Consider the following 144,179-nt stretch of genomic DNA (forward strand, 5'->3'; position numbering starts at 1 on the left):
GCACAAATCCAGGCTGGGCAGTGACTGGCTGGAAAGCAGCCCTGAGGGGAGGGACTTGGGGGTGCTAGTGGACAGGAAGCTCAACATGAGCTGTCAGTGTGCACTTGCAGCCCAGAAAGCCAACCATATCCTGGGCTGTATCAGGAGAAGTGTGGGCCAGCAGGTCAAGGGAGGTGATTCTCCCCCTCTACTCAGCTCTGGTGAGACCCCACCTGGAGTATTGCATCCAGTTCTGGAGCCTCTATTACAAGAGGGATATGGACATGCTGGAACATGTCCAGAGAAGGGCCACCAGGATGATCAGAGAGCTGGAGCACTTCTGCTCTGAGGACAGACTGAAAGAGTTGGGGCTGTTCAGTCTGGAGAAGAGAAGGCTCTGAGGTGACCTTCTTGTGGCCTTCCAGTATCTGAAGGGGGCCTACAAGAAAGCTGGGGAGGGACTTTTTAGGCTATCAGGTAGTGATAGGACTAGGGGGAATGGAATAAAGCTGGAAGTGGGGAGATTCAGGCTGGACGTGAGGAAGAGGTTCTTCAGCATGAGAGTGGTGAGAGCCTGGAATGGGTTCCCCAGGGAGGTGGTTGAGGCCCCATCCCTGGAGGTGTTTGCAGCCAGGCTGGATGAGGTTCTGGCCAGCCTGATCTGGTGTGAGGTGTCCCTGCCCAGGGGCAGTGGGGTTGGAACTATGATGATCCTTGTGGTCCCTTCCAACCCTGACTGATTCTATGATTCTATGATTCTTGAGTTATTTCAAACAACACCTCTCTTTAAACGAGCAGTTTGAAAACTCTCCTGTGTTTTGAAAAAACCTCCTTGCATATTAAGCTATATGTTATCCTGAGATAGTTTACAACTGACATCAAGCACATTATTATTGTGATTTTGCAGTGCTTGAACACTGAATAAATAAAAAATAAATACTGTTAACTTCATCATAATGTTTCCTTGACTTCTAATCTGTGTGGAAGTGTCATGATTCATAATATGTTGGTATTTTTTTCCTAAAATTGTCAGGAAAAAAACATCTGTCAAATTGACGCCTTTGATCTGAAAGAATGTTGTAAGTTGTCAAGTGGATTTGGCAACCAATTTGAACTCTTAGTAAACCAGTGTTGTTGCATTACTATGCTTTCAATTTTACTTCCACAGTATCAGTGAGCCTTTCCTTAAAAAGTTCTAAAAACTTTGAGTACTTTCAGAATCATACACTGTACAATTTATCAATGTAATGGAATGCATAATATTTGATACTGTAAATTTATGTGGAGTAGTTGTAACGTGTATTTGGCTTTGAATGAATAGGATCTACATAGTGTGCCTCTCTAGCTATCAAGCCATCTCTTCTGGTTTCTGTTCCATGTTCTGACAAGGATTTTAAGGAGATCTCTAGTTTATCTTAGAAAAGGGAAAGAGCGTCTTGTGACAGCATGACTTAAATTTCTGTTTGACAGGTCAAGCCCTTGGTTATGGCCTGTATTAGCAGTCTGATTTGTTGTAAAATGAAGGTTTCCACCAGTGCTCCATTCATTTGTATACAATTGTGTAAGATTTTGTGTGTTTTTGTAAGTCTTTGTCCTCAACTTTACTGTCCAAAAAGAGAATATTAGTTTTTTTCTACAGAATATGAATATATTTTCATTGAAACACAGAACTAAATTTGCTTTGTATGAATGTTCACGTATATGGATTTAGAAAATGCAGACTTTCATGAAAATAACATGTTAAGAAAATTGTACATACGCTTGTACTTTTTTGTTTAAAATAAAGATAAAAATAAATCTACAAAGTGTCTTTTTTATACTCTTAAACTATACTGTAAGGGTCTGAATTCCATGTTGCAGCACTTATAGGTAAAATAGTGGAACTTTTGTAATTCTTGGTGATTACTCTTTTTCTACTTGCTTTCTTAAAGGATTATTAGGATTTGTTGAACCGTGAGTAATAAATTCTGTAGATAATATTGCACAACTACTGACATTTTTTTTTTCATCTTCAGGGCTAATGGCAAAGGATTAAACCGATATGGCAGCTATGGTCCCACCTGTGAAGCTGAAATGGCTTGAACATCTGAACAGCTCCTGGATCACAGAAGACAGCGAATCTATTGCAACAAGGGAGGGAGTTTCTGTCTTGTATGCTAAGTTAGTCAGCAATAAGGAAGTAGTGCCATTGCCCCAGCAGGTACTGTGCCTCAAAGGACCTCAGTTACCGGATTTTGAGCGGGAATCCCTATCTAGCGATGAACAGGACCACTACTTGGATGCCCTTCTTAGCAGCCAGCTGGCACTGGCGAAGATGGTATGCTCAGACTCTCCATTTGCTGGAGCGCTTCGGAAACGTCTGCTTGTGTTGCAGCGTGTCTTCTATGCACTTTCTAATAAATATCACGATAAGGGTAAGGTGAAACAACAGCAGCATTCACCAGAAAGCAGTTCTGGATCAACAGATGTGCATTCTGTCAGTGAACGTCCCAGGTCAAGTACAGATGCACTAATAGAAATGGGGGTTCGGACTGGATTAAGCTTGTTATTTGCACTGCTAAGACAAAGTTGGATGATGCCTGCATCAGGACCTGGCCTCAGTCTTTGCAATGATGTTATCCATACTGCAATAGAAGTTGTGAGCTCTTTACCACCCCTGTCTTTAGCAAATGAAAGCAAAATTCCACCAATGGGATTGGACTGTTTATCACAAGTAACAACATTTCTGAAGGGAGTAACAATTCCAAATTCTGGAGCAGACACTTTAGGTCGTAGATTAGCTTCTGAATTGCTTCTTGGTTTGGCTGCCCAGCGTGGTTCCTTGCGATATCTTCTTGAATGGATAGAAATGGCTTTAGGTGCTTCAGCTGTAGTAAACACCATGGAGAAAACCAAGCTACTGCAAAGTCCGGAAGGAATGATCAGCTTTGATTGCTTTATGAGTATATTAACACAGATGCGACGATCTTTGGTAGGTATCCAGCTTTGATTTTTCTACATCGCAGATGTAGTGGCATTCTTGACTTGAAATAGTTTCTCAACACTGAATGCCAGTTTGATGAATGGTTTTCTTAATATGTTAAAAAGATGAGGGTTTTTTGTAAAATACTTTCTTTCAAGCATTTTCTTTCTTGTCCATCTCCTTCTCTCCCACCTTGTCCACCCATTTCCTCATAAGTAAAGATGAAATAGCAAACCACCTACTGTATTGTCACTTTTGACATTCTGCTTTCATTTCAGAAAAAGAATCAATGGTATACTTGATCTGCTTGCAGTTTATATTGTTCATAGCAAAACAGTTAGAATGGAGCTGTTTTTCAGGCTTGCTTTGCTGAATTTGCTTAGAATTTGCACTTTTGCAGTATGCCTTTTTTCCTGTTCACAGTTATTTATATTGGACGTTTTTGCTCCCCAGTTGGACTTTTTCTTACACATTTTTGGAGATTTAAGAGGTTTAGTGTTTTTCTACTGCTCAGAAATTAATGTGATAAGATAATGAGCTAAATTGTTTGGAAGAGTGGCACACTACTATGTTAAGTGCTTACTTCCAGTCCTACGTGAATGTTCTTTTTAAAGCTATGAATTTATTGCACAGCATGCAATCAGAAGCAGTGTCAAGCTTCTGCCTTAAAAGCTAAGACTGAAACAGGGAACATATTTTTTCCTGAAGTGCTCATTCTTTTCTCTCAGGTTTGTAATGCTTGCTAATAAACATAGGTTTTAAGAAGTAAAAAAATCTAAAGAATGGAGACCATGCGAAGAGCATGGCATTGGCAGAACTTAATGTATTGATGGGCAGCATGGCTTTGTTTTGGTTTTAGACTAGATAGAAAATCAGAGACCACAATATGGAAGAAGATAAAACGTAAAAACGATGATTTGTGATTTTGAAATGAAAAATCCCTTTAAACACAAATTACATGCATTTTACAATGAGACAGTTTTAGGAAAAATTAAATCTAAATCCAAGAATTAACACATAAGAATGCTTAAATAGTGTTTGTCATATTTTCGTTATCCTGAAGTGCATACAGATGCCATAGCTTGGGAGAAAGGTAGTTTACCTGTGCTTGTAGAAAACTTTTAATTTTGCTTAACTGTAAGAACAAATACATAATGTATTTTGTATAGCTGCACTGTTGCTATATGGAAGTATATTTCTCATAATAACAACAATTAAAAATTCTAGGGATCATCCACTGATCGGAGTCAATGGAGAGAGCCAACTAGAACGTCTGATGGCTTATGTTCTCTTTATGAGGCAGCTCTGTGTTTATTTGAAGAAGTAAGTCTTGAAACCAAGCTTGACTTAAAGGTAGTTGTAGCTTACTTCCCCCTCTCTGATTGGTGTGTGCATGTGGGTATGCTTCCCTCTATGCTGAGTTATTCTGGAGTAGAAGAGGAAAGCAGAAAAAATGAGAAAAGGTAATGATATGGTGATGGATGATTCGTATTTTAAGCAGAGACTCGAGGGGGAATTAAATTTGCACTGAACGTTCTGACTATATGGGACGGAGTTAAAATGCTGCTTGTAATTAATCTCTCATTTTAATAGGTTTGTCGAATGGCATCAGACTATTCACGAACATGTGCCAGCCCTGACAGCATTCAAACGGGTGATGCTCCCATTGTTTCTGAGACGTGTGAAGTGTATGTTTGGGGTAGCAACAGCAGTCATCAACTCGTAGAAGGAACTCAAGAAAAAATCCTTCAACCCAAGCTTGCTCCAAGTTTTTCAGATGCACAGACAGTGAGTGACGTTTGTAGTGTGTAACAGTGTGAGAGCTGAAACACCGCCCCACCCCCCCCCCCCCGCCCCCAACAATAACCAGGCTAGCTCAGTCTGGAAGCAAATGAAAGCTGTATTTACAAGCAAATCTACAATCTGTGATGAAATGCAATGAATATGTACAAATATACGCTATTCACAACATTTACAAATATGTACAATCAATAGAAAAGCACAACCAAGCCCCCTTTGCTTCCTCCAAGGGGCCTTTCCCCAGGGCCCCCCCCAACCAGAAGGAATCCCCCCAGACCACCCTGGCAGAAGGCAGAGAGTCAAGAGAGGCTGTTAGACTTAGCTTGTCAAGGTCAGTATGTTATCTTCAGCCAGAAAAGAAGAAGAAACCGCCAGACAGACAGAAGCCCAGCAAGCAAGCCAAGTCAGACTCAGACTGCCCAAACTCTGTTTTGAGTAGAGATTCTTAAACATTTCTACCTCTCCAATGGAAGTGTTTAGAATAATCATTATTTTGTTTTCTTACTCCCAATAGTGACTTATTTACATTCTTTCGCTTTCTCTCCTTGAACTTTCTGAAGAAAAAAAAAAGTTTTACAACCATCACAGAGTGATGCATTGTGTAGTATTTAAAAGCTTTATACTGAAAACGTGAAACTGGAAAATAGTACGTTATTCTGAAGCTTGAGTTGTAATGAAGATACAATGCTCAGAACCAATCACACATTATTTTACTGAAAGTATCTCACTACTTTTATTGATACCTGGAAAAGATATTCTGTTCTATTTATAATGACACACAGATCCATGCAACAATATAATATCCATGAATTATCTAAGTAGCTTTGGAATGCATTTGCAGAGACAGATTTGCTTGCCTCTAGGTTTGGGGGTATTTTGTTGCTATTGTTTAAAAGGTATCTTAATTGCTCAATCTTCTTTTCAATTGGTGGCTTTCACACCAAGGTTGCCTAGTTTAAAAGTCCAAGCCAGGCTGACTGCTGCTGCAGCAACCTTAATTAGTGTTCTGAAAATCAACAGAGAGTGTGCTCCTTCTGCTCTCATTCAGTTTCTACAGTTCCAGCTGAGCACTTCTGTTGATGCCTGACAGAAGATATAATAGTTTGCTTTTCTGTTACGATACTGGCTTTACAGTGTTGACCCTAAGTAAAAGCATTTTCTTGGTCATTAGATGTTTTAGGTATATTTTCTGAAATTGTTTCTATTTATGTCACTGAATATTTGACATGTCAAAGGATCGTGGGACCTTGCATTATAAATCAAGTTTATGCACTCAAAACTTTGCTTGAGGAAAACACTAGTACACAGGAGTGGAATGAGTGATCTGAATGAATGAGTTACTCTTTAAATAGTATTGTGTATACCCATAAAAAATGTTTATGTGATTTCCACTGGGATAAAGTATTTTGTTCTTTAACCTTCATTATTGATCTTTGTAGAGTTTGTCTATATGAGGAAGTTAATTCACAAATAGAGTTGTCACCACACAGTCTACCAGCTGCTTGTATGCTGGTTTATGATGTGGACATGCAGTGTCTTTATACTGTAGACTCAAACCTGCTTTGCACTTCTCATGTGCTAAGACTGCTGTAAGAAATTATTGCAGGGTTAGTTGGTTTGCTATTAGATTATTCTTCAGATGTGTGCTCAATTTCCAGTAGAGACAATTTCTTACTTTCTTAAAAACTTTGGGGTTTATTTCTTTGTTTTTTCTGTCTCAAATGCTAGTGGATTTTTGATGTTTGGCTTATTTCTGTAATGTAACCACTTGGTACTGGTTAAGTTTAAGCAAAACCTACAGGGCCTTATCTAAGAGTATCCATTTCAATCAATGAGACTTGGAGAGCTAAAGGCAGCTTGACTTCTGTAGCCTGTAGAAGAGATGCAAATAAGTAAGATAAATTAATTGCTATTTACCTCAAGAAAATAGATTGACTTAAAATATTTTTCGCAAATAACAATTTTTCTACTTGCTGAAGTCCAAATTTTCCTTAATTTTTACATTAAAAGGTTATGTAAAGAAACCTGGTATGCTGTTAAGAAATACTTCTAGATCTATATGTGCATTTTATCTATTCTTTCTTTCTTACTATTTTAACCTTTCTCTTTGTAGATTGAAGCTGGACAATATTGTACATTTGTTATTTCTACGGATGGTTCTGTTAGAGCCTGTGGTAAAGGAAGCTATGGAAGACTAGGACTGGGTGACTCCAATAATCAGTCTACGCTGAAAAAATTGACTTTTGAACCTCATAGGTCTATCAAAAAAGTGTCATCTTCAAAAGGATCTGATGGGCACACTTTAGCATTTACAACAGAAGGGGAAGTCTTCAGTTGGGGTGATGGCGACTATGGAAAATTGGGACATGGAAATAGTTCAACACAGAAGTACCCCAAACTTATTCAAGGTCCTCTGCAAGGAAAGGTATGTTCGGTGTAGCAGAACACTTCATTTTGTTCTGTTCAGTTGTGGCAGTGTAAAATTTTAAATACATAGTGTTTCTATGTTTTTTCAAAACTTATGTTTGAACCTGGGTATGCTTTCATCAAAGTACTAAAACTTACAGTTGCCTTTAGGCATGTAATTTGAAAGGGCATTGTCAGTAAACCTTCTCCTAGTCTGAAGAGTAAAACTTTGTTGTGCTGTTGCTGAATGGCAGTGACATTTCAAGAGATGATTGCTTTTGTTAGGTGTAACATTAGGAGTTTTTGAATACAACTTTTTAGTGGCTTCATATTGTCCTTTAAGGCCATCTCTTCCCTATCTATGTTTTGTCCAGTGTTTTAAACATCCACTGAAGCTTTTTTGCTGCTCTTAGACTGGCATATCATTATGTTAAACTTGCATGATCGTGACCAGTTTTAAACTGAACATGATCACTTTTAAACTTGTCTCTTTGTCTACTAATTTCCACTTATGAAATACAAAATAGAAATGATTGAATGATTGATTGATGTGTGTATGTTCACATGAGTGACCAAGTTGATTTACATCGACTACTTCTGAAGCTTGACTTACATAAGCTTTCAGACTTCCTCTTCAATCGTGTGAAAAGATGATTTCATTTGTGTGTGTACTGTAGGTTGTTGTATGTGTCTCAGCTGGATACAGACATAGTGCTGCTGTTACGGAAGATGGAGAACTGTATACGTGGGGAGAAGGAGACTTTGGAAGATTAGGTAACTTTAAAATGTCATGAAATACTTCTGGAAGAATTGTTGTAATTCGTAATAATACATATACTTGCCTTGTTCTCATCACACAACTCTTTATATACACATACCCATATATATGCACAGGTGTGTATATATAGGTGACTATTAAAATTAATGCTGAGACTCTTAAAAGATTGTAGTGCAGTTAATTTTACAGAGATTCTCACTTTTTAACATTTTTCTTTTCAGAAAAAGTTGCTTTGATTAATGCATAAGACTATGTGTATGTATGATTGCCACTACGACTGAAATGTAAACAGTGAATGTTTTAAGTAAACTGGAATTGTAGATAACAAATGATCTAGTGATGGTAGGATAGTTCTTTGAACAGTTGTGAATAACTGGCTAATAATATCCAGAATCTGATTCTAATCATGGAGATGCTAATAAGGACATGAGATACTAAGTTTGCCAGAATGACTTTATATCCTTTTATCTTAATATGTCAAAAATGTTAAATTTATCTGAAGTGAAAACGCGTGTTTTTGTTTTGCTTAAAGATTTCCTGTACAGCTGCTATGCTTAGTATAAAGTCACTCTTCTCAAGCAGGTTCAAGTTGAACCAGCAGATTTTGCTTATAAGCTCGCTTCAAGTTTGGCTTCAGTTACTTTCTGTTGTCTTTGCTTTGAATGTCACAATCACCAAGTAGAGAGGTGAGAGCAAGTAACTGACAGGGGCAGAAGATTAGGACAGTGTTTTACAACTTAAACTGTTAAACTTTGTCAAGGTGATTGGTGCAAGTGCTCAGCTTTTCTTTGCTGTTAAGAAAGGAACACTGGATTAGGGGTTTAACCTGCATTTTTAAGGGGAATTGTAGGAACATTCTCATTTAGGTTTAGGTTAATGTGTTTTTATGAGTTTTGGGGAGCTTGATGTGGGGTATGGTGGCTTCTAGTGCACAGCTGAAACGTAGCATTTAAGCACTTACAGCTAACCATATAGTATTCTTATCCCTCTTCCCCATTTTTCTTCTGTATCTACAGACCTTCTGTAGCTTATTAGACTTGTATCTCATGCTTATTGTAAATTACAGTACAGTAAGTGATACTGTAATGTGTTTGGCTTCTGCAAAAAGGACCGCTTAGAATTCTGTGACTGTCTAAAACTAACTAGTTCGGTGGTTTTGTCTGGGCAGTATCTGTGCTTGTATTGACAGTAGTAGTGCTCTTATTTTCGTTTCCTCATTCTGTTCAAGATACCTCCTGCCCAGTATCAGGGAGTGTAGGTACCTAATGAACTGGTGTTAAAGGCAATTATACTAGTAATTCTGTTTTCCGATGGTTTTGTTTTGAGGTTGGTTTGTTTGTTCTGTTTTTCTTCTGAACTAGACAGAACATAGTCCCATGATTTAGTGGCAGTAAGGTATGGATAAATCTCGTGCAGTATGTTTTAGAAAAATGAAACGTTTGTAACGCTTCTACAGATCTTTCCAAAAAGGGGGCAGAAAGTATAATTTGTGATGATTACAATGTATATGGGTTTTGCTAAATCTTACTGAAGTGACAAGTCATACATCTTAAACCTTCACAAAAAGAGAATATATTTTTCTGATTTTCTTAGGTCATGGTGATAGCAACAGCCGCAATATTCCGACTTTAGTGAAAGATATCAGCAATGTAGGAGAGGTTTCCTGTGGCAGTTCACACACAATAGCTCTTTCTAAAGATGGGAGAACAGTGTGGTCGTTTGGAGGAGGAGACAATGGTAGGTGAAACTAGTGTTTTGGTAGTAATTTTCATCTTATTCCATCTACCTCATTTCCTCATTGACCTTCCACCTGTGTTTCCTCCTTTTGAAGGCAAACTTGGTCATGGTGATACAAATCGAGTTTATAAACCTAAAGTTGTAGAAGCCTTGCAAGGAATGTTTATTAGAAAAGTTTGTGCTGGGAGTCAGTCTTCACTTGCCTTGACATCAACAGGGCAGGTAGGTAAAGACAAGTTTTCACCCCCGTGATGACAGTTGGTGAAGATGGTGTGGGTTCATTATTTCAGCATTTATTGTTTTTGACTGATGAGAAAATACTTAAATAGTAATGCAGTATCAATATAAGTTCCTGATTAAAGAACTGTGATCCTAGTGTGGTAGAGCAATTAAAAATATGTTGAAGATGTACACTTTTCAATACCCTTGCTTAGTCACAGAAAATGAATTAATTTTAGGTTAATAAACATAACCAGTGCAAAATGAAATTGGGTTCAGGAAGTAGCATGGATCCTGGAAGCACAATGCAGTGAAAAGCTTGTAATTTTTAATGCATTAATCCACTCAGTTTATTAAGTGATGTAACAGTTTTTTTAATGTATGTGTATTTTAGAGTGTAAGTGTTTAACTGGAAGTTTTATTTGTAATTTGAAAATCTTGAGAGAGCTTGGAAATAAATGTTTAGGTGGTAAATGAAGGCCCTCACTGGCATGCTATGTATACATGTAATACAAAAAGCATTTCTACACAAGTAACCTAACTGCCCCCCCCAAAGTCACCCCCCTGTGATTCAAGGGCAGTGAGTTCTTAAAGCATAGATTAAGAATGATGAAATTTACTGCAGCAGTTTAATTTCTTCTAAAAGCCTCCCTGTTGATGTGCTCTGTGGCCAGTGGTCTGAGTGGTTGGATGTAGATTGAACATGTGTTACCTGGAATGTATGTTGGAGCCATGAAAGTACTGTGCACGTTTTGTTGAAAGCGTAATTGCAGTTACTGTGCAGCTGGTTATTTGGTATTTTGCTTTTTCGTGGTCACCAGTAATACCAATTGGACCTGCTGATATTTTGTGCTTGGTTTGCTCTAGGTTTATGCATGGGGCTGCGGTGCATGCCTTGGCTGTGGCTCTTCAGAGGCAACTGCTCTCAGACCCAAGCTGATTGAAGAACTGGCTGCTACAAGAATAGTTGATATTTCGATTGGTGACAGTCACTGTTTGGCACTTTCCCATGGTAAAAGGAGTAAGATGTAAAGATACATTGCCCTCTTGATGAAAAGCACTTGTATCTCAGGTTTTGTTTTCCACTTTTCTTTATCTTTATAGATAATGAAGTTTATGCTTGGGGTAACAATTCAATGGGACAGTGTGGTCAGGGAAACTCTACTGGTCCCATTACTAAACCGAAGAAAGTAAGTGGTTTAGACGGAGTTGCAATTCAACAGATTTCAGCAGGAACGTCCCATAGCCTTGCCTGGACAGCTCTTCCAAGGGACAGGTAATGATGACATTGGGGTACAGATATAATTTTTATTTCTAAATGCAAGTTCACTTTGGAACACATTTAACTCTTCCCTGAAGGTGTTAACTGCATCATGTGTTTCAGATATTCTGCTTGTAATGAGTTGGACTACAGAGTCAGTCCTTCTTTCTTCTTTTCTCTCCTGCTTCTTCTCTGTTTCCTCTTCTTCTTTTTAAGTTGTTAACAGATTACAAGTAAAAGTAAAGCAACACCAGGGATTTGTATATTATTCTTCTTACAGGAAGATTTCTTAACTGCTGTTTATCAAAAATTACCAGGATAGGCAATGGGAGAAGAATAAACTCTTTTCTTTTTTTCCTCTGTGTGTGCTTCTGACAGGATTTTTTTCTAGCTTAGGCAGTTTCCTTTAGTGTAACAAGGAGTGGACTAAGCAGAAGACTTTAGGGAATGGGGCAGTTTAGACAAATTACTGAGGTGGATTTAAACATCTTAACAGATTTCTGGATGGTTACATGTTAATCTAGACTAAAACTAGGTACCAAAATCGTATGGTTATTAATGTACAGTGACTGAAATACTACTTTGTTACAACAAAGACATGAACAAGTAATTGAAGTGAAGCAATAAACTTCAGACTTATTTATGGACTAAGACAAAGGAATAGAAAAAAATAATAGTTGAAAGATAATTCAGGGAGAATTATAAATGACTGATTTAAAAAGTAGCTGTCTTAGAAAAATCACTTAAGAAAACAAGACTCAAATAGTTAAGTGGCACTACACCTTTTGAATTCTCCCTACAGTGTATCAAAGTCTCCTGATAGTCTGGCATTTGTACTAAAACCAGCTTTGTGAATCTTATTTGCTCTTGCACAAATCAGATTAAATACGTATGACTTGATATGTATGGCATTGTAGGCATTATTTTTCATAGCAGTTAAGATTCCTGGTTTTCACCCAGGTGGCCTGGGTTCGACTCCTGGTGTGGAACTTAGCCTGGAGAAGATGAGGCTCAGGAGTGACATCATTGCTGTCTAGAATTACCTGAAGGGAGGTTGTAGCCAGGTGGGGGTCACTCTCTTCTCCCAGGCAACCAGCAGCAGTACGAGGGCATACAGTTTCAAGTTGTGTAAGGGGAGGTATAGGCTGGATATTAGGAGGAAGTTCTTCACAGAGAGAGTGATTGCCCATTGGAATGGGCTGCCCAGGGCAGTGGTGGAGTTGCCATCGCTGGAGATGTTCAAGAGAAGACTGGGTGAGGCACTTAGTGCCATGGTCTAGTTGATTGGCTAGGACTGGGTGATAGGTTGGACTGGATGATCTTGGAGGTCTCTTCCAACCTGGTTGATTCTATGATTCTGTGATAAATGAAGAATGTTTGATTTTTGAAGAACTTTACAGAAAAGAGAGCAGAATATACCTTCAACAATCAGGAAATTGGTCTGCCTCAATCATATTAGCTTGTTCTAAGAAAAAACTAGGTTCTGTCAAGTGTATACTCAACCTGCTTAAACTGTTAATTTATTACAGAATGTTTTAGTAGCTAATTTACTTTATGTTTGATTCCAGGCAAGTTGTGGCATGGCACAGACCATATTGTGTAGACCTTGAAGAAAGTACTTTTTCCCATCTTCGTTCTTTTCTTGAGCACTACTGTGACAAAATTAACAGTGAAATTCCCCCTCTTCCCTTTCCTTCATCAAGGTATATACAGCATATGCATGTTACAGATTTGTATAAGTTCTTTTTCTTTACAGCAGTAATGTGTGGCTTAGTTGGTCTTTTCATTAACGAGTGTGTTTAATTGCTTGTTTGGGTGCTGTTTGGGTGTATAATACAGGAGCTTTTCAGTGGCTCCAATTGTTGCACTTGAAAATGCAAACTTCCCACAAATGTGAGATTCATAGACATGGAATGCCGGTTAGGCTTGAAATGTATGCACAAGAAGCATTTTTCTGTGCTTCGAATTTGGGGATTGGTCGTGCATTTCCATAAAATTGTCTATTCTGGAAGGAGCTCCAAGAAATGAAATCCAACAAAACTAAGCCTGTCTTCGTATGTCCTGTTAACTAAAACAGCCTCTTGACAAAACAGCAGTGATTGTTACTACAGCTTCCAGATTTGAGTCTTTTCAACAAAGGTGACATTATTGTTTAAAAATATGGAAGCATGGATGTTTACTCGCTTCAAAAAACAGTGTAAATATCAAAGATCTGGGAATCTGATTTTTTTGCTACAAAGATTTTTGAAGTTTTCTTTTTTAAAAATGCTAGAAATTAATATCCTGACTTTTCATTTTTAATCTGATCGTTCTACTCTTAAATCTTCCAAGTGAAGATTATATTCATAGAAGCCTGGGCTTTTGTGAGGAGTATATTTGTCTGGGACTATTTCTCTAACTGAATGCCTCTTGGAACCCTCATGCACAAAGATGGTTTAATTCTAATTTAGGGGTTGGTTCTTTTAAGCAGATTTGCAGTAGGCTTTCAGAGGAGTTTCTTTAAAGTGCCAATTGCAATTTACTTACCTTTCTGGTATGTAAAATCAATTAAGAATTTAATGCTTACAGCCCAAAAAAGTGAAAGGGAGTAAATCTAATAATAGCAAACATTAGCAGGGATGCATTTCTTTTTACAGGGAACATCACAATTTTCTTAAGCTGTGTTTGAAGCTTCTTTCAAATCATCTTGCGCTTGCACTGGCTGGAGGAGTAGCTACTAGCATTCTTGGCCGGCAAGCTGGTCCTCTTCGAAATTTGTTATTTAGACTGATGGACTCTTCTGTGCCTGATGAAATTCAGGAAGTAAGTAATGCCTTTTTTGTTTTGTGTGCAAATCCTACTACTCGTTTCTTTCTTTGACTGAAATTAGAGATTTATCTGAATTTCTGTGTTGGGCACTCTGATGAACACAATTCTGATTTACCAGCATTACTCATTAAAGTTTTAAAATGTAATCACCACCACTGTTTTATGATATGAAAGCAGAGGAGAATGATTGCCTAAGAATTTCAAGAAGTTGCTTTTGTATTATGACATTTTAATCATTGTTGCTTGAATCTAAAATGTGTTAGTATTGTGAACTCCCTAACTTAACTAACTTCTTGTAGGGTGGCATTCTTACACAAAATGGCAACTTAAAAAGGACTCATTATTGCTTTGACAATGTATTGATCTCATTTCACTCCTTCAGTGTACCACATATCTTTGCATCATAGAATAAAAGCTTAATGTGCTATTGTGTGACAGAATTCTGATGCTAAATAAAATTAAGTGAATGTTTTGCATATATCATGTGATGTACTGTATCTTCTTAAAGAAACATCTGAGTTGATGCTTTTTTTTTTCCCTGCTGAAAAAGTATTTCCTGCTACTGTAATTTTAGGTTGTAATTGAGACACTCTCAGTAGGAGCAACTATGCTGCTTCCTCCATTGCGAGAGAGAATGGAATTGCTACATTCTCTTCTACCCCAAGGTCCTGATAGATGGGAAAGCTTATCAAAAGGACAGGTAAGATCAAGTTTCTCTGGATTGGTTTGGTTGTTTTTATTAATCGTTTTGAACAGTGAGGTGAGCCTCATTTGCAGAGTGATGGCACATTATTGGTGAGATGCATTGCAGAGCTCAGCTAAACAAGCTCTATGGTTAGCCTGGGTAAATCAGAATTTAGCGAGGCAGGTTGCACCACGTTTTCTCAAGTGTAGGCTGACCAGCAGAAGGTTAGGAATCACAGTGCTAGAATATCTAGTCATTTAAATGTTTGTGAATACTAGTGTGATTTAACAAGTCTTGATAACAGAAAGTCACCTATTTTCTGGGAAGAATATTTGTGTAATGCTTTTTCTTCGTGGATTTCACACAACTTTGCAAAGATGACTAGGATGTTGTTCTTCTTTCTTGAGTGCAAGGAGCAGGAATTAATCTAGGTTAGGAGACTTGCCTGATATGCTACAAATGGAAGTAAAGAAATTCAGGGCTATCTGTTCCTATCCTCTTCAGCAGCAGTTTCAAAAAAACTGAGAGAAGCTGTTATTTAGTTCTGTACATACAGGATCCTGGTCAAATCCTTTACTTTTATACACTATGGGATTGTCTGGTTTATACTGAGACTGAAAACTACAAGAAAGAATCTTCTGATTCTGATTTTCTAAAGATTTTTGAAGGGTAGCACTGGTACAAAGTAAAACCTGTGATGATTACTAGGGTAAAATAAGTTTAGCTTTTTCAGAATTCATGACTAGTAGCAGTGGGGAAGAGTACTGAAATAGAAGGTCATTGCTCTGCATCTGCCATCTCCCTTAGTCTAATGTATGCTTGTCCTGCTTTTTACCCTTTTCCTTTTTCCTATATATAGATGAGAATAATTGCCAACCCCCTGTTCCCTAGCCCCTCAAGTAATCAGATAACTAGAACAACCTGCTGAAAGCATTTGGTGCAGTATCTAATCTCACTGTCTTAATCTCAGATTTTTACTAGATATTGCAGTATAATTTGATATATTTATCAGTTCTGTAATGCTACAAATTAGTAGGAGAAGCTGTTTTGATTTCTATGTTATTTTTGTGGTTTGGGTTTGGCTTATTAAGAATATTTTTATTGGGTAATTATTTGTGATGTTTTTTTCTTAGCTCATTGTTTCATCCTTATTAACAAAGAGTGTTTCTTGTTTCTTTAGAGAATGCAGTTGGATATTATTCTAACAAGTCTGCAGGATCACACCCATGTAGCTTCCCTGCTGGGCTATAGCTCACCATCTGACACCACAGAGACTTCCTCGCTATGTATCAGCTATGGCAATATCTCTGATCAGACCTATGCTGTCCAGAGCAGTCATCCAGATACTCATCTAGCTGAAATCTTAATGAAAACTCTTCTAAGAAATTTAGGATTTTATACAGTATGTATAGGCCTTGTATTTATTTATTTAAGTGTTCTTGGATTTTAAATACTCAGAGTTGATAGTTTTTCCCCATATCAGAAAATGTTCTTTTCAACTAAAGTAGCAGTGCTATATTTGTCCTGAAGTGAATGAAAATGTTAAATCATCATTATAATTCTAATGTTATTATAGTGGTATTTATAGCTTAACTTGTCTTTTGTTAATCTGGATGATTTCATATCAGTCTAAAATATTATATTGCTCTTGATTTGCTTCAAAATTTTTTCAGGATAGAATGTAACATATCAAGTAAGTACATTGTATGGAACCCTTTGTCAGAGAATGATAATTTCACTGAGGTAAATGCCTTATATAACTGGGCAGCAAGTATGATTTAGCCATCCTCTTATACGTAGTGTGCCAAACAGTTTATTGTTCTTAGAATGTTTTAGAGTGTAACAGCAAGTAACTGATTCACAAGTTTGTCCAACTAGCCAGTTAAATGTAGCAGTGAAAAGAAATCAGAGAGGTCTGAGGGCAGGGGTTGGTAGTTCGTTGTTCTTTTCTCTAGACCTCCATCAGTCATCTAGATTGAGCTGTCTATTTCTAAATGAAACTCAGTTTTTAAATAGATTTCAGGACAAAATCAAATTGGTAGCTACATCCTGCTCTTATTTTTTGCCATCCTAGATAAGGCTAGGAAGGATTCTAATCCGAAACAGTTTATGTATCAGACCACAATAAATTCTCCAGGGTTTTTACTTATTTTAACATACTGCGATTTAGTGGCCAGGACTGGGAGTGAGTTCTTTCATCCACTTATCTTTGGTGAGCTAACAAAAAAGATTTCTGCCTCTGAAAATGCTCTTTCTCAAATAGAAATGCTTGTTTGACAGCTGTCACAATTACCGTGGCATTCTAAACGATTGTAATTTCAAGTTTGTTTATCCCATGATCCAATTGATATGTGATGTCTTCAATAATTACAGATGCACATGATAAAGGTAAAAAAGGCATCTCTTTAAGATGACAGTCAACTATTACAGCATTCAAAGACAGACTTAATTGTTCTTTTTCCTCCCCTCCCCCCCTTCCCTTTGCCTTAATAGGACCAAGCCTTTGGAGAACTGGAAAAAAACAGTGATAAATTTTTACTGGGTACATCATCATCAGAAAATAGCCAGCCTGCTCATCTTCATGAGCTTTTATGTTCTCTGCAGAAACAGTTGCTGGCTTATTGCCACATCAACAGTGTTAGTGAGGTGTGTGTCCTTATTTTTCTCATTTGGGGGGGAAAAAATTAATTCAATATGCATGAGCACTGGAAGGTTGTAGGATTCCTGTTGAAAGTCTCCTGAATATTTGAAAACTAACCTGATTTAAATAATGAACTCCTGAAATAACTTTACAGCTTGTGCTTGTTTTCTCCTAGAACTCCAGCAGTGTGGCACTGCTTCACAAACACCTTCAACTTTTATTGCCTCATGCCACAGATATCTATTCCCGTTCTGCAGCACTGCTTAAGGAAAGCTCATGGAATGGTAGTGTTGGGGAAAAACTGAGAGGTAAATGCTGATGGAAAAAATGAGTAATAGTGTCTCTGTAAGCTTAGCGTAGTTCTTGTTTGTTTAGACTTAAATAATAAAATGCATTATTTTCCCTATATCTGCATAAAATAGACATCCCAAGTCTTGCCCAAAGGAGATTAATGTCTACCTAAGGACAGCATCTGGTCCATGTTTTCCATAGAACATTTTGCATGCAGGAGAAATACGGAATAGAGAAGATTCTGTTTCTGTAAATTTGTGTTTCAGTTTTGTTAGTTCTGATTTCTCATAAAAAAAATAAAAGTAGCTTTATTTTGAGGTTACTGAAAAGCATAGGATTAAAATATGGAATGGATTAGTAATTATTAAACAGCCCAACTAATATCTACAGTTGAGGCATTTTGAGACAGGTATTTTAATGTAGTTCTTTCTGACTTGTTAATTTGTGCTTGGAATAGAATATATAACTATAGCTGTATGTGCTTAGAATAGAATTGTGTAACTATAGCTGTAACTCAAAATACCTTTTTTTCTTTATAGGTGTAATTTATGTGTCAGCTGCTGGTAGTATGCTCTCTCAGATCGTCAACTCATTATTGCTGCTGCCAGTATCAGTAGCTCGGCCTTTGTTGAGTTACCTTCTGGATCTGCTGCCACCTTTAGATCGTCTTAATAGACTGTTACCTGCTGCAGCTCTTCTAGAAGATCAAGAATTACAGTGGCCACTTCATGGTAAGTACACACTTTTTGAAAGAATGTCACCTTTTTGTACTGCAAGTTTAACTTTACCTTGTAATTGTTGTTTGTTTTATAAGCTAAGTGTCTTGCTACATCTTTGAAAATTCTTAAATGTATTAACATAATACTCCCATTTTCAAAAAGGGTAAGAAGGATGACCCAGGAAACTATAGGCCAGTCAGTCTCACCTTGGTGCCTGGTAAGATCATGGAGCAGATTCTCCTGGAGGCACTACTGAGACAGAAGAATAGTGAAGAGGTGATTTGGTACAGTCAGCATGGGTTTACCAAGGGCAAATCCTGCCTGACAAACCTGGTGGCCTTCTATGAACAGGTCACAACATTAATAGATGGGGGGGCGAGCAACTGATGTCATTTACCTGGACCTGAGCAAAGCCTTCGACTCTGTCCTGCACCACATCCTGGTCTCCAAACTGGTGAAACATGGATTTGATGGGTGGACCAGTAGATGGATAAAGAACTGGCTTGATGGCCGCATCCAAAGAGTGGCTGTCAATGGGTCCATGTCCCAGTGGAGGCCAGGGACAAGTGGAGTCCCTCAGGACTCAGACCTGGAACCAGTCTTGTTCAACATCTTTGTCGGTGACATGGACAGTGGCATTGAGTGCACCCTCAGCAAGTTTGCTGATGACACCAAGCTGTGTGGTGCAGCAGACAGGCTGGAGGGAAAGGATCCATCCAGAGGGACCTGGACAGACTGGAGAGGTGGGCACAAGCCAGCCTCATGAGGTTCAACAAGACCAAGCACAGGGTCCTGCATCTGGGTCAAGGCAATCCTAAGCACAAATACAGGCTGGGCAGGGACTGGCTGGAAAGCAGCCCTGAGGAGAGGGACTTGGGGGTGCTGGTGGACAGGAAGCTCAACATGAGCTGTCAATGTGCACTTGCAGCCCAGAAAGCCAACCATATCCTGGGCTGCATCAGGAGAAGTGTAGCCAGCAGGTCAAGGGAGGTGATTCTCCCCCTCTACTCAGCTCTGGTGAGACCCCACCTGGAGTACTCCGTCCAGTTCTGGAGCCTCTATTACAAGAGGGATATGGACATGCTGGAACATGTCCAGAGAACGGCCACCAGGATGATCAGAGGGCTGGAGCACCTCTCCTGTGAGGACAGACTGAAAGAGTTGGGGCTGTTCAGTCTGGAGAAGAGAAGGCTCTGAGGTGACCTTCTTGTGGCCTTCCAGTATCTGAAGGGGGCCTACAAGAAAGCTGGGGAGGGACTTTTTAGGCTATCAGGTAGTGATAGGACTAGGGGGAATGGAATGAAGCTGGAAGTGGAGAGATTCAGGCTGGATGTGAGGAAGAAGTTCTTCAGCATGAGAGTGGTGAGAGCCTGGAATGGGTTGTCCAGGGAGGTGGTTGAGGCCCCATCCCTGTGGGTGTTTAAGGCCAGGCTGGATGAGGCTCTGGCCAGCCTGATGTAGTGTGAGGTGTCACTGCCCAGGGGCAGGGGGGTTGGAACTGGATGATCCTTGTGGTCCCTTCCAACCCTGACTGATTCTATGATTCTATGATAATAGGTGCAATGTTAAGTGATGTTTGTCCTAACTGCTCTTTCTTCAGTTTGCAGGTTGTTGACTGAGGGGCAAATCTGCTATTAACTGGGAAATGCTAACAAGATCTGCTGTTAATTTTACCAGTTTTGGAATATTTTTTTTAAATCTTGGCAACAGTGACTAATCCAATAATTCATTGCTAGGTGGTCCTGAATTAATTGATCCTGCTGGTGTGCCCTTACCACAACCTGCCCAGTCTTGGGTATGGCTTGTTGATCTGGAGAGAACTGTAGCTTTGCTTATTGGGCGATGTCTTGGTGGCATGCTTCAAGGACCTCCAGTGTCCCCTGAGGAACAAGATACAGCCTATTGGTTGAAAACTCCTCTCTTCAGTGATGGAGTGGAAATGGATATTCCACATTTAGGCAAGTGTTTAATAGTTATTGTAAATATTTGTGTCAGTCTTCAAATTTCTGGGGTTTGTCTTTCAGCAATCTTGTCTATTTATGCAGTATTACAAAAAATTAGTAACAGATATCTAAGTATAGGCTGTAGTTTATGAAGGTCTTGGATATGCATGTAGTCCTCAAAATTGGCAGAGTTTATTTTCTTGGTTATTTCCTTTTTGTTAGACAAATGCATGAGCTCCCTATTAGAAGTGGCCCTATCTGGAAATGAGGAACAGAAGCCATTTGATTATAAGCTGAGACCTGAGATTACAGTCTATGTTGACTTGGCCTTGGGCTGTACAAAAGAGCCAGCAAGGAGCCTCTGGATCAGTATGCAAGACTATGCTCTTAGTAAAGGTAAGATGTGGAAAAGACGTGCGTCCACGTGTTTAAAAGCATATTGTATGCATCAGCTACATGCCTAGCAGAATCCTGGCTTTTTTTTGGCAATAACTTTTAGTTCTGTGACATGATAAACTTTTAATCTATTGTCAAGATGTTTCCAGTGATTGGCAGACATAGTTCAATGTTACCTTTCCCTCCAAACTACACAAAAAGAGACTCATTTGCTTACTCAGTTGTTGGGGTTTCTGTTTTCTTAGTAGAGTAGGGTGAAATTTGGAATTACAAAGAAAAAATTCATGGGTAGGAAATGGGGGAAGGCGAAGTGACTTGCAAAATATGTTAGGAATGGAAAAAAGGGGTAAGTCACCTTTTGTTTGTCAAGTCTGAGAGGTTGGCCTTCTAATATTAATGGTTCTTCATGTTTACTGCCTAGAATCTGGGTTCCTGCACAAGCTTCCCACGTTTCCTTTTAGTGAGATCCATTAAGCATTTTACTGTAACTCTTTGCTGGATCCATGGGTAATTTTCTGTGCCTCTGGCCAGATGAAGAAGACAGCTAATGGTATTGTGTGCCTGTGGAGAGCAACACAGTTGCAAAATTCTCCAGTTTAGAGAGCAGAATGTCGCAAATACGGTGTGTTTCTAAAGACGTACCCCTGCAAGGCAGTCTCTTGATAGAAAGACCAGTTCCAGATCAATGTCCTTGCTTCAAAGAGAGGTCACACCTGAGTTCAACTATTTGAGTCTCTGGTGAAAGCTTGTGTGCAGACCCTTGGCTGACTCTTAGGCTTAAGTACTTTGAACAGATCAAGGCGTATTTGTCTGAAACAGTATATTTATGAGTTACTGTTGTTAAATTTATTTCTTAAGCGTTAAAACTACTTCTGAATGGAAAGATGTATATGGGTGAAGATTTTTTTAGTGACATCGTTGCAAATATATTTGTTTGTTGGAAACAGTAGCAAGTTTTACTGAATCTTTTCTGTTTTCAGATTGGGATACTGCAACTTTAAGTAACGAATCACTCCTAGACACTGCGTCCAGATTTGTTCTTGCAGCTCTTCTGAAGCATACAAGTTTACTGAGTCAAGCTTGTGGTGAGAGCAGGTGAGTAATACAAAGCTCTTTTTAAGAACTGAACTTCAGTTTTTAAAAGAACTGAACTTCAGTTTTTAAAAGAAAGTCTGTATGATGGTGTTTTGTTTTTTATTTAACTTATTTTTAAAAATTTATTTTCTGGTTTGGGTCCCTTTCTCACAGGTACCAGCCTGGTAAAGCCTTGGCAGAGGTGTATCGTTGTGTATATAAAGTTCGGAGTCGCTTGCTTGCCTGCAAGAACATGGAACTTATTCAGACTAGATCATCCTCCAGAGACAGATGGGTAAGACAGTAAATCTCTTTTCAGTTCTTCAAGCTTTAGTGCTCATTAAGGAAATACTACAGAATGTTAGTTATTAAAGGAAAATCACAATTTTCAGCTTCTTGAATATAAACATCTGTCGTTTATTTCACACAATAGCAAAAGTATCCTTTCGGGTAGGAAAAAAAAGCTTTCAAATACCTATCTCCTTTTATGCTCAGCTTTTGTTCTGGTGAGAATGAATTTCACTGTATATAATTTTTCTTTTTTCAAGATGTTAGATAACCAAGAATTGGCTGATGTTGATACTCAAGAACATTCTTTTACTCGTACAATTGATGAAGAAGCAGAAATGGAGGAGCAGGCAGAACGTGACAGAGAAGAAGGACACCCAGAACAAGAAGATGAAGAGGAGGAAAGAGAGCATGAAGTTATGACAGCTGGTAGTAAGTACTAGTTATGTGTGTCAGTAATGTAATGCACTTGGGAAAAACAATATATTTTTCTTTCCAAGGTAAAGAGGAGAAATAGTTTAAAAGATTATGAATGGTTTGTCTCTGTAAAAATTGTGAGGCGTTTATTTTTATAAAATGATGTAGTGCTTTTATTTGGTCAGAAAAGTATTCTGATGCAAGGGAATGTGAATACTAGGCAAGGTAGAGGCCTTTATGAGCAATTCTCAGGGCATCTGACATATACCCATGCCTCTCATATGCACTGTCTACAAAACTTATAGGTTTCATGTTCATTTTCTCTGAACTTCTGTTCAACAGATGTCTGAGTTTTCATCAGCAGTTACATAGAGAATTTTTGCTTTGTTTCGTATGCATTAATCTTCTGTGTAATAAGCTTTGAAGGGTAATGCTACTCAATTTTGGAAACAAAAGTGCTGTTGATAACAGTGGTCTGAGTGAGGTTTTATCTATAAATATTTCTTCTTGAATCCATTAAAAACTTTGATATTTTAGTCAGCTTCGTATTTGTACCACTATTTGCGATACTTACGGGTTTTCTAAAAAGGTTATTCAATTCTTCAGAAGCTAGTTTGAAAAAAAGTAGACTTCACAAACTCATTCTACTGATGGGCTTGTAATCAGGCTCAGTGGGATAGTTAATAGTTAATTTTTCCTATTCCAGGCAAGAAACATACAGTTGCACTCAATTGTTTTTTCTTGTTACCCTAGTGTTGTTAAAGTCAGAAATCATGTTAGCTTTTGAAAATTTCTTTGGAATCTACATTGCTTACAAAAGAAAATTGTCTGACTTGAAATATTTTCCATAGTTAGATAATTTATTTTTTCTTTTCCAAATATTGTTCCTCAGGATACTGTAAGAATGTTTTAACTTTTTCCAGCCTCTGCTGTCACCACCTATTTGCTGACAGTGTTTACCAATCAGAACTCACATCTTACAGGCGAAATTGCATGTTACACCTTTAGTTTCTATACACCATGTCATTGTATCCACAATGCAGTAGGCTTTCCTGACAGGCTGCTATGGAGTTCAAGTGCTTATTCATGAGGTGATTTATGGGTCTGAAAATTCTAGAAGTGTTACTTTTTTCAGTAGCTGCGATGTGCTTTTCCTGCTTACCCTGGGCAAATGCATAGTGTTCTCATGTGCTACCTGGATGGGTTTTCTGGGGGAAATAAAGGAAGCGTATCCAGGCAGACTGTAGTGTTACTTGCACAAATAAGCAGGAAGATGATGACTTTTACTGGAGGTCCTAACAGAGGCTGATCTTGACATGCAAAGTTCACTTTGTGTTCTTGATGCCTTGCTGCTTTCATTAACATTACTGAAGGAAGTGTTTGAATTTACCTTTGCCTTTCCGAAGGGGAACTGAACTTTAAAATCAAAATTATTCACTTAAGAGAGCTTTAAAAGGTCTGTGTACACAAAGATGAATTGGTATCTCACCCAGCTTGTTTAAAAGAATCTAGCACCTACAACAGCAGAATTGAAGTGAAGGCTAAGAACTTTGATCTTCACTGTATTGACTAAAGCTAATAAACTCTTGAAACCGTTTCAGTACTGAATTACATATATATGCTGGTGTCTGGAATACAGATTTACTGAAGCATTGCTCTTTCTACTGAAAGACAAACACGAAGTGATCTCTTTCTCTTTGATGCTACCTAACCAGGAGTTGGGTTGCAGTAAGACATTGAAAGAGCGTGTAGCGTTCCATTAAATTGCATTGTCCTTTTAGTTTTAAACTTAGCATTTTGTAAATGCTTCATTTAACCTCTCTGCATGACTTCTTTTATAGAGTTAAATCATTAATGTGTTTTTTTTACTGTTGAAAAAATATTTTTGGTCCTTTGTAGTGGGGCAGTTTTTGGCCCAAGATGCAGATTAATATTTTGTTCTGTGTAGCTTTGTCTGAAAGTTAAAACCTTCTTTTTGTGTTGCATGTTACAGAAATCTTTCAATGTTTCCTATCAGCCCGTGAAGTAGCTCGCAGTCGGGATCGAGATAGGATGAACACTGGTACAGGGACTAGGCTTGATGATCCACCTCCTCAGTCTCAGCAGGAACGAAGGATCAGCACTGATCTAACAGAAGGTCAAGATGTGTATACTGCAGCATGCAATTCTGTGATCCACAGATGTGCCTTGTTGATCTTAGGAGTGAGCCCTGTTATTGAGGAGCTTCAGAAACGAAGGGAGGAGGGACAGTTACAGCAGCCTCCCTCTACCACTCCTGAGGGAATTGGACTCATGACAAGGTTTGTTGGCTGCTGTTTCCTTTATAATTGATTAAATAATCTCAGTTTGCAGCTGATGATTCTAGGAAAATTTATTTAAAGAGAATTTTTGCCTGAGGCCATGTTATTTCTTGCTAAGTTTTATTCTATGTAGACCATATTTACTTTTCAAAGTTGGGTTTAGTAATAAACAGTAATGAAGTCTAGATCATCAGCTGTACAGATTATCTGAGGTAATTGGAAAAAGTCTTTACTTTTCTTATAATTCATTTGTGTGGATTTTTTAATTACCGTATTTGTATTTTCTTGAGCTTCACCAATGTCCTACATATTAGTGTCAAAAAAAATCTGTAGGTTTTGTTTAAAGTGAACATTTCAAAGCGTATTATGAAAAATGTCGTTCATGACTTTTGTTATAAATATGCCCAACATATTGGCATGTGTGAGACACTGCTCCTAAGCAGAATTACAAAATAAAGCCAGATGGCTCATCAGATTGGAGAAATACATAATTTAAATTGTAGCACGACATACTGTATTTGAATTTTCATAACATGAGATATTCTTGCTAATGCTTTTGTTCTAAACTTGACCTAGTTAAACTTGTATTGTAGAAATCTCTGTGTGTATTAGAATATAACACAGAAATTATGTAGCTGGTACTACTAGCTAACTCTTGAGTCTACTTAAGCTTCTAGTGTACAGAAACACTGCTCTGCTACTTTACTGAAGATATTGTTGGGGAGTTCAGAGGGAGATTATATATATATGTTTTGCCTCCTTTTGGAAATCTAGTCCCTAAAGTATGAGTTGCTGCCTCTGTCATTGTCAAAGCGGCTTTTGTCAAAGTGGCTTTCATCTCCAACATATCAAGTTGAGGATTCATTTGATGGGTGTTTTTTTTAAGAAGTTCAGTGCTTTTTCACCTTCTTTCTGTTTATCTTGTCTTGTCCTTTCAACTCAGAAGAGTTTCTGTATTCTGTATGGAATACTTACCGAGGCACTTGAATGGCAGTTATTTGAGGTTGCCATTTGTTCAGATGGCCAATAAGAGCGTTAAGAAGTAACAGATTACTAATATCCTTTATAAACGTAATGATTGAAGCCATCAGACCACTTTTTTCCTCTCTGGTGTGGTCTTGTGATGTTCATTCTTATTTTTGCCTAATAGCAGTATTTTCTTTCTCTGTGTGGCCCTGAAGCAGGAGTGAAAGTCTTACTGCAGAAAGTCGTTCAATCCATGCAAACTCAAACTACAGACTGATTAAGTCAAGAAGTGAATCTGATTTATCTCAGCCAGAGTCAGATGAGGAAGGTTATTCACTTGTAAGTAAAGTACCATTATATATTTAGAGATTGTCAATATAATACTCATATGGGAAGTACATCTTAAAACTTCTGTTTAGTACTGTGTTTCACTACTTTAGCTTCTAATAACTACCATTGTTAAAAAGTAGTACAATTAAAAAAAAAAAGAAATTGTTATAGCTCTGATAACGTAGTTACTTTTATGGGTGAAGAGTGCATTTTACATAAATGTATTTCAGTTGTTCACCCAAAGAATGAAGCTTTTCTTGATCTTTTAATGTAGAGTGGGAGACGAAATGTTGATTTGGATTTGGCATCATCGCACAGAAAGAGGGGTAAGTTTTACTGTTTACCTAGTGAATATTGACCTGATAAATATGCTGATATTTCTTAAGTGAAAATGTGTTTACGATTAAATGCACTATATAATGGCAATCGGGATGCTAACACTGAGCATTTAAAATAACGTTTGTTGTACAGAGTTCTGTTGCTTTGTGGCTAGTTATAGTACTCATTAGTTTATAGCTATTTATTCTAGTTTCTAGAATTGCAGTGCTTTTTTGAGGGAAGTGAGGATTTCTGTGGGATAGAGTGAATTGAGAATTTTCATTCTATTTTCACTTGTGACTTCAAGAAGAAAAATTGGTGGAGAACTTTTAAGGAATCAAGCAACTGCTTCTTCCATTGCTTGAATATAGATCAGATTTTTTGCCTTTGTACTGCTTGTTGTTGCTGCTTGTTTGTGGGCAAGCACCCAAGGTGATGGAGGAAGAAAAGGATGTTTGTTCGCATAGATACTAAAAGGTCCCACTTCAGTCAGGATAATGTAGAGAGACGAAAGCCAGGGCAGCTGCCCCTGATCTGGCTTAAGGGGTATATCCCATGTCATGAACATCACACTCATCGTAAAGGGGAAGGTCTATGGAGAATGAGGGCTCCTTGTCTTCCTTCTCTTCCTGCTTGTTTTTCATCCCTGGAGAGACCCCTTTTATCATCACCACTGTACATTCACTGTGCTGACTATAGTTTTGTATAATATATATTGGCATTAGTGATAATACCAATTTTGCTATTTCATTACATCTGTTCTCATTTCAACTTCTGGATCTCCTCAGCTTTTCCTGCTCCCCCTTCTCTGCTCGGGAGGGGTCATTGAGTGATAGAGAATGGTTATAGTTAGCCCTGGATACGGACTAAACAGAGACAGTGAGAAACAAGCAGTGTATTTTTTTTATTAGGGCTTTTTTGGACATGTTCTTTTGTGTTTGTACCTTGTGCTCCTGCAATTTCCACATATGATCTGCTTTTGAGTGAAAAATGTGGAAGGTTTTATGTCCCTTTGAACTGAGGGAGGAAAGGAAGGAAATGTTTATGCTGTATAGATGCTAGAGAAGATGTCTGTTTTAGTGTAGAGCAGAGTTGTGCTCTACACTGGAAGTATACATAGGAATCACTTCTGGAATTGCATCTGATGTACAGTAAAGCCTCCTGTTTTTTCTTGTCTCTTTACAAAACAGCAGAAACCATTGTTCCTTTAAGGGACTTACAGCTGTACTCAGATTTTTGTTAGATTGAACGTAGAATTGGCAGTGGGAAAGAACAAGTGGAGTAGAATCATAGGAACCGCTTCTGGTTTCTTTCAATTGAAGTATATTATTCAAAAGACGCAATCATGTTTCCTCTTACATGCAGTTTTTGGAATAATATCTTACTGCAGTTTGCAACAATTCCTTAAAAATATTTGCTCTCTTAAGTGTGTCTCCATAAGCTACAAAATAATGTACTATGTATAGATTATCAGTGAGCGGTTCTTTAACAGGCAAGAAAGTAATTCCCTCTGGAGTGGATGGCGTATTTTAGAATTTCTGTTTATTACATTACTCAAAATTCAGATCACATTTCTGGAGTAATTGAATCTCATTATTGGTTATAGTCCAATTTTTATGGTATGAAAGTTGTTCTTACTGTGGCGGGTTGAAATTCCCCTCCCAACATTAACTTCACCAGACTAGCTCAGTTTGGAAGCAAATGGTGCTATATTTACAAGCAAAACTGCAGTCTGCAATGGAATGCAATGAATATAAACAAATATACAGTATTTACAATATTTACTGATATTTACAATTAACAAAAACAGCACACAACCTTCTTGGCCAAAGCCAGGAAAGCTGGCTTTCTGCCTCCCTCCCTTGCCCCTTGTTGAAAGGGAAGAAAGAGAGAGAAGAAGCAGAGACGTCGTTAGAACTTAGCCAAGGTCAGTACGCAGGTGGTTATATCCCCAGTGAAGGAAGCAAGAAGTGCTGAAACACCCTGCTGGACTGCCACAACAGAACCAAATACTGTTTTGAAAACTAAATCTTAAGGGAGCTATCCTTACAATGGAATTGTTTAGAATAATCATTATTTTCCTTTTTACACCCAATAGTGATTTATTTACATTCTTACTACTTTCTGCTCAAGATCTGTGAAAAATTTTAAAGGCATAGCCCTAAAACCAGTTGCAATATAGAAAACAAGCATTTGAAAGACTACTAATAGTTCAAGTTCCTGTGATCTTGGAGTTGAATATGGAAGGAAAACATTCTTTTTTTCTTCAATTAACATCTTAGTCCAATCTTTAATGTCCTTCTAGTCAGAAATATGACTGTGGGGTTCTTACTTCATCCTGAGGATCCTTTCCTTGCTATTGTTTAGTTATTTCTGCATTAGTAAGCTTTTCATTCCATTCCTGCAGAAAAGGTCTTTTTCAATACTTTTGCAATAAAGAATGATGAGCATGCTATTATTTTTCCCCTCATGTCTAAGACATTTGGATTTTTTTTGTTGTTGCCTAATTGTTTTCAATTTAGTCACACCTATTTTGTGCAGTGTACAGTGCATGTAGGATATTGCATACTGCATTAGGGGAGCAGTGCAATCATAAACATAGCTGCAGAGCGATAATTGAGAGTTCTCCAGTCCTGGGGTTTCTTACTTCACAGAAGTCTTAATTCATTGAATTTCAGTGTGCTTGTGTGTACTGTAGTTCTTTACTAACACAATCGAGCAACTCTGGAAAAGGCAGCAACTTACATGAAATCCAAATTAAATTGAAGTTTGTATATCTGTAATAATAGAGTTCTGCGTTAAGAAACTGAACTATGGTGTTTGAGTAAGGGATATAAGCATGTCTTGCTGTATGTGTATATCTGTGTTGAAGGGTTGTTGTGGTTTTGTTTGTTTGTTTGTTTGTTTTTGAAAAGAAGGTAGAGAACTTAAAAGTCTGTTCCCTAGGCTATAGTAAATCAAACCAAGAGTAAATATTTTTTCCCCAAATGTTGCAGCTTCATATATTGTTGTGTTGATTGAGATGAGATGAAGGTGATCATTTAAGTCAGAACAGTATCAGGAAGAGATGTTGTGAATGTTACCTTCTGTGTCAAATGTCTGCTTTTTCTTCTGATTCTTGTGTGGTGTAGTGTATTTTCTCCTTTTTGGCCAGTTGAGCCCCAGAAAAAAGAAGAGCTTCAAGCAAGTAACTGATGGCATGTTTATTTTTTTGTCTCTATAGCTTCCCTACCTATTTTATGTTTTATGAATTGTTATTGCAGCTGTGCCACATTCATTTAGAAAACTCATTAGAAGCTGGCTTATAAGGACAATTTTTTTTTCTACTGTAAGCTTAAAGCTTATTCTTACATGCAAAAATTCATGTGATTGTAGAAGCTTATAGAAGTGCTAAGATGCAATCAATTCTGTGTAATTAAGATTACAGAGAATCAAGCTAAGTGCTAATGTACAATCATACTTTTGATTCTTTTTCTGATATTTAACATTTTCAAGGGAAAAATATTACTTTGTTTTAGATTCATGTGCCTTAATTCTTACATGTGTTTAATTCTGAAATGTAATACTTTGGTTTCTGACGACATAGTTTTTAAACTGTACTTTGTTACAGCTTTTTGTTTTACGTTTAATCTCTCATAATTCTTGGACCTCGTAGTTTTAAATTGTCGTTACATTTAAACATTCTTGCATTTAATACTAAAATAATTAGCTTTTTCAAAATACCAAATAGTTTAGGTTTTTATTGAAGTACAATATTGGGGTTTTTTTCTTAAGTTTTCTTACCTACCAAAACTAAATTTTCTTCTGATGTTCTGTTAAAGAACCTAACAGATCATTAAAAGATCTCCTTTATCTTATGATTTAAGACACTGAAATTGCTTTTTGTTTCTTTACTAATCCTTCGATGCTGTGCTGTACCATATAGTAGCACAGTGTAGGACAAGTACAGGCTAGGAAGCTAATGTCTCTTTGGGATGCTTTAAGCTCTCCTGCTGCTGAAAAGCTGTAGGGCTTATGAAGGCTTTGGAAAGAGTTGTTATGCAGGCAACCTTTCGTGTACTTGGTAATGATTTAGATCTGCTTCCTGTGGGTAATCTGAGACTTCATTTATCCTCTCCCTTGGGCTCTCCTCACCTTCCTAGATGAAAAAATATTTAAGCAGCCTTTTATTTTACTCTGTCCTATTTCTCTTACGTTTGTTATCTGCCACTTCAGCATATAACTTAGTTTTTAATAGAGGACTTTAAACCAAGAACTATAAGAATTAAGATAAGGTGGTATCTGTCTTTATTTTAAATATTGTCAAATAGACTAACGAAATATCTTCAAGTTCTTTTGTAGTAAGCGTGACAAAATAGTTTGTTCTCTTAACTGGGTAATATTGCAGTTAAATCATCAGAAACTAGAAAATAGGATTGCACTTTGAAAAGTAAATTTAATCTCTGCATTATCCAAAATAAATTTGTGTGCTTGTCATTTTGTCAGATATTTAATGTAATCTAAGGATTGTGATGTTTTGTTCTGAAGACTGCAAGAGTGAGGAATACAATATAAATGCACTTGAACACTATTTACAGAAAAAGAAGTGGGCAGGTGTTCATAATTCATTGCCCTGGCAATTAAATTTTTTGGCAACTAAGTGATTAGCTACCTAAGTTACAGAGGATAAGCAAAATTTCACAGTATTTTGAATTTTTAAGTTGTGTGAAAGTGCTAATTGTGACCTGCAGGTGCAGATTAGTTGGCAGGATAATAGCATTTTGCCTTGAAGTCAGGGAAAGCTTGGTGTTAGAATCGTTGCTAGGAGAGTTGTCTGAAGTACAAAACCTAATGTCTGTCTTTCCTTGTTCCTTTGAGCAGCCCCTTACAGAGCTGCTGGAGGAAGGCAGTGTTTTAAAGAAGTTCCTGAAACTAGCATACAGCTTCTTTTCATTGCAACTCAACCTCACTGATAAAAGAAAGCTTTCAACAGATGAGTTCGTATGAACTGTTGTGACATTGTCCTGAAGATGGCTAAATTTACTTAAGTTCGAGACCAGTACCCTGCAGATAGATGTTAAAAACTGAAGTGTTAATATATGTATGGGCATTAGGAATGGGTTATGATTCTCAAAATGATACGTGTAACTTATCATGCACGAGAGATTATTAGTTAAAAAATCTTTGTAGATTAAGATAATTCAAACTAAAATATTGAGGTGAATGTAAACTTTAATTAGGTTTCCACAGAGGTCTACAGACATGTAAAGTTCCCTGCAGAGCTTCAGGTTGGCTAACTGCATTTACAGAAATAATAAAATAATGTCTTCTGTGTTGATAAGTATATTTAATTGACACAGATCAGTTAACTGCTGATGAAGGTATGACTTTAGAGATATGCCACTCATTTGCGCCAGGGATGAAGCTGTAGGAAAACTTTTTTGGAAATGAGGTCAAATACATGGTGATGACTAAGTAGTTCCAGTGCTGCAAATTGATGACTGATACTCCTTTGAAGAAGTCTGTTTATTAGTGATGGTGAAGTCTCAGGTAGTCTAATGACATGCCGAAGTAATAGGAAATACTTCAAAATAGACTTATGAAATTGCCAGATGACAAAAACACAGATCTAATATTTAAATACTGTAGACAGTATTTAATAGACATGTCTCTATCTTGAATCATGAGAGTGTAAAAGTTCTCTTAGTCTAAAAAAATGTTTTCCCATCTGCAGCCATGAATTTTGTAAATATTTCATCGAAAATAACATTGTGCTTTTCCAAAACTATATAATATATAGTGGCTTCATTAAATTTTTTTTTTAAGATTTGGTTATGTGTTTAGATCTTAAGGTAAATATCTGAAGTACATTATTTCTGTCATAGCAGATCTTTTCTTTACTATTTCATCATTTAGCTGCAAAACATTAATTTTTATATTCAGTGTTCTAGCTTTAAGCTGAGCCGAGCAGTTTGAGTGGCTTCTTTTTTTTTTTTTTTTTTTTTTTTTTAAACTTGGCAGCGTGTTGCAATACTGCTTAACGTAATGAAAAGAAATACAGCCTTTCCTTTAGGGAAGTGGCTGCAAATTTAAATCAAGTGTTTTGCTCTGAGTTGCTTCATGCATGGTATAATCAACATGAATATCCATTTTCCACCTGTATGAATTGCTGCAGATTAATCTTTACCTGCTGTCAAAATGTGCCTGGTGAACTGCAGTTTATGAGACTTCATTGTGTATATCTTTAGGAGCACTACATGGTCAAATGGAACCTTTCAGTGACTCATGGGCTCGACTGAAATACAGCAGAGACTGGTTATACACATCCTCCTACTCATTTGTTGAGTCTGATTTTGATCTCTCAAGATCCCTGGGAGTTCATGCTTTGATTGAAAATGTTGTCAGCTTTGTAAGTGGAGATGTGGGAAACTCACCAGGATTTAAAGAACCAGAGGAAAGTATGTCCACCAGTCCACAGGCATCAGTAATTGCAATGGAGCAGCAGCAGCTGAGGGCTGAGGTTAGTTTCAGTTTAACACCTATTCTTACTCTTCATATCTTATGCTCATTGTGTGATTTTTTTTTTATGGAAACATCTTCCAAATTCTGTCTGTTCAGGACATTTCACCTGTCTTTTCTATTAAAGTTCCCAGTTCCTGTTAAAATATTTTATGTAAATAAACTCTAAAATGAAACTTTAAAAAAAAGAAAATGTCAATAAGAAAACAGTTACCTCATTTGTTCTGGCTTACATTTGAAGATCTAATTGTAATTTCTAAGGATATTTTCTCATTAATACTGTCGTTTGCCTTCTTTAATTTTAGCTTCGACTGGAAGCACTTCATCAGATTTTAGTGCTTCTATCGGGGATGGAAGAAAAAGGCAGTGTGCCATTAATGGGAAGTCGTCAAGTACCAGGATTTCAGTCTTCTTCATTGCTTACTTCTGTTAGACTACAGTTTCTTGCTGGCTGTTTTGGTTTGGGCACTGTAGGACATGCAAGTGCCAAAGGAGAGAGTGTAAGATTGCATCACTACCAGGTATGTACTTGAAGAGTTTCTGCTGTTTCAATAACTGAGTGATGAAAATGCATTAGTCCTTATAATATTTATTTGTTGACACAGGATGGTATCAGAGCAGCTAAGAGAAGTATACAAATTGAAATCCAGGTGGCTGTGCACAAAATTTACCAGCAATTATCTGCTACATTAGAAAGAGCTCTGCAAGCTAATAAGCACCACATAGGTAAGTGAAAAACATATTTGCAAAATGCGTCCTCTAATATACAGTACAGCAGCTCATACATTTAACAAAGTAGTCTTTGGCATTACAGAGAAGAATTCACTAAGCCTGACCTCTTTTCCTATGAAATAGCATCTTTTAACTTATTTCTATCTTAATTTATTTGAAGTGTTAGACGTTTTTAAGATTTTTTTTTTTTAAATATTGTCAGCCTTTCTATTCCAAACACCACAGTCCTCTGCAATCACCCAAGTCTTCAGTGTTTCAGTTATTTTAAGGCTGTTTTAGGGATAAGCAGTTTTGTGGAGGGAGTAAAAACACCCATTTCTTTTTTCCTTTGTTCAAGTGAACTTTCTTTAAACACCAAACCAAAAAACAAGGCATGAAAAGATCATGTTGTAGTGTAGAGAAGGCTAATGTTTTCCTTAGTAATTTAAATAATCAAATTTTATTTTAAAAACCTGCTTTTCTTCTGCCTTTGTATTCTTGCTCTAAGCAGCTTATTAATTAAAAAAACCTTTATTTTAATCTTAGAAGCACAACAGCGTCTTCTGTTAGTGACAGTCTTTGCTCTAAGCGTACACTATCAGCCTATTGATGTCTCCTTGGCCATTTCCACTGGTCTGCTAAATGTGCTATCACAGTTGTGTGGCACAGACACCATGTTAGGACAACCACTGCAGCTGCTGCCCAAAACTGGTATTTCTCAGCTCAGCACAGCTTTGAAAGTTGCCAGTACAAGACTACTTCAGATCCTTGCTATCACAACAGGGTAAGTATTGAATGCTCCCTTGCTTTCAGAAAATTTCATTGTTAAGCTTTTTAGCACCATTTCAAAGTAACTTTTCTTTTGTGACAACTTTCTTTAGGAAAATAAGTGTTTTTCTGAAGCATACAAGTGGGAGAGGGAAGATTAGTCACATAATCAATAAGAAAGATGCACATAAGACTGGTAAATTATTTCCAATTTGTAAGAAGTTTCATGTAATTTCTAGGCATTTGGATCAGAATAGTTACAACTTCATAGATTGTATTTTAGTGTTCCCTGTTTTTCCAGTTCAGCTCTTTTTCAGTTGCTGTGTGAAAGTCATTTGTGTAAAAACAATACCAGTAACGTGGCAGGATTTCTTCAGAGCAGTACACTGTGCTACTTTTCAGAATATAATTTTTTGAGGAATACTGGCTCTGCTAGACCAAGGAGCAGCATCCAGAATACTGTCAGTGCTTAAATACTTAATGTAACTGAGGAAAGAAAAAAGCAATAGTGAAAGAATTTTCTATTTGAAGCAGGAATATTATTTATTATTGACTACATGCATCTTCATTTCAGTGTCTATACAACACACTGCATTTACCTGCCTAAGTCAGTTACTTGAGAAGAAACTCCCCAATAACCCCACACCAAAAACCCCACGCCAAACCTATAAAAGCAACATGCTGCCTTTGGAAGTTGCAGTGGGATTATGTTTAGTTGACTAAGCTGTTATTCTACCCTTAGTAAAGCCCAAAGATTGGACGATTTTGAAGTTTCTTAAGGTTCAGTTAAGAATAATCTATCAAGCATGTGATGGATGATGAGGAAGCGTAACCTGCTGCAACCGTTAGTTCTGTATTAGTCCCAGTCGTTACTTAGATTTTATAGTTGTATCTCTGTGGTGGTGTTCCTTGTATCAGCTCTCAGGTGCTCTTATTTTTACCTTTTTTTGTGTGCATTTAGAACCTATGCTGACAAACTGAGCCCAAAGGTAGTCCAGTCTTTGCTGGATTTATTATGCAGTCAGCTGAAGAACTTGCTATCGCAAGCTGGTGTGATGCTTATAGCTTCCTTTGGAGAAAGGGAAGGTGAAGAAGATGAAGTAGAAACAAGAAAGGTGGATTCAAATGGAGAGGAGAAGAGAGACTTCAGAGGTACTTACCTTGCATAATTTCTGTTTCAATTCTGAAAATTCAGAAAACATAATAAAAGCAATCACTAAATGCTGAGGCTCCCACCCACACTACTGTATTTTGATTATTTGGGGAACATTCTTAACTCTGTAAATTAGATTAAATAAAGCCATGAAATAATTTTGTGCTCAATTCAAATTTATATAGACTTGATAGGTAGAACAGTTTAAAGGTAGGAGCAGGTGGAGAATAAGAATTAATCCATGTGGTTTGGAATTAGTAGGAAATAACTATTTTCCTTGGAAAATAGTTTATAGTAGTGTTTTTCATAAATGTGGTTATGGGAATTCAGTGATCTAAATTTCAAACTGCAAATAAGTCTAACAGTTCAGGAAATTGTTGGGTTTGCTTTACATTACATAGTTTCGCAGTCTGAGAGGAGAGGAAGAAGTTAATCCTACCCTGTCATTTAAAAATCAGCAAGAAAATATTTTCTGCAATATGAATATTTTCACATAATCTGCACATTATTACTGAATATTTTAATATGGAGTGACTACAGTCCCCTCCCATTCCTGATCTCTGGCCTCCACTCCAAGGTGGGGAAGTAGAAGAATTGGAATCAAGTCAAGCCTGGGAAGAAGGAGTGGTTGGAGGGAAAGTGTTTTAATTTTGTTGTACTCTAATTTATTGCTGATGAAAAATACATTTATCTTCCCTATGTTGAGTCTGTTTTGCCCATGATGGTGGTGAGTGATCTCACTGCCCAAGTTACGACCTACAAGCTTTTCATCTTATTTTCTTCTCCTGTATCACTGAGGAGCAGAAGTGAGACTATCTTTGTGGGCACTTATTAGCATCTGGGGCTAACAGTTAGCCATCAGGTAATAACTGATCATTGTGTTTTTACTTGCAGAACAGTTTGTTACCAGTAAGAAGGACTGCTAATGAGGTTGTAAATTAAAACTTTTCATGTTAACTTCTAGCTGCCCTCCGAAAGCAACATGCAGCAGAACTGCACTTGGGAGACTTTCTTGTTTTCTTACGTAGAGTTGTATCTTCAAAAGCAATTCAGTCAAAAATGGCATCTCCGAAGTGGACAGAAGTACTTCTTAACATTGCTTCTCAGAAGTGTTGCTCAGGTACAATCAAAGTGTGCTCAACGGTTACTTGCATTTCTGTAGTTCAGTTCCTAAAACCAAATCCTTTTAAAACATGAGTTATGTAAAAGTAACTTCAGTAGATGTACACTAGTTACAATTTGGAGAGCTGTGCATGCAGCTGGCATCATGCCTGTGCCTGATGCAAAAGTCACTTTCAGATTATTAACATACTGTTCCATCTTTAGGCATTCCCTTGGTTGGCAACTTGAGGACTAGACTACTTGCACTTCATGTACTAGAAGCTGTATTACCTGCTTGTGAATCTGGCGTTGAAGATGATCAAATGGCTCAGGTCTTTATATTTTGTTATAAGCTTTTACACCTTTCTTCAAAAAATCTCGTTCAACTTTGAAATGTTTCATAGGTTTGTCTAGAATCCAAATCAATTGAAGCTCAGTGTAAGTATTTGCTTATCTAAAGAGCAGTGAATATTCTGACATTTAAACCTACAAAGCAAAGCAAACCCATGTAATATTATTTGTTGTCCTCATCTTGGATTTAAAATGATCTGAATTATTTTAACGCTCCAGGTTGTTGAACGATTATTCTCACTTCTGTCTGACTGCATGTGGGAGACTCCAATAGCTCAGGCTAAACATGCAATTCAGATAAAGGAGAAAGAGCAAGAAATGAAGCTACAGGTAATAATGCTTTTACTTAATTTTTTTTTTTTTTTACTTAATTTGACTGAATGCAACTGAGTTACATTTGCCAGAAATCCTTTGTCCTGTTTCTGTTAGAAACAAGGAGAATCTGAAGATGAAGATGAGAATCTTCCTATACAGGAAGTGTCCTTTGATCCTGAGAAAGCTCAGTGCTGTATAGTGGAGAATGGACAGATTCTGACTCATGGAAGTGGAGGTAAAGGATATGGTTTAGCATCCACTGGAGTTACTTCTGGGTGTTACCAGTGGAAGGTAGGTATCATACAAGTGTATTTCTTAACCTTTCTCAGTGTGTTTTGGAAAAATGCTATGATTTGTAAACAACAGCTACCTATGTTTACTCATTTATCTTGAGTAAATGACATTTTGGCATTCTGTGGTTGGACTCAATCTTAAAGGTCTTTTCCAACCTAAAGCATTCTGTGATTGAGGAGTTTATGCCTGCTTTTGAGCACTGATGTTTGGGTATTTCAGTGCATAGACCGAAGACTGTGAATATTTGTTGTGCATTTGTAGCGGTGATAGTAATGACTCCAGGACCCATAGCCAGCACAAATGTGCATTGTCTTGCAGAAGTTACCTACTGAAATATGTGTACTATGAATTTGTTTCTTTAGAAAAACATTTTGTTTTCTTGGAAAAAAACACATCAGCCTGGCTGACTGACAAGACCAGCTGTTAATACATCATCTGGAGTGATTTTTTTTTTTTTTCTTAGGAATATAGATATATACACAGTTATGGTCGTGGTTAGTACCATCTCTGAGCATAACACTTCTCTTTTGAATTGAATCAATGTGAATCACTCACTCTGAATATTAACAGTAAAGCTCATTTATTTCAGTAATAGTAATTTTAGCACTCATAACCCAGCTTCTGTATGTGTTTGAGTCCAGGAAAAACCCGAACAACTTCTTTGTGTATATGCATAGAGTTTTTTCAGATACTACTAAGTTAAATTTAAATGACTTGTTAGTGACTGATCTTACATCTGAAGCTGTCGTCTTAGAGGTAAAGCGTGATTTATCTGGTGTTTTATTTATATCTGAGTAAAATAGTTAAAAGTGTACATAAATATATGTAAGGTAGCTTTTCATTGCTTTACTGTGTTAAAAATCTATATTCTTACCTCTTATCCCTGTTTGTTTTGCCTGCTAGTTCTACATTGTGAAGGAGAATCGAGGCAATGAAGGCACATGTGTGGGAGTTTCTCGCTGGCCAGTGCATGATTTTAACCATCGCACTACCTCTGATATGTGGCTGTATAGAGCCTATAGTGGTAACCTTTATCACAACGGAGAACAGACTTTGACTCTGTCCAGCTTCACCCAAGGAGATTTTATCACATGTGTATTAGATATGGAAGCAAGGACTATTTCCTTTGGTAAAAATGGAGAGGTATTTAGCATTCTTTTTTTTTTTTTTTGGCGTTTTTTTTCAATGGTATTTTGGTATAAATGTTTTATGTAAAGCTAAGCATGATAGTTAAGACGTGACAGTTTCAGTACTTACAAGGATTATAACACAGGTATAACTTTATCACATTTTGTGGTTTTGCTTTTGAAGTATTCTAAGTTTGAGGGGTTTTCTTTTGTGTTTGTTTTTGGTTTTTTTTTTTACCTAGGAGCCAAAACTAGCCTTTGAAGATGTGGATGCAGCAGAGTTATACCCTTGTGTAATGTTCTACAGCAGTAATCCAGGAGAGAAGGTAACTTAAATGTTCATCTGCATAAGTGTACTGATTTGGGCTGGGATGAAGTCAGTAGTCCACAGTCTGTGGTGCTCTGTTCTGGATTTTTGACCAGAAGAGTGTTGATAATGTAGTGTTTTAGTTTATTGTTGCACAGTGAGAGCATCAAGACTTTTCTTGGTTTCTCACTCTATCTCATCCGGTAAGTAGGTTGAGGGTGAAGAAGAGGCTGAGAGGGGATGCAGCCAGTCAGCTCATTAAAAGTGACCAAAGTGATGTTCCATATGATACAACATCATATACAACCATAGAAGTGGAGGCAAGTTTGCTAGGGAGTTTTGTTTTTGGGGACTCTGTGGGCATCAGTCATCTAGTGGTGAGTGACTGAATTTTGTATAACTTGTTTGTTTTGCTTTATTTTGCCCTTTTTCCCTCCTTCTTTTATTTATGAAACTTACTTTATCCCAACCCACAAGTTGTCTCACTTTTGCCCTTCTGATTCTCATCCTCATCTGCTGGGGGAAGCGATGGAGTGCCTGTGTGGGTCTTAGCTATCTTACTGGGGTTAACCCTTTTAAAAAGAGGTCCTAAGTTTATCCATTCCCTTCTGTTCTCCTTTCTGTCCACATTTTGGATGTTGTGGGTTTTCGTGGGGTGAGGGTGGTAGCTAACACAGCCTGAGAATGTCACTGTTCGTTTTGTTTGATGACATACATAGCACTAAATTACTTGGATGCTAGCTAAACTTGTCATAAATCCATGTTTTGTGCAATTTAGTGTAAATTTATTTAGAATTGATTAACAGACTACACACAAAACTGCATTCCTCAGAAACAAGGGAGAAGGAAATTCCAGGTAATCTTACATGAGAAATCATAAACTGTTGTAATTTCAGTGTCCTTAAGTGTGAAAGGATGCAGGTTGTAATCACTGTTAAGGTGGATTTCCTAGAGAATCCTGTACAGAAAAAGGCAATGGTGGTAATTTTTTTTTATTTATCAGAAGACTCTCATATTTATAATACGAGCTTCTTCAAGTTGAGCAGGTAACTTTCAAACCGTTCTCTGTAAACACTTAGGTGAAAATCTGTGACATGCAGATGCGCGGCACACCAAGAGATTTGCTACCCGGTGACCCCATCTGTAGTCCTGTTGCTGCAGTGCTGGCAGAAGCCACCATCCAACTCATCCGTATCCTTCATCGCACAGACCGTTGGACACACTGCATAAATAAAAAAATGATGGAAAGACTGAATAAAATCAAAACATATATGAAAGAAACAGGCCAAAAGCTGAAGAAAAGTCGCTCAGTTCAAAGTAGAGAAGAGAATGAGGTGAGAGAAGAGAAAGAAAACAAAGAGGAGGAGAAAAGCAAACACAGTAGGCATGGCCTGGCTGACCTTTCAGAACTGCAGTTAAAGATGCTCTGTGTGGAAGTATGGCCTGTTCTGGCAGTAATTGGTGGAGTTGATGCTGGTCTTAGAGTTGGAGGTCGATGTGTACACAAGCAAACTGGACGTCATGCCACCTTGCTTGGAGTAGTGAAGGAAGGCAGTACATCTGCCAAGGTCCAGTGGGATGAAGCAGAGATTACTATCAGGTATGCTCTTTTCCTACACCTTTCAAAGTATAGGGGTGTTTTGTGCTTGAAAATCTAAAGAAGCATTTTACATTAGAGTCATGCCGATTGATCATTGTAAGCTTAGACTTCAAAATCTGGCTCTTTAAAATAAATGTGAGTTAAATTTTTAGGCTAGTAATAAAATACCTGTTATATTAAAACCAAATTTGATCATTTTGAATTGATAAGTATCATTAGACTTCTTAGGGTCTTTCAGAATTGGGATGTGACCAGATTTCCACTTTTCCTGGATTTGGAATGAGAATTGCTTTTTTGTGAACTGGTGTGTATTGGCTAACTAAAACATGATTGCTGTCTTAATCTCCTACAGCTTCTGGGATCTGTCTTTAAGGAATGCAGATGTTTACTGGGGGTTATTGTACACTTTTAAGCCATGAACCTGGTTCTGAAGAGAGACCTAATTTGGTTAATCAGAGTTGAGAACAGCTGTCTTTGCTGCATTGTCATTCCCTCCTTAAAGGACTGGAAATTGCTCTGTGGTGCTTGTGGAGTGGTTAAGTGCAGGATATGGGAAGATTGTCTCTTCTTAATGGTGGACTGGATGATAGTATTCAAATTAATGCCCTGAAGTAGTGTTTGTCCATCCTCTAACCTTCCTTAGAGAGCTTAAGCAGTGACCCTATTTTAGCTGTTAATACTCCAGAGTTGTTTTGGAGATGGTGGTGAGAACTGGGGAGGAGACTGGAAGGAGGTACTCTTTTTTTTTTTTTTTTTTTTTCACCTATGTTGCAATCGTGCCTTCAAAGGGAAGACACTTGGAAGGAAAACTTGAAATGAAGGTGGTGGCTTCTCTGGGCTTTCCTGTGGTCTTGCAGAAATCGCCTGTGGTTTTGTGTGTAAAAGATTTGGTTCATTAAATTCCTTAAAACTCCCTCTGGCTGTAATTGAACCATAATCTTCTGGAAAAATAGAGTGGTAATTTTTTTTTGTCACCAGTTAAAACTACTTTCTGAAACAACCCAGATTAGTTCACTTCTTAGAACTGTTGCTCCATTATGCAAAAACTGTTGTCACTTTGATGATCAGCTGCACTTCAGTATGTTTAAATTCAGTTCTGGATACAAATTCTTTCAAGCAAGCCTGCACAACAGTAGAGCTTTAAAGTAAGTGTGCCCTTAAAATAATTTGAAATGTGAGTTGAGTCAAGTGGTACAGTACTGGAATATAGGCAAGTGCTTGGTAATGCATTGTATTAAGTTCAGAATGTACCTTCTTAATTAATACCAGGCTAAAGCTTGCTTTTGTTTTTAAGTAGAAGTTTGCAGTTTTCATTGTAAGGTGGGAAAACATTATGGGACAATGAAAGATTTAAAAGTCCTTTATCTACTGGATGTATGGACAATACAAGATGTATGGAAATATAGGGTGGTGAATTTTTATCCTGCTTAGAGTTAAGATTAGTCAAGTGGACCAGTCACTGAATATAGATGGACAAGATAGACAGACATATATTATGTGTCTGTTGTGTTTTTTAACCTGCGTTTTTAAGAAGTCACTGTCCTCTCCAGGTAATCTCTCCTGACATAACCAGAGACAGAATTTCTATCATAGGCTGTAGTAGTGTGATAAATAGTTGAACAGAGTTGTGAGACCAACCAAAGATTTTCTTTAATATGAAAAAGCTTAGGAGTGTTCTCTTTCTCAGCTTTTATACCTATTCACTAATTAGCTCAGGTATGATGATAAAATTTGGCTTAAGGTAGTTTTTCATGGTAGAAGTCTGCTAGATACTTCTAAAGAACATAAAACCTCTGTCAGCACAGAACTGATGGCTTCTGTGATGCTTCTGGGTTTTAATGTTTGTTGTTGAAACCCTGTGCATGCTTTGTTGCGTTCACTCTGACACCATTTCTCCCTATTCTTTGATCATAACCTTTTTTCTCCTCTTTACATTTAATTTTTAGAATTGGTTTGTTTGTTTTAGTAAATATATTTTACATCTTGCTTCGCCTACATTATTTCCTGTACTTTCCTCCTGTCTCTCCCTCACTTGCTTTTTCCTGTGTCATTCTGATCTTTATTAAAGCTTCCCAACTTTTTGGTCGCCTAGTGATACTCCGTTGTATAATCTGGAGCCCTGTGAACCACTGCCTTTTGATGTTGCAAGATTTCGTGGGCTGACAGCTACTGTGTTGCTGGACCTTACCTATCTGACTGGTGTTCATGAAGATACGGGAAAGCAAAGCACCAAGAGACATGAGAAAAAACACAGACATGAATCTGAAGACAAAGGGGAAATGGACCAGAAAATGGAGGGTGATGCTGCATCAGATATACGATTAGGACAAGGTGCTGATGATAGCAAAGGACATAGCACTGCAAGCTCTAAGTCAGAAAATGAAATTGCTTCCTTTTGTTTAGAGCCATCAGTGCTGGGTGTGGAATCTCAACACCAGCCTGCTGAAGGAAGAAAAAAGAATCACGAACATACTTCAAGAAATCACGATGTGGTACAGTCAGAAATCAGAGCAGTGCAGCTGTCTTATCTTTATCTTGGTGCTATGAAGTCACTTAGTGTCCTTCTAAGTTGTAGTAAATATGCTGAACTACTGTTAATACCAAAAGTCCTGGCAGAAAATGGTCACAACTCTGACTGTGCTAGTTCTCCGATTGTTCATGAAGATGTTGAAATGCGTGCAGCCTTGCAGTTCCTGATGCGACACATGGTGAAACGGGCAGTCATGCGTTCACCCATTAAAAGAGCTCTGGGACTGGCAGATCTAGAACGAGCACAAGCTATGATCTACAAATTAGTGGTTCATGGGCTCCTGGAGGATCAGTTTGGTGGCAAACTTAAACAAGGTACGTTTTCAAAATTACGGAAGTGTAATGCTAAGTTGTTGTTTTCTTTAAGATTGAATAGTAACAGTAATACCATAATCTTGTAATTTTATAGTGGTTTATACTTCGGAGAAATCTTAACAGGACAGCGAAGTTTTACAAAGTTGTTTTACTGTTCTGTAGATACAATCCTGACTATTTTGCCTGTTTTTCCAATTACTTACTTTAATGAAAAGTGAATGCATATCATTCAGAAACATGAGTATCTAGTTTGTTTTTAGTTCTTTTTTTAAATGAGCGATGCTGTGTACACTTGTTAGAAGCATTTGCGTGTGATGTAAATATCACAGTGTTCATTGTCATTAGATGTGATTGTATGCAGTCATGCATGATGTTGAACAGGTGTATTTTCAGGGTGTAAGTAACCCCTCTTTAGTTTTGAGGTATTGTTTTCTGGTTTGTTTTTTTTTCCTGAGGTACTTTGCACTGCACAAACAGAAGCTGAAGAGAAAATGTTTATCATTCATTTTCTCCTTAAAAATATGTATATTACAGTTTGCATCTTCAGGGAAACTGTGAAATCTGCTTCAACAAAGAATAAATACCTAAATTATTAAAGCTAACAGCTGCACTCTTTGGTTCTTTCAAAGTCTTAAGGACTTCTAAACCAATAAAAAAACTCCTTGAAAAATCCTACACAGCCGAGTTAACTTAGCTCTGTAGTTAATAAGCTCTGTTTTGGTATATGAGACTTTATTCCCTTTTCCCTAAGAGGATAATCCTAGCTGTTACAATCATAAATCTAAATCTCTGTATCTAAATATCATAAGATCTAACCAAGTAAATGTCATTTGATATCATCTGAAAACACTTGGTTACTGTTGACCTCGTATCGTTTTAACAGCAAGAGCTAGTAGTCTGATTTCTTTACATAACTCTGTGAGTTATTGGCAGAAGTATTTCTGTGGGTTGCATTATCTGCACACCCCTTTCTTCAGGGATGCTTTTAAGTAATGTTAGTTATTTTTGAAAGTTTAGCTACAGCTGCTATTTTACCGTGCACAGTTATATTAATATTCCTGTAATGACTTTATTTCTGTTGCAGAAGTAGATCAACAAGTAGAAGAAGGGGATCAGTCTCAGCAAGCCCAAACACCAGTTACAACCAGCCCTTCTGCTTCTAGCACAACATCTTTCATGAGCAGCTCTCTGGAGGATACTACCACTGCTACCACTCCAGTTACTGATACTGAAACAGTTCCAGCTTCAGAATCACCTGGTGTTATGCCTCTCAGTCTTCTTAGGTAAGTATTTCATTTCATTTATGTTTTTTTGTGAGTATAGGGAACCCATTGTGTGCTTTATACACAATATATGTCTTTAGCTTTCTAAGCCTTTAGCAATGTTAATGTTTGTATTTCTTGTCAAGAACTGCTCTGCACAAGACAGTTTACTTTTCCTTGCAGGACATGCGTTACTAGAAATGAAAATCTGTTAAGCTTTTAATACACACTCCTTATACATATGACATCTGAATTCTTCTAGACAGGAGAAAATACCTTCCTGATATTGTTGTCCTTCAGTTCTCATGTTTATTAGTTTAAATTAAAAATATATGAAATTCTGCATTTTTAATGAATAGTTGTTGATTCTTAAACTACAGTAGATTTTAGTTTGTTGGTAAAATCCTGCAAGCTGAAACGTGATTTCATCCTACCCCCACAATTTAAATGGAAGTAAGATAAAGCTTATTAATCTGCAGAGGCTATTTGTGATGTGGAAGGAAATCTGTTTGACACTGAATGAAGTCCTGTTCAAAGTTTATTAATTCTGCTGATATATCTGACCCCATTCTTAGAGATTTTGCAGATAAAATTTGACAAAAGGCAGAACCATGTCCTATTACCAGGACAGTGAAAGGGAAAAGACTCACCTGATTTATTGTCCGTTCTGAACAAAGTAGGGAAATGAGAAGAGTATTTACTTCTCTTATATCTCCTAGGACTGCTCTTGGTCTACTTCTTTTTTTTCAATTGAATGCTTTAAATTTAAATTTTTCAGGCATAAGTGGTAGGAGGGAGCTGTTCCAGCAGGGTATTTCTGTCCACCCCACTTTAAACCCTTTCAGAACTCAAATCTCTTCGAAGTATGAGCTGCCAAGTGCACTCTGTATTTCTTGTGTCAGACCTTTTTCAGCATAGCTCTTTTTAATGTAAATGTATGTTTATTTTTTTAAAGGCAAATGTTCTCCAGTTACCCTACTACAACTGTACTTCCAGCACGACGTGCTCAGACTCCTCCAATATCTTCTTTACCAACATCACCTTCAGATGAAGTTGGAAGGAGACAAAGTTTAACTTCTCCTGATTCCCAGTCTGCAAGGCCTGTCAATCGGACAGGTAAGCTTCTAGGGAACATAGATATAAATGGGGGCAAGTTAGTTAGCAGAATCCAGCAGGATTTCTTTGTAATGCAACCTCACATTCAAAGCATTGTTGAAAACCTTTTCATGACTACCTTGGGAGATAAAGCTGCACAATGTCTAGCTGTAGATTTCATCAATATTAAGTTAGCTTCTCAAATTGATTATTAATGACTTGTATAAAACACAAATGTGGTATAATTGTTAATTCCTTCTGAGTTGGGCTTGTTTCCTTGGTTGTGTGTTACTGTTCAGTGCACTAATTTAACATTTAACATTTTGTGCCTTTTAAGCTTTGTCTGATCCAAGCAGCCGACTTTCAACATCACCTCCTCCTCCTGCCATTGCTGTTCCATTGTTGGAAATGGGTTTCTCCCTCAGGCAAATTGCAAAAGCTATGGAAGCTACAGGTAATCTATGATATCAGTTTAAACTGAAGTTCTGTAACCATTTATGGAGACATTTTTTTTTCCACCATCAATGATACAATACAATTCTGAAGTGTGATTTGTAAAATATTATTTTTTTTACCCTGCTTTCAGGTGCCAGAGGAGAAGCAGATGCACAGAATATCACAGTACTGGCCATGTGGATGATAGAGCACCCTGGAAATGAAGATGATGAAGAGCCCCAGTCAGAAGGGACTGCAGATTCACGACATGGGACAATAGTCTCTGGAAGTGGGGGAAAATCTAGTGATCATTGTTATTTGCAGTCACCAGGTGATATCCCTTCTGCTGATGCCACTGAAATGGAGGAAGGCTTTAGTGAAAGGTAAAATGTAGTCTTCATCTGATTGCTTGTGATCTGTTGCTGCAACTGAAAATCTCACAAGTTCATTGCTGCTGGCAGAATATTGTGTTGCACTGCCACTTTTAAATGTTGTTAAAACAGGAGTAAAAGCAAAGATGCAATTAAATGAGGTGTATGTGGTACATTTATTTTCTGGTACTGTTTGTGCACAGAACTGGAGCAGAATGTAAATGAGCACCCTCTCTTCAAAAAAAAAGGAGGAATGAAAGAAATCTGGGTGCATAGCTTACATTTTACCTAGAAAATGTAGTAACAAAGCAACGTGTCGTTGGAGGTTTGTTTGTTTTTTTCCTTCAGTGTATTCATGAACAATTTTTCTACACTGGTCTTCTAGAATTAGTCCTTGGTTTGTCCAGAGAGTATGAAACTGAATTGAAGTTTACATTCTCAGTCACCTTAGACCTCAACTTTCTATTAAACAAGGAGGAAAGGTAGTTGTTTTGTTCTGTTGCTAGTGGTTCTATTTTTAAGTGACACCTATTTGGAATCATACCAGTTTTTTTTTGTTAGTGGGAAGGGTACCTATTGCAATATGTATTTTGAGAATACTTTTGTTCAGATTCCTTGATCCTCCTGAAATTACGTGTATTTAAGTTTCCCTAGTTACTGTCCTAGGTAAGTTGTTGTTTCATGGAGAACTCAAAAATTTCAGTTGGGAGAAATAAACTAAGTTTTGCAAAGGATTTTGGGTAAAAGGGGGAATGACTGAGACAGCAACAAGAGTAATGTTGATTTTTATTTCTCTTTAAAAACTGAGCAAACTTTGTTTAGCCTGTAGTTAACATTTACAGTGTAAAATTAGTGTTTTTCCAGAACTTCTGCAATGCTTAGGCATTATGGAAGCATGGGCTAGGTGTTGATGTTAGTACATGTAATTTATTTAAGGTAAATCTCACAAAAGACAGTAAATATGTGCTGCATTGGAACTGATCCTTGTTAAATTCCAAATTAACTTTTTACCTTCTCTGATGGAAAGGAGGAAAAAGCAGCAAAATAATACAGTCTTAGTAGTTTTTCTTACTTACTGTATGTGGCTGGTTTAAAATGTGATTTGATTTACCTGTACATTACAATTTTTTTGTAGCCCTGATAATATGGATCATGTGGATAATGCAGCTTCTGCAAGTGGACCTCCTTCTAGAAGTCGGTCAGCTGTGACAAGAAGACATAAGTTTGATTTGGCTGCCCGAACATTGCTAGCACGTGCGGGTAAGTATGCCCAGAAACTTCCAGCCCTTTGCTTAGCTGATAAGCAAAGCAAGGGGGATTGGTACTTAACGTGGAAGTTACAAAACTCTCCTTCACATGTGCTTAGATGTGATGTTGAGCAGAAGAGTTAAAAACAAAGCAAAAGGAAGTTGAAAGTGTAGTCATCTTTGTTACAGGCCAAATAAGAGTACTGTTTTCCTTTTTCTCTCCTTGAGCGGGATTATACCGCTCTGTACAGGCCCACAGGAATCAGAGTCGAAGAGAAGGGATATCTTTGACTCAGGATCCAGGGGCACTCTATGACTTCAACTTGGATGAGGAGTTGGAAATTGACCTTGATGATGAAGCAATGGAAGCTATGTTCGGGCAAGACCTGACCAGTGATAATGATATTCTGGGAATGTGGATCCCAGAGGTATTGGATTGGCCTACCTGGGTGTGTGTGACTGCAGCGGGAGCTGCTTTAACTTACTGCTTTTTGCATGTTCATGCTTTTAAATTTTAAGTAACATGCATATACTTACAGCATGTTTGAAAATGTTTAACTAAATGTCAGCAAAGTTTAAGATCATCTTGCATTCTGTAGCTTCACTGAGATTATGAACAGTGCTGCCTTGTGTTTCTTGCTCTGTACTTCTGCATGTAGTTTCTATTCTTCCTACCCTGAAAGATGAGAACAGAACTAGTATATTTTTTATTCTAGTATCAGTAAGATATTAGTAGGTGTTCCAGATTGCTTAGCTTTTTGAGATAACAAAACCATTCATGTTTATTCTATTTAAATAATGATTATAATAAACCCACCATCATCTGATCTGTAGCAACATAATTTCCACTTAAATCAGTTTTTCTTAGTTTGGTCATGTCACGTATTTCATTCTCTGGGAAGGATCTGGTGTCAGTTCTCATTTAGTTGTTGTATAGCCCATTAAAAATACATTTGAAGCGGAAAGCAAATGTAACAGCATTTTGCTAATCTTTGGATTATTTGCATCAGATCAGACAAGCAACCCACAAGATCAAGCTTTTGTCTCCTAATTATGATACTCCCCAGTGAACATGTTGAATTTTTCTGAGAGCTTGTTTCACTGAAGTAGAAGAGTGAACTTTATATTCAGAAAAAAAAATATCAAAATTTGTTGACACAAATGGTAATATTGTTGCTCAGTAAATGTGAAGTCAGATTGGGAGGAAAAGAAAAAGATACTTTTTTTTTACTTTGTTTGATGTAATCCCAGTCAAGTTCTGAAGAGAGCCTGATAACTCACTGAATGTGATCCAGCAGTTATATATAACAAGTTACATTGTCAAGAATTTTGATTCAGATATGAAATGAAGCAAGAAAATCTCATCCCCTGAAACTTTACATCCTTTTTTTTTTTCTTATTCTGAGATAGTCTTATTTTTCATTGTGTCATAAATTGCCTACTTATGCTTTGCTTTTGTGCAAGATAAGGATTTAAATCACTCTGTGTGTAACAGGAATGATCAGGAACATCCATCTCAGAATATTGATGTTTTATATCTAATATGTACAAGTAACATGTGAAAATCTTATTGTGCAGCATGTTTGTGAATCTGAAGACAGAGAAGAAGTAGTGGTTTGTGAATTGTGTGAATCTAGTGTTGTCAGCTTCAATCAACACATGAAAAGAAACCATCCAGGCTGTGGTCGAAGTGCAAATCGCCAAGGCTATCGCAGCAACGGCTCTTACGTAGATGGCTGGTTTGGAGGTGAATGTGGAAGCGGAAACCCTTACTATTTATTATGTGGCATCTGCAGAGAGAAATACCTAGCCCTGAAGAGTAAATCTAAAACATCAACTTCTGAAAGGTACATACAAAGAAAGAAATACAAAATAGTGGTATACTCTGTGTAAAGAAAGGAAACAACTGGCATCAGCATTTTAAGAACTTGATTGAAGAATTCAGTTCTTAGCAGAACTGATTGTTTTATTTTAACTGAGGCTTGAATTCATTCTCTGTATTCAACCCATACATACTGAGATAGTTCTATTTTCTAAATGACAATAAAAGAATTATTGTTTGGGATGTTACCTACTCCTGCTGACTTGTGAAAACTTCGTTTTTCTGTTTTGTCTGACAATTCCGGTATGTTTTTATGGGCCTTTCTCACATTAGGACTGCAGAATGCTTCCCCACTCAACATTTTTAGAAGCCCTTTTGGTTTTTTTCTGTTACTAGCCATTTCCAGACATTGTACATGTGTTGCATAACAGTGAAATAACTTCAATAGTAAACCTAGTTTAAAATTATTATGTGTATATGTAAAACATGGGAGCCATTCACTTAATTTCTTTATTTTTTTTCCTATAGGTACAAAGGACAGGCTCCTGACTTGATAGGTAAACAAGACAGTGTCTATGAAGGTATGTTTTGAGTTGCAGGAGATATCAAATGCTATTCACTTGTGCGGTGTTTCGTTTTTCCAAAAATTTCCATGCAAATAAACCTGTCATGAAACTGCACTCATAGGTATACTTAAAAATCTTTTTCAGGCTGGATGTATTATTTTAATTTATTTTTTTTTTAGTTCACACGGGAAAAAAAGCAGTGACACTTCTTCCCGTCTCTTTCATCTAAGTAGCTGAACAGCAGGCACCTAACTGTGGGTGATAAGGTGGTGTGAGTAGGTGCTATATCCAGAACTGTACATACAAAGCCTTATGTTCAAATACGTTTCCTAAGCTGCCTTTGTAGGAAAAGGTAATCAGCATAAATTGAGTCTCAAATGTCTGCCATTTAGTCTTATTCTCACTTATTCCTTAATACTGGATGCGAGTGGCCTTTTAGTTTAAACAGATTATTTCTGATGATTGTAGAAAACCTTGTCCAGATAATTCTTTGGTTTTGGACCTTTCTGTAGCTGATATGGTCAAAACTGTATGATTTACCACATTTGTCAAAGACTAAGTAAGTGTTCCTGAGCTTAATGGCAAGTCCATCTTCCAAATTCTGCTGCTGTGTGAGGAGATTGAGCAGGACAGATCGGTGAACAGAAGTTGATGTCCATATAAATGTTAGAAAGTGAATGGAACTGAATTGCTGTTAGAGTGCCTTCCACCCCCACCCCAGGAAGGAAAAGCAAAAAAGTCTGGGTGTACAGTTATGGTTTAAGAACTCATACATGCCTTTGGAGTAAACATGAAGACCAGAAGTTTCTAGGGTTGTTTGCTGTTTGTGTCTTTCAAATGCACCTGTTACAATGATTTAAAGCACAGCTATACGTCTACCTTTTTTACTGTATTCCAGGTTTTGGAGTTGTCATGTTCTAAGTGTGATGAGCTCTCATTTCTGCATTTTTAAAAAAAATAGCTGGTTTGATAATTCAGAGAATCTTCCATTGAGCTCCTGTGCAGTAGAAATAAAGATTGAGTTTAATGGAGAGGGGCAAGAATAGGATTTTGTTTTTCTGATTTGCTGTGTTGTGTCTGTGTTAATATCAGCAGATGAGTTTTTAAGACTATTGTGTTACAGCTGACAATCTACATTCTATACCCCATGTTGGTTTTTAATTAATTGAAATTATTTAATATTTTTGCTTTTGTAACCAAGTCTTAATTATATATCTCCAATTCTAGAAGACTGGGATATGTTAGATGTAGATGAAGATGAAAAGCTGACAGGAGAAGAGGAGTTTGAATTACTGGCTGGACCTCTTGGCTTAAATGATCGACGTATTGTACCTGAACCTGTACAGTTCCCTGACAGTGATCCTCTGGGTGCTTCAGTTGCAATGGTGACAGCTACCAACAGTATGGAAGAAACATTGATGCAAATAGGTAAATTTGAAATTAGTTTCATTCAACTAACATTCATTCAACATCCCCTTTGCTGTGATTTTATAGGGGCAATGTATAAGTATCTTGACAGTCTTTCCTGCCTCCCATCATAAGGAAGCAAGGACAGGTTCTAGATTGTCCTTTTATTTTAGGGGAGTTAGAGAGAGGAGTGTGAGGCATTTGTATTGGAAGAAGGCTTGAAGCTTTGATTCAGTAATAAAACTCACTATAGTCCCACAGTGGATGTCAGCAGCAACTTTTGCAGAACTCCAAGATGGATTCATGGATGTAAGTTGGGACTTACAGACCAGCCTATTGAAATGCAGATCAATATTTAAGTTTGTGCACCCTTCCAATGTAAGAGGGAAACAGAGGAATTAACATTAACTTGAGTATTGTCAAGTTGTGCTCATCTGGCTTTGAAAATAATTAAATTATTAAGTGTATTTCAGGAGTTCATTTTTCTCTCAGTTGTTACCTTAGTTCTTGATATATCAGATGTGGAAAATCAATAATATGCAAATTTGGGCCAATTTTGCTTCCATGCTTACTGCTATATGGTAATGTTGTGTTGTTTTGTTTTGTTCTGTTTTTTTCAAACACTAATGCATATCACCATTATTCCCAAGGCTGTCATGGCTCTATAGAAAAAAGTTCTTCAGGCAGGATAACCTTAGGAGAGCAAGCAGCTGCCCTAGTAAACCCACATGACCGTGTAATGGCTCTCAGAAGAGTGACTGCTGCTGCCCAAGTTCTCCTTGCAAGAACTATGGTTATGAGAGCACTCTCACTTCTGTCTGTCAGGTTTGTGGCATCTCTAACAACACTTCCACCTTTCCACGTAGAATGAGTTACCAATTTATTTTTACAGGGGGTGTAGTTCTAAGCTGTTTGGGAAAGGGAGTCTCATTTTATATAATTGTGTCATACTATTAAGAGAAAATGTTGTGTTGCTTTTGTTCTTTTGAACCCTATCTTCAAAATTTATGAAAGAAACTTCTCGTATGGGAAGTGAACTCCATTAGTATCCTAACAGAAAGATGCTGTGTTAGTACATTTGTGTTCAAGTATTAGAATTTAAGAGGTAAACATTGGAGGAAAAAAGATGACATACCTGAGTTGGTGGGATATGAGGATTTAAAAGCTGGCTGACATGTACAGATGCATAAATCCTAGCAAAATGAACGTGTCATATTCTTATAGTATAACTCCAAACATGAATTATGCATGTAAGCTTGTGAATGATTCCAGGTTAAACTCATGGGTTTCTCGTAGTGCAAGTCTGTAATGTGGTTTTGGTTTTGGCTTACAAGAAAAGGGGTGGAAGGGCTGCACCTTCATTTCTCTTTCCCCTCCTTCCCCCTGAATGGTAACAATGTCCAGCTAAATAAACAGGCAGTGTTCACTAGTTGTTTAGGAACAGTTTTATCCAAACATTGCTTTATTTTAAAATTTACGAACGAAGCTAAGAGCATTTGTATTGATTTTTGACAGTGGTTCCAGTTGTAGCCTAGCAGCTGGTCTTGAATCCTTGGGATTAACAGATATCAGAACGTTGGTTCGGTTAATGTGCCTCGCTGCAGCAGGGAGAGCAGGCCTCTCCACAAGCCCAGCCACTGCCTCAAGCTCAACAGAGCGATCTAGAGGAATACACAGCAAAACAAGCAAGCCGATATCCTGCCTTGCCTATCTGAGTACAGCAGTAGGTTGTTTGGCATCAAACACTCCCAGTGCTGCCAAGCTGCTGGTGCAGTTGTGTACACAGGTAGGACTTGTTAACTCAACATAAATACTTACATTAAACTATGTTTCAGGTGAAGCAATCCGTTTAATACATATTGAGAAGTTGTGCTTTTATCTTCTGTGCTATGATGAGACTGCCCTCAGTTTGAGGATCTGTTTGGAATTGTTCTTTATGGTTTTGCACAAGAGTGTGTTCTATTAGTGGTAAAAATACAGCAAGTTCATATCTTTTATGCTGAATTCTCTTTTCAGATGTGTTTTTGTGCTTTTTGTATTGATAAGTTTTCTTGTTAAAATTTTGCAGTTTTTAACTGAGCCAACTCTGTGTAGGGGACAGATTGTTAATGTTTAGGAAGTGATGATCTACAGCTGTGAATGTGTAGCATGATTTCATATGTATCAGGAAAATTATAAGTAATCAGAGTAATTATTCTCCTGAGTTTGAACAATCATTGTAGAGAAATAGGAGTGTTGGATGGGATGAGGGATTTTATTATGTGTTGAATATCTTTAAAATTCTGCATTATTTGTTCAACTAAAATTATTTTCCAAAACTGATTTTTTTTTTTTACTTTGTTGTGTTTAATTTCTTGTCTTTATTTTTAGAATTTGATTTCTGCAGCAACTGGTGTAAACTTGACAACAGTTGATGATCCAATTCAGCGAAAATTTTTGCCAAGTTTTTTAAGAGGAATTGCAGAAGAAAACAAACTTGTCACATCTCCGAATTTTGTGGTTACACAAGCTCTTGTAGCACTGTTAGCAGACAAAGGGGCTAAACTGAGGCCCAACTATGATAAAGCAGAAACTGAAAAGAAAGGTATGATATAGGTTGTTTATTTAAATGCTAATTATTGAATCTTATATTTAAGGGGAAACTAACTATAGAATATAATATATAAAACTTGTTTTAATCAGAGTAACCTTGTAGTATATACCAAAATTTTACTTAGAAATGTGATTTGATTACACAGTTGCTTCTTTTGCGACTTGAAAGAAAATCTGAGCCATGTGTGTATTCAAAGCCATATGGCCAAAGATGTTCAGCTTTCGTTGTGCCACCTAATGAAATTAAGGGGAATAACAGCTGATTACTGTCACCAAAGTACTGATTTGTCCAATGCAGAAAGCTATGCTGTCTCTGCTGTGACAGGCGAAGGGGCCAAAAAACAACTTTTGTAGCTCAGCAGCAGGTTCTTGCTGTTAAAGGGGGGAAAGGACATAGCAGTGACAACAGTCTGTCTCTGTCAGAGGTGGCGTTTTCCTTTTCAGAAAGCGCTTGTTCTTTGAGCAGCCATTTTCCATATGGTAGGAATAAGGCTAGTCTTAAGAGTTTGTTGTGACATTTAAATGAGTTATTTTTCTCTTGGTGTCAGAAGAGTGGGATTTTTAATAGTTAACGTGATTGCAACATTCTTGTAAGATGTTTGTTAATCTCTTTCTTTTTCTGGGAATTGTGGCTAATGCTGTGTTCATTTGTGTAATTTTGTTTGGCACTCATCTAGGCATCATCTCATTGTTTTGTTTAAGCAGGTTTAATTGCCCATTTGTATGCCCATCCTTCCTATGATCCTTCTGCTGTAGGCCCTCTGGAGCTGGCTAATGCACTAGCAGCTTGCTGCCTCTCCTCAAGGTTATCTTCACAACATAGGCAGTGGGCTGCTCAGCAGCTGGTGCGAACTCTCGCAGCACATGATCGAGATAATCAAACTACTCCTCAGACACTCGCTGATATGGGGGGAGACTTACGAAAATGTTCCTTCATAAAATTAGAGGCTCATCAGAACAGGGTAAGCATGATTTCTGTCATAGTTGCATGAATTTTAATGCTCTGTTGTGTAGAATAGAGAAAAAGTAAAATTATTATTTTACAAATGTAGTGACTGAATTGATTTCCCACAAGAAATAATTTTTCGGTGGTAAAAGTACATTATTACTTGAGGGTACCATTGATGCAGAAAAATGCTTAGCTTCTTTGAAGCTTCAGTTAAAGGGAATGTGAACATGTTCTTAGAGTACATGAAGGCAGCAAAATCACCCAAAATCTTTTCTTAGACTGTTTCTTAATTTGCATTACTTTCTCTGTCATAGTAGTGAACATCTTTGTTCAATGCTCTGTGCAGTAGTGGCCTGTGGAACATGGATCTGAAAAAGTGTTAGCATACTTCTAAAGAATGGTTCATTGTAGTACGCTTGGAAACTAGAAAAATAGATCTTGTTTTAGTGTTACAGTGTGTTTCAATAATGCAGTTAATGATCTGTCCCGTTGGTTGATGCTTGCTTAATATGAGCAAACAAGGACACCTAAGCTTTAGATTTACATCCCAGTTTTGCCATGATTACTTTCATATTTGTAGGTCATGACATGTGTTTGGTGCAATAAAAAGGGACTGTTGGCGACTAGTGGAAATGATGGCACCATTAGAGTGTGGAATGTTACAAAGAAGCAGTATTCATTGCAGCAAACCTGTGTGCTCAACAAGCTGTAAGTTGATTCTTTATAATGGTAAGATATTTAATTTAAGCTGTAAATGTGCAAGTGATGGAAAGAGCCAATCCTGAAATATCTCCTGCACTGATGTTTTTTGTCTGGGACTGTTGCCATTTTATGACATGCAAAGTAGATTAAATATCTTAAAATTGAAAGCAAAACTTTAATAAGAGTCATGTTAAAGCTGTTTAAAAGTGTTCTTAATTCATATAATGTGAAAGAATAAAACTGTAAGGGACTGTTACATTAAAACCCCTGTGAATATCCTTTAAGTGGCTTCCAGTGGACAGTTCAAACCTAGTAACATGCTAATTATGAGCGTGGTCATTTGAGTTTAGTTTTAGAAAAGTATTTGTGACTTTGGGGATTCAGGAACTGAGCATAATTCTTTTTTAAGAGAATACCTGGGAAGTACTTTTGTGCCATTTGGATGCGTCCAAAAACGAAGGAAGAACAAGGAAGGATTAAATGAGTTTGTCTCAGGAGAATGAAGAAACAATAATGAACTAGAAGGTTGCTTCATGTTCATTTTAGTTCTTTTATGCTGCTGTTAGATGCTTCCCTAAAAGAAACAAGTGTAATGATGTAACTTGACTTCAGAAGATAGTGATGAGAGTAGCATCTTACTTCAACAGTAATACTTCTGTTACTCATGTGACACGAAAGTGTTCTCCCTGTACAGTAGATTCAGAATTCAGTACTTTAATGGGCTTCATTGCTAGGAGTCTCAGCAATGGTTTCAAGTACAACTGTGAGACAGTTCTTATTGTTTTGGGTTTTTTTGCAGTGGGTAAGTGTCAGGTTTTTGTAAAGGTAGAATTATTGGGGTTTAGCCCTTAGACATGAGCCCATGAAAAGGCATTATGCTGCCTTTTTGATAGGATTCTCTCTTCTTTCTGTGAGAATATGTTTTGTTTCTCTGGAGTTTGGAGAAATACTATTTAAATGCTACTGGTTTACTACTCCCTGATACAGGGAGTAACCTAATAGATAACCTATTAGGTTAACTTTTAATGTTAATATGTTTGCATGTGTTATGTTAGGAAGTTACTGTTAATAATAGTTACAACGTCCCATTACCTGCTTTATTCATAAATTAAATGTCTCCTGCTTTGAGCATGATCACATCAAAGGTAGTCTTCCTCTATCTTCAAAAGTATGGGGACATTTGGCCTACAACATATATCCTGGTGATGACACAGCCTTCATTGTCCTAAATGAAATCAGTAGAGACTGTACCTTAAGGACAATAAAATATAGCAGTGGTCCCGTTACAGTTAACCAAAGCAAACTTTAAAATAGAATATTAGAACAATGTTCAATGTTGTAACAGGAGGAAGAGTTTAAACTAGAACTGAGAACAAGATGTACCTCATTCATTCCTTTTGTCCAAGCTGTTCTTTCATTTCACAACTTCCCAGGAAGTTTTGCACTCACCAGAGATGCTCAGTTTGAGATATAAATAAATAAAGTTAAACATAATTACATTTATATTCTAATTAAAACCTAACTTGATTTTTTACTGTAGAAATAATAACTCATTTTGTAAAACTTACAAAATAGAAAAGAGAAGCATCAGCAGAAATAAGTATTAGGTAAATCTGCTGTGATGGCAGGAGGACTCTGTGTTTTACCTCTTTATGGATTTTTTGTTTTCCTGTCTGCTTAAAGGAAATACCCTTCTAAAAATATTTTATTCTATTATAGAGAAGGTGATTCTGAAGAAGGTCTAGGGTCACCTAGTGACCTTAGTTTGTCACTTGTTTGTTGGAGCATCAGTGGGAAGTATCTGGCTGGAGCTACAGAAAAGATGGTGAACATATGGCAAGTCAATGGTATGCTCTTAACTAGTTGTAAACACTTTATGGTGCAACGTATTTTGAGAGAAGCTGCTAAGTTACTGAATCTTTGTTTACCCAAGTATTTGTGTGTGCTCTCCGGTTGAAATGCCTGCCATCATCCAGAATGTCTTGTAAATTGCTTTAGTTAGAAGCACTAACCACAAACGGACCTATGATTTACCATTAATTCCACAGAAAACTGAGCAGTAGATGAGTCCTTGTGTTGGATCAGAAGTGTTTATGTGTGAGGCTTGATCGCTCTTTGCAGCTTTTTATCTTTAAGTACTGATTTCCAGTAGTTTGCAAAAGTTACCTCTCTACATGCAACAGATGCATGTAAACAGAAAACTGACTCAGAGGGAAGAATTGCTAGAGTGATCAGCCAGCTGGAATGTGTTCTACTAAGAGCAGAATGAGTGAGCTCGCTTTATTTTTTTGAGTAAAAGAGCTACTGGATAAATACATTCGGAAGATAAACCGAAGCTGAGGAATTAAAAACAGCTATGTAAGCAAATGGAAAGTGTTGACACAAGAAGAAATGTAAATAAATTGGCCATGAACAACTTTAAGGAAGCTTCTTATGTTCAAAAGATTGTGATCTCGTATTTTATAAGGAGGAATAAGAAGTGGGGGACAAATCCTATAAAATTAATTAGATAAACTTATGACATTGCATTGTGACAGAGGGGACTGAACCTGATCCTACAAAGGCTCTTTCGAATTCCACAGTGGAATCTTTTACTGTAATTTCTTCTGTAGTTGGCTAATCCAGGACATTATCTTTAGAACTTCTTTGAGAGGAAGACAATTAATCACTTTGTCATTTGATTTTTCTCTGAAACTTAATTCTCTTGACTTGTGCTTATGAAAATCACCAATTTCACTGCCTGCATTAATAGACAGTCCACAGGAAAAGTATAAACTTAATGAGTACTGAAAAATTTCACTTCCTTCCTTAACACCTTTCTTAACAAAATTATATGGGCTAAATTATAATCGAGATTTGTTAGCTAGATTTTATGTCTGCATAGATCAGTGTACAGCTGCTCTGTAGTCTTGGAACTTACATGGCTTTGTAGTGTGTCCTAGCTTTAAATAGGATCTCTTTATATTTTCCCATGGCAAGTATTTTTATTGTTTTATTCTCTTTATGAAGATGAAGTAGTTTTAAACACCTTTTTGGGCTCCTAGGAGGAAAAGGATTATTAGATCTTCAGCCTCACTGGGTATCTGCTCTAGCTTGGCCAGAAGAAGGGCCAGCTGCATCATGGACAGGAGATGCTCCAGAATTGTTATTAATTGGTCGTATGGATGGATCTCTTGGTCTTATTGAAGTTGTAGATATTTCAACCATGCACCATCTAGAACTGGAACACTGCTACAGAAAAGATGGTAGGTGACTGTACCAGTATTTAAATAGAATTTAAAATAATCCATCGTATTCTCCCTTTTTTATTAAGCAAATCTAGAATCTCATTTTGTTATTATTGTTCATGGGATACAACTTGTGGTACCTTACTTGCAAGCATCATTCACTTGTGTTCATAGGAGAAAGAAAGGTTGTGGGACCTCCATCTGCACTGTGAGTCCCCTTGCAGTGGAGGGAAGCAGTTTGTAGCAGCCTAGAGAAATCCTGACATTCCTTTCCGTTGTATAAAATGGAGTGTCTGCTATGTCTATGGAGAGCACGTAGTCAGTGTCTTTTAAATTTCTGAGTTATTGGCGTCTTTCCTTTATATTTCCAGTGCCAGGGGAAATCAAATAGCGCACCTCTAGTAGCACCGTGTGGTTTTGCATATTGCTGCTTCAAGATATTTGCAGATTTTTTTTGACAGAATCAAGTGAGGCAATACCTATGTGCTAAGAAAGGCTCAAGTTCCTTTAAATGCTTTTCTTAGAATTATTCCTATCTCAGATAAATGTATAGGATTCAGTCTGCCTTTGTTTGTTTTCTGTAACATAGTTCTTCTCACCGTGTCTGGAATATAAATTCAGCTATTTTAATGAAAAGATGACTGAAAAAAGTACAAAACAATCTCACCAGCTGTCGTTACAGTGGCACTCAGTTTTGTGTTTGCCATACAAGTTAAGAAAATTTTCAGATCAAAAGTATATTAAAAAAAACATGGGGTACAGGGCGGGAAGTTGTGATGCACTGCATGTTTTAAACAATTGCTCTGCAGTTTTTTCAGGGGTGAAGTTCAGTTAAGTTTAATTAATTTCTATGTTGTCCATTTACATAGTGTCTGTCACATGCCTTGCCTGGTTCAGTGAAGAGAGACCATTTGCAGTTGGCTATTCAGATGGAAAATTGCTAATAGGAACAAAGGAACCACTTGAAAAAGGAGGAATTATTCTAGTTGATGCTCATAAGGTACATTTAGTCTTTTTAGAACTAATGCGTAGTTTTTACAGGTAAAGATCTGCTTAAGCTATTTTGTCTATTTGATAGCTCTTTATAAAGTCAAGTGCCCATTATTTTAAGAATACCTGCCTATTTTTGATACACTGATTAAAGACAATATATTTTAAAGGAACAGTCTACCAAATTTGAAAAATGAAAAGGAAAAATAAATTTTCAAGTCTTTTTTGCTATCAGAGTTTGTGAAGTGTATGTACATGCAGTAACAGAAGTTTGTTAAAGATGTAGCTATGCATGTCTGAATTTTAAAAACTAGCTAATCTGATTTCTGAAAGCACTCATAACTAATTTTAATTTTGGTTATGTCACATGGTTTTGTAAAGCTTAAGTTCCTGTGCAAAGCAAAAGATGTTTTTCTAAATATGCAGCTGCAAAGCTTTGAACCTTTACTTGGCTAGTATGTAATAGGAAGTCATTAATAGTCCATAAATTATTTGGTAGCTTAAAAGAGGAGAATTCCTCAAGTGTACATGTAATAAAAGTGTCTTGGATGCTTCCATGAACTGCTCTGGGTATGTGAAGTGTGGCAGTCATATTACTGGGCATGCTGTGACAGTAAGGCTATGCTATGGGCTATTCTCCTCTTCTGCCTCAGTTAGACTCAAAGATGCATGTCCCATTGCCTAATATATTTATTAACCATTAAGATAATTCATGCTACAATTTTGTAACACAGAAAAAGAGGGTGGGAGTGAAGAAATCAAGAAAAAGTGTGCAAAGTAATGGAGAAAAGTGTGCAATGAAAAGAGTTTTGGGTTTTTTTCTGTGCTTTTCCTTTAGTTTCCTTGAGGAACCTAGGATTTTAGGTTTATTTGATAGTTCTGGAAAGTACTGTTAAGCTTTCACAATTGCAACTCTCTCTCTAAGGATTTATTTGTAAATAAAGCGTTCTTTGTTACTAATAATTAAACACTACTTTAGCTCTGATAGTTCTATTTTTCTCTGTTCTTACTGTATTACTTAATACTGACTTGTAATTATTCAAAATCCAATAGGATATGATTGTTACTATGAAGTGGGATCCAACTGGTAAGATTCTCCTGACATGTGCCAAAGAAGAAACAGTGAAACTGTGGGGATATATGGGAGGATGTTGGAGACGTCTGCATTCACTGTCTCATCCAGCTCTGGTCAATGGCATTGCCTGGTGTGCCCTTCCAGGAAAAGGACCCAAGCTGCAGCTTTTACTAGCTACGTATGTTTGGGGGGTTTTGTTGCTTCTGTAGCTCTTTTGCAGGTCTTTACTATCAGTCTTTAGTGTCCAGAGCAAAGAAAATTTTGTATTGTTTTTCAATAATATCTATTCAGTAAGCCAGTTGCCATGAAATCCATGAGGCTTCTGAGTTCAGGTAGAGTGGCTCTTGTCATGTGGGCAGCTGTTTTCTCTCGGTCATGAGATCTGTTTGCAGTGACCTTGCTTGAAATTTTTTTGCCTCATTCAAATATTTTTTTCTGAGAATATGTTACTAGTAAAAATGGAAAAGCTACGGTGGGGAGGAATAGGAGAAAAAATGCCTGCATCCATCTGGAACACGTATTTCCATTTTAGATTAATTGATACCATATAGTTTTATAGGAAGGGGGTGAAGACTATGGATGTTTTAAGTTAATACCAGACTATTGATATTTTTGTCAGTTAATACCTTTACTTTGTTTTTCTGATTTATCCTGACTTTAGAGGATGCCACAATGGTTTGGTGTGTGTCTGGACTGTTCCCCAGGACATAGTAATCACACTGCAGTCCAGTTCCACTTGTACAGAAAGATGGTGGGACCAAGAAACAAGTGCCAAGGTAAAAGGAATGAACTTGGTATTTAAGGAATTCTCTTTGCTTCTTCTGAAATTGGGGAAGGAGAAGAATGTGAGAGAGCACCCACTAAAAACATTTATATTTAATTTGTATATGTGTAGGCATTTTCAGAAAAAGAAGTGAAAAATCACAGGTTTAAATTTGTTTTGACTAAAGGTGACATTTGGTATGTTTTCATTTTATAAAAGGCAATAAATTTTTACTAAAACGTAATGAGTTTAACATTTTTGCTTGGTCAAATTAAGTCAAGATTAATTTAATTTGCATAAATTGTAGTATATTTTGTAACATTGACATTTCGCAAGCAGAGCAAAGCTAATAATGTGGCAAAGGTATTTGGAAAATATTATCATAGTGCTGGTCTCTTGTGGAAGTGATGCCATCTCTAGTGGTGGTCAGTATTTTTTGCAGACTACAGCAGCTGTTTAACTGCTCTATTTTCTGTAAGTAGTTCAGTGTTGTGTAACTGCTAAATAATTTGCAGGATGGATACAGAAAAGCAGTGGAAGTCAAGTGTGTATTTCAGCTGAGAGGACATATTACTCCTGTTCGCACTGTTGCATTCAGCCCTGATGGACTGGCATTAGTATCTGGTGGACTTGGTGGGCTCATGAATATTTGGTCTTTGCGGGTAAGACCATCTTTGTCATGGCTTAGTTCATTCTTTTAGTATGAGTATCTAAAAGACTCAAAGCATAAGACTAGCTTGCCTTCTTTTTTCTTTCCAGTATGTTAGAAACTGTACAGCATGGTATAAATTAATGGTATAAAATTATTTATAATGAAATATAAATTGATGTTGTACTTAACACTGAAGCATTTTAGATTTTGTGGTTCTACTTCTGATTCATTCTGTAGGTTTGGTCATGTTAGTTAAGCTTTGCAGTCACTCTCTCTTTATAGTTTACCTTTGATAACTTGCCCAACAGTCAGATAATGTTGATTATTGAACACCTTTAAATCCTTAATTTTCTCCTTAACATGATAAAAATGCTAGATTTAGGGGTTTTTTTTTCTTTCAGTATAAACATTTATTTTTTCAAAAATAACTATTAAACAGCTTGGGAGAATATCATCCCTTAGAGATGTGATTGTATGCATTTAAAGAGAAAAGTAGCTGTGTATGCACACTGACTCAAACTACTTCTTTCCTTAGGATGGCTCAGTATTGCAGAGTGTTGTGATAGGCTCTGGAGCTATTCAGACTGCAGTATGGATACCTGAAGTTGGAGTAGCTGCTTGCTCTAATAGATCAAAGGTGACACTGTGTTTTAAATTAACATTCATTGCAATTTTTTTTTAATAAAAGGGAGTTTTCCTTTCTTTTCTTTTTTTGTTTTTGTTTTTAGAAATATGCAGATAGAAGTATTTATTTAACTTTTTGACTTTCAGCCATCACTTAACCCTAGAAACAGCAGAGTTTGTTAAACAATACCTCATATTTAATTCAGCGGGGGCAAGGTGGACTCTTTCCCAGACAGTGATTATAAAGGATCCTGCACACCAGCTGCATCAGCTTCTCTTTTTATGACAGCAGCTATAAAGGGACAACAAAAACAGGCAGAAAACTCAAATAAATGTTTCATTTCCCCTAGCAAGTAAGATGCTTCAGCTGTCTGACTTAATCTAAAGCAGCCTGAACCTTAGAGATTTTTACAGAGGAAGAATTTACCTCAGTGTTGGCTATATCTGGAACTACTGACATGTGAACAAAAGTTTCACTACTTGTTGTTTCATACAAGTTGATTTTTCCAAAAGATGGTACTTTTTTATGAATGAAGATAAATGTGGCACAAGTTATGACTGCTGGTAGAGTCATGCTGCATGTGGTTCTAAGTATTTTGGGATTCTTTGGAAGTCTTCTCTGAATTCAAACCAAATATTGAAAGTCATTTTGCTAGGCAAATCCTAAATTAAAGTTAGACCTAAACTAAATCCCAAATCAAGGTTACAGCATTCACTAAAACGAATTCTGCTTGTTACTATGTTTGCTTTCCTGCTTAGCGTGATACTCATAGTGTTGCCATGAGAATGTGAGGAAGTGGCAAAGGGAGATGGCTACTCCATAGTGTTTGTCAGCAGATTATTCACCAACAGAGACAAAGATTTTGTGTTTTCTGGCCCTTGCAGTGAAGCTTTTTCTGATCTTTCAATTTGTGATGTGTCTTGTGACTGCTGTTAAACAGGATGTGATGGTAGTGAACTGTACATCAGAGTGGATATCTTCCAATCACGTCCTTGCAACATGTAGGACTGCACTGAAACAACAAGGAGTTCTAGGATTAAATATGGCTCCCTGCATGCGAGCTTTCTTGGAACGTTTGCCAATCATGCTTCAGGAACAGTATGCTTATGAGAAGGTAAGAAGAGATATTGCAAACGATAAAAATGTCTGATATGAGGTTGCTTCTCAAATCTCTGCTGCTTTCAATCTTTCACCACAGATAACCCAGGAGACATTCCTACATCTTATTTGCAAATTTCAGTACTCTAAGTTAGTAGTCTCCTAATTTGTGAATGTTCAAAATATTTGGAAACCTTTGATTAAGCATGAAGGAAAGTGTTTTTCCACAAGCTTTGAGGGATTCCTGTTTCTGAATTGATAGATATATATTTCTAACTGCTTGTTCAATTTCTCTCCCCCATCCTCTTCACCTTTAGCCACATGTTGTTTGTGGAGACCAGCTTGTTCATAGTCCTTATATGCAGTGCTTAGCATCACTTGCTGTAGGCCTTCACCTAGATCAGCTCTTGTGCAATCCTCCTGTGCCGCCTCATCACCAGAACTGCCTCCCTGATCCTTCAGCCTGGAATCCCACAGAATGGGCCTGGCTAGAGTGTTTCTCTACTACCATAAAAGCTGCTGAAGCCCTGGCCAAAGGAGCGCAGTTCCCAGAATCTTTCACTGTTCCAGACCTGGAGCCTGTTCCAGAAGATGAACTCACTCTCCTAATGGTAAAATGTGCTGTGTTGTCTCAGCAGCAAAGCTAATGATTATTGAGCATATGGTGTCATGCTGTAAAGATTCAGATTCAGTAACATAAGCACCAACAATAACTGCAGGTTTATTTTTTAATTAACTGGTTAGAATATACTATAAAGGTTGTTCTCTGTGTGTTACGAGCACAGAAACCTGAAACGACTCAAAACTGAAGCAGTAATTTTTTTATATGCCAGAAGCAAGAAATTTAGAGCTTTACAATGCTATTTAGAGTAAAAGTTTGGCACATTTTTACACCAGGTTATTTAGCTAGAAATTTTGGATTACGGATTTTCTTGTCAGCAAGCTTGTAGTATTTTAAGCCAGTGTTTGCAATTAAAACTTCAAAAAAGCCTTAAGCATCAGTAAATAGGAAAAGATGACTCCATCATGAATTTAGTCTTTCCTGTTTTGGTTTGGATTGCAAGTGACAGATAACTCATTGCTAGATAGAAATAAATTTCACCCATGGACTAAAATAAAGTATTGGAGTCTGCACATATTCAGTCTTATTACTATACCATTCAGAGTAATTTGAATGTCTGTGTTGTGCTTAGAAAGGAAAATGTGTATTACATTACATAAATAAAATATTTATTGTGTGATAAAAACAATATGCATCTCTTGAAGCAAATGTGGTAACTACAGCTTTTGTTGTGTAGGATAACAGTAAATGGATCAATGGTATGGATGAACAGATAATGTCTTGGGCAACGTCAAGGCCAGAGGTTAGTAAAATTGATGATTTGGTTTTTGTCTTTTGGGGGTTTTTTAATTCTTTTTAAATGTTGTAAGCTATTGAAAGTACTTTTGTTCTAAAGTGTTCTTTCATGCTGTTTCATAGGATTGGCACTTGGGAGGCAAATGTGATGTATATCTGTGGGGAGCAGGAAGACATGGGCAGTTAGCAGAAGCTGGTAGAAATGTCATGATACCAGTAGCAGCACCTTCGTTCTCTCAGGCTCAGCAGGTGATCACTTCAAAAGTCACGATTTATTGATTTTCATGTATTGTTTATACAGTTTGTCAAAATCTCTCACTAAATATCTTCTGAATTTGTTAGTGGAAATGACAGTCGAGTACCCCCAAAACATGTGCTTTCACTATAAAGAGAAATTCTTTTAATTATTTGACAAATTCAAACCAAAAAAGCCACTGAAATCTAGCAAGCCAGAATTGTTTAGTAAGAGTGTGAATTGAAAATACCTGCACAGCTTTGACACAGTACATGGGCTGGATTTGTTCTCTGAAATGCTGTTGACCTTCAGGCTGGAAATGTGAAAGCTGAATCTCAGGTGGGAGTACACTGGGATTTCTCCCACTGGATTAAAGTTTGCCAACATTAGTAGCAAATTTCAATGACATGAGTTTTATTATGTTTTGATGGGATAAAAAAAAACCAAATTCCATCAAGCATGAAGTAAGTGAAGTCTTCTGGTAATAGGGTCATCACAAAGATTTTCCAGTGTGATGAAAGAGTCAGTTGTCTTGATACAATTACAAAGGAAAAACCTGAAAAGGAGATTGTACATTGTAATACAGGTAATAAAATGTTGCTGCATCCAACACAAAAATCCTTAACATTCTTTTATGTCTTTCTAAACCAGGTTGTTTGTGGTCAGAATTGTACTTTTGTCATTCAAGCTAACGGCACCATTTTGGCTTGTGGAGAAGGGAGCTATGGGCGACTGGGACAAGGAAATTCTGATGATCTTCATGTGTTAACAGTCATTTCAGCACTGCAAGGTAGAATTGTTGGATTAGAAATGAGGCAATTGATAGAGCACCAATAAGCATTTTGGTCATTAATGTAATTATTTGTGTGCATGCTGTTTTTGCAGATTTATGCATTATGACATTGTAGTCTTTAAAAAATGGAACAGATAAACTATAGATGTTAATTTTTCCTTACGATTTCCTTAATTTTAAGAGTGCTTCAATGAAAAGTGTTTGCTCAAGATAGGAACTTTTCATTTCAAAACTAAGGGCAGAGCAGAAGCGTAGGTTTTACATGAGAAGAGAGAAGTTTTGTTCAAAATAAAAAGAAATTGCTGCAGAGGAAAACTGTTATGGTTTGTTCATTTCCCCAGACTTAACTGTCTACTTCTAGGGGCACTTGGATAAATGTGTGTTAAGAGTTTATCATAATTCATTCTAAACTTTGCTTTCTTACTTTTCTTTAACAGGCTTTGTTGTAACACAGCTGGTGACCTCTTGTGGATCTGATGGACATTCCATGGCTTTAACAGAAAGTGGGGAAGTCTTTAGCTGGGGAGATGGAGATTATGGCAAACTGGGACATGGGAACAGCGACAGGCAGCGCAGGCCTAGACAAATAGAGGCTCTGCAAGGAGAAGAAGTGGTGCAGGTTCCGAAATTTTTTTTTTTTTTTTTGGTGTGTGTGTCTCCTACAAACTGCAGGCATAGTGCCAGGAACATTCCAGGGTCATTGTCAATCTTGACAGTCTGAATACACATGCTGAATGAAAACATGCAGCATTTTACTTCTCAGAGTGTTATGAACCAAGCTGATAATTTCATGTTGAGGAATGTTAATGTCATTGATGATGTCTATGTTAATTGACTGGAGAAAACTGAAAATTAGAGCAGGGAAGAAAGAGATGATCAGAAAATTATCAAAATACAGACACGACTTAGAAGCTTCCTTTGGTCCTTATCTTTGACCTACAAAACAAGACACCAAGACCAACTCTTAAGTGCGCATTATAACAATGTAAAAAACCTTACTTGGCTTTGACTGGAGATTTCTTCATAAATTACGTACAAAGTATTCTTATAAGAAAAGCAATCTGCTTATGGAAAACAGCAGCTGATAAAAGTAAACACCTGAAATCCTTTTTCCACCTTTCCTCCTGCACAGTGTTACTGTTGAGAGGAATAAAAGATGGGTTGTTGGAGAAATCATTAATACTAAAATATCTGTGGTTTAGCTCTTTGTAAAACGGTTATAGTTTAGGGGAGGAATAGGTATTACATATTTATGTGTAATAGCTAATACAGTTTTCCCTCCAAATTTAAAATATATGTAAAAATTACGTTCCTTCCAGATGTCCTGTGGCTTCAAACACTCAGCTGTGGTGACAGCAGATGGCAAACTTTTTACATTTGGAAATGGTGATTATGGTCGCTTAGGACTTGGAAATACTTCCAATAAGAAACTTCCAGAAAGAGTGACAGCGCTGGAAGGTTACCAGATTGGACAGGCATGGTTTATCTAAAATTAGCAATATATCTTTGTTTGAAGTTGATGTTTTGAACATTTAAGTGCTCTGGGTTATTTTAACCTTGGCTTTTATTTTGATTATAATGGCAGAATTTCACTATGTAATTATTTTTTTTTCGTAATTGCTTCCCTGACTCTCTTGATCTGCAAAACTGTTAAACAGTGAGCATGCATAGCAAAATACTGTCCTTTGCGTCTAGGAGCTGAGAGGAAGCTAATACTTAGAGAGTACCACCATGATTGTAAATGTCTTTAATAAAAACACTGATAAGCAAGGGAAGTTGTAATGGTTTTAAAAGCTTACTGTTTTGTTTTGTTGTTTTTTTTTTTTTTTTAAACAGGATGTTTCTTTTCTTAAAGGTAGTTTGGATGTTTGAGTTAGTACTGTGTTAGCCAAAGCTGTTGTAGTAACATATTTCTCTCAACCAGGTGGCCTGTGGACTCAATCATACTGTAGCTGTGTCAACAGATGGCTCAATGGTTTGGGCTTTTGGAGATGGAGATTATGGTAAACTTGGTTTGGGGAATTCCACTGCCAAATCGTCACCACAGGTTAGAATTCGTAGAGAAATTATTCTTTGTATGAATTTTCAGTGATGTTACAACATACTACACACTGTTCAGACTGCTCAGAAGTTAAATTAGTAATTCCATCTACTGTTGTAATACAAACTGGCATAAATAATTCTGATTATATCTTTTGCTGACTCTGAGACTTTAAAGGATAATGGCCTTATCTCAATGTCAAAACAAGTAGCAAAAAATTAAGTATTGGCTTAAAGAGGAGAGCTTTCTTATTTTGGAATCTAGGGAGATGCTTATTTATACCTTCATCTGCTTTCTCTCTTACCACACCCCCGACCCCAGTAAAACAAAAAGGTGTTTTCAATCGTTATATATAGAATAAGGTGTTAATTCCATTAAAAACAAAGAGAAAACTTTGTCTCAGTTTCCTGTGCTAATTTATAAGCATTAATTAGAGTAATCCTACGTTGTGTGTATTGCACAGAGGAAACTATAATGTTTCTTTTTGGAAGCTGGAGTTACAGATAAAATTCATGGTTATTTACAGTTTATGTCCTCATAATACCATAGCTGTTTCTTCTTTCACTTATCCCTTAGAAAGTGGATATTCTTTGTGGAATTGGAATTAAAAAAGTTGCCTGTGGAACCCAGTTCTCTGTTGCACTGACGAAAGATGGTCATGTATATACTTTTGGACAAGGTAGGACAACATGGTATTTGAACCCTTTCATCTATAGGTTTGTGTGCATTGCAAGTTAAAAAGAAGAATGTTAAGATACATGCATTATAAAACTGATCTAATGGTACTTTTTATATTTGGTGCTGCCCTAATCTGAATTTTGGAACTTCAACAATGCAATTTTAACATACATTTAAAGTCAAGATTTGAAGCTCTCTCTAGTTTGATCTCAGTATAGACTTTCAGTTTACTAATTTACTTTTTGAAGAGTGCTTTTTTAAAACTTCGTTGGATTTTTACATCTGAAAAAATCAGGTTACTTAAAAATGTACATTCTCTAGTAAATCATACGTGTGCACTAGTTGTTTAAAAGTCTGAACAGGAGAATTTCCAAGTGCACTGAATTAAACATGTTTAAACTTCTCGTGTATTATAAAACCACACATTTAGATACAGAAGTCCTTATTTTAATAAGTATGTAGAAGTGCTTTTTGTTCCTTCCTGAATCCTGCCTGCAAGTAAAATTAACATTTTAATGTTCTTTACATGCATATACATGTGCTTTCAATTTTAGATCGCTTGATAGGTTTGCCAGAAGGTCGTGCTCGAAATCATAACAGACCTCAACAAGTTCCAGTACTGTCAGGAATCTTCATTGAAGACATAGCTGTGGGAGCAGAGCATACACTAGCGTTGTCATCTACTGGGGATGTGTATGCTTGGGGTAGCAACTCTGAAGGGCAGGTATGTACTGCTCCCTCTCTGTTCCTGACCTTTATGAGGCTATAATTGTACTTTCCAGTACAATATGAAATCCGAATATGATATGAAACTGAGTAACAAGTCAGAATAGCTTCAGTAAATTTTTCTTTTTACTCAAATTGCATTTTCATAAACACAATTGTAAGAATTTATGTGCTAGGACAAAGATGGTACTTAAATTGCATGGAAGAGACACATAAGCTCTATTGTGTATGCATGAAAAAGACTGTGCAACATAGATGGCTTAGCAGCATAGATTAGTTCCTCAGTCTGCAAATGAGCTTGCAAACAATCTCTAGATGTTTTAAGGTCTCTCTGACAACTAGATCTGCTGCCGCTATAGAGTGTGGATGCAGTATTCTATTAAAGAGAAAAGGTAAATGCTAGCACAATAAAATACGTATGACACTTTTTATCCCAGTATATGCTGTAGATAAGTACCGTTTCTTATCACTTGCTCCGAATTTTTACTTAGGGAATTATAGAAGTATCATCACAGTTGTTGATTCTTCTTTGTGCCTTTTACATCTGTTACGAATTTTCAGCTTGGTCTGGGCCATACAAACCATGTGAGAGAACCAACCCTAATAACAGTCCTGCAAGGAAAGAACGTTCGACAGATTTCGGCAGGACGATGCCACAGTGCTGCCTGGACAGCTCCCCCTGTTCCACCAAGAGCTCCAGGTGAAGAACTGAGATTGTTTGTATGGCTGTTATTTTATAGTCTTTGTGTTTCTTGGGGGATGAGTGCAAATGTTTTGGTTTATATCCTTCCAGTTTTTCAAATTAAGAAACTTAAGTTTCCTCATTTTGTTGCTGTCATGGTTTAACTCCAGTAGGCAGCTAAGCACTGTACAAGCCTACTGCAAAGAAAATCTGCTCCCTCCCAGCTGAAAGCAGTACATGTCCCCTTAATCAAATAATGCTTTCTTTTCTTTTTCTGGGGCAGGTGTTTCAGTGCCTTTACAGCTTGGTTTACCTGATGCCATTCCACCACAGTATGGGGCACTGAAAGAAGTGAGCATTCATACAGTAAGGGCAAGGCTCAGACTGCTGTACCATTTTTCTGACCTCATGTACTCTTCATGGAGATTACTGAACCTCAGTCCCAATAACCAGGTAAAATTCCATTTGGGAAAAAACAGTGCAGCTATGCTCTGTTAAGCTGTGTCTCTGGACAGTTTCTGAATACCCAGTTCTACAGGGTTTTGTAGTAAAAAATGCATAAGCCTCAATTAAAGCAAACTTTGTCAAAGTATCGTCATTTGTTTTCACTTATTCTAACGTTGACGTCTCAGTGCTTCAGGTTCCAAAAATTTATTAGCCTCAAAGCTAAAACCAAAAAGTGAAACACTGAAGTGCTAGTGATTACTGTGAAGACTGCTGTTCTGTAAACAATTGAGTTTATGTCCTTTCTTAATGTTTATTTCTCATCCTGCTTTATTGCAGAACAGTACATCACATTACAATGCTGGAACATGGGGAATAGTTCAAGGACAGCTAAGGCCCTTGCTAGCACCACGAGTATACACACTCCCCATGGTACGCTCTATAGGAAAAACTATGGTTCAAGGGAAGAACTATGGGCCACAGATTACTGTGAAGAGGATATCAACCAGGTCAGTCTTGTTTTCATAGGCCTTGTATTAGACCTCAAACCAATATTGACACATTTTCCATAATTTTTGTTATGCTGAGATCTCTCTCTACGCATTTGTAAATCAAGTGACTGCAGTAGCATCGTGTGTTCATGAGTTACATTGTATGGCTGTCTCTCTTGTTTTTTTGAAAGAGGTCGGAAATGCAAGCCCATTTTTGTACAGATAGCAAGACAAGTAGTAAAGCTGAATGCATCAGACCTTCGCCTGCCTTCCCGTGCCTGGAAAGTGAAACTGGTTGGAGAAGGAGCTGATGATGCAGGCGGAGTGTTTGATGACACTATTACAGAAATGTGTCAGGTATGAAAAGGCCGTTAGTTCAAAATACCTGGGTGGAGGTCTTGTTCTTTCTGGTGGCTTTTAGTGTTTTTCAGATTCCTTTTTTCAGCGAAGCAAATACCTGTTCTTCAGTCCTGAGCAACAGCACTAGACTGCCTGTTCAGGGATGTCTTTGAAGATAAAGAAATCTTTCTGGGTTGTGGCAAAGATATACCATAAGGCCACACTATTACTGGTATTACAGCAGACCCCTCAAAATTCTGAGACTGCTCCTAGACATCCTTGGAGCATTTTGCAGTTCATATTCTGTGCAGCCTATATATTCTATAAGAAAAGTTCACAGGATCACAGGATATTAGGGGTTGGAAGGGACCTCCAACACATCTGCCAGAGCAGGACCATAGAATCTAGCGCAGGTTGTACAGGAACGAGTCCAGATGGGTCTTGAAAGTCTCCAGAGAAGGAGACTCCACAGCCTCTCTGGGGAGCCTGTTCCAGTGCTTTGTGATCCTCACAGTGAAGAAGTTCCTCCTCAAATTGAGGTGGAACCTCCTGTGCTGTAGTTTATATCCATTGCCCCTTGTCCTGTCACAGGGTGCAACTGAGCAGAGCCTGTCCCATCCATCTTGACACCCAGGCCTCAGATCTTTATAAACATCTATTAAACTCCCTCTCTTAGTCTTCTTCAGACTAAAAAGCCCCAGGTCTCAGCCTCTCCTCACAGGGCACGTTCTCCAGTCCCTTAATCATCCCCGTAGCCCTCTGTTGAACTTTGTCAAGTAGATCCCTGTCCTTCTTGAACTGGGGAGCCCAAAACTGGACACAATATTCCAGGTGAGGTCTCACCAGGGCAGAGTAGAGGGGGAGGAGAACCTCCTTAAATCTGATGGCCACGCTCCTCTTAATGCACCCCAGGATCCCATTGGCCCTCTTGGCCACAAGGGCATATTGCTGTCCCATGGATAACTTGTTATCCACCAGGACTCCCAGGTCCTTCTCCACAGCGCTGCTCTCTAGCGTATCACCTCCTAATCTGTACTGGTGCAGTTTATTATTCCTTCCTAGATGCAGGACTCTGCACTTACCTTTGTTGAACCTCATTAGGTTCCTCTTTGCCCAGCTTTCCAGTCTGTCCAACTCTAGCTGAATGGCCGCACAACCTTCAGGCGTAACCAAGCCTCCCAGTTTGGTATCATCAGCAAACTTGCTGAGCAGACACTCTGTCCCCTCATCAACACCACTGATGAAGATGTTGAACAGATTCCAATGCATTCCATGCATGCAATGCAGAAACACCTCAGGAAGGTGTTTCTCACATGGCCAAAGATACTTGTCACTGTTTAGATTCAGTGCTGGAAAAGAGATCAGTAGCACATTTTGCCTGTTAACAGGATGTTGTTGCTGTTGTCAACATAGCTCTCTTTTCAGATTCCTCTGGAAGCTGAAGGCTTCAGACTAGCAGAACTAAGATAAAAGCTGGTCAGTGCTAACATGTGCTGCCTAGAGTTTGAAAGATGTCTCAGCCCTGTGACACAACTGTGATGGTAGCCAGGAGAAGGATTCAAAGTAAATGCTGACTGGAGAAATTCTATTCTTCTGGGAGCCTCAAAACCCAAAGAATGAGGATTAGTGAGGACAATTAGTGTATCTGCTTAGTCTGGAACAGGGCTACCGCTATGGATAGTGCTGGAGCTGACACTGAAGTTAGAATTAGGATACAGGATGGAAGAAACCGAAGAACTCCATTTATTAATGGAATTTCTGACACCTCTAAGACTAGAGGAGGGTTGATTCAGGTAGGGACTTGAGGGCTGGGGACCTGGGTTCTTTCCTAAAGAGTTGTAATGTAAGAATATTTCTGTAATAGGTTTGTTATCCCTGTGTCTGAGAAGGCTTTTTTTTGTTGTTGATTTTTAAGGAACTGGAAACTGGAATAGTAGACTTGCTAATTCCTTCCCCAAATGCTACAGCTGAAGTAGGCTACAATAGGGATAGGTAAGTTGTGCTTTTATTGCAGATGTTAGTGAGTGAAAATTAACATCTTTTATTAACCATTTTATACCAAGTAATGAGACTTCATGTTTCTCTCTAGTGCATTTTTTCCTTCAGGTAGTGGTGTTACTTTATTGTGGAGGAGAGGGCATGATTTTAATGTGAACTTGCTGGACTGCTGATGCAGAATTCAGAGTAACAGCAGGAATGGTGCCCTTTGTGGTCAGGATTAGTTCTGCCTGTCTTGGCCTTCTTTATTTTAACAGCTAAAGATAATGATCTTTTAATTTGGGCATGCTTTGCTGTTGTTAATCATGTTGCCAGTTACTATGCTCTGCTTAGAAATGCTTTGTCTTTTACTGAAGTAGCATAGAAATGATAGTAGAGTATTTCCACTGATTCTTTTTCTTTCAGGTTTCTCTTTAACCCTTCAGCATGTTTAGATGAACATCTGATGCAGTTTAAATTCTTGGGCATTCTCATGGGTGTAGCTATTCGTACAAAAAAGCCATTAGATCTTCATTTGGCTCCAATGGTCTGGAAGCAACTTTGTTGTATCCCACTCATCTTGGAGGATTTGGAGGAGGTAGATCTGCTCTATGTGCAGACCCTCAACAGCATTCTTCACATTGAAGACAGTGGGATTACTGAAGAAAATTTCCATGAGGTAAGATAGGAAAGTTGAAGTTTTAGGTTTATTTTGAAGGCAGTTACTCTGTCATGTTGACTTTAACTTCAGTATTTTTATAATTCAATATTTCTATTAGTGGCATAAGAAGCACTTGTTCATTTGGAAGCAATTTGTGATCTTGCTATCAGTCACCTACAACTATAATAAAATATTAAACTTAGATCACTAGAGTGGCTTACTACTAAATGTACTTTCCCTGTTTTGCTTGACAGATGATTCCTTTAGATTCTTTTGTTGGCCAAAGTGCTGATGGTAAAATGGTTCCCATAATCCCTGGAGGGAACAGTATTCCACTTACCTTTTCAAACAGGAAAGAATACGTGGAGCGGGCAATTGAGTATAGACTCCATGAAATGGACCGTCAGGTAAGAATCTGTGTGACCCCTGTCCTCCTTGCTACTGCCAACAGTGGGTGTGATTTGTGCAATTTTCCACTGCAGTGTAGGAGGGAGTAACAACAGCTTGGCTTTCTGTATCTCGCTTGAGTCCCTGTGGCTTTTTTTAACTCAGTGTTCTGGGGTTTTGTTTTAAAGTTGTCCTAATGTTCTTAATAGTTACTCAGCTGACAAAAGAAGTCAGAACTTGTCTTGCATTACAGTAGTCCCACTGCAACTGGGAATCCCATTGAAGAAGATAACCTGCAATTGTGCACACTGTCTACTGTTAGACATCATAGCAACACAGACAAGAGATAAATGAAATTTCTGACAAACATTTGTTTAACTTCAAACACTTTTCTGCTGTAGCACAGAAGCTACGAATATTTCATGATCTGTTTTAAGAAGCGTTAATTACCTATTTGTGTACTTTGGCATAATAATGTCATTTGGATAGCAAAGCTTGTGAAAGTAGGACGCTAATTAGATGCTAGGAAAATTCTTTTCCTTTTTCTCAAGATATAAATGCATACATGATATTATCAGCTTTAGAAAAGTAACTTTTGCATCAGGGGTAGTAAATCCTAAGTCTTCTAGGGCAAGCATGGACTTCTTATAAGTGTGACTCTGTTCCAGCTCAAGTGTGTGGTACTTAAAACTCATTTTTGGTTTAGCCATCATCATTTGTGTTGCAAACTTGTCTTTTTAAAGTTCTCTTTTGTATCAGAACACATTCTGTAATGTGCAGTTACAATGTTAAATAGCTGTAATACTCTTCAGGATTTTGAGAAAGCAGCCAGCCATTACAGGGGATGCATATGTGTTGTGTTTACTAGATGTTTTATAATTCTCTTTTTATCCCATTTCTCAGCTGACATGTTACTTTTGTATTTGGGTGATACAGTAAGTGGCAAAGGTAAGAAAATTGTACTTCCAATGTCTCTTCTTTTTTGGGCAATAGGTGGCTGCTGTAAGAGAAGGAATGTCTTGGATTGTTCCAGTTCCTTTGTTGTCTCTTCTGACTGCCAAGCAGTTGGAGCAAATGGTCTGTGGAATGCCAGAAATATCAGTTGAAGTTCTGAAGAAAGTTGTGCGATATAGGGAAGTTGATGAGCAGCATCAGCTAGTCCAGTGGTTCTGGCATACCCTTGAAGAATTTTCAAATGAGGAGAGGGTCCTTTTCATGAGGTTTGTGTCAGGAAGATCTCGATTGCCAGCCAACACAGCTGATATCTCTCAGCGATTCCAAATAATGAAGGTTGATAGGGTAAGACTGTTTTCTTTTCTATATTTATTCCTGTTTAGTCCTTTGGCAAAAGGAAACACATTTCCATAATTATAAATTCACAGAGAAAGTGGGATGGGATATGCTCTGAGTTATTAAGCCCAGGCATTTTAATTGTGTAGAAGTATATACACTATATTAATTTAATCTCAATTAATTTGGTGCCTTTATGATAGTTCTGTTTGGAGATCAAGACAAGCTCTTGCATGAGAATCAACCCTTCTTTTATTACAACTTGTCCACAGTAATTTTCTGTTCCAATCTCTTTTGTTGTCTGATCATTTTCACTCCTGTTTGTATTTTTAAAGTTTTAAATCTGTGTAAGTGGCAGTATGTGATCACTGCTGAGCTCTTAACTTCTTAATACCATGGCAGTGAGCTTATGCTATTATAGAATCATGGAATGATTTGTGTTGGAAGGGACTTTAAACTATATTAGATCATAAAGTATATAGGATTGCCTTCATTTGTCATTGTTTCTAGGTTTTGTGCAGTGAAAGCATGTTCTCTGAACTACATGAGTCAAAAACTTGGCAAAATCTAAGTGGTTTGACTATCGTCTTTAGTTAGGTGTCCCTTATGTTAGGGCACACTGTGATACGTAATTTAAATGTTGCTTGGTATCTTCCAGTGGGGTGCTACACAGTAGTATAGTCAATGTTACAAATTATTGAATGTCATGAGTGAGTTGAATTATTTACAGAGCAGGTGATACACCATTGTTTTGCTCACACTTAAGGATGGAACAAGAGAGGCTAGTCTGCTTCTTAAAAGGAATTTGGAGATAGATTGTGAAAATGGTGACTGATTGAGGCAAGAAAGGAAGGGGGCAATGAAATATGGATGTGTTTTATTTTTTGCTTCATTCACAACTTAACAGTGTCCACCTTTTATTCATTTCCACAGCCTTACGACAGCTTGCCTACCTCACAGACTTGTTTCTTTCAACTGAGGCTCCCACCTTACTCCAGTCAACTAATCATGGCAGAGCGTTTGCGCTATGCAATCAATAATTGCAGGTCTATAGACATGGACAATTATATGCTCTCAAGGAATGTGGACAATGCAGAGGGCTCAGACACAGATTATTAACATTCTGTGAACAAAATCATCTTCCTTTTACTACAAATAGTGCCCTAAGTCCAATTCATTGTTGACATAGTTTTACAGTAACCATAGATGTTTTAGGAGAGTAAAACCAGATGTTAATAGACAGTGGCCACACTTTAGTTACTCCAAATGTAACAAAAATAAATTAGATTTTTTTTGTGATTGTAAAAAAAAAAAAAAAAGGAAAATGAAAAAAAGTATGATCAATTAGGGTTTTTTTCTCCTTTTTGGGTCACTTTTGATAAGTTTGCATGGAGACATCTTGGTGCATTTTTGTTGGAAATAATACGTTTGTACGCCCTCCCAGTGAACATGAAGAGTTGTACATTGTGTATAATTGTTCATTAGCAAGGACAGTTTTACATGAATATTCACATATTTATTTTGTTTTAATTTGAATTGCCTGTGCAGGGTTCCTTATGCAGAGAAAAATAAAGTAAGTTCAAGAATCAGTTGCTTGTATGCATTTGTGAACTGTGCTTGGTTTACTCAGTCTTCATACTTTTATATTTTGTCTCAGGAAATTATAGTATTGCTGTGTTCAGCTAAGATGTGACATATTTGAAGCATCTTAAAATGTTTATCTTCAACGAATGTGATGTGTAGTACTGTGCTCTGCATTCTTAATGTCCTTGAGGTACTGGTTTTTTTCAGGTATATCCACTATTCCTTGTACTTGAAGTTAGCATTGTACTTGGTTCCTTATTGACTTTCATCTAAACATTTTTCTCCAGAGTAGTACTGGTTGACAATAATAGCATCCTGCCATCTTGACTCAGAAACCCTTAAATCTTACATTAAAAAAAAAAAAATCCTTTTTAATGTACAGATTGATGCAGTTGATTCGTGATCAGTACAAAAGAATGGAAATGAATGTGACAGGCTAGCAGAGGAGGTTTTGGTTTGTTATATGCATTTAGTTTTTGACTTTGGCTTTAGTAAATGTCACATGTTTGGTCTCTTCTCCTGGCAGGTGTGATTGTGTTATGATCACCAGGGTGTGGCTTACACTGTAGTGTGTTCATCTTTGGTTAGGACAGTCATGTACTGCACAAAGAGGTTTTTGTTCTGTGTCTTAGGGAAATACTAAGGAATGGATAATTTCCCAGTGTCTCTGTCAAAAACATGATTTGTGTCAAACTTCAACTGTGTTGAGGAGCAGGATTTCCCTGGGCTGAGGAAAAAGGTAGAGTCTGTCCCCAGGTGAGTTATGGCTGCTCTGCCCTGATCTCCTGCCCCTCAATCTCACTGAGCTTCTTGCTAAGGATGCTGCAGGGCCTGAGGGCTAGCAAGAACACTGATTGACTTCATCTACTTGGGACAAGACTGGTCCATCTGAGTCTGGGAAGAGGGTAAAAATCCCTGTAAATTTACTTTATGCAATTGTTGTACATTAGCAAGGCTTGGGGAAACCCTGGCTGCCCAAGACTGAACTGGTGTGTTGCTGCCAGCAAGTGGTGATCATAGCTGTTAAGAGTCTGCAGATCCAGGTTTTGTCAGATTAAGTTTTCTTGGTTAGGATTAGTTAGCTCATGAAAAAGGTTCTTGAGCTATGACCAAGAACCAGACTGTCTGAAGTATGAAACATACAGAGGGAAGCTTTCAGCAATTTTTGGAGGAGGGACTCAGGGCTTTGCAGAATTAGTTTACTGCCTCATTGTGTATTATGGTTCCAAATGGGACTGTGATTTTTGGTGTCCCATCACTACATTGTGGGGTAGTATATTTACATCTTGGCCTAAATTTATAGGTGTAATGCAGAAAAACCCACAAGGTTACAAATAAAAGAGGAAGCAGCTATGTAAAGTTCTGTATAGGCTTAATCTGTGTGTCTGAATTAGTGCTATTATTTTGTCCCTCTATTTCAATCGGGCACAAAAAAACCTGTAGAACTGTGCCTAAAAATGACAGCTTTGTATGGACTCTGTGATTGGCATCTTGGATCCTGGGGGTATTTTTGGAGGTAATTTGTGCTAAAATGAAGGAGCATTTTGATATTGGTAAATAACTGATGTTGATTAAAGGATTTGTGCTTGATTGCTTTAATTGAGACTGTGCTTGTCCTTTGAATATTCTGTTGTAGCGTCATTAAAACTATTAAGTGCTTAATAGTTTTTGTTTTATCCTACTGTTTGTTTTCACCAGAATTACACTGTGTATGCATTCCTTTTAACTGCTGACTGTTGTTTTTCTGTTGCTCAGGCATCTGAGTGAGACTGGATTCATGTTCAAGTTTCTTGCATAGTGCTGCCTATACATAGTTGATACAAAGGTAAAGAATGTACGGCACTGATTATGTCCAGCACTGATTATGTCCTACTCTTGGAGACCATCTGAGAAAGTCACAGCTTTGTGTCAGTTTAAGGGTATGTTACTTAAACAGACTTCTCCCAGTACAGAAAGTAAAATAAATATCACCAGGGTACGTCGGCATTCTGTATGTGTGGTTAGGCCATACATGCAGTTACGTAAAGACAAAAATATGCACCTCAGTCTTCTACCAAACCTTCTGGTTTGGTATTGTTGCCCTGAGCAGTTGGCTGCAGCAAGGTGGACTGAAGTGATTTCCGAACATCATACCTCCTTTCCTTTCCACCTTTCAGCATTGGATGGGACATGTAAAGCAAGGAATATCAGTGGTAATGAATACCTGTAAGAGGTAAGAATAGGGGTGTGACAATGTGTTTATCTAGACCTATTTCAAATTAACATGAGATATGGAGGCATGAAAGTAATGTACTGGGTAGGTATTGGATAGGAAAACATTTAGGTGCCAGAAGCCTGTGGCTCTTATTGAACATGACTACTATTTGCCTTTGCTTGTTTTTTGATGTGAATACTACCTAACTTCCTAACATCTCAAAGAACTCTCAAGAAGCACTTACTCTCTCTGGTTTATAAGGCTGTTATTTCTCAAAACCTGTAGTTTTTGTTTCTTACCCTGTTTTTATCATGAGATTAGGTGATTTAATATCTGCCACTTTTGGTGTTTCCCATCACATTTTTGTACTACATTTTTTTCATTTTTTGTCTTTCCCACCTAGGAAGTACATCCCTAGCCTTTTGGGCTATCAGAGAGCTGGATAGCCCATTGCAACAGATAGGCACACTACAACAGAGAGAAGATGAACACCCAAGGCTATTATTACTATTGCTAGTGGTAGTAGTATTGGTTCATCTGACAGAGCTGGAGTGTAGCGGTAGGTGGAATGCACATCCATCATGCTTGAGGGGGAATGGTAAGAGCAGAATGTGTTCTTGAACCGTACTGTTCTCCAGAGCGGAGGTGAACAAGTGGTCAGGTTAGATCTGGAAGTTTGATTTAGATCTGTCATTTAAACTTTTTGACTGGGTGATGAAGTTTAATGGCAAAAAAAATACTGCTGCTGGCAAGTAAGAAATTTCACTGTGCTGCAGGACTTGATGTAATTTCCTTTTACCTTACTGCCAAGCTGAACTGTGTTACCACAGTTGGAATCTGAAGGGTCTTCTGGATGTTGCTGTTCCCTTATCGTGTAGGAAAAGACACAAAGTTTTGATAATGAAGCCTTGTTTGCAACTTGCATCTGATAATCTGATAAAGCTTCCAAATAGGCATCTTAGTTTATCTCACCTTTCTTCTAGCACTTTTATAAATGATAGATAACAAGCCTTTCTCCCTCCATACCTGGTAAAGTTAGAGGTAGGGTCTGTGCAGAACAAAAACTGTTTCAGTGATGTTAAGAGTACTTTGATGGAACTCAAATGGCTTGGAACTAAAGAAAACTTTTACCCTAAGTAAAGTGTAATCATGATATACTTAATTTTCAAATTGGATAGCTAATTAAGAAAATTCATCGTTGATTCTGAAAATTATAATCAGCACAACTGTGTTCACATTTTGCCATGTCACGAACAAATATCCCTATTAAAGGAGAGGAAGAGCAAAGTGACTGAGCATTTATGCACAAATAGGCAAAGAAACCAAGTGGGAGAGTGTTCCAAAGCCCTTTTAGCTCTGTAAAGTAAAAGCAAACAAACAAAACAAAACAAAACCAAAAAACAAACCACACCAAAAAACCCAAACAAAACCTACAAATCTACTGCATCCATCCATGTCTCATCTGTGTGTGCCCCCCCCAAATTCTCCCTACCCCACCCCCACAGTCCTGATAAAAAAGGCATAAATATGTACACAGATGCAAACCCATTTTCACATCCTGCAGCTACTTGAAAATCTGTTACATTTACAGAGATATGTCTTTCATCAGAGAGCACTGGAATCAAGAGAAGGACTTTGGTTACTAATGTGGTTATAGAGAATTCCTACCTTATTTTGGCTTGTCAGCAATATGTGAAACTGGAGGGTTTTCACCAGTTGTGTATTCAAGGTAAGAATTGTGTCAACATCCTTATTTCCACATCACAGTAAGTTTGTTCAGCCCAGCAATCTCCTTCTCAAGTTGTAAATGCTGATTTAGGATTGCTGTTAGTTCTTCCTGTCTGTGCTTCCAGTTTTATTCTTTACTTTGTAGTGCCTAAGGGTCCTACTTAAACATTTAGGAATAACTTAATGAAATACCAGAATATTACAGTGTCATGACATTAAATACTAAGTTGTGAAGATGCAATGAAGAAATTACTTATTTCTGGGTAAGTGTTTCTTACAGATATATTGATCAAGTATTTAGAGTCTCAGCTCTGTTTGATTAAGTTCCTGTAATGGTGTGATTTATCTCTTAGCTCAAACAAATTAGAGCATACCAAAGGATATCTGTGAATCTCTTAACCAGAATGAAAGGGAGGTGTAAGTATATTCACTTCTGTTGAGACCTGTGAAGTCCTCTTACTATTTTTGATGCACCACATAATCTTTTTCAAGAGTTCATAGCTAGCTCATGTGTTCTTTCAGAGGAAAGAATCAGCCCTAGGACTGTAGTCGATTAATATTTCTGCTAAGTCATGCTGTTCCCTAAATCTAAAGAAAAACATATGTCATGTTAGCTGTTTGTGACATCCTTTAATAATTCATTAAACAGCCATTTAAGAAGTTGCTGTGGTATGTGCCCATAGATGGCTATAGTGGCAAACTCTGGAATAACTGATATGTAATGGAACAGAAATGCTGACTCTGAGGGACGGACAGTATTTCTGCAAGTTAATATTCTAAATTTGCTTCTACTTTTTAAGACCTCTTACATTCAGGTAAGGTTTTCATTTCAAATCAAATCTTAACTGCTGTAGACTTCATTGTGATTTAAGCTGGAACTATTCAGGATCCAGAGAGGCTTGTCAAACTGGTTTGTATGCAGCCTTCTGTTTGATGTCTAAGCTGAATGGACATTTGGTCCTCCAGGGGAGACCAGGTTATTGATGGCCAGATTTAACTAGCTGTGAGGCTTTGTAAGCATAAACTTCTTCAGTGGATTCTGTTGAGTGGGATAGCGATTTAAAGTAAACACAAGTGCAGCTGCAGAGTCAGCCAGAACAGGCAGGGTTATATATTATGGTGTGCTCTCTGGGAGTCAGAATTCTGAATTTGTGTCAGAATTGCTGAACAAAATAGGAAACGACAAAAAGCAGAATTTGAGGCCGTGCTGCCACACAGAGTAGAGCACAGGGTTTGAGACAGGGTGCTTTTAAAAAAAGCATGCTGTAGTTAGAAGAAACTTGAATAATTCCAGATAGAGGCTCACAGAGTTTTTTCTGTAGTGTTATAGTGAGACAGATTAAATAGGCAGACTTTTGAGAGGTCACTGCAGTACAGCTGACACAAGTAAGGTGGCACTCCGAAATGTTACTTTTCCTCCTCTAAGTGTGTAGAGTCTTGGAATGTGCTTTTATCAGTTTTGAGTACATAGCACTGGGACTAAATCCCAGCATGTTCCATCAAGGCAGGTATTTTACCATGCCAGCCTGTGGTGTCAAACTTTGTAGATGATGCCATAGCAACCCTTCACAAAAAGTGTCACTTCCATGTAGCAGAGCAGCGTGCAGGGAAGTAACAGCCTTGTGGTTTGGGATTAAAACAGGCATTTGGGATTTTTTTGTTTGCACTGAGAAGCAGGTGTTTGTAAAGACGTCTGGTGTAGTGTGCTCCTTCGCATTTAAGGCTACAGGTGGCAGGTTGTGGCCTTTTTCTGTAGGGTGGTTCTGTAAACTCGTGTTTGTTCATACTGCACTTCCTCAAATGTCAGCTTTTTAAATTAACTTGGTCTGCCTTGTCAGAGCACATTACCTAAAGGGGCAGACTGTGATCTGTACCCATTGCTGTGCCCCCTCCGTTTGTGACATAAACGTGACAGCTCAGCGAGAGATGTTACTGGCTAAGGAAGTGATGGTTGTCAGGTGCTCTGCTTTTGCTCACATCTTGCATGGCATGGTTAACAGGCACAGTTTAGAAAGTGAGGAGGATCCACACTGAACCTTCTGTCTCAAGGGGAGGGTCCCTCTTACTCTTTGCATCTCTGCTGTCTTGTGTGAATCATTCTAACTCAGTTTTCCTTTTTACGTTTCTTCCATGCAGTAATTAATAAGGTGAAGCTTGCTGTGGAATTTACTGAACCTTGTCAAACCAATGTCAAACTTTGTTAAATTCCATCAAATTTCTTGCACTCTGTCAAATTATTGTTTTACCTCAGTAAAACACACTGCTGCTTCTTGCTTCTGAGTTGCATTCCACTTATTCTTGACTGCAGTTTTCAGCCTAATCAGATCTAGGATTTTGTGACACCAGTGCAGGGCTTTCTAGTTTCAAGACACGACAAAAAGCAAACATTTTTGCTTTTCTTTGACTGTACTGGTGGAAATGCCTTTTCCCAGTGCAGCCTTTACAAAACCTATCAACCATGTGTTTGGACTTAAACCAGAATTGAGGAAAGGCGCCACAGCTCATTGAAGCAATGTTACCTGAGAGGGGAGTGAAAGTGAGGTAAAATACCCACATTTAACTAAGTTTGTACAATTTGTTGTACTCAAACCTGAACCAATTTTCTTGATGCTTTTTTAAGCATCAGCTTTCTTTGGGGCTTATTGTCTGGAATCATGTTAGCACTTCTCTCTGCTCTCAACATTACTGAAGGACATTTTTCCCTGACTCTCTCTAGACCAGTTTGTGTTATGTTCCGGCAGAAATCCACGTGGAGTGTTTGCAGTGATCCCCCATAGCGGGTCACTGCTTCTAGTGTCTGGTCAGTGATCCGCACACAGTTTTCCAGTTTGAGTGTCTTGAGGTTTGGGCAGTTGATGAGAAGAAGCGAGATACAATCGTCTGTAACATGGCCACATCCAGAGAGCGTCAGAGATAGCAGGTTTGGACATCTGAAAGCATGATGGTTACAGGTGAGATGTGAGGGAAAATAAATAGTAGAGCTTGGAGAAGCTAATACACTCAACTATAAATATGAAAGTTAGAAAAATAACTCCTCCCCCAGCAGGAGAGGTGAGAATGCATGAGTAGGTGGTGGCATATATGGGCATTAATGCTCAGTTCTACCAATTGCACAACTTGTCTTTGGCTTCTCTGTTGGTACCAATGTTACAGCTGGGTTGTCATAGTTGGTGGTGGGTTTTCGTTTAAGGGCTTGCTTAGTGCTGCATTTCTCCAAGCACAGTGAATGAAGACCCAGTAGAGGTGAGATTCAATTCAGTCTGAATTTGAGGACAGTTGAGTGAGGAGGCTGCAGTGTAGACATGCTGAACATGGGTAAGAAAGACACTCCCACTCTTGATTTTATGGGGGATCAATGGGTGTATATTAGTTCCTTGGTTTTACTGGTTATGTGCCAGGTACTACCTAAGAGTCCTGATGCTTGAACTCCATGCAACTCCCAAACCTTCCTTCAAATCATTGAAGCTGGCAAGAACTCTGCTGTTTATCAGTGACACAGCAAATTAAAAAGGCTTTTTTGTAGACCTAGGAAAGTATAGAAAAGGCCTGTTCCAAGGCAGTGTGTTGATGGCTTATACTGAATGTCCTTGTGTAATAACTGGATCAGACCAGTTATTACAGGCTGTTGTGATGACCAGGCATGGTTGCAAGGACCCTTGTGTGCCACCCTGTAAAGCCTTTTGCACTAAATGTTTGGCTTCTGGCTCACACAAGTCTCCAGGGAGCAGCAGTTCAGCTGTTTAGCTAAATGTAGCTCCATATTTCTTTGTTAGCACAGGCCTTCTGCAGGCTCTGTTGTTGCAGGGAAAGCAGATTACAGAAAAGCTGATGTTGATCTTGTGAACCCTGTGGGCAGAACAATTAGTGTGCCTCCATCCTGCAAGAACTGTAAGATGTCCTCAGCATGACCATACTAAGCTTCGTGCTTACAGCTGCTATATCAGGGTTTTAGGTGTCCAACAGCAGTGGGGCCAAAGAAGGAGCTCTGCCATCACTACAGCATGTGCTTTGGTCCTTGTGTCTGGTACACAGTACATGCTCCTCTTTCTCCGCAACCCGCCTCATCCCCCAACTGCTGCTTGACTTTATTACCTCTGATTAAAGTGTAAAGTGAGATCATGTAAGCTGCATGATTTTACTCTTTCCCTTTACATTTCAGTTAGAAAAACTCTTCTAAAGCAGCCAAGATCAAGAGAGGCTCCACCCTGTCATCTCATGTGGCTTCATCAGTGGAGTCAAGTACTCCAAACTCAGGGAGAAAAGCTGTATATTTGTTGAATTTGCATTATTTTTTGCACAGAATGCTAGAAATTTTATATGGGGGGAACTGCTTTCACGGGGTTGCTTAAAAAATAAAGGCAGCAACTTGCCTTAGGAAGGCTAAAATGGGGGGGTTTAATTTTTACTTCCAGATAGAACTTTGTGTTGTGGCCAAACAATTGTGCCACTTCAGGAGAGGCACTGACATGTCCCTTTTAGCTCTAATCTAAGGCCACAGCTGTCCTCAGTGCTACTAAAGCACAAGGATTTGCTCTGCCCAATTTTCTCTTCCTGATGTAATGCAGCTTTTTCTTAGAGCCGCTTTGTAGCGGTAGAGCTGTTACACACGATGATGTGCACCCAGAGCTGGTTTTCCTTTACTGTAGTACATAAAAAACTTAGGTAAGAGTACAAAAGCAGTGCTAATCCTTAGAATGAAACAAATCTGTTTAGTAACATGTTTAAAGAACCTGGTTTTGTTATGAGGTGCCTGCACTATTTGAAATCATGTCCTTCCTCTAGCCTCCTTCCCACGGGACAAGGCTTTTGCGCTGCCAGAATAACACACTTCCCCTAAGCAGCAATTCAGTAGGCAGCATTGCACCTTCATAAATCAGTCATTCTTCAAAAACAGAAGGAAAGAAAAAGGAAAAAGAAAAAAAAAGGGCTTAAGGAAAGTGAAGGCTATTTGCAGGGTATTAAAATTGCAAAGTCAGAGGACTCGGACACTTAATGCTCCATTTCAGGCAGGAGGTGTGGAGTAAATAGTGCTCAAATGTCTCATTTCAAGGCAGTTAACCTTTGTAGTAGCTGTAGTTTCACATGCAAAGAACGTACCTGTTGCAAACTTCCAGTAAAAAATCACTGACAGTGTTTTCATGCCTGTTACAGAAGTCTTTCTGGAGATTGTTTTTCATCCAGTCTTCAATGTTACACACCTTGACCCTTTCTGAGTACCAGCAGATGGATAAGTATTTTAAAGCAGGTCCCAGGAGAAAATTATCCTTCTTCAGTTCTGCTGGAGAATGGAAGTTCAGCAAAGGCCACAGTAAAGGATCCTGAAACACTTCTAGCAACTTGTGACATGTTTTTGCTAAGCTTTTCCTGCTGTTCTTGTCCAGAAAAGAAAATAGATGTAATAGGCATTCCCGATTCAGCTGGGTTATGTGCATAGCCATTCGGAGCTTGTTGCTAGATAGACGCCAGGCTTCTGGCCCTGTGGACTAACAGCAGTGCTGGAGGGGGGCTCAGGATCTCCAGGAGACTGTTGGACATATATGGCTGTGGAATGGTATTTATTTTTGGCTAACAGCTGGTGCAGGATCACAGAACAGGGACAGGAAAGAAACACACGTGCATGAAACTCTTGTTACATTCCATCAAGGGAATGGAACAGGCCTGTAGAATACCAGCGCTTGACTTTCACGAAATGCTTTCTTAAAAGGGATTTCTTTCCTTTTAGGCACTTCTCAAGTTTTGTGCTGCTCTTGTACTTAGTTACTAAATTGGGGGTGGGGAGTGTATCTGCAGCTGCAGAGAGCCGTGCCAGCTCTCACACTCAGTGGACTTTCTTTTTTGTTCTTGTACATTAGCAATGTACATTAGCCTTGATTCATTCATTGACTCTTCTAAGGTGGCACTTCTGTTTCTTGTTCAAGCAGTGTTACATTGAGACACTTTCAGGAACAACTTGTAACAGGAGCAGAAAAATTTCCTGGGTGCTTTAAAGCCTGTGTGCCACACACCCAAAGTCTGCAGCTTCAGCCTTAGACTTTGCTGGAGGTCCCTGCAGTTATTTGAAATAAACAAAGCTAGCTGCTCCCACCACTTTTGGTTGAGGAAAGCCATAAGCTGCAGGGAACAGCAAGTCGCTGTGGGCATGTGCTCTTAATAGATGTCTTCTGTTAACTTGAGCTTTGCAGGTTTTGGTGTGATTTCCACACACACCCCACACCCCCACACCCCCCCCGCAAAGGTTTAGTTCAGTTCCTGTGGACTTGGCAGCTTTGTCATAGAATTGGTTTTAAGAATAAAAGTATTTGTTTTCTAGTAATGAGAGAAACTGTAGCAGAAAATCTCTTCTAAAAGTAAAAATAAAACTATAGCAAATGACAAGGTGTAATGAGAAGCAACAATGAACAACCCTTTAAGTCATCAAAATAATAAAAATTCTCAAGATTAAAGGACTTTATAGCCATCTTCTGTCTGGTGTTAATACAGGAAAATAATACATTCAACTGATTAGTAGATACTAAAATTAAAACTGCCCTGCAGGCACTTTGGAAGTGGCTTGCATTTTTAGTAGCCATTGGAGGTGTTATGTACCTATGCATTTGAATTGGCTTTATTTCAGTATGTGATAGGGGTGAGTGGGACCACAGTTCATTCTTTTTTTCTTTCTTACCTTGAGAATACAGTTGAGAATTCAGCTCTGAAAAAAACATATTTGAAATTTGTTTGCAGTCTGACAATTACTATGGCTTCTTTTTTGTTTGAATCATGTCTATGCTTACATACAGGGAGTCCACAAAACCCAGGAATGGTGGCTCTGTTCAGTTCTTCAGGGTCAGAAGTTTCCTGCTCTATACTCTAAGATGTGCTAAACAGTTGCCAGGGTTTTTTTTGTTTCATAGCCTTTGTTGTTTATTTTCCTTGAAATGAGAAGAAGATTCCAGCTCCCTCCCCACACTTAGAAACAAGCTCTGGCTGATGGCATGAGTACTTAATTGAAGGCATGGAAGGGACAAGTAGATGTGATTGCAAATACCAGGTAAGACAGTCACTGTGAAATAGCAGTTTATAGAGGGTGGCCCCAGTGGGTATTCTTGATCCTTGCACTGGCCTTTTCTGTCTTGCTCATCGTTTTCAGAACTTACTTTCATTTTTGAGCAGGTGTAAATAGTTGAGGCTGCTCAGAGTTCTAATACAGCTGAGAATATTATTTATAAAAACCCCAAGCCAGCAACAAACAAGCAAACTTGTATGACAGGGTTACCAATGCTAGCACACTGAGGGCACACCTCCACTCTCTGACAGAAAAATTTAACAGCTGTTGGGTGAAAGGACATTTTAAGAGAGGTCCTCTTAGGGTTTAGATGGTAAGTTGTGCTAGAGCTGTTTCACAGTGGGAACACTTCAGTTGGCTTTTTGTTTGCTCCAGAACAAGGTAAAATACTTTATGTGGAAAGGATTTACACTAGTAATAATCTGCAAGCCTGCAGAAGGACAAGAGGAGCTTCATTTGTCTAAGGAAAGGAGACACTTTAATGGCACATCTTCCATAAACACATTGTGTGAATGAGATATAATTCACATTCAACCTGGAAATGCTCCAGAAACGCACAAGATGAGCACAGTCAGTAATTCTTCACTGAAAATTACATACTAGTTTTTAATGGTAAACACTTACAACTATGGCACTACAGTACTTGAGGATCTCCTAAAGCACATTGGAATCAATTTTCAAGGTGCTGATTACCTCATCAGTAAGACACAGACACATCAGTAATGAAACGTTGGGGAAAGTTTTGAACACCACGTCTTACATTTTCCCATTGATTTAGTAAAATCCTTACAAATGGCTCTTGCTTTTGATAAAAGTCCACTCTCCCTGTCTGTCTGACAGTGTTAAACTCTCCCTGGAAAGCCCCTTATGCCTGTACAATGAGAAGGAGCTCTGTCTGTAACTGCTTTAGGGTTTGGTACAATGCTGCACTTAACAGCTCACTACACAACACACTAAAGCAGAAGTATTTGGAGAGCTGGACATTCTGCAAGTTTGTTTTACATAAATCTTGTCTCCAGTTGTATGCGTGGCTAAACAATTACTAACAAAAGGACAACCTTGATCAGACAAATTTTGGTGAAAATACGCAAGTCTTTGAACTTTAGAGAGCAGTTGTTGCTTGCAGAGCAGTCACAAGCAAGAAACCAATTCTTGCCAGTTTGTGTGTACTATGATGCGCAGTAAGTAGAAGAGAATCATTTGGCTTAAATGAAATGAGATATTCCCCCCCTCCCCAGCTAGTAGATAAATATAGGATATACAAGTAAGGTTAAAAATGTAATACTAGGACAGGTGCAGTATATGTTACTGGTTCAGTGCTTAATTTTTTTTTTTTTGACACCACACTGTATAGAATACAGTGGATTAGCAAAGTTCTCCACCAGGAAGAGAAATACTTGTGTTGCCACAACAAACTGTTCATACTGTCCATCTGGGTTTGCAGTGGGAGCAAGTTAAATTAGGAAAGGATTTACAATGTCCTTGTTCCAGTGAAGCATATGGCTGAGTCCTTGTCACCACCTGCTGCCAGAACAACCCTGACATGATTGCATTGTGATTCCATGGCTGTCTCAAAATGGACCATGCTGGGAGAGACCATTGCCCAAGACTTTAACATTACTGAAAGGAAATGCTGAAGTGAGAACAGAACTCTGACCCCAAAAATTAACTGGAGAAGTAGAAATTGCTTAAAATAAGCGAATGTTGCTGAAGATTACAAATTTAGGTTTCTAAAAATAGAGAAAGGCACATTTACATCACTGGTTTGCAAGAACACTGCTTCTGGCCCATAGCTACTTGTGTGTTTATAGGTTTGTATTCTCAAAACTTGAATTCTGAAAGCAATGAAATCCAAGTAGCACACAGAAAACACAACTATAGAGGGGCTCTACTTACCTCCCCAACTAACTGTAAGCAGTAAGGCAGCACTTAAGGTTAATCACGTGGTAAGGTACTTCACTTGCCCTGCACACCAATGAAGTCTCTCAAATAAATACCTTTTTCTGCCTATATAAATGGTAACAGCTACCTGTTGTGATCAAGAGAAAGGCTCTGTCTACAAGAAGGAGAGAAACAGTAGGTGACAAACTATCTACAACTTAAATACTGAATAGTTCTCTTTATTCTATTATCGTATGTCACTTAATGTATCAGTAATCACAATAGCTTACAACTAATGTACAGCTTACATGTTTATACAGCATTAATAGTGCTGAATGCTTTCTGCAGTTTTACGTTGAGCCAATTTATCTTTTTCCTTTTTTAGCTTTTTCATGGCACTGTATGACATTGTAATTTAAAAGTCATCTGACTGACTTCACACTGTCCTTGGCAGTGTGCAGCTAGCAGGTAACCCACAGCACAGGAACTGATGCACAGTTGTGCAGCAGGATGAGCTGTGGTACAATCTGTAGGGAAATCTTTACTGTGTGCTACATCTTTCAGAAGTGTAACTAAAAAGTAGAATCACCTGTTACCTGAGTGCTTGTGTGTTCAGCTACTGAGTTTTACAGTCATCACAATGAACAGGTGCCATTTGATTGTCTGACTATTTTAACTACCAGCTTTTGAGATTTTAGGAGTGTCCAGTTCCTTACTAGGCACATGAGAGGTGTCTAGAAAGGATGGGCTGGGGGAAGAGACCTGAAATGTAGCAGTTCTAAAATTTCAGGTTTGGGGGCGAGCTCTTGGCTTTGTTGCTAACCTTTAAAAAAATAAAAAACTATAGAACAGTAGAGCTAAAATGAAGGGGGTAGGGGTGTTTGTTCACCAAAACAAAAAAAAAAAAAATCTTTTTCCGTTACATAGTCACGGTTTAGAAATTGTATGGTACCTCTAGCATTCAGGTAGAGACTATAAATAAAGAGTCCATGCATAGCTGCTGCAGCTACCACCATCAACAAGTGGTCTCATCACATCCCCTCCCATCAAGCAGGCTCCTGTGACACTGAGCATCTTCCCTTCAACTGCCATTCACAGCCTCTGCAACACCATCTGCTTCCTTTCTGCTCTAAGTGTCCCCCAGCACTTTGTGGACAGGACCTACATCAACACCTAAAACTCCTTCCACAAACCCCAAATTTCAGGGCTATACTCACAGCTGCCAGCAGGAAGAAAGGCTGGGGTCCCACTGCCAGGAAGCCTCCAAGTTTTCAAGCAAGAAAGTGTTCCTGATCACGTTTCAGGATGACAGGCTAACACAAGATGTCTAAGGCAATCAAGGTTTGGTTAAAAAAAAAAATCTCAACACAAGGTAGACATTTAGATATTTTTAAGATTATTTAAAAAAAAAAATTAAAAGGAGGAGGGGCAGACCATACATGAGGAATACTTGAATTAAACTGCAGGATTGATACAATTGAACCAACTCTTTATTTACAATGATTCCTGAAAGTCAGCAGCCTGAATACACACCAATATAGCAGCAATTACCTGGTCTGCTTAATGATGCCACATCTCCTCTCTTTTGCAGACAAAGAACGATTGTTCAGAAGTCACTGTTTAGTTTCTTGCACGAGCAAAAATAGTACGTGCAAACAATTCTTTGATTTAAACAGATTAAAATTGTATCTATGCAACAGCTGCAAGAACAGCATCAAGTTGTATTGCTCTTCATAATCAGAAGCACATTTATCTTGCTTGTAAAGAGGACAGAAAGCTTCTCTGATGTAAATGTGCCTTTAGAAAGTGAGAACTGAAAACAATATAAAAAAAGTCAAATAACTATTTCATGAAACTATATATATATAAAAATTGAGTTATCACAACTAAAGCAGCAAATCAACATCTGCTGAGGTTTTCTGGTATAACTAAAAAAAGTTAGTTTGTGTCCAAGTTCAGTAAGTCAAATGCTACCATTGACACAACAAAACTAAAACCCACAAGAGGAAATTGAAAAGTGCACAATGAAATTAATAGTCTTGGATCAAGTATTTATGGGAAAATGGAAATGTTTTGTCCAATGGACTTGATAAGTAAGAATTAAAGGAGGTATTAAAGTTTGTCTGATCCAGATTTGGCTTGCCGTTCCACATAGAAGAGGATGTAGGCCTTGGCCTTTACCACAGTCTCCTCATCGGTCAGAGTTACAGTACTGTCGTTGAAGTGGAACCACCGGCCCTCATGAGCAGCGTAAGCGGTGTAATGTCCGGAGCCCACACTGTCAGCAGGGGAGGTGAGGAAAGAAAGGACAATCAGAAGACACACCATCTCATTCTCTGATGCACTTTCTGTTAGGGCTAATTCCCAGAACAGAGGAAGAAAGGAACTGACAGCCTTCCACAGCAGCTGGGAGGATGTTTCTTTCTTTCTTACTCTGTGGGGCTCCAAGTTCTCCAAATCAAACTTTTGTGTTAAATAAAATCAGCCTCTGGGATAAGATGAATGGTATTTGATACAAATGTATTAGCAACCCCTAGTTTTTTGCAAGTAGAGCTTCTTACAACAGTAAAATTTCATGTTAGACTTGGTTTTGGTGTAGGCCATTACCTGTTATTGAAGCATTAGATATTAAAATGCTAGTTCCCAGAAATCTTCCCCACTTAGGTCTAGAGAAGCTCACAGTCTAAATATAATCAAAAGCACTCACAGCAAAACTAATCTCAGATTACCCTAAGGAGAAAATATGTCAAGTTTATTTTGAAAAACTGATCCACTTTTTGGAACCATATTTCCTGTATCTAACATAGCAGAACTGCAGCCCATCAAACTTCATTGTCCTGCTACCCCAAGATAATGCCTGCTTTTACTTGCTTGCTTACATATTGTAACACATGAGCAGTGCTTCCAACCAGCTCATTCCATTCTAATCATGTCCAGCTTTCCTACAGCTTTGAACACCAGTTGGCTGCACTGCGTGGTGCTATGAGGGCTGCCTTTAGTAATCGGATGTCTAAGAGTTCAGGTCTTTCCCTCTTGAGCAAGCAAAAGAAGAGACTTATTTGACTGACTTTCTGCACAGAACTTTTTGGGTTAGTAGCTTATAATTCAATGCAGGTATCAGCAAGGTTTAGATTAATGGGGTTTAGTTTCTTTAAGAAAACCCCTTAAGCAGCTCACACGCATAGAATGGTTGCCTAAACAAGAACATGTTTCTATCAGGATAAGCAGTTTTCTTGTCCTAGCTGTTCCACTCAACAGATTGTCTAAGGCTGGGCAAACTACAGCACATTCAGCCATGCCACTTCCAAATATGAACACTAGTCAGCTGACTGACAGCTATCCCCATAAGAGAGAAAGCAAATGCCAGATGATTGCTTTCATTGTGCCAGTCTTCACTGCACTCTGTTGCAAGTGTGTGCACACAGACTCTTGGCACGAATGTACATCTGCCTTTTGAAGTGAATCAGAAAAGGAAATAGTATTTCTGCTTTGTACTAAGGGATTTTAAAATGAGGTGTTAGCTTCTGGAACGCCCCTTGATTCACTCTCTTGGTTTAGGGCTTACTATTCCTAGAAGAACTAGACTACCCCCAAAGATTGCCAGCAGGCATTCACAAGAATAACTAGACAGATCTATCTGAAGTTAATTCAGCTTAGTTCCATGTTTATCTCCACCAATAAAAACATTCACTAGGGCCAGAAAAGCCTAAATTAACTCTGCATGTACTTCAATGGGGAGAAGGTCTCTGCCAAGAAGCAGGTTACTGCATGTACTCACCCTGAGCCGTGATGCACAACAACAGCAGCGAGGTCATACAGGCAGCTTTCCGGGCCACTGTTTTCAGGCTGTGGTTCAAAAGACAGAGAACTCTTCAGATCTCAGTTGCACCTACTATAGTTTGTAATAAAGACAAATCATGGAACAACTTTATACAGAAAATATCCTGAGGCTTCATACCTCTAACAAGTAGCATTTCATGTCTAGGCCTCGTAAGGGAAACTCAACATATGTATCCACCTTGTTTCTCAGATATGCTGTCCAGTGAAATCGTTTCAAGTGTAAGCATAGCACCTACAGGATGGAAACAAGAACAAAGTATGCTCTAGAGGGAGAGGTGCTAGACAGCTGCAGTAGCCTAGAGGAGGCTCATGGCTGAGCTGTTCTTTGCCGTATTGTCACACAGTTACTTTTCAAGCTTATACAAACCTTTGGTAGTTTCTGAATCCAGAATTTTTTGGTGGACTTCTGTTTCTTCTTACATTTGTGGCACATATACAGTTCTGTCTCATCAAGTTCTTCCAGGTCTGTAAAACTGCGAAGACAATCTAAAAAAGAACAAGATATAAAAAAAAAGAGCGGCCAACATTAAGAAACCTGATTCAAGATGACATCATCATTTTTTGCAACCTAAAAATACAACAAATACAGCAATATAGAAAAGGTTTGTGTATCTTCTGAGTTGTTCTAGTTATTATATACATCTGTGCAGAAAAAAGCTGGGTTATTATGTGTTTTAATACAAGAACCTGCTGTAACATGCAGCATTCCCTTTTCCTGAGAACACAGCTATGAGCAGTTGCAGGGAAAAAGAGGAATTTGTGAAATTCCCATCTTTCAAACAAGATTGTGTCCAACATTCAAAATAAACTATTTTCCAAAGAAACTGAACTACTTTCTAAAAGAGTATTCAGCTTTCAAAGGTGATTTGGTTTTAGGTACAAAAGGGAACAGAGAAAATAATGGGAAATTAATATTTCACTGTCTGCAGCAAGTATACTCACAATTCTGTAAAAATTAACATTCTTTAAACCAAGGTTAGCAAGAAGCACTACTGCCCAGCTAGGCAGGATAGCATTTCTGTTGTGAAAAAGGCAAAATACCCAAGAGCCAAGGGGCACAGAGCTTCAGGAAACGCCAACAGGCAACAACATGGATAAGTGTTGGTTGGAAAGACTGGAACACATTAGAAACACTCTGCCCACAAAGAAAAACCTCTGCTGAAATGTTTCTTGATGTTTAGCTTGAAGCAATTCTCAGCCCACTTAGAATAGTAGTATGTCAATAACCAGTGATTGGGGTAAAATGTACACAGAAAATTGTTCCGGCACCTTCTACCACAGAATCTTGTAAAGTTAGATGGCACATGGCACCAAGTCCCAGCTCAGAAAGCCTGGCTCTTCTAAAACAAATGCTGTGAAGAGTATATGCTTAGTCCTGATACCAGCTTCAATATTCAAGCGCCCTTACCTCGTAGTGTGCACATTGGTCCACTGTCTTGGTTTTTAGTACGTTTATTTCTGAACTGACTGGGAATATCTAGTGACAGGTCTGGAAGACAAAAAAAAAAAAAGAAAATTAGGGCTGAATAAATCAATCCTGAATCATTTCATGCTACTACTATGATGTAGTTTTCTGACAACTAAACATACCCAATTTCAGATGTGTTTTTCAGCTTTAAGTCAGCTGGTATTTTGAAAGCAAGAGGCATCTTACCTAGGAATGGGTCAAACTTTCTGGATTCAGTCCCACATATTAGGCAGTTGACTTCATTTTGAAGAATGCCTCCAAAAATGGCTGTGACAACAGTAGATGCTCCATTTCTAGATAAACCATATCAGAGAGGTAGTCAGTCAGAATGTCTGAGCTGAATTTTCATCACACTACAGTTTACTGCTTGCAACTCAGTGGTACTAGGCAGAGCAGTGACTGAGTTCATCCACCAGGCATTTCACTCACTCCAGAATTGTACAATGGAAGTATCTGGCTGCTGTAATACATCTGCTTTATCTTTTTTGTAAAGAGAGGGTGAGCAGATGCTCAAGGTTTCAGCCTCTCAAGTATTGTGGTTGATTGCATATCTAGAGCGGAGAGTTAATGCTCTCAGGGCTACAGTATTTTAACTCTATAGGTAAGGCTTTTTCTGAAACAAACATTTTGTCCTCTTAGATACGTAGAACATACTTTGTGTTTTAATTCTACACTCTTGGTTACAAGTAATTTTGACTACCGAAAGCATACTGCTTTCCAAAGACCGCTTAAGTTGCACGAAGATACGATAAACTATGCATCATCATCACTGTTCTCTATGCTGTCACTACTTCCTTAGAATCTTTGTAGCAAATTACATAATGCACTCACATCTTGTCAGTTTACAAAACGAAAGAGAGTACATTGCCATTATTATACAGCTTCTAAACTTGCTAGTTTGGGATTGCAGGTCTGACACCTCTGGTCTGCAGAAACCTGTTCCTTATCTGCACTCCACCTACATCTTTACAGTTAATCTGAACACTTCATGTTAAGCAGAAGGAAATGGTTACCCAGACAAACTGGTGCTCAGGAAGAGAGCATTCACAGAATATTTATTACTTTACTGTAGGCATTTGAGTGTATGTGACCTTAATTTGCTCTTGACAGAAGGCAGCTTACTCCACCTTACCATGCATTTGAACAGCCATTCTCCAGACAGAGTAGCTGCCTGAACAAAGTTTAAACGCTCGTTGGGTTTCAACAGTCAAGATGTTGACAAAACAAAATTGGTTTAATTTTCAAATACACTTCAATTCCAAGACAATTTTAAGATTCTTTTGTGTGATTTTTAAGCATCAGTAAAGCAACATAACTATAGTAGAGCACAGCCTGAAACTCTAGGCTTTCCCTGACAAAGCATCTCTAAATTTCTGCATCTCTCAGACCCACTTTGTTATGTCCTAATCATGATAGGAAGGGAAAGCTCACCCAACACTTACGTAGGGAATTCAAGAATTTAGGGACCAACTGTGCAGGCTGAACTGACTTAACATTCTTTTCTGAAGCAAATTAAAGTGTTTCCTCTCTGCAGCAGTTTCAGTCTGAGAGAAGACACATTTGGGACAGAACTCAGTATTTTGAGTACAGAAAGAGGAATGAAACACATGGATTTTCTCTGTTTCAAGAAAAATAGTAGCATGAAAATCAAAACTATCAGGAAAAAAAACCCAACCAAACATATCACCTATGTCAGGTCATAGGCAAATATAGCAAGATCATCTGCAGGAAAACTGGCTTCAAACTGTAACTGCATTGCTTAGGCATTAATCCAGGAGGCCTGCTGACAGTTTAAACCCACCACTACTTCGCCACTTTTTTTCTCCTCTACCATTCAGGCCACTTATCACACTAAGACAATGAGATAGTCCCCCAACAAGGAAAAGGAAAGAAAAACAAACAAACTTAAAGGTACAGAACAGAAAATACAAAGTTCTTTTTATTTCTGAAATAATGAACTAAAATGTGTTTACAGCTTAGCCTGCATTGTCACTCACACCTGTGAAAACTCTGACTCAGACACTTCCTTTTGAAAGGAAGCACATCCTACAGGATGCTAACTTTGGGATAGCCTGCAGCTTAGAAGTGCTACGAATGGCTAAAACGCAGGTTATATGGGATTACCGAACTGCAGGTTGAACGAAGGCACTGAAGAGAACTTAACAAGGAACCACAAAGCTGAAATTTCATATCCACCACACACAGGAATTAAGGTTTTAAAGAACTTAACATTTCTTACATGCAACATTTGTTGCTTGCAGACAGGCTAGAGTTTTCTTGCAGAATTACTGAACGTGAAACACCATTGAAGCCACCCTGGAGTTCCAGGTGTAGATGGTCCAAAAGGTAACGCATGAACTCATGGGCATCCTGTTGTTGGTATCCCCTTAAGAGAAAAGGAAACAACAGCAATAGAATTACCAAATGTACAGGTTGCTTTTGTGCCAACACTGAGAGAGCACCAGGCTCACAGAACAGAACCTTTGCTTGTTCCACAATCCTGAGCAGGCTTCACAGAGGCACATATGTTTTCAGCCAAAAAGGTTTTACAAGTAGCCTTTGGAAAGGCATGGTGACATCTAGACAAACTAAGCACTTCAGGCTCTTTGCACTTCGTGCCCTCTCTGCATATCTCTTTTTGAGGATGGAGAAACATGGAAGAATAGACATTCTTACCTAGAAAGAGGCCTTTTAGCAGACACAAATATTTTCTTACCTGTTCAGGTAACTTGCCTCACCAGCCTCAGTCTCTGCTACTGATCTCTATAGCCATGCTCAGAACTGCACACTTCTCTGCATAACCCACACACCATTTGTTGGGAAAGGAAGATAATGGCAGTTATCCACAGCATCTCTTGATCATTGGGATTTGGTTGGATAGGGCTCCAGTCTCTGATGCATCATGCTACCAGCAGCAGTGCTGCTCTAAAGAGTCGTTACTTCACCCTAACAAACCTCACTAAAGTGAACAGAGAAGCCATCAAGGTAAAATACACCTTTAAAATTATTTAGGCTAAATGACTCATCAAATGTAACAAACAACTGCTACTCATTTGCTGTAAGATGTATACTGAAATGAAGCAGGAAAGCATACGCAGTGTAACAGTGAAAGCTTTGTGCAACATTGACATCATTATGTGCAAGTCTTTGTAGGCCTAGTTGCAAAAATGCCTACAAAGTAGAGCTGGCTCCCCCTCTTGTCCATTTTTCTAAGCTGCCTTATCATGCCTCCCTGTCCCTGTTCCTCCTTGCTACTCCATGTTAAAGATGGGCAATAACTCTCACACAGGAATGTCTGGGAAAACAGAAAACTGCTTTTTGCTACTGCTCAAGGGAGGGAGAATGTCCACAAGACTCGTGGCATAGCACGCAGAGCTGGAGAGAAGGGAGAACAGAGCGCAGCTTAAGTGTGCAACGTGAGGGTGATGTGTTTAGTAAAAAACGTGAATCTGTCCTACAAAAGTACTGCTAGGAGGAAACAAAATTTAAAAATTAAATAAAATAAATTAATCTTACACAACTGCAGTAATTCTTTCTTCCAAACTAGCCGCTTTTAAAGAAATCACTATGTTTGTATGTGCATCTTACAGTACCCTGAAAAACTCAGCAGCATCACCTACCTTTTACAAGAGCACAACTGGCACACAGAAACACTGCTGTGCTTCAACAGGCACAGGACAACAGGAGGAAACAATTTGGTGGTGAGAAGATGATGCTGGTGCTTTGCCAAAGAATGCTATGTAAAGGGTGATCTCTGTAAACCTATCTCAACTTCAGATAGCAATGAGAAGAACGTAGCACTCAGTGCATTGCAACAGTTTAAAGGCGGATGTGAAGCCAGGAAAAAGAGAAAGACCTTGGAGCTCTGGTGGACAGCAAGTTCTCCATGGAACAACAACGTGCTCTTGTGGCCAAGAGAGCCAATGGGATCTTGGGATGTGTCAAGAAAGGTTTGTTCAGCAGGTCTAAGGAAGTTCTTCTATCTCTCTACTCTGCCCTGGTGAGACCACACCTGGAATGCTGTGTCCAGTTTTGGGCACCCCAGTCCTAGGGTGCCCAAATAGGGACCTATTCTCCCAAAGTTGCGCAATAATGACACATTGTTGTGACACAGAGAGGCATTACAGAACTCAAAAGCTGCATGTTAACTGTAGATACCATAGGATCATTTTGAATTTGCTGAGATAACAGGATTTGCTTAGTTTACTGAATACAGAGATCCTCACTTTAATAAACATAATCGAACAGCTAAAGATGAAATTTGTGGGATGTCTTTGCTTCAGACACCTGTTCAATGTTATTCTCCTCATAAAAGAGCTCTGAAGTATATGGCACACTTGCTCTGCAATAAATTTGATGAAATAACCTTTGGAATCATTCCACATTGGTACTTGTGCTCCTAGTGCATGTACTTGGCAACTAAAATGTTAATTACAGATTAAAATTATTTGGGTTTGTGAAAAGCAGAAAAGAGATAGAAATGTTTAAAAGAACATGATGAGGTGATGTACTGTTTAAACACTGATCATTTTGCCCTTCAGCAAAAAGATGAATTCCACTGACAGGCAGCTTGTGTAATAAAACCAATGGCCATCCACCTTAGGCAACTCACCCCAGGCCCACCTTTACATTCCTTTTCCTACTGGCAACAAGATATGGATATGCATGGGAACAGGTATTCGGTAAAAGAGGGTATGCTATTTATATAGCAGTACAGCAGCAGAGTACAAGCCTTGCAACTCAGCATGAGACTACAGAACTATTTCAGAATGCAGCAGAATGACAGCAGCATCTTTCCCCAGCAGTAACTGAGCAGGACTTCAGAGTAGCACCAGAGTCCAGAAGCACTCCAGCTGTGCCTGAAGTACCTACAACAAATGATGTTCTCTACTCCCTGTGTGTAGTGTGAGACAGAGGGCCACGGGGTGCACCAGCAGCGGTTTACCCTCCTGTAAGAAGACTTGCAGTCCTTGGAAGCAGGCGCAAGGGGCCTTTAACAACTGGACTCTTTGGGATAAAACCATCACACTATGTTTCCAACCAAGTTTCCTCCCCCTGCCCCATCACTTCAGGCTTCACAAGCACAAACCCAAGTGGCCATTTTGCTGTTAACATGATACTGGCTCCAGCTTTCTTCCACATCAATGTCCATCCATGTTTTTCTTCTAGTATCACAAGAAGTGCACAAGGTAGAATGAGAACTGTAGCATCATTAGCTTTGACAAGGTATAAATTAAGCACTGAACAAAGTCAGATTTTCTCCCTGGACCATGTGGGAGTAGGTATCTACCAAGCAGCTGACACTATTCTCCATGTGATTTAATGAGTTCTCACCAATTAATCAGGGACATGCTCCCAGCTAACCGGGAATAAAAATGGCAGGGGTAGAACCCAAAGCTATGATAGAACCCACAGTGCTGAAAATTTGCTTGAGGAACTTTAATGAACTATTTTCTCAGTCTAACAAGAATTATGGTGAACACTAATGGGGAAACTGGTCAAGGGCATTATAGATGATGTTCATTTCTCTATGTTTTGGTTGCTGCTTGTAACTACTGGTATTAAACTTCCTTGATTCTCATAAGCCAAGTGAAACATATTGGCAGTGTGAAGAACAGAATAAAAAGATTTGGGTTAATAGGGTTACTTCTTGAGAAGCTGTGTTCACAGCATCTTTTCAGCACTGCTGGAGATGTAACAGATAATGGAATATCTTTACTACCTGCAAACATGGAGCAACTTACCTTCATCACAATATATCCTAACAGGTTTCAGTGCTCCTTTGAAAGAGGATCAGGGGCCAGGACAGGGAGACCTTGGAGAGGAATGATACTTTGATTTACTTGAGTAACCTGCTTCTTCCCTTTTTATTGTCTTTTTTTTTTTTTGTCAGTGTAGGCACAAAATACCTAATTACACACAGTATTTCTTTCCTATAGCCTTTGTTTGATGTCCTTGATTTGGTTTGGTGACTACAGTATTCTGAGAGAATCAAGGAAGTTTCAGCCAGCATATTTGCCTGTAGGCCTGTAGGTGCTGTACCTTTTTCAGTCTTCACTATGTCACTTTCTTGTTGCAGCCAAGGTAGAAAGGTGGGGGGGAAAAAAAGCACTACTGATGAACAGAAAGCTGTTGATTGAGGTAGTGATCCTTCTCAAAGCATACTTGTGGGCATATGGGAATCTGCATGGATTTCATCCCATAGATTCAGAAAATTCTAGAGTATGACACCAGCAATACAAGGCTGCAATCACAAATATTGTTCTGATTTTACACAACTTACCTAAAATTTGGCATGATTTTCCAAACAACATAAAATAAAGACTCTGGACTAAAGGCAGTTTGGCTCCCTTGCCATAAAGCACAGAGTGTCTTTCTGAATTCTTCCACCAATGACCTGGAAAAAGAAGTGAAAGATGGTGATTAATATAGGTTTGTCTTATAACTTTTATTGGTTTCCTATCTCAGTGGTAAAAATAATTTGGTTAAAGACTGTAACGATAAAGTAAATATCCTTTCTGGTACTGCAAAGATTTTACGTCCAAAATCCTACCCATAACACTGGGAGAGAACCACAGGTTAGGAAAATTACATTCCATATGTTGAGGACTCATCTGGAAATCTCTCCATCTTTACTGTAGAGTCTGCTCACACCATCCTTTTAACACTTGCCCAAACAAGCTACAGTTTGTGCACCACTTTCTCTGATGTATTTTGTTTATTTTAGTACGTTCACTTGCAGACGTCTCCATGACTGTGTTTCAGCTGGAATTAAGTCTGGAGCACATGTAACTAGCTCTCATTAACTTTACTTCGAATGCAGTTATGCTCCAGTGCTTTCTGATGTGTCCGACTGCTCACCCCTGCAGCACCAGCTAATATAATAAGTGAACAGCCAACTATGTTTCCATTTTTGTGATTTTTGTATGACTGTGCAGCACTGAAATCCTGCAGTGGCTCTGCTACCCAGCACCTGCTGTTTCCTCTGAAGTTCAGTGCCAACATGTAGAGTGCAGCTTACACATTGTTATCCCCTTGGCTCCTGGTATGGTAAGTTCGCCTGCCTGCCGTCTTCCCATTCCTCAGCTCCACAGCAGGCAACTCTTTGAAGTAACAGCAAAACTGCTGAATGTTACTAGGGAAAAAGGAAAAACTAGTTAGATCCTTGAAGAGCAGAGAATAAAGAGAACATTTTGTATGCTAGACCCTGTTATTTGAAATGCATGAACACAGCTTCATGCACTGATAGCGGATGGCAGCTCCAGATACAAGAAATACTCTGAGCAAATACTCATCAGCTGTAAATGACTGAGCAGATATGTAAATATCATCACCTTCATCCCAGCTGCCTGAAATAACTGCATTTTGGCTCTGCTTTGACTAAGAGATGCCATTACAGGCTGAGGTTATTGCCAGGCATTCCCTAACACACCAGACTGCATCTGCTGAGGAGGTTAACTCCATGTCTGCTCCCACCTATCAATTCTAACCTCTGCTACCACAGTCCCAGTAAGCAAACACAGGAAGCATGTGCCTCAGCTCCTGCCAGCTAACCCTGAATGATGGAAAAAAGGGAGACCAATTAGTCCTGCTACAGTCCAACTTGGTAGGTCTCCCAGTAGGCAAATTCATAAATGCAAAAGGACAATTACTGAGCAGTGGTGGTCTTGGCAGTAGGGAAATAAAGTCCAACATCTCAGCACTGCAGAAACTGTTCTCCTACCCACTGCCATAAGACCCCATCCCCTCAATGTGTTTTCTCTGCTTTCACAGTGACCATAAGCATCAGCATGTCTAAACAGGCTCGGCAATGAAAGGGCAGTCTCCTTTTCCACTGAGGCCACCGCTGGCTTCCCATGAAACGCTGCACACAGCCAAACAACCTTGTGATACCTGCACACACCTGTTCTTGCAAATCCAGGTACACTTTTGTACAGCTGTAACTTCTCTAATTAACTTGCCTAATGCTACTGCACACAACCACTCTGAGAGGCCTAGGGAAAGTTTTGGAGGTACCTGAGCGACTGAAGGATTGCATTCATGAAACACGTATTCCCCAGGTTCCGAAGGCCTGTGGCACAAAGGGCAGTGGTGCTTCCCTGGAAAGAACAGTTAAGTTAAAGAAAGACTTAGCATTGCTCTCCCACTTTCTCCCCACAGAGCTGTTACCATTACAGCAGCAGTTTCAATGGAAAAAGCAACCACCTCACCAGCTCAAGCTGCCTTGATACAAAACCTGTTTCTTACTCATTTCCGGCAGCAGCAAACTATACTACATCATTTCTAGAATAGGGCACAGTTAATCACAGGCTTTTATTGCAAAGGATTTGTGTGGTATATATGTTAAATAGTCATACTCCAGTAATGTTCAATGAGAACTAGAAAGCAATTTCCCTAAAGGGCCTCTGAAAAATGAAAATGCCATGTCCAATATGCACAGTGTGGGAGCCTGCAGATTGGTTTTAAGTCACGAGCCCTAGCCTGATGTCTTGGTGGTGTTTTGTGGCAACCAGGAGGGCCTTTGAAAGACAGACAACAGCATTTATTTTGGAAGCAGTCAAGTAAAAGCAATGTGCTGAATGAAGCACAATACATATGATTTACACTTGAGGAGTTTTAACAGGTTAGAGCAATGTTAACCATAGATTAGCTTGCTCTTTGGTCTTCATGGTGGCCTGGGAGGAAAAGGAAGAGAAATGCAGACAGTGTTGCATTTATGGTTTCTAGAATCTGCAACACTTGGACATGTTCCACTGCCTACAAAATGTCACTTGGAAGTCAACCAAAATTTTCGGCATTCTTCGTTGTTCTAACAGGATTTAAAAGCTAGACTATCTTTTGGTAGTCATATCTCAAAATGAACATACTACTTGACATCAAATACAATTTAAATGTTCCAAATAAAACTTTTTTGTTTTACCACAAACAACATCTTTGGTGATGAACTAAAGACAAGAAAGTATCTGTGTATATGCTGGGGAAAAAAAAAAAGAAAACCACAAAAAAAACCAAAACACAACCCAGCAAATGAAGAATTATTTCCATAAGCAATTTACCAGTTCAGTAAGAAACATTTAAAGGGAGATCTATTTTCCAATAAAGGAAGAAAACTTTGATATACAAATACCACAGTGCCCCTAGCACACGTTCTTTCCTCACTCTTGCCCAGGATGAGACAGCACAGTATTAAAGCAAACAGCAGGGCCCTGTTTTTTCCTAGATAAGGATTCAGTGTGCCACAGGCAATATTCAAGGACTAATGAAACCGAGAAAACAGCACAGACCAAGATTAATAAAAGCGCTATTAAGTTCATGCTTTCTGATTCCTTCTTCTCTATATCTAAATGTTGCCTAGAATTTTCCTTCTGGCTTTATTGCTTTGAGTTTTCCAGATAACGAAGCTGTGTGTTGCCATATCAAGAAAAAACAACCCACTATTTCTCCCAGACTTCCTCTATCACCCCCAGATTGGGACAGCAGGGGAAGCATACATATCACATTCAGAGGACCCTACATCAACTGTAGGTACTGTACTTTTAAAGTAACCAAACCACTACAGACTTTGCTGGTCCACTCCCACTCTCTTATTTCCATTTATACTCTTCTCAAGAACTTCTCATCCCAATCCTAATTGTTCCCCACAGCTGAAGACAGCTGTTACTTCATTTCACTTTGACTACATTGCTGTCCTGCAGACCCAAGGGCCAAGGAAGAATAGCTCTGCTCTACCACTCTCTTGTGAAAACAATGTAGTTGCATACAACTGGGTCAGTATCTTTCCTCTCCCTCCCTAAAATCTGGGAGACATTATGAAAATTAGAAACTTCCTCAACCAAAAAACTGTGGAAAACAAAAACATTCGGTTTGGGGCATTCTTTGCCTGGAATAAACTACGCAGCCCTTCGGCTACCTAGCAAGGTCTAGGTTGTCCTCTCCCAGGTGCTATTCTGTAGATGTGAAGTTAAAATAGAAGGAAGATGAGAAATGAGAGTGAGAAAAGCTTTCTGAATACTCCCCAGTTCCTTTACAAGGCAAGATTTAGTAAGCTTTTAAATTTTTTGAAAATTATTTACTTTTTCCTAATAATTACTGTTACCCACCTAGAAAAAGACAGCACACCTGCTTCTTTGCCTTCTGTACTGTGAAAAAACCCAAAACAAAACCACCACCCAAAGAAAAGACAAAACCCCTTTGTCTGCTCCAAAAGAAAAGTCTTAATGCCTACCCCTTTTTTAATCCCAATAGGTACTAGCTCCTTCCAATTTTGCTGATCCCATCAAGTTCAAACGGCCCTGAAGCTCCATCTTGACATGAAACCCTTCTTAAGCACAGGGAAGCTCAAAGTCTAGGTCAATAGAAATGCAGAAAAATACCAAACATTGTTTTGTGAGAAGGGACTCTTCCAGGTGTGTGCTCAGGAGATGAGAAGCACCAAGCAGAATTTGAGTAACTGATTCTCGGTATTTCAAGTCTAGGCCAACTATAACCCTCAATAGGTTTAGAAAACCTTAACCTCACTGTACCGGACCTGTAGTACTTACATTTACTTTTAATAACTTGCTGTTCAGAGATGAATTTTCCAATAGTTTTCTTTTCCTATGTCTGTCTGATCTAAAGGCTGAACTGTTGGAAAATAAAAGAGGTTACTTATTACAAAAACAAAGTACCATGTGAAATGGACAACAGGTGTTTTATGTGGCAATTACATCTGCCATCAGTTGCCATTAGGACAGCAGAGAACTTCCTTATTGCAACGTATGCTTTTCAAGGTCTCAAAATAGCCTGCATCTCCCTCAGAGCACAGACAACATCCTATTTTTGCCATTCTTTTCTGAGGTAACTGCATGCTGTAGTGTGTGCCTTACTACCATGCAACTTTTCATCTAAAATATTAATCTTTTCTCCTAATCAACGGAACACTTAATATAGAATTTTCCAGAAATACTTCTGTCAGCAGAATCACCCAGCCTTTGAAAAAGCAGCTTCAAAAAGAATCAGGACAAAGGAAAGTAACCAAAACTCAAAAATATCTCAAGTACTAGCACTTAGGTATTATAGCTGACTTCTCTTACTTCAGTAAAAATATGTGAGGCTAGAACATTTGTGTAATACTAAGACAAAGTGACAAGAAAAATCAGTTGTTCTTTTTCACATCACTGAAAATTGATGGACCCTCAGTTCTACCAATTGATGACTACACTACATAACCTTATAGCAAACCAGTAATCTGTTTTACATATTAGTGTGAGGTTTTTTCATTTTTTTTCAATTAACATTCAACACCTGTCTTTACAGACAACAGAAGCCTCCAGGGTATCACTGACCTTCTGAAGACTTTCTTTCCTGGACATTTCCAAAATACTAATGTTCACTTCTCATTATACTTAAACATCTTCACTCAAGAAGCTCATCAAAGAGAATGGAAAATAATGAAAAAGCTAATATTACCCACAGAGTAAGTGACACAAATAGGAAGAATCCAGACTTCCCAAAATCACAGCAGTTTCTTAGCAGGAGTCTCCATTTGAACTCTGAGGTATTCAGATGTATTTGGAAGCCCTGCATGCGCATGAACTTCTACTTATTATTATGCAAGATTTCCAAGCAAGCTCAGAAGACTATTTGCTATCTAGCACCAGCCACAGCATGTGCATCATGAAGATTGCAGTTATCTTCTTTTCAGTGGAACAGTGCCAGATAAAGGCAGAGGCAAAACATATCTCTTCTGTACAATTCCAAGGTCATTAGTCGTCTTAATCTTTCTGTTTGGAAATATGCAATTAATATGAGGACTACTTAATCTGCATTCATTTAAATGTCTCTGCTCCAGAATCTTACTCTGGTTTTGACAGAACTATGATTCCATTATGGGAATTCTCTCACATTTATAGAGAAAAAGAGAGACTATGTAGCAAGAAAGTTAAATCTGTACCAAAATTCCTCTATTCACCACATGCTGCTTCTACAAGATTCACTGTATAATATCAAATCATAGGACATCAGCCAAATCCACTCCTTCTCAGTGATGAAAAGGATATCAGCATCAGAGACACAGAAGGATCAATATATTAAATATGCATATAAAACAGAAATAGGACTTAAATGATGCACTATTGTGAGTCCACTCTCAAAGCAGTCTGGATGTAAGCAAACCACTTACTTTTCCAAGTTCTGTAGGTGCTCTCTGACCTTCTGTACGAGGCCCAGCTTGGTATCATTGACTACAAAATCATCACAGCGGTAACTGCAAGAGAAACATTTATCAGAATGTGCAAAGGATTCCAATGAAGTACTCAAAAGTGTCATGCCATCCTGGGTGCAGGAAGCACTGAAGTGGTTCAGTGGAAGATTATGAGGGAGGCACATCATGTACATACTGAACTTGGTTTCCTATAGCAAGAGAAGGTACAGGCACTGATTTTTCTTCTATCTCAGTTCATTATTAGAAATAAGAAGCATTATGTTTGTCCCAATGCAGAAGCAGTTCAAGCAAAATTCAAACGTCCATTCTAATCAAAAGCAGCATTAGTAGACAATCTATACAAGATCAGAAAAGATAACTGACATCAGGTAAACAGAATACAAAGGCTTTATTAATGTATAGCACAGATCAAGCTATTTTAATACTGGAAAACTAGCACTAAAACCTGAGGTGCTGATCAGACACACACGGATAAGTTTCTGCTATGGAAAAAAGAGATTACTTGATTTGTCCAAAGCCACACAAGTCTGGCAACTCACACCTAGTGCTTTAATGATAAACATCACTCAAATCTCTCACACAGTTTTTATATATACAGCAACCTTTACAAACTTAAGCTAATATTTTGAGCTTTTCAAGGGTATCTGTGCAAAAGTAACTAAACTGAAAAAGAGAAGCTGATCCTCCCCTGCCTCCAAGGTAATGCAACATAAAGCCAAATCAAAATGGCCTCTCAGCAGAAAGAAGTGTTGCACCAGTCTATAATCCTATAGTGTAATACACAGATCTCACTTTCCCAAGGAGCAAAGGCCGTCGTTATAATTTAACACTCAAACTTTGGGCTTGTAATAATAACCTGTATTCTGGCATGAGAAACAGGAAGGTAAGACACCACCTGCACCCCCTCTTTTGAGAGCACTGAGAAAAAGGGAGCAGGGACTTGTCACCACTTCCCTGACATCCCACAATGGTAGCTCAGCTCTGAGCCATGTTTGTCAGCCCTGTGCTTACTGTGAAGCATCAAATTGTAGCTTCAAATTCTGGCAGGCAACTTAACACTCCCATATGAAGAAAACCAGCTTACTTTGAATATATATGAGAACACCATTGCTATTTCTCTTCTTTCCCACTGGCACAGGACTGACTCAAATGTAAAATACATCCTCTTCATCTCAGGTCACTCCTCTGCTGGAACAGATCTATGCTTTGTAAGTTAGTTAAGCTGTGGACTTCAAGCACAACTGGAATGTACAGCATTGCCTCTTGCATACCTGTGCATCAAACTTCAAAGGCAACAGAGCTGCTAGTGGTAATTCAAACACTGAACTGCTGAGGAGACCACAGAGCTGAGAGAGTAAAGGCCCTTACCACTGAAAGGTGTCTGTAGGACCAGTCTGTCCAAGGTTCTCTGACGGTTGTTGCCCCCAGGAAGAGAAGATTACCAAGCATTGAACACAGCTGTTAGGTGTACTTACACAAGATAAAGAAATCATTATGATTCCTATTACCAGTAGTATACTTTTTCTTTTGTTTTTAAAGATTGCCACACACCTTATTAGTTTGGGAGGGGGAAGAAGCCTGTAAATGTGCTTGTTTTTCATCCATGTTTTAGGCAGTCCTACTCATCCTTGGCAGATACCTAATTACCTAATGTAGTGTTCCTGCATTTGCCACTCTCACAGGACACCACACCTCAAGGACAACCATCAAAGCAAACTACCCAGGCCAGCTTTGCTGAGATAAATATAGTGCAGTTGGATACAGTACAGTCCTGCTCCTCCTTAACACAGGTGTGTCCACACCCCCAGGAGTATTGGGACAACTGCAGCGCTACTCTAGTTGTGCAGCTATTGACATTTATAAACAGAGAATGAAAACAGCTGCAAGATCATTGCAAGCCTCTAGGACAACTTGCTCCCATGCCCTAAAGATTGTGTATTTTCAGTCTGATGTCACATATCAGTTACATCTTTACATATAATTGTAAGCTAGCCCTTTCCCCAAGATGGAGGAACAAAACCAAGTACACACCATTCAATGTCAGAACCCCTGCGATAGTAGAAACACAATTTTAATATTCACTCAAAAACAAGACTAACTTCTTCTATTTCTCTTTTTAAAGGACATTTTTTTTAACCCTCCCTTGCAACAATGAGGATTCAGCATTACTACTAGCCATAACAGAACCATTACCAATCTATTTTGGATAAATGAAGTAAGCAAAGCATAAACTACTTCCCATGTTTATAGCTTAAAAATTTGCTAAGCCCACACACCTTGAATGTAAAGTGCAGAGGGATTACTTGCTATATGTGAAGCTAACATTCAAAACAGAAGCTTCTTTTATGACCCTCCTCAGGATTATTACAAGTTCACAATACATATTTTTTGCATACAGCAGTTCTACATTATGTGTTTACCAGCAATTATCAGAAGAAACTCTTCACTTCGGGGAGGGTCCCTTACAGTATTTGCCTATATATATGCTTTCTATTTTTAGTTCCTCTGACACCTCCAAGGTCTGGTTTTTCCTGGCCTCCTTTGCTGCTAAAATGGCAGGAAGCCTGTGAATGTATGGTCTGCTCTGGGGAACACTTATGCCTAGTGATGGCTGATTCAGTAGGTTACAGAACTTCATGCTATGTTGAAAGCCCTGACTGAAAAGTTCAATTACAGGACAGGAAAAATTTTAAAGAAGGTGAGTTTCCTTTGTTGCACTACCACCTTATTTGAGTAAGCTAAGAACTCAAGTTTTACTGTCTTGATAAGAAGCTTTTTACCTTCTTTCATTCCCACGGATTGTAGAATGGCAAAAATTAACAGTCCTAAACAACCTCATTTTTGGATGCTTATGCAGTTTGTCTATTTTTTAACTACAGCCTTCACAAAAATAAAAGGACAAGGAAATGTTTTAATTCCTTGCCATTTAGTTAGTTTGACATCAGTCTATGGGTGAAGGGGAATATTAGAACAACTGTGTGGCTGTAAGAGGTAACAAGAAGGCTAACAGGTTAGAAATCTGACCCACACGTTGTGTCTAGGTTTAAATGAAGAGGGGAACATCATGCAAACACATGAACAGGGCAGCCTTTCTTCTTCAGTGCTAACCAACTGTCTGTGCACTAGCACAGGGAAAACAATTTTACAAGAGTCCTCTTTCAGGGAATGGATTTCTGAAAGCAGGCCTCTTACACCTATCAATTTTCTTTGCATGCACAGAAAGCCCATCAGTAACACAGCAGGTTGAAGTATCCTACAATAGCTTGAGGGAAAAAATAATTAAAAAAGAAATATATCTGTACTTCTTGTGATCTCTGTGCTTAGTACTTTACAACTAACCAAAAGGCTGATTACCTCCAAGAAGTGGAATTCAGGAGTCTGGTTTTTTTCAGTCCTTAGGTCTGAAACCTAAATCAGTCTGAAGATCTATTATTGCATCTACTGTCTCCAAAGTGACCAAAGAATCAAGCAAAGAATTGTCCACTCATAATAAAAAGATAAACATTCTCTCAACTTTTCCACTGTGAACTGTACAGGGGAATAGGAGGACACAGAAGAAAGATCAAAATTCTCTGGAAAGAAAAGCCCCAGTTGCTCAATACTTGATATCTCGAGCAGTATTTTCCAAAATATTACTGAAGTCATAAATACAATAAAAAAAATCATCTCAGATTAAAAAAAAAAAATTAACCACCTTCCCACCAGAAGTGAAACATTTTCCTTTCAAAGCTATGTTGAAAGCTTGTGGTCATGTAAAGGAAAACATGCACACCTAGATTTCCACACTGAAATGCCATTATAGGAGACTGCTTGATCTGGTTCTGGTTTACAGCAAGATGGCATGTGAACTAGATACTAAATTCAATAACCCATGGACACTGAAAACAGTCACGTAGTATTTCTTCCCCTTGAACTAAATGATTAGCTAAGGCACACCCTGGACTGTGCACCAAAGTTTGTGACATGGCATAAGGAAAGGATTAAATCCCTTCTGCTTAGAAAAGAGCACGTACAGGCCCATTCGCATGCTAAGGAACAGAGGGAAGTGGGATCCATAGGATACAAATGGAACAAAAGTAAACAGAACCGCAAACAAAAAAACCAGTACTGCATAAAAATATCCATTATTGTTACAGCAGAAGCACAACTGACTTAAGTCTTAGGATGGTATTGTCTTGACTTGCAAATTATTGAACTTGGCCACATGATTAGCATAACATATTACTCTTTAAATAAAAGTTCACTTTAAAGAAACATCACTGCATAAATACAGCACTGTCTATTAGATTCATGTCTACACTAAAGAAGCTAGCAGATACCATTTCAAAATTCAATCTCCACAGTTGCAAACCATGACTCAAATTCACCCAGTTGTTTGTTTTAGCTGGCAAACACTATTTGACAGCAGATCCTACAGTAGTTCGAAATGAAAGGGCAGAAGCTGGTCTGAATGCTTTATACAGGAACTCAGTTCCACTGAACAATTAAAAAAAATACAGCAACAAACACAGGCATTTTTTTTTTCTAATTATCAGGTGGGAAAGCGAAGAAAGATACACTACTTTTGAAACTTGTTCAACTTCGCTTTAGTGAAGGAGAATTAGGTTTTGATAGTGAGTTATACACAACAGGAACTTCCCAAGGCAGTTCTCTGCATTTAGTTGCAGTTATCCATAGACAACTCAAGTCCTACTATGACTAAAGCAGAAGACATCACACGCTGAACTGCTTCTCATCTGTCCTACCACAAATTTGCTGTGAAACACCAGTGAGCCTTCTGAGTACGTGCCTACCTGCACCTCACAAGCAGCCTGTTTCAGTCCTCAGTTTGGCTGCTGCCATTTTGCAATGCCCATGCTGGCTTTGGGATAAGGTCAGCAGGGTGCTCTGACTTGCTAGGGTAACTCATCAAGCCTCAGCAAGTTGGGCATATTAACTGTCATAGTAAATGGAGATATAATCAAGATTTCAAATGCCCTGCTAAAATTCCTCCACATTATTATCTTCAGACTGACTACAAAACAGGTCATACTTCAAACAAAACCCACAACACAGAACTGAGCTGGTAACAGCATTAATCAGCAAAGTGGCATTAGCTTCCCACAGCTCTTCCACTGCTGCTAACTTGTGCATATGTATCACATGGAAAAATGTTGCATTTTCATATAGGAGCAGATAAAAATGTTAGTAATTGAAATAAAATACATAGACGCAAAATCCTCATACATCACAAAGCTACTCAAACCTTTCTTCTGTGCTTAACATTTGTATAGCTGCATGTACCATTCCTGAGTAATTTTTGAGTTGCTCTTCAGGTGAGACCACTGGACTGTGCTTTTACTTGCAGGGGATAAAAAACACTTATTACAGAAGTATCCCTCCTTAAACTGGATACCTAAACTTCAGCAAACAGTTTTTCCCTGAAGTAGTACACCCAAGTATTTGAACAAAATACCCATCAGTAGAGCTATTAACTCAGTAATTTTACAAGATCATAATGTGGATTTTCCCAAGATATGCACTATTCAAACCCTGCAGTGCCACACCGCAGAGGTAATGACCATGAGGCTACCACTAAATGCAGAAAAACAGCTGTCAACAGTTCTGTTTAGGAGTGAAGAAGATGGAAGATGTTAAACTCACAAAAATCATTGCTTTCAATAGACTTCCAGACTCTGCTCTCTGATGAACAAGAAAGATAGGGAACCTGGCATTACCACTGTCCCTATTAAATGTCCCTAAAAGAGTGATCATATCTCACACTAAGAAACTAACAGAATGAATCAGCCTAGGGCATTCTTCTGTTAAATGAATCACTTCTGTGATCTGGTACTTAATCTTGCCAGAATGATGCTGCATCCCAACATGATCCATCACTTTCCCAAACACATACAGGTTTCAACAAATCTCCAAAAGAAAAAAAGCTTTTTTTTTTCCAGAGTGAAGAAAAATTTAACACTGGAAAACAACCAAACAAAACACAGATACACACCTCAAGTTCCCACCTCTTGGGCACAAACTATAGTGTATTATGTTACCTTCTGATATTGTGACAAATAAAGGACACGTGAAGGATGCACCAATTTGATGGACAGAGTAGCTGCAACCAAACAGCAGCTTTTGCAGTTAAAGGGTCTCAATATATCCCAAAGCAAACAGAAGCAACTTCGAACCACGTAAAGAGCACTTATTTTGGAAAATCTCTGCAAAGTCATTCGAAACACAGGAGTTTATCCACAATCAGTGCTACAACACACATGCAGAAGCAGAGGAATATTCCCTAACTTGTTTTAAGCAGTTAGGTCTGAAAATCAAGAGAGGAAGTGCTCAAAACTGTGTGTAATACAAAGCTTCACAAGAGTCTAAAGCTTTCGCATTCTAGTATGTAAAAAGCTGTAAAATTACAGGTTTAAATCCTTACCAGTATGTACTGTAACTACTGCAATCCATACACACAGTATGCTGAATTTTCTCTTGTTTTTCTGTTTTCTTATGATTGGTCATAGGAATCTGTGCATCTTCATAATGCTTTTTTGCATGGCCATTCACATATCTAAAATAAAATAAAACCAAACTGTCTTATACTTTTAAAGAGTTACTTAAGGAAAATTCATTGAAAACAAGAAAAAAGAGCAGACTAATAAGCATCCAAAATTTATACCAGCATTAAAAGAGGCAGCTCACCTTTGTAAACATTGGTTACGTTTTCTAACTCTTTACCCCTTTCCACATTATCTGAATTAATCTCTCCATCTCCTTGACAGTGACCACAAATGGCATCCCTGTACCAAACCCCAGTATCTGGATCCTTAACAGACTGATGCACCTTCACAGCTGAGAAAATTATTAGCTCTCTTCTTCCATACCTGTGATGTGGTTAGTTCTCCATACTGCTTTCCCATATGTTTCTTAAAGCTCTATTTTTTTCCTCCACCCAGCACTCGCCATGTTTGTGATTACTTTCAGTGTGCTGACCCCCACATGAAAGCATGTCTGTTTCAAGCTTTTCCATTCTGCAGCACAATTTAATACTGGAGCATTCTACACTTTTTAAAGCTGATGAATTTGAAAGGGTCTAGGGCTTGGGATCCATATAACCAAAAATGGATTCTAAAAATCCTACAGGCTCTTTTGCTGACACAATGAGCATTTTCGCACTCAAATTTTGAGATCTAGAGAAGCAGGCATCCCTAATGAAAAAAGAAAAGAAAAGAAAAGAAAAGAAAAGCATTCATTACAAATGCAAGAGCCCTAAGTATCAACTGAAAATCATTAACACTTATAAGGGCATGGGCCAGACCTCAGGTGAATTCCCTCCTCCCCTTCTGTTGCTTGTTGAACTCAGTAATGCTACCTAGGAGCTCTGCACACACTCCACGTGAAGGGCTTTGTATTCCACCCTTGCTCTCCTGTGCAGGAGTACCCAGTCCTGATAAGGCAGCTGTGCTGGCCAAGGCACTCAGCCATGGCATCACCTGCTTTGCTGCTGGCAGAATCCTGCAGCAATTATACCATAACTCAAGGGAGACTCTTGTACTTGCAGGAGTTGGTTTTCTGCCTAACAGTGCAAGTGACAGGTTTATAAAGCTATGCTCCCACCAGAAATGCTCTGCTGCTCTAACACAGTCAGTTGTCATCCAAATGCTCAAACCCAGAGAATGTACTTCAAAGTGAAGATCTTGAGAGCTCTATTTCTCTTCCTTTGATCTCAAACATTATCTGAACAGAAGACTATGTTGTGTGCTTTCATGAACTGAAGTGCTCCTGTTACAAGGTATATTACATTCTTCTCATTCAATTATTCTCTATTCTAAGGATAGTAGCACTTTGAAAGTAAAAACAAACTGCATAAATAATAGACTCAATGTCTACTAACTGCACACATGAGAAGTCCTGAATGGACAGTAATAGTATTTTTTACAAAACAGGAACAAGTGAAATATTCAGAACTATTTATTTCACACCATCACATAACATGAAGTAGTTCCCCCTCTCCTAGCTCTCACTTAGTATCAATATCTAGAATTAATAAATAAAAAATACATTTTTTAAATGGTCTTGTGCTGAAAACTCTTAATAAGAGACATTATTAAAACTGTGCCACTTAACTGCTATCCAGATCAAAGGCACAAAAGCTGGAGTTTATTGAAACCACTTTAAAACAAATTCCCTAAATTTAATGATGCTTTTCCAGAATAAAAACACACCAGCACAGATGCTACCCTACAGAAGAAAACATGTTCACATCTCAGGCACTGTCTGAACATCAACAGTAACTACATTCTCTTCAACATGTACATATCAGATATTTATGTACCAGCAAGTTTTCTACAATTATCCTGACACAGAAATAACAGCACTGACTGTATCATACCTCTGCAAATTCTTCTGATGTACACCAACAAATACAGACAAAATCCAGGCATACTCTGAAGGAATTCTGATCACAGCTAGTCCTTTTATGTTATGGCAATTACTTTGTTCCAGAACTACACTACAGTACATTTAAGGTTAGTCTCTAGCTGGATAGTTGCTCTTTTTCTTGAAACAGGTTGTGCCAGCAACCTAATTGTTGTTGTATTTGTGGGTTTCCAAAAATTCTTATTGGTTTCATCTTATTACAATAGAAATTATCTTTTAGACAATGAAATGTTGCAATAATCCACTGAATTAGCTAATCCCTGGGCACTTTTTGAGCCAAGCAATCACATTCACTGTACAATTCTCTTCTGAAAAAAAAAATTAATATAATCTCTGGACTCTCATAAGGAAGCAAAGAAGTGTGTTTAGCACAAACATACAATGTTAAATGAGATCATGAAAAATTTACTTCAGGGAATTACAAAGGATTCAGGAAAATTTCAAATGAACTGCCTCTTAGTCAAGAAAGGAAAAAGACAAAGGTCTGATTAAAAGATTTGTACACTAACATTTTGTACTCACCGTCCACAATGTACACTTGAACACGTCAGACAGACCCATGGACTTTTATTTGACCGGCACACTATAAAAGATTTAAAAGGGAAAAAAAAAAAAAGGAAAATTAATTGGCTCTGATACTACAGTTGTGTAACACATCCAGAGTGCCAGCAACAGCTCTGCTGACTCCTCCCTAGCAGCACAGTTATATAAAATATCCAGTCATGTTCATTAACCTGTATCAGGGACTAAAGTAACAGACTGAAGAGTTTTTGACACTAAAGCATGTTAGCCACCTTCTGGCTTGGGTTTTAGTTGCAGGCTACACATTTTCCTATTACTTCCCATGAAAGACTTAATTTTTGTTTTGTTTAGATTGCATCCACATGAACTCTACTTGATTTTGAAATACAATACAGAAATATCAGAAGCACAAGAAGCAAAACCACTGGTGAAGTTAAGAACCCTTTCTTTTGGCTTTTAACAATGCAGTCCACCAAACACAAGAGGGGAAAAAGGACACAGCACTTCACTTCTCCTTCATAAAACTTGTTATCAAGAGGGCATTTTAAAGAAGATATGGCAACTAAGCCTGACAATCTCAATAAATTACTCTGCAATGCATGATAATATACCCCATTCATACAATGCGTATTCCTATGCTACAGTGCTGGTAAAGGCCCTATCCATAGACTTTGCCCTTTCAGTCACACCCAAGAAGCTGAAAGGTTAAAACGTGACACAGTGCTTTGCAATCCATTCAATTAATCAGAAGATGTAATTCAAGATTTTAATCTGTCTACTAAGTGCATACAATTTGAATTAAACACACATGAACATTTTTAAGCTAAAGGGCTTAAAAGGAAAAAAGCAGCGGATAATAGAAAATGATGGAACACCGTGCGAGGGTAGAACCATAGAAACGAGATTCCAACCTCCTACTCTAGCCCAGTGGCAAAAACCTTCAAATTCAGATGAGAAACAATCTCAATAAAAAACTGATGCAGGCAGGACACAGTAAAACCAACAAGGAAAGCAAAAATTCCATTAGCGATGGAACACGTATATGCCTCTTTATAAACAACAGTGACTTTGGAAATACAACTAAATCAATATTGAACCCTAAAATTTTGAGAGAAATTCCATGCTATGATATACAGCACTTAGATTTGAATGAAGTAAAATTGTTATTGACAATTATCATAGACTTCACAGAAAAAGGATTACACTTTCAAATACCCAACTAATACAAGAAAAACGAAATGCCAAGTGCAATTCTGTAACAACAGAAAACAACGGCAAAAAGATGAGTTCAATTGTCTCCAAAATAAATAATTAAAAGGAAAAAAAAAGGCATATGATGCCACCTCATTCTTCTACACTCTATAAATAACTGCTGCTTGAAGCAGCCAGTCAGAAGAGTCCCAAAGGAAAAACAAGACATCAGAAACCTGAGGGTCTGTAAGACCAGGGGGAAGAAAGGACAAAGAGGATTAAACCCTAGCACATATATATATATATATATATATATATATATATATATATGCATTGTTATTTGTTGTGGAAAAGCTTGAGAACAACATTCCTGGCTGGAGTCATACCTTAGAAAATGGAACTGGGGAAACTGAAGCATGCTGAGAAGCTGCTCCAAGGCAGAACCACCTACAGAGGTTAAATCAGGACTCATAGCAAAACTCAAAAATAAGGTCACGAAGCTACAGATCAAACTGTTAAGATGAAAGACTACTAAAGAAAAACGAAGTTTAAAAAAAGTGAGAGCAGTTTAATTATCAAATCAAATTATTATTAAAAAGAAAAGCTTTTAAAAAGCATAGGGTCAATTTTTAATCAGGACAGAAGTGACCAGCTTAGCTATTTAAAAGAGCTCATATACACTTCCACCATTAGCTTTTGACTTTTTTAATTTAAATCAGTCAGAAAAACAAACTAGCTAACATTACTTCTTAATTGTTTTCTGGATTTTAATTCATTATTACAAAGAGTTGCTGTATTTCAATTCATAGGCCCAATCCAAAGAACATTTAAAACTAAGAATTTTACTAGGTTCACTTCAAAAAAAGTATATTGCACAGAAAGATTATTTGAAGTAACTATTTTAAAGTCTTCACTAAAGTAAGACTCCAAAATTGTTTTCTTGAACCACTGTAATTTTTACTTGAGAAACATTTTTTCATGCCTCAAGTTTTCTGGTTTATGTTTTCCAAAACCAAATTTTCCTATTTCTAAAGTTGATGGGTTCCCACAATGGTTATGATGACCTTGCAACAGATAGAAGACATCCAGATAGAGCTTACATTTCAGGTTAGAAAAGTAGAAGTTTGGGTGATTTGACCAAATGTATTTAAGAGACCCAGTATTTGGCACTGGCAAACAGAAAAGGAAGACCTTAAATAGTTGTCAACAGTTAAAGACAGGCCACATGGATCACCAGCCTAACCTGACAGGATTTTCTTTTCCTGAATTACAGAAACTCACAGGTAAAAAATTAGCCAGAAGGAAACAGAAGCCAAAAGCCTTTCAAGCACTTGAACAGATTAAGTACTGCATGAACAAACCACTGCCCTATGCTTTGCCAGAAACACAGAACAGCCTTCCTCACATTAAAACCCCAACACGTCTCCCACTTTGCAATAACATTTTTGCTTGCCCTGTGTTATCATCCGTGGACAGAACTGGTTCTCAACCAGTAGGTCAAAGCATTACAATGCAAACTATTATTCATACTTTCCATTGTGTACCAGACAATTACAATTTCATATACAGGCAATTTAAATACCTGTACTGCTTGATTGTCAAATGTTAAACTATACTGAAGCAGACCTCAATCTGCAGAGTTCACACCACGTCTAACCATTCTGCACAAAGCCAGCCACCAACTCTGCACAATGCCAAAAAAGGCATTGACTAACATTTTCCATCTTTCCTATCAGGGAATAGGAAAAGATGGCTCATTTGTTTGCTTTAACTTCTAGTAAGAACTTTGCTCCAATTGCATCACATTAGAAATGTGTAGTTTATCTTCTGCACAAACATGTCTTCCCACAAAGAACACAAATAACATGGAAATTACTCCCACTATGATTAAACACAAAAGCCAGTATTAAATTTCTGACCTAAAGTTGCTCTGTTCTGAGAGGACTACACAATTGATTTTTTCAAAGGTTGCTAAAGATTGCACTCTATTTCTCTGAGGTTGGCTCAGCAGATAACTGCACTACTCATATTAAAAAAAAAAAAAAAGAGTAATCTGTGCTTGTCACACATTATTTAGTGGTATACAGCCTAAGGAACACTGGCTGCTTTCTCAGCTTGAACTGAAAGTGACTACTGCAATGGTTACCAACTGTCTCATTTTGCTGTATTTTTAGAACAGCTTCAAGCAGTTAGGCAAAGATGATACTAACATGTCTGCAGAAAATGTAAAGTAAATCTGCAATGCCACAATGCTGTCTGAAGCAGTAAGTCATTTTACATCAATACCAGCTTATTCAGAATCTTAGAATCATAGTTTTTTCACTATGTAATAGGGAGGGGCAATACTATCTCTTACAGAGTGATTTCTCTAAGTGAAATTTGAATACTCATCTGTTATACAGCTTACAAAGCCCTCTACAAATGAAGAGGAGTATTAGTCCATCCCCAAGAGAATAAGCAACCAGATAACACTACATACAGCCTCAGACATTTAGAGATGTCCCTCAGGCTTCCACTTTCTGTTATTCATCCTGATAATATTCATCAGGTTATGCCAAGTAGAATGAGCAAGATACAGCTAATCAATTTGGCACTCTCATCACAGGGGCACCACCCCATCCTACCCTCATAATGACACAAATATGTGCTTCTGAATCTCAACTTTTTTTTCCTTATTGCAAACTGAATCCAACCACAGTCTTGTGAAGCATGGATGCTCCTGCCACACACTGTTTTCTACAGAACAAAGCTGCAGATTCCACTGTAGGAAAGTTAACAACTATGTAAAAGAATACAACCAACCTGTGAAACTAATAGTTTTGTTTAAATAGCACACTGCAATAGCAAACAGGCAAAAGAAAAAAAGAAGCAGGAAGAGGAGGAGACAAACAGGAAGCAGTTTCTGTAAAACAGCCAAGTTAAGAAACCTGCAAGATAGTGTCCAGCAGAGATCTGTCAGTAGTGCAGCCATGTGATCAATGCAAACTGTGCACTTCACCAGTCACAGGAGCACAAGTAACCTCAGGCTATAGCTACCACAGAACTGTGCTTACATCCTTGGCTTAAAATAGTCCTTTATTGTGTCACTAAACAAAAGGCCACAAAATATCAGCATAGTAAGAGCAATACTTTGGTCCTTCTGTTAGGAGCACACTGAATGGAAACAAGATTAGAGTCATTAAACTATTTCCAAGTGTCTCCACAGCCTTTACAAAACAGCCTGGACTTTGTTCTCAGAAAAAGCTGTACCAACACTACTATATTACTTGTATAATTGCACAGTTAAGCTACAGTAACATCATGACCTGCACAGAAACATCTTTGGACTAAGTGGTCTGTTTTCAGTTCAGTCTTTGTTGACATAGTAGGTCAGCTATACTGATAACAAGCTAAGCTGAAAAGGGCCAGCTCCACTCAGCATCTGCACCAGGAACAGTATTTACATGCTGGTGGCTGCACTGGTATACTGCTGCAAATAAAACTGTCCCACTAACACAAGCACTTGGTAACAAACCCATAAATGCCACATATACATCGCATGTATACAAATGCTGTACCTATGCACGTATCTATACATGGGCACATGTGCATATCTGGGAAAAAAGAAAAAAAAAGAAACCTGTTAAAAGCATACTAGAAAAATAGACATATCTTTAACGTCATTTTGTCTAACAATTTCTCAGTGCCCTGTTTAATTAGGATGTGGTTGCAGGACGATGGTACTCTACATTTTGATCCTAAACTAAGCCAAGAAATGCAGCAGAACAGAGTCGGGCAGTTTCCATTAACAACGTGTGAAGAAAGAAGCAGCAACAATCTGCATATGAAAATATGAAAACCCTGATCTGTGAAACACTATCCATCTGTGACGAGTCAGGCCTCCTCCAAAGATCTGAAGTCAGTGTGAGAGAAACTTGCAAGCCAAAATCCTGGGGCCACTATCACAAGCGGTGATAATACACAATGCCACACAAATACTGAACTAAAATTATGCAACCCCCCTCAATAATTTCTCAAAAGCAAAGTTTAAGTCACAGGATTCATTCCCATTTCACAGACCAAAAAATGGAGAGGAAGAGATCAGATAATTTACTAAAATAACACACTTTAGTCCTTTACATCATTTTACTTGCAGACAAGGGTAAGACATCCAAAAACTCAGCACTCTACATGAAACTTCTAAGGTGACTTGCTAAAATGGCTCTGAATTAAACATCTATACCTTGCCATATGTAATACACAGGAGACATCAGGCGTGTGAGTGAGACATCTATAAAAATCAGCTATTCTAAGCAGGAAACTGTTGAAGTTATTAGCCCACAAGAAATATCAAGGTGACAAACATGTTGGATGTGGTCCGTTCCTTTGGGCTTACATGCTGGGATTGCAAAAAGGCTCAGCCCATCACTGGAATTTACAGCTCTGGAAATCCTTCTGGATGCAGGCAAAATATCTTTTCAAAGACAGAATAATTATGTGCTCAGGAGTTTTCTCCATGCAGCCCCCATTCATTCAAGATGTGAATGCCTCAGGCTTACTGTACACATCCTACCCTTGTAAGGCCTTCCTTACAGACCACCAATACAAAGTAACTTCTATTACTAGTATACAACTGATCATGCTCCCAGTTTTTTGACATTGCATTCCTTTATGTATTTAAAAAGGGAGTTTCTAAAAGTAGATGTGTAAGCTTTATTATTTGACCCTACTTTCCACTTACATTCAGGAGAAAATAAAAAAAATACAGAAATGAGGATCTCAACTAAACATGTTGGTAAAATCATCAGATAGGGCAGGCATTCACATACACAGAAGTACACTGAGTCCAAACAGAATGCAAACATTATTGTATAATCTAGGGGTGGGTTCCAGAACTTAAATGCAGAGTTAAATATCTATGGTGGTTGATTGTTTAAGGTTGGTCAGTTGGTCTGTACTTTTTTTTGGGGGGTGAGGGGTGTCACATGTTTAAGTTGCATAGACATCTGGTGGAAGTATCTTCTCTGCATTTTAAGAGCTTAAAGGCTAAGCAATTCCAGATGAGTAACTGCAATGAAAACCTGGTGACTAAAAAAGGAAGTAAATGTTACGAGAGTGTATTTTAAACGTTTTAGTAGGCTAAGGCCCCATTCTAGACAAGAGAATCCAGGACAAAAGAATGTTATATGCTTCGAAAATTAGAGGCATGTTCTACATCTTACTTACAAGCCAACTGTTTTATTGTTTGGGTTTTAAAGAGTATTCCTATTTGTTTTCAAGCTTCATTTCACATAAAGCTTCTTCTACCCTACTCTCAGCCATACTACAAGAAGCTCATAAATGGACAGAACTTTTTACTAAACTCTATAATATTAGAAAAATAAATACTCTACTCTCAGCTTACAGCTATGGAAAAAAAATATTTATTCTGTTATTATCTTTCAGACAAAACAGAAAGATTAAGCTTTAGTGAGAAAACAGGTAAGTTTTGTGATTTCATGTGAACTTAGGAAATTAACTAATATTTGCACTCATGCATAATGGTACACATGGTTTCCTCCTCTTTGTCACTTTTAAATCAAAGCATTGCTCAGTCTCAGACATTTCACAGAGTAACAGTAAACCACTCTATTACAATGGAAAATCATATATAACACAGATATACTAAACAACAACTAAGAATATAAAACATGGGCAGATGAACAATTTATTATAGAATAAATAGGACATTGAAGTCCCTAACACATTCCTGATATTGAAGAATGCTTGTCAGAGAACAATGTGATTAGCTTCATCTGCATTTAAATCACCTCCTTGGTTATGCTCAAACACACTGGCTTACAGATGGGTATTTTGTTTGTGCAATCAGAATTCCACATTGAAAAGCCTGGAAGTTAAAAGATGCATGAATTTTCATTTGCCTCTTTATCCAGTAGTGTAAAAGCAAAAAGGTCTGGAAAACTTTTCTTCAGTCAATGTAAAGAGACATGTTAGTTCCTGAGGAAGTGGTTCAACAAACTGCAGGGCGAGAAAAGAAAAAAAAACACCACACAAAAAAAACCCCAACAAAACAAAACCCCAAGCTCAGTTCCCAAAACCAAAGTCAGATCACCTATAGCAGCAGTGTACTAAGAAACAGAGAGTATGCTATGCTGCTTTGCTTGCTATGGTGAAGAAATAAGGCAACACCAATCACACCTCAGATGCTTAGCTCTCTCTCTTACTACTTCCCTTTCTTCTTTACCTTCTAAAAACAATTTCCAGTGGTTTGGCTACTTTGACAACTAGTTAGTATCCAAATTTAAATACATACATACATGTTTACATATTTTTAAATTAAATGATGTCTAGCCCTCCCAGGAAAACAAGATACTATTCATTATTACAGAAGTAGCATGCCAAGGGAGAAAAAAAAATGGTTATTCAACCTTTATGCCTGAGCAAGACACACAAATATTAATTTTCGGAGAACAGTCAGATAACGCAGCAAAGCCAACAGTGTAATGTCATTTTTAAACCCTTAAAGGGTTTTCTTCTTGAGGGGAAAGGAATCTTCTTGAGGGGAAATATGTCAAAAAGGCTTCTTGCTTTCTTTATATAACATAGTAAATAATGTAAATAATCTACTTATTTGTAGCTCCAGTATTTCATTCCTACTTCCCCAATAGTAGCAAAAACCACGCTATTAACCATCCCTGTGAACAAAAAAGAAACTAATGGGAGTCCTAAATGATGCACCTATGGACTACCCTGAAAAATCAGTGTCTGCCCATTTGATATTGATAAGCATTTCCAAACCCACCACCAAGCGTGATAGTACCATGTCATTTCAAAGTTAAAAGTCTGTTTGCAATACTGGAGCAAGCGAGTAACTCCAAGAAGAATCACCTTATTTGTCCAGGCTGCTGTGGGTGTTGTGATTGGATTCAAATAAATAATAAAATCTGTCAAGGAAATTTCTTAACTATATTTACCAGACCCAAAATACACAACACACAGAATATTCCAAAGAGGGGGGAAAAAAAAGCACCCAACTAATAGAGGACTGCCTTGACATACCAGTTAAGATTGCTGAATGATAAGTGTATTCATTGTGACATGTACAGTTTAAAACACTCTCTTGTAATCAGGGAAATGAATCAAGGATTCATCCTACACTACTTCCATAAAAAGGACATCATAAAGCAATGTATATTTTCAGATATAATTCACTCTACCACAAAAACTGTTTCCTCCAATAGCCCCAAAACAAAAATCAGAAAAGCCTTGACTTAGTGTTCAGATATAAACTTGATTCAGTTGCGCTTTCCAACCACCATGGATTAATTTAACTACAGGCCTTGAACCACTTTTTTACCCAGGTATGAATGTCTGCTAAAACAGAAAGTCAAGCATGAAGAGGGTACCAAATTAAATGAGTGGCACCAATCACATGAGAAACAGCTTAAAGCTTAATTTCATTCTAAACACTGCATCTGAACTTCCATTCTAAGAACCTCAGACACGGACTCAGCCCCCAAAAAACTAATTCTGTCAGCCTTGGCACTTGCAACAATCACAAAAACAAGTACACCTGTATATTTTGAAGGGCTTGGAAAAGGCAGGTGAAAATTATTATCCTGCTTACATTTAAACCAGCTGTAATGAGATTTATGCTAATCTGTGGGTAAATCAAGAGCCTGCCATGCCCAGGAGTCTCTCTCCTACACACCTATGTGTGCCTTATATATCCCACTCCCACAGTGCCTCAGACTACCCTTCTGACTGTGTTGTACACTGTGAAGAGTCATTTCAAAGCAATGATTTATAGTTAATCATGAAATACTTTGGAACAGCAAATTGTAAAATTTGTCCTTCAAAGTTTATCTTCAAAATTATCATGAAGATTAGATCTAGTTTCTATGAAATGCAATGTATTAGAAGTCTGATTACTTCTTCCCTTGGAAACAGTCTCTTTCCTCAACTAACATGCAAATTTTGTGATGGATTGTGATTTAAAAAAAAAAAAAATCTAGAAAAATATTACTTACATCCATTTAAGTTTATTGACATTTAAAAGACATGAAGTATTTGAAAACAAAGGCTCCCTTTTTTAGTAATTAAAATTAGGTCTAGCTTACAAGACCAAAAATCAAGACCTTTACCTCTTCTCAGTAAGCATACAACTTTTATCAGTTCCAAAACACTATATTCTATCACACAGGCAAAGGTAACTGTATTGCACATAGCTCATACACCAGTAACCGATTTAAATAGAGAGAGAAAAAAAAGTACCAGTTTTAAGGAAAGCAACACCGAATCTAAAAAAACCTCCAACTCTAACTAGCTGTATTTAAAAAGACAGATGGAGAATTAATTTAAGGAGATAAAACAACCTATAAAGTCTATAGCATTCCTGCATTACAGTGACCCAAAGACAAATCAACTTTGAAATAAAAGTGTCCAAATAAAAAAAGGTCAATTTAATTTTTTTTACAGACTTTTTTGTCATTTATATTTCAGACTAAATCTGCTAACTTTAAGGCCAAATGAATTTTCCAGATGTAAAGTGACAAATTGCCCTCACACACACACACAGACCATTACATCCACACACTGTTCATAAGCTTACCCTGAGTCTACATGCCGCTGACTGAACAGAATTTTTCACAGGAAGAAGGTCCTACCTACTCCCCCTCCAGCTTCAGTGAGTTTTCTCCTCCTGTATTCTAGTTAAAATGGAAGAAAAAAAGGATGTGAGGACCTCTACCAACAAAAAGGAAAAAAGCAAATGGAGAGACTCATACTGTTGTAAAAGCAGATGAAACATACTCAGAGAGATTGAGAAGAAACAATAACAAAGAGCTAGGATGAAAAGGAAAGCAAAGACCTAAGCTTCTACAACGTATTTCTTTTGGCAATAACTGCAACAGTGTGATGCCAAACCCCACAGTGTTACCTAAGCCAATGAAAAGAGAACAGTGTAACTGATTTAACTGAGAAAATAAAACGAAAAAATGGGCGGGGGAGGGAAGAGGGATTGGGGAGCACAGTAAACAACAAAAATTATGGAAACCTATCCAACCCAGTACAGTCGTGTTCTTGAAAGTTCCCCTACTTTGACAAAAATGTTTGCTCTCACATATATATAAATCATTCAGTGATATTTGAGGTTATTTTGAACAAATTTACTAGGTAAATTAATAAAATACTTCAAACACAGAAAGAATGTCATTAGTTAAGTATGTAGATTTCTGCCATAATCATCATTCACTAGGCCTCAAACACCTTCCTCTTGCTATCTCTCCTGGGTCTTTTTATCATCCCAACATCATTCACAAATGCCACAATGTAGGTTTCTGACCAACTATGAAATTACAAATCTTATGCAACAAAACCTAAGAAACAGATGCCAAGCAAATATATTTAGCTCTTGCAGGAAATATCAGTCTACATTCAGAATTGCTCTTCAGTAACTTAACAAAATTTTAAGAAAAAAAATAGTTATTCCACTGATAGTGATCTTAAAAACAATGGTTTTAAGCATACTTCAGAAGTGCAATCCTCCTTTAAAAAAAAAAAAATTAAAAATTCACTGGATCCCCATTTTGGCAGACACAACCCTCTTTGTCTGAAGTTATTCTTCCAAAGAACAAACTTCAAATTATGCATTGAAGAACCAGTGAGTACTAATAAATCTTCAACCACAGGAAGAAGTTGGAATAACTCTTCAGATTTGCACAGGTGTGCTTAAAAGACTGATCTCCAGTAAGTGAGCCATGGCTCCCTGTGGTTTCATCAGTCTATGAAAAGTTGTTGAGAAATACCACATCTGAGCTGTTCCACAGTACTTTTCCTAATTATGTGATTTGCAGAACAGTGCTGAAGGTGTGGCACATCATACAAATTCAACTGATTCAGTCTGTGATCCTTTGCAGTCTTGCCAACTTGCCTTCAGCTAATCTGCTTCCAACTGAAGTTGAAGTTTCTGAAATTAAAGTCTATGGTAAGACTGCACTCTAATTGGCATAAGCGAAAATTGGCAAAGACATCTGCACACAGTATTTCACATGATAGCACTGACTAAAAGCCATCTTCAGTGTAGGTACAATTTCTACTTCTTCTCTTTAAAATGTCCAATTACAATAAGAACATGTATCCCTTTAGTCCTTATCCAGGGCTGTAGTGTACAGCCATTCTCTGCTGCTGGATGAGCCCTCCCCAGCAGGGAAGGGGAATCACAGAATCAACAAGGTTGGAAAAGACCTCAAGGATCATCAAAGTCCAACCTGTCACCCGAGACCTCATGACCACTAAACCATGTCACCAGGTGCCACATGCAATCCCGTCTTGAACACCTCCAGGGATGGGAAAGTTGAAGAGATCCATGAGTTGAAATGAGAACAGATTTAATGAAACAGCAAATAAGTATTAACACTAATGCCAATATAAAGTACACAAAGTTATACTCAGCCCAGTGAACATACAGTGGTCACAAGAAACAGAAAAGTAGTCCTCAGGAGCAGAACCACAGTGAACCTCTTCAGGGGTAGTGACTCTTGAGAGAAGGAGGAGGAGAAAGAAGAGGAGGAGCCCCCCCCATCTTCAGCAAACTTCCCCCTTTACAATAAGCTTGGTGTTTATGGCATGGGATACACCCCTCAGCCTGCTCCAGTCAGCTGCCCTGGCTTTTGCCTCTCCTAGCTTAAGCCTGCCTGGAAACGGCTAACAGCCTGCTTGCCATGGCTGCCCTAGGATTCTGGCACAGCAAAACCAGGACACAACAACAACAAACTGCTTCTGGAACTGCAAAAAGGCATTCTGTGCTCTCTTTTCATAGTCTTAAAACTCCTCAAAGCAAATGCATGTTGCTTTCTGCATCGCTTACTTTACAGAGCACACGTGATTGGATTAAATACTTAAGGGAAAGCATGCCATTTTCTGAACAGGAGTGCTTAAACTCTCAGACTTCCAAACTACATAGCAGTAACATAACAGACATTCTAGAGACACTAAAAATCAACATCCACCAGAAATACAAGTTTTGACAAGATATTAATTTATACTTGCCATTTGCTCTGTTTAATCTTATGTAACCAATTTGCAGCAAACCCAGCATATTAGAAATGGTATTTATTGTCAATTGTCAGAAACCAGTATTATTTATCTTTAAAACTTAATCACACTAAAAAGAGCCCAAAGAAGAAACAGTACTCCATGTACCATTAGGGAGTTAATGGAACAATAATCACATATGACTAAGCTAGAACTGAAAAGAGAGGCACTGCATTTTACTATACTGGTAGGAATGCAACATTCATTTTTTAAAAGAACAATTTTTATTTGCTTTAAATTGCTATTTGTTCATTGGAGTGTTCTGAATTCAACATACCTACATTTTTCTCTTGCCACTTGTTAAGCAGAGCAAACAGACATTCCCTGGACATGGTATCCTCATCAGTCTATTCAGTTCTTCAAAGTGCCCAGCATTTTCTTCCTGCTTCACACCTGGCATAAATCAGTTGACTGCCCAGCAATTGGTCAACTGGTCCTCCCTATACGGGCCAGTTTGGGAAAAACCCCTCTGAACAGCAAGGGAAGATGTATTCTTTGTTGAGAAGCAGCATGCCTAACAGGGTCCTGTAGATGTTAACTGGATAATTTTTGAAGTTCGAATGTTATATTAATATCAGACCACATGTTTTTACTTTGGGCAATTTTATCTTTTTTAAGCTGTCTGAAGGGTGGCTCCCTATTGCCATATGCTTCTGTTTGACAACTTGGCTCACCCTTGATACTCTGAAGATAACAGATGGAGCTACAGAGTTAAGGCTTCTTGCCATTAGTTTTTTTCCAGTAAAGAAACATTAGACACAACAGATTTTCCTATACTCCTCCTTTCCTTCTAATCGTTCTCCACATTATACCTTTGTAAAGAGTACTCCCTCTACAATCAAAAGCATTACAGAGTAAAATAACTGGTTTTGCCAAAGGAAGCAGCAGCACTACCACACCTTGGCTCCAGGAAACTGCAATTAGGGAAGAACTCAAGTAAGCAACAGCCTTCTCACAGGAAAGCACCCATACTGTGAGACAAAGAACAAACACCTTCCCTTTTAGAAAAGGACCACCTTTAACTATATCTAGTGTTTCAGTATTCCCTGGGTCGGTCATTCCGGAAAGAGGCTTCCTCCCTGGTGCCCATGAGCACAACACGTTGCTCCAAGTGGGGCCTACTTCCTACTTGGTTGTGTCTACTTCCATGCCGAGCAGAACTAAACACATTAGTTATGGCAAACAAAAACATGCATCAAAAAAGACAGCAATAATCGGAGGTTATCTGTAGACGCGTGCGGCGATCCATTAGACCGCTGAATTTAAAACAGCTTGGGCACAGCACCTTTAAAGGGAAAGCCTGAACAAGATGAGGCAGGGGCAGACCTGAAGATGGAAAACATTTCAAAGACGGTAATCTGCGTTATTAAACCAGTGAGCAACCTACTAAAAAAAGATGACCTCTCTGTGCCTACCGACCCACACATCTGAGTAGGTGTGCGCGACTCCTAGACCCCCTACAGACCACCTTCACTCAGTTGCTCCTTGAGAGAGGGACCTAAGCGTCGCCTTCCGTCTCAGCTGTCCAATTAAAACTACACTCTCTAAAGTCCTTTCAAAAACGTCTTTCAGGAAAAAAAAGTAATCTCAGGCTGATGTTAATAACGCACTGACCCTGCAGCAGCCACCGGCTCCTTTTCTCTCAGTCCCGACCCACGGCCCAGCTTCCCCCTGGGCAGGACCGAGCACGCAGTTCCTCCGGCAGACAAAAGGAGCGAGGAGCTGCGATCTCGCATTCCTCTGCGCCCGGCCGAGCCAAAGTCTGTTGCCCATCCCGGGACGGCCGGCAGCGCTCGCGCGCCGAACAAAACTGCGCAGGAAAGGCCGGGGCAGGATCGGGGACTGAACCCCATCTCCTCGCCCACCCCCACTGAAACATGTGGCGGTCGCTCCACTGCTCCTCCGCAGGGAGCAGAAGAGGTAGAAGGCACAGCACCACAGCATTCCACTCTCTACTCCCCACCTCCCCCCCACCTCACCCGCCCCCCAAGAGGGGTCCCGCGGGGCCCCCCTCAGCAGGGTAGGGGGTCAGAGGCAGCCTCCATCCACCCCTCCTCCATTCACCCCGGCCCTCCCCTGTCCGCGGAGCGCCCTCCTGCCGAGGGGCAGAGACGCCCCGTGAGGCCCTCAGGGAACAAAGGAGCGGCCGGGCGGCGGCGACAGGCGCCGGCCCGCACTGCGAGGGCCGCGGGGCGGCCGGGATATCTCAGGCCGGCGCAGCCTAGGCCGCGCCTGGTGCACTCACCACTGCAGCACCAGGAGGAGGGCGAGCCCTGGGGAAACTTAGCCGAGTCGGGCGCGATGCAGACGCTGGAGCTGAGATGCGGGCACTCCATGGCGGGCAAGGCGGCGGGGCGCGGCGGGCGGCTCCTCGCGGCGCTACAGCAACGACACCCCGCGCACAACAGCCATCTTAGGGCCAAGCTCGCGATCCGCGCGCCGGGCTTTGCAGGCAACCGCCTTCCCGTCCGCGCCCAGCGGCTTCCTCACCCCGCCTCCCCGCCGCACACCGGGCTTTCCGAGGAGCCGGCTTCCCGTCCAGTACTCCGCCTGCCGGGTTTTACGTGCTGCCGCCACTTGTGTCTCATTCGTGCGAGGCGGACCGGCACCGCCAGACCGGGCTGCTTTATGCCCTGCCTCTGCCAGGCTCTGCATCCGGTAGCGTGGCATTCGGTTCCCTGCTGCACCGCCGCGGTCACCATTCGCTGGGAGAGGGACGGAGGGAGGTACTGGTTTGGTATGGTCGGAGTGCAGCCGCTGAGGGGAACTGCAGGCAGCAAGCGGCTGCCGGAGGAGCAGCCGTGGGGGCACTGCCGGACCTGCCTGTGACACGCACGTTCCGTCTCACCGTGGACCATCAGACTGCCCGTGCGCTCCGCTCACACAGCCCCTGCAGCTGTAGGCATTAGAAAGGAAGCCACAGGAGACTGGTGTGTTAAGGCAGATGATATTTTCCAGCAAGCTGTTCCTTAAGTTCGTAGCGTGCGCTTACTGCCGGAGCTGTCTTCTACAGCTCCGTGCTTTAACCTCCCCAGCGACGGCTTTGCAGCCTTCTGGACTAAAGAAGTGGTCATCTTGTGTTTCCGCTGATTATTTGCAAATATCTTTGCCTCACACTTGTGTTACAGAGTGACCTGAACTCAAATTTATCTCGTTACTGAATTTCCCACTCAGTGACTATAACCTCTTAAGTTAGTGGTAATGAAAATACAGCTGTTGTACGACAGCTTCTCCAAACAATGCAGAATAACGATTTTTTTATGGCTCAGCAGTTTACATGCTTGAATCAATACAAATGTTCTGATGAAACTACTCAGTTCCTTTTCACGTGTTGCAAGTAAAGTCCACCACTGTAATACCTGAAAAAGTGGTGTGTTTTGGTTTAGTTTGGTTTGTTTGCTTTTATCTAAGGAATTGTGGTTCCTGCATATTAGGAGTTTTAGCCCTCTTATGGTAGCTAATGTGAGAAATGCAGTTTTGCTACTGTTTTTGCCCGTTGTGTGACCTGCATATAGACACAACGTTTGTCTCTATATATTTGGCACATCACTATGTTATAGAAGATTTTACAAACTGACAGCTCTGTACGGGTTTTCAGATGAGATGCTTTTTAAAAAATATTTATATCAAAGATGTCTTGGTCACAAATCTCCTTGGCAGAACACTGTTCTTTACCCTCTTTGTTCTCACCCTCTTTACACAAGGGGGTGGGGGGGAATCAGAGAAAGGGATCCTTTTGTTTCCTCTCTACTCCGCCACAATGTATAATGTATAATGTATGTACATTGAATTAAAGCAGCAGTTTTACTGTGGTTGCTTTCTGTCTTTTATAACAAATGCATATGTTTAATTATCCTGTCGTGCTTCACCCATGAAAAACAAACCACAGTTGAATCTGCCTTTCTCGTTTCGCCCTCTAGTAGTGTCTTTGGCCACCTCTCAGCAGTATTTTGCAATCAGAGTTTAACCAAAACAGTCGGTTCTTATCTCCCAGTTTGGATTCTGTTAGCAGTATAATCAATCTTTTAGAAGCAAAGAGCTGATTAACAAGAATTTAATATGGCAAAACAAACATGCTTAAATACTTTTAATTATCTACTTTCATTTTAAAACTCCCATTCTTGGCTTTACAGTTGATATACCTAGAAAGGAGAACCAATTCCTTTCCTAAGTAAGCATAAACAAGGTCTGTCTCAAAAGAACAGTATGGCCTTGCACAGTCACTGGAGTTGAACCCCTGCCAGTATAAACCAATTGCACTGTATGTAAAGCTATGATACACAGTCATGTTGGAAGAGTATTTTCTGGCAAGATATTAATAGATCCAAGTATGAGGTAAGAGTCAATAGGACATAAGGATCTTGTTTCCCCCAAGCCCCTCATGAACTTTGTAACAGTCTGAATGGGGTCACAGATAAGAAGTGTTACAGTTGGGAGTGGAGGTAAGGGCTAGAAGTTTCTTTAAGAGAACTTGAAGATGAAAAGGTGTGATCCATTGCAGCAAAGATGTAAGATATAACTGGAGATATAAGGCCTATATACTACTTTCTTTTAGAGTTCCTATTTTTAGTCAGAAGGCTGAAAACATGTAGACTTCTCCCACATGACTGTTTTCATTTAAGAAGCCCTTAATCACCATCTATTACCTTTATTTTAAGATGTGACTATTCAAGTTGCAATACTATACACAAAGAAAAATATCCTTTCTCCTCAGTTTTGGAGTTAAGATTCCCACAACAACAATAAAAACAAAAGGTGCTTGGAATTGTAAGGAGGCTGGCAGGGACATAGCATTTATCCATGAAAAACTGCTAAATAAAAGGTGTCAGTTTACCAAGATAGGCCCTTCATCCTCCATCCCTGATGTTTCATGTTTAGGAGCCAAACCCATCCACACTGTGACACCTCGTTCCTTTGCAAGATAATGATGGAGTTTCCTTCCTCCTTTCATTTGTAGATTGACAGTCATTCAAATAAACTGTTTAAACAGTGTAATTTTGCCCAAATATTTGTATGTTTCTTTGCTTTAGTTGCCATGCCCACAGCAAATATGGTAGCCTTAAAATATTTAATCTTTGGTTGCCAAGATAAATACCTAGGTAAAGGTGACTCAATTTGTTAGGGAGTCATGATGCATAGCAGGTACCACTTACATGAGGATGCATAAGGACAATTTAGAAGAACAGTAAATATATTTGTAATGCAGCCTTTTTGCCTACTGAAAAATAATTGATCAATTCTGTGAGTGCTCAGACCTTTAAAGCACTACTACAACAAGGGTAGTTTAAAGTGGCTAGCAGTGAGGCACATGTGGTGAATATGGAGAAAAATTGTAGCAGAGTCCAGGTATAATTTTCTTTTTCAGTTTGCTTTTTCAGTAAGGCTTCTTGAATACAGATCACTTGATTTGGAACTAGAGTCCCATCTCTTGCTCCCATGCTTCCTCAGAGTAATTTAGATGATAGCTAAGACAAATCCTTCAGGAATGCTCATAATGGGTTCAACCACTGCAGAACAGAAGCCTGTGAATTAGCATTATAAATTAGAAATTTCTGTTTAGCACATCACTATCTCTACTACAACAGAGAGATTCCACACAACATCCTCTTGTGGGATACATGTAGTTATCCATCTATGTTGAATGCTAACCTGAAGAACTAGAATTGAATTCAGTCTTTGACAGACAATTCTTGCATGCCACCTGGCAAGTTATTTAAACCTTTCTTTTTTCTCCACTAAGTAGACCTGTTTGCTTAAGTAGAGGGCTAACCTTCTCAACTACAGCTAGAGGAAAAGGGGACAGCTCTGTTCAGAGCTCACATGTTGGAGTCTACAGCTAAACAGTCATCCTCCATTTCTGGATTAAATGCATAAAGATAGGATGGTATATTTCTTCTTTCCTAAGTAGTAAACTCAGAATGTGTGGAATGAGATTGGCAGAGGTCCTGATCACTCAACTGAAAAGGACATTAGCAAGCCTTTTGCTTTAAACACATAAAGCAGTAAACGCTCTGAAAACACTACATTCCAATCCAGACCTAGTATAAACTTGATAGATGTGGCTTCCAACTCCTATTTCCCAAAAGTGGAAATGTGAAACATTCAGGTATGAAAGTGGTATCAACAGAGGCTACACAGAAAAATATCACAGGAAATTAATTCTTAACTCAGTATGGATACAACTCTGAGGCAAACAACTGGCATGGAAAACATCAACAGAAAGCATAAGAATATAGGCAAGAATAAAGGCTTAATAAAACCTTTCCTAGACACTGGCATAGCAACTCTGTGAGTTATATGCCACCTCTACAGCAGATAGCTTAACTGCATGCATCTGTATATGGAAGTACACTACAGCACTTTCAACGCCACAAGCACACTTCCGGCAGCATGTTGTCTCATTAACAAATCTGTTTTCATTTCCTGCATATTATCTGAAAATAAAGGTCACACACGTTTTTAGTGTGATCAAAACACCCTTTACTAGGTTCAAGGATCTTCTCTAAAAGACAAGATGCCCAAGATGAAGGACAAAACTTTAAAACTAGACAAATGCTCAGTGCAAGCATCTGTGACAGTAGTTAGGACAGAATATTGAAGCATGTAAGTAGGTATGACTTTCTTCAAAGCACGGCCACAACACTTCTGTACACATGCCTAGAGGGGGCAGTGTGACACAAGGGCAAGGGCACCAGGTAGTGCCAGAGGACACTTTTTTCACCTCTAACATCTGTTATTGTTTCTGTCTGTATATATGTATTTTATCTGTAGAATATTACTACAGTAAAAGTATCATATGTATCTATGAGATGTAACTGTACACAAACAATATAACTTTTCTCTCTACATTAAACAAGAATGTTGATAGCCAAAATAGTCTACAAAGCTATTTTTGCTTCTTTGTTTGCTGTAAGCTACAAAGGCATGCCAGCTGTCTTTCTGCTGCATGTACTTACTTCTAGTTTTGTACAAAGAATTTTGTACTGTACTGCACATATTAGATCGTGGTTCTACTTTACTGACCACAAAGAACAGTAAATATTAACACAAAAGCTGCCAATGTCTCAGAGCATTTTGATTCTGACGTGTTTTGACTCCAAAGCGAAGTATCCCTGGGAATAGTACAGCAAGACAATACATACACTTCACTGATAGCTGAGTTGAATAAGGCTTGTCTTAGGTCACTAATGGCAGCATTTCATCCTGTCTGGAGATGAGATCATTACCAGGGAAATAGGGAGTTTCTCGCCACGGCACTAGGATTATATTCTTTGGTTTATGTTGCTGTCAGACTCAGTTATTCACAAAGTTGAGTAGCCATCTGAGTTGTCAATAAAGGAGCCCACTGGTTCAGATTTTCTTTCCTTGATTCCTTGGCTTAACATCTAATTAATGGACTGAACAAGACCTTCTGAAATTTTTCTGCTCTACCTGGAACTTGAAACTGAGATGGTAAAATAAAATGAGGAGATTTTCAGCTTGTTGTGAAATAGGAAGTCACTGGGACACCCTATGAGCAGTATCAGATCTTTCAAATCACTCTTGCTAAACTCCAAACACCAAGCTGATTTACTCATTACAGCAAAAGGTGAATGTGCCAACGGCTATTCGGTGCCATAATCAAAGAGCTTCCATGACATGCTGCCACAGATAGCTCTGAATTTTGAAGAACAGAGATGTAGCTGAGATTTTTTTGCATTCTGACTTGCTTCAAAACAAAGATCAATGCTCAAATGTGGTTTTAATCACTTAAATACATGGCATCTTGTAGATGGTGGGAGGTCAGGAAATTAGTACATAATGTGATACAGTTCACATTCAAGAATATAATTTCTTTCACTCAGAGCCTTCTACCATCAGATTCAATATAACTGAGGCAACTATTTAAACATATCTACAGGTCTACATCACTACTACTTTACCTGCTAGACCCTAGAACCTATCCAGACTGATTTCCATAATGACTGAGTGGGCAGGAATTTATGGTGCACTGTGAAAAATTATTTAGTGATATTCACATAATGCAGCTATCCCTAACTGAATATGACACTACCACGTGCATGCATTTCTGTATGTCCTGAGGTCCATGTGTCTAAAAGAATCTAAAGTGACACATAACTGCAGTAAAACATTTCATTACTATGATTCCCTTTTGTCAAAAGTGTGCTTTATTAGCAGGGACCAGAATAGATGTTCCAGTCAGTAAATGAATAAGCTTGGTAAGAGCTGCTGCATTTTTGTGGTCCCTCCCTGCCCCGTCACCAGTCACTTAAAGATAGTTAAGCAGCAGTTGCATAACTACATCCTGATGTCTTCACTGATTCATATATCCCTATCATCATCATTCCATACTTCATGAGAACCGCTTCCCGTGGTTCAAACATACGAGCAATGTAAAAGAAGCAAAACCCATAAGACTAACCGTCATCTGTTCCTATTGCATGTTAGCACAGTTCAGGAAAGTAGCAAACAGCTGGAAAAATTATACAGAAAATTCATCATAGTGATCTTTTCATTAAATTATAATTGTTTCAGTAGAAGAACACTTTGAAGGATCCATTGTGTCCTAAAAATTACTGAAGCTCAAGCAATGTGAGACTTCATTGCTGTGCTGTCTCTGTCCTAAGCATGGTAATTAAAATAGGCAGATTTCCAAGCATGCATTTAGAGCATAATGAGATTTTATTCTTGTAAACATGACTGAGTATCCAAGCCCAAGAAATTATTAAACTTGTGTAGTGTGCAGTGTAGTTTAAAAAAAGAGCTTTTAATTCAGAACACCCAGTTCACTTTGTCTCATTTAATGCCACTTCATTCAAGCCCAGGGAAAACAGAAGGCTCAGCATATTACAGGTTCATAAGGGCAAAGACTTTGAGGTACAGGTTAACCCAGACATGCTTGCTGAACACAGGATAATTTTCTTTTGATGGGTAAATATAACAACTGTTGTAGATCAAAAGGCCAGACAACTGTAGAAGATCTAAATAGCCAGAACATTTAGGCATTTATAAGCATGGCCTGTAATCATAAATCTTTTCCCCAAGTTAGGGTCTAGGCTTTACACTATTGATACCAGTATTTCTGCATGAAGGTAAAGCTTCTCTTTCCTTATAGAGGTTAACAAACCTTTCGTCGCATCTGCATAGACAGCAATGCATTTTGCCATTCCTAGGATAAAAGGTAGGAAAGATAGAGAAAAACCTGCAAACAGCAACTTCAGTTGATCAGCCTGACTCCAAACTCTGCCATATCCATCCTGTCTCCTGCCTGAATGCCAACCATAGCCACAATCAGGCTGGTTGTCTAGGGTGGTGGCATGGGCATTTCTGCTGCCAGGAGGCTGCTAGTCCAGACAGCTATTTTGCATATGCCTAGAGTTAACTATGGCTGTTAATTATAGAGGGAGAACTGGTATGTTACCTTGTCTTGTGGGAAAAGGAGCAGACAATGTTGATAGTGCTGTAAAACTATTAGCAATGCGAAACCACAATGTGTCTACCCATAAGTAAGGGGAGACTTAGGATTACTTGTGGACTTTACATTTCCTGCAAATGCGCTTTTTGTATGTGTTGTTTGCATGCATTGCTTATATTGTTTGCAAATTATTCTGCTCTTACAAAGATCTACAAACATTTCAGAGCTTTAGCAGTTTGAGGTTCTGTTTACTCATCTTGGCTGCAAATCGTCAGGGACCGTGCAGATGCATCACTAAGAGCTCAAATTAAGTGACAAAATTAAAAGTTAAATTAAAAATCCATATGATTTACCATCACCTGGACAGATCTGTGCAGTTAATGTGGAAAAAACTCTTCATGCATTGCCTGTCTGTGAAGAAATCCTTCCTATTGCCAGCAGCATCTCTGTAAGTAAATGGTTTGCAGTAGTAAGAGAGTCTATTGAGGAATACTTACAATCTACAGTACCAGGTTATACTCATCCCCTTTTACCCTTTTTGTTATGATAATGTAGTTACCACTACATATGATATGTTGCAGCTCTGCACACAAGACTGCTGCAGTAGACAACCTGATTGGAAAACGCCAACAGCTCCATGTTCCAGGGGCTGTATGAAAAATCCCCTCCTCGGGGGTGTTCAGACCAGAAGCACTGCCATCCCAAAGGGAGTACAGGGCAGAGGATGTGGATGCTCTGCATTTCTGGATGACAGTTAACGTTTTTAAAGATTTTTGCATTGTATTATTAAAATATAAGCAGAACACATTTAATTTAAAACATATCAAATTTTCTTGCCTTCGTGCAAAGAACTAGCTTCCATTTCCCTCTCCGTCTTTCCTCACTCCTGGCTTTTGCAGTCACTATTAAGAGATTTACATTTCTGGAAAACTACAACACTAACGTCTTTCACATGGTTTTTAAAGCCAGCATATTATTGGCAGAGTGTTCACCAGCAAGACAAACCAAGCAAGCTTTTTACGTCTCCAGAGCTAATAAAATACTGCTTGCAGCACACCTTGCCTTGAGTTTCTGCATGAGCAGAGCTTATTTTGCAAGCCCAGCACGAGGAGATGGCTACTTTAATCATCCTGTAGTTTCTTGAGCATAGGTTCACCTTTGGATTTAGGAGAGTCTCAACCCAGAACACTAAGCTGAGGCTGAAAAAGAGTTAATATTTATCTCTCCAGTTTTATTTTAAAATATATCTTTAGATCTCTTGATGTGTAGCAGACGTCAGTGAGTCACTCCAGACAGCTTAAAGATATTTTGGAAAAAGCTGTAAAATTAGTTTTTAGGATTGGCTTTTTGGTGTGGGTTTTTGGGGTTTTTTGGTTGGGTTTTTTTCCAGTCACATACAGACTTGGCTTAGTTGTTTGGTTTTGTTTTGTAACAGAAGAACTAGAATTGCTCAGGATTAATGAGCATGTAACATCCCTCAGCCATGCAGACACTCAGAGGGCCTTCTGGTCTGACTCTAGCCAGCTATCCCATGTTGATGATGCTAGTGGAGTGATGACAAAGGAACTTTGCATTCATCTGCCTTGCAACAACATCAACTGCAGTGATCCTCTTTTGCTCAGAGCAAAGAGCACAATTGCACCAGTGGAAGGCAGAAACAAATTTAACCAGTTGACACTGCATTATGGGCCTGGGTGGCTGCAATGTGGAAAGCATGCAGCATCTACAGGTATTTACAAAGACAGAAATAAAGCGGGTGGAAAACAGTCACAAAGTCAGGAAGTGAAATCCAGCATAGGGACTCTTACTGCCCTTTCTAGACCTCTCCCTTCTACCCTCCCAGTTTAGAACCTAGACAAGGCTGGAACTGATGATATAAGTACCTGAATGCCTCTGTCGTTCTATAGCAAGACTTTTGTCTGGCTACTCCTTCCGTGTCTCATATTTAAGTTCTTGAATCAACACCATGACCACATGTGGAAAATGAAGCAGACAGAGCAGAGGACAGCAAGAAAAAGGATCCTGTTATTCCGAGTAGTATTTCTGGTAGGATCCACAAGTGCAAAGAAATGAGGAGAAAGCTGTGTTCCATCTTTAGCAAAATGCCTCACTTTGTTGTATTCTGCTTCTTGACTTGTTTGCTTGAACCTTTTTTAAACCACTTTTGGGCTTTCCAAAGTGTGTAGACAGGACAAATATAGTGACTCACAAGCATATACCTATTATTTAGTTGTTATATAAAGCCCACCTGAAAGCATCATGAATTCACATTTTAGGTTTGCTGGAAACTTCTGCTGGAAATTTGTTTTGGTCTATCGCCACCCTGCAGGGATCCTTTCTCACCTCCCCCACACAAACAAATTGTCAACATGTTTTTAAATGAGTACAGAAAAACCTTGTTAGTCACAGCAGTGACCACAGAAAACACTTTGCCCTTGAGATTCCTTTATTGCTTCATACAGCTTTACTAGGCAACCTTTCATAACATAGGATACCATTTGTGCTTTTCATGTGGTGGCAGGGGTGTCACCTGGCAGGTGACAAGGAAATTTGCTGGAGCCTATTTTAGATACCATTTCTTGCTGCGTATCATTCACAGTCATCACTCCTACTCCATTCCCCCATTCAATGACTTAGGTTCTCAGCTCCACTGTAACAACAAGGAAAGATCAGTCCCTGATCAAGCGGAACCTAGGACAGGCTGAGAAATCAGACCGTAATGAAAAAATGTGAGGGACCCTCTCTAGAGGGGTAATGCCTTTATTTGGAAAAGTGCAAGAGATTATGATATCTTCTCCTCTATTTGCCTTACAAACCCCATTTTAACATGCCTTAGAACACAATCATAGAAACATTCTCAACTTCATGCCCCATCATTATTGCTCAGCCAGTACCACAGAAGAGACAGTGCTCTGAGCCAAAGACCAAAACAAGATGCCTCTGCTTTACCAAAGGCGCTGCAAATTCATGCAGCTCCACACATCAGGCTGGAAAAGTGGAGAGGTATTTCTGAGTGAGTTCCCCTCCCTTCTGCCCTAGCTGTGAGGCAAGGATGAGGTGTATAATGTAAAAAGAACATCTCTACTTTTTTTCCAAAAAGGAAACTAAATGGTCATGCCTAGCATTCCTCCCAAAATTTTCATATTCTTTTCTGAAAATTGAGCAAAGAATCTGGAGGTGTGCTGGAGAGGGGGAAAGGGCAGCCTGGAGAAGTTACTGATGCAGGAAATGGGAAAAAGGAAGGTGGGCACATGGTGCCCCAGCTCTTGAATTACTAACACTTGGCATTGTAATAACTGGCTCATGATAATTAAAGGAGCTTCCTGTTGGACTACTGTCAGAAAAGCAGGGAAGCACTCTGCTGTGCAGAGTCCTGATTCCCTGGCCAAGTTTTCAAAGCCCTGAGTCTTCACCAGGCTGGCTGCCCTATTACTCACGAGCTGCATTCGGTATAAGCTGACAAGCTCTTTCCTGAGTGTTCCCATCTACATCTAAGCCTTCAGCAAATCTCACATCTTCCTCTTCTCTTTGCCATGCCCTGAAAAGGCAAACATTGCAACATTGCATGGTAGCATGGTATTAAACCACAGATTTCAACAGTAATGACTCAGGCTTAGTGGCCTGTCTGCAGAGCTCATTGTAGTCCTGCCAGCTCTCTCTGCCTCTGCAGTTCACAGTTCCTAGAAGGTTGAAAGGGTTTAGGAACTAATAGTGAATTTGAAAAGGAATACTTTTTGAAAGGCTACAGAGGCTAATGTAATTATTTCCTATTCTCAAGCAAATAAATGATACCAAATATTGTTTACTGAAGACAGCCAGATAGCAATTTTCCACAATCTTTGGGAAACAGCCCCCCTTGCAGGACCCAAGGAACCACACATCTAGACCAGTCAGCCACTCCCCTGAACGGGCCCTGGGACCCTTCTCACATATGAAGTGATCCTCATGTGCTGTGAATTACATCAAGTAAGCATGTGCTTGCAGAGCAGGCAGCAACCATGGCCAGTCCCTACACCTACGGTTCATTATAAAGCAGTGTATCTATCTCATCCCTGTGACCAAGAACCTCTTTTAAGTCATATTATCTATTAGTACCAAAGAGGTCAATGTTTAGCTTTGTATATACTCAGTTTGTTATTCATTCTACAGATAACCCCACATGTAACTAAGTAGATATTTGACAGGTCTTTTTCATAGAAACCAAATGTAACACCTTGAAATTATCTGGCAATATATTTGGACTTTTGACTCACATGCAAGCCAAGATTAGAAATAGTTCTAACTGGTTATAGTTACAGCCACTGTAAATACAGCATTCAGTCTGCTTCTTTTACAGGTGCTGCTTAACCTATTCCAAGTGGCCACATACAACTGGCCTTTTCATACTGGAAGTTCTGGAGTGCTGCTCTGCTCAGATCACCAGTTCCCTGCCCACTTAGCATATACTTCAGAACACAAAAGAACTCTTGTATTTTACTTCACCGGACTATTCTGCCACAGCAGAAATTTATTCCATAAGGACAGACGGAAAATTATTAGAGGGAAATTCAGACAGGTAGAATATAATTTGGAGGAAAGGGCACAGGATTTATGAATTCCTGTTCTAAATCTGTGGCTTGTAAGGACCACAGTATCTTGGTTTTGTGCATTATCCTCAATATGAAGGATTTTTCAAAAAGTAATTCTTACCTTTCAAACTTGCTGATATAATGAAAAGGAAGCAAGAATAAAACGAAAACACAGCCAAAACAAGTTTACCATTACGCATTGTGCCTCAGGATCCACATTCAGTGACTTTGCCAAGGAAGAGAAGGTTATCTACTGTCCCCAAAGTTTAACTGATCATGCAGGGTTCACTTCAAAGACTACTCTATGCCAGGAAGGAGTTAATATCCATTTAACTTTAACAGCTAGCTACCTAGTAATTATATCCTGATATATCCCTTAAAAAAATAATTAAATGGACATGTTCATCTCCTAGTGGTTTTATCACATATTTGTTTATATATTCTTATTTTGAAACACTCAAAATACTAAGGAGTTGGTTTTGTAAAGGCTCCCTCTAATGTACAAGTTTTCTGGGATCTCTTTGTTCTCATCTAGTGAACACACAGCCAAAATGAATCAATACTAATTTCCAGGGGTTAAATTACAGCCATCCTTATTCCCACTGTCCAAATACCTTTAGAATAGAATAGAATAGAATAGAATAGAATAGAATAGAATAGAATAGAATAGAATAGAATAGA

At 38.5% G+C, this 144,179-nt stretch overlaps 3 protein-coding genes across 4 annotated transcripts; 1 reads left to right on the forward strand and 2 right to left on the reverse strand.

The window, feature by feature from the left end:
- Positions 1 to 2,020: 2,020 nt before the first annotated feature.
- Positions 2,021 to 77,640, forward strand: HERC1 (HECT and RLD domain containing E3 ubiquitin protein ligase family member 1). Its single transcript, XM_054387952.1, has 77 exons — positions 2,021 to 2,950; positions 4,169 to 4,264; positions 4,535 to 4,729; positions 6,855 to 7,166; positions 7,825 to 7,921; positions 9,519 to 9,662; positions 9,757 to 9,884; positions 10,749 to 10,893; positions 10,986 to 11,157; positions 12,711 to 12,845; positions 13,779 to 13,944; positions 14,525 to 14,650; positions 15,816 to 16,037; positions 17,129 to 17,281; positions 17,452 to 17,584; positions 18,107 to 18,298; positions 20,023 to 20,244; positions 20,452 to 20,625; positions 21,606 to 21,720; positions 21,874 to 21,994; positions 22,248 to 22,419; positions 24,398 to 24,704; positions 25,889 to 26,009; positions 26,275 to 26,326; positions 32,546 to 32,817; positions 33,122 to 33,337; positions 33,422 to 33,542; positions 34,074 to 34,311; positions 35,257 to 35,447; positions 36,413 to 36,568; positions 36,775 to 36,881; positions 37,120 to 37,230; positions 37,330 to 37,506; positions 38,413 to 38,652; positions 38,879 to 38,962; positions 40,023 to 40,543; positions 42,612 to 43,387; positions 44,472 to 44,670; positions 45,605 to 45,765; positions 46,082 to 46,198; positions 46,331 to 46,562; positions 47,686 to 47,810; positions 48,026 to 48,246; positions 49,376 to 49,644; positions 50,148 to 50,200; positions 51,413 to 51,613; positions 52,243 to 52,417; positions 53,108 to 53,378; positions 53,963 to 54,176; positions 54,941 to 55,146; positions 55,714 to 55,841; positions 57,555 to 57,682; positions 58,880 to 59,080; positions 59,932 to 60,062; positions 61,106 to 61,305; positions 61,789 to 61,903; positions 62,406 to 62,552; positions 63,078 to 63,179; positions 64,108 to 64,281; positions 64,583 to 64,876; positions 65,564 to 65,629; positions 65,746 to 65,871; positions 66,509 to 66,647; positions 67,088 to 67,269; positions 67,970 to 68,125; positions 68,575 to 68,697; positions 69,268 to 69,370; positions 69,924 to 70,093; positions 70,657 to 70,795; positions 71,061 to 71,230; positions 71,561 to 71,730; positions 71,904 to 72,069; positions 73,967 to 74,043; positions 74,455 to 74,707; positions 74,944 to 75,096; positions 76,070 to 76,375; positions 77,300 to 77,640. Exons 1-77 carry the CDS (start codon positions 2,021 to 2,023, stop codon positions 77,483 to 77,485), a joined length of 14,589 nt encoding a protein of 4,862 aa, XP_054243927.1. The 3' UTR covers positions 77,486 to 77,640.
- A 6,816-nt stretch (positions 77,641 to 84,456) lies between these two features.
- On the reverse strand, positions 84,457 to 87,304 carry FBXL22 (F-box and leucine rich repeat protein 22). The gene is made up of 2 exons (XM_054388221.1): positions 86,970 to 87,304; positions 84,457 to 84,802 (listed from the first exon to the last, which is right to left on the reverse strand). The coding sequence occupies exons 1-2, from the start codon at positions 87,302 to 87,304 to the stop codon at positions 84,457 to 84,459; spliced, it is 681 nt and encodes a 226-aa protein (XP_054244196.1).
- A 5,379-nt stretch (positions 87,305 to 92,683) lies between these two features.
- On the reverse strand, positions 92,684 to 131,851 carry USP3 (ubiquitin specific peptidase 3). Of its 2 annotated transcripts, XM_054388341.1 has the most exons (15): positions 131,761 to 131,851; positions 117,252 to 117,312; positions 114,730 to 114,861; positions 108,267 to 108,350; positions 106,648 to 106,729; positions 104,123 to 104,205; positions 103,128 to 103,241; positions 102,390 to 102,503; positions 98,346 to 98,492; positions 96,293 to 96,399; positions 96,047 to 96,127; positions 95,006 to 95,124; positions 94,757 to 94,870; positions 94,577 to 94,644; positions 92,684 to 93,076 (listed from the first exon to the last, which is right to left on the reverse strand). In XM_054388341.1, the coding sequence occupies exons 1-15, from the start codon at positions 131,849 to 131,851 to the stop codon at positions 92,911 to 92,913; spliced, it is 1,563 nt and encodes a 520-aa protein (XP_054244316.1). In that variant the 3' UTR covers positions 92,684 to 92,910. The 2 variants fall into 2 exon arrangements, with proteins under 2 accessions (XP_054244316.1, XP_054244317.1); XM_054388342.1 differs by lacking the exon at positions 114,730 to 114,861.
- Between the last annotated feature and the right edge of the window lie 12,328 nt (positions 131,852 to 144,179).

Source organism: Indicator indicator, chromosome 16 (genome assembly GCF_027791375.1).
Source record: "Indicator indicator isolate 239-I01 chromosome 16, UM_Iind_1.1, whole genome shotgun sequence".
Taxonomy (NCBI): Eukaryota; Metazoa; Chordata; class Aves; order Piciformes; family Indicatoridae; genus Indicator; species Indicator indicator.

Excerpts from the sequence above, each read along its gene's own strand:
- USP3 (XM_054388341.1), bottom strand. The coding sequence starts at position 131,851 with ATGGAGTGCCCGCATCTCAGCTCCAGCGTCTGCATCGCGCCCGACTCG. Across the intron at positions 103,242-104,122 it reads GCAATCCTTCAGTCGCTCAG|TAACATTCAGCAGTTTTGCT; the intron begins GTACCTCCAAAA and ends CTTTTTCCCTAG. Across the intron at positions 94,645-94,756 it reads TGAAATGCTACTTGTTAGAG|CCTGAAAACAGTGGCCCGGA; the intron begins GTATGAAGCCTC and ends TTTGAACCACAG.
- HERC1 (XM_054387952.1), top strand. The coding sequence starts at position 2,021 with ATGGCAGCTATGGTCCCACCTGTGAAGCTGAAATGGCTTGAACATCTG. Across the intron at positions 26,010-26,274 it reads ATGAGGAAGGTTATTCACTT|AGTGGGAGACGAAATGTTGA; the intron begins GTAAGTAAAGTA and ends CTTTTAATGTAG. Across the intron at positions 35,448-36,412 it reads GGAGAAGAGAGACTTCAGAG|CTGCCCTCCGAAAGCAACAT; the intron begins GTACTTACCTTG and ends GTTAACTTCTAG.
- FBXL22 (XM_054388221.1), bottom strand. The coding sequence starts at position 87,304 with ATGCACATAACCCAGCTGAATCGGGAATGCCTATTACATCTATTTTCT. Across the intron at positions 84,803-86,969 it reads TTACTGGAAGTTTGCAACAG|ATGTCCAAACCTGCTATCTC; the intron begins GTACGTTCTTTG and ends TCATGCTTTCAG.